At 48.6% G+C, this 137831-nt stretch overlaps 1 protein-coding gene, 1 long non-coding RNA gene and 1 pseudogene across 4 annotated transcripts; all 3 read left to right on the top strand.

The window, feature by feature from the left end:
• The first annotated feature begins 17405 nt into the window (after positions 1-17405).
• Positions 17406-18371, top strand: LOC144102602 (uncharacterized; annotated as a pseudogene).
• A 2251-nt stretch (positions 18372-20622) lies between these two features.
• On the top strand, positions 20623-104380 carry LOC144100528 (uncharacterized). Of its 3 annotated transcripts, XM_077633456.1 has the most exons (4): positions 20623-20730; positions 81670-81776; positions 101288-101342; positions 104153-104380. In XM_077633456.1, the coding sequence occupies exons 1-4, from the start codon at positions 20709-20711 to the stop codon at positions 104296-104298; spliced, it is 330 nt and encodes a 109-aa protein (XP_077489582.1). In that variant the 5' UTR covers positions 20623-20708; the 3' UTR covers positions 104299-104380. The 3 variants fall into 3 exon arrangements, 1 of the variants encoding a protein (XP_077489582.1); XR_013307707.1 differs by lacking the exon at positions 81670-81776; XR_013307706.1 differs by lacking the exons at positions 20623-20730; positions 81670-81776 and adding an exon at positions 100757-100884.
• Positions 41033-65452, top strand: LOC144100529 (uncharacterized). Its single transcript, XR_013307708.1, has 3 exons — positions 41033-41066; positions 61666-62070; positions 64697-65452. It is a non-coding gene; the product is annotated as an uncharacterized LOC144100529 (long non-coding RNA).
• Positions 104381-137831: the final 33451 nt, after the last annotated feature.

Genomic DNA, 137831 nt, shown 5'->3' on the forward strand with positions numbered 1-137831 from the left:
TCCCCTTGCCTTAAAAGAGATGCAGACACCAGCTACCGTGGCCAAGAGTGGGTCCCAGTCCCCGTCTTTTGTCGAAGTGGTGCGCCAATGCGTGCAGCAAAATAAGGAGCTCAAAAGCCGGAATCTCTCCGACCTTCTACGCGTTTTGTTTGATGTCCTGCGTTCATATAGCCAAGCGATGCAGCCTGGCACTTTGAAGAATTCTATACAGCTGGTGCTTTCCTTTGAGACCTTGATCACCGCCTTCGCAGAGAACTTCAACTCCTAGATGACTAGTTATCTTCAACCTGTTGCAAATAAAAACCCTAGAAAAGTGCCGTTTATCATGCAATGGAACTGCGCTGGGATTATAAGTCGATTAGCAGAACTAAAATTGTTCTTGAAAGTGACCTGTGTTCCAGTACTGGCCCTCTCGGAGGCTGGCTTGCCAAGCGGGAGGTCTTTGCCGGGATACGTCGCCCACAAGAATTGCAGCATCAAGTCTTTTCCCGCAGGAAGTGCCGCCCTTTACATACGAAGCGAGATTCCTCATGTGGCTTTGAACGTCACCGATCTTTGCACCGACAGTATTGAGGTAGTGGCTGTGAGGATTCGGCTCGCCTTCCGAACTCTGTCCATTGCATCAGTATACGTGTCCCCGCGGAAGAAGGTCGATATGGCTTTGTTACTTCAGCAACTTTGTGACCGCTGCCCAGCACCCAGAATCATCTGCGGTGACTTCAACGCCCACCACCCTGCCTGGGGTGACAGGAACACAGATCCTCGCGGACGCCAACTTGTAGAAGTCATCGACAGTTTGGACCTGTGCGTGGCCAATGACTTTCTTTCGGCCTCCAAACTCACCCACATCTATAGACCTAACCTTACATTCACCTGACGTCCGTGTGCAGTGGTCAACTAGAGCTGACCAAATGTGAAGTGATCACTACCCGATATTTGTGTTGACTGCCGACTTCCATCTGCGTGGTCCTAAAATTTGCCATGTTGTTAATTGGGACAAATACAGGGAGCACTTAGCCTGTGTTTCCGGTGATGTGACAGACAAAATGATTTATGCTAAGATGACTGCTACCACGGCGCTCAAGCTACCTGATCATTTTCCGACTCCAGATTTAAAACTCAGGAACATCTGCGCAGCGCGCAGAAGGGCGGAGCGACAACTGTTGCGGAAGAAGGACGACAGAGCCTTGAAGACAACTTTCAACAGGCTCAACTCTGCCATTAGACGTCATGCGAACAAGCTCTGTAGGTCCCAGTGGGCATTCTTTTGCGCTAGTTTGACTGTTTTCTCACCGATAACGAGAATTTGGTGTGTCGTTGGCAGTCTTGCTGGTGGCTCTCATCCGAGTAAACCTTTAGAGGCGCTTGCATTGCGCACGCAGAAACATCTCGTGTGCTTGGCAGAGGAATTTGCGGATGCATTTGTAAATTCCAGACCAGGCATTCATCCCTGCGCTCTGCCTGCTACGTCTCCGTCTGTTATGGACGCCCCGTTCACACTTCGAGAACTACAGACAGCGCTCCGCAGCCTGCGGCGTCGCTGTGCACCAGGTCCTGACGGCATTACCAATCAAATGTTACAGAACCTGCCTCTGGAACACCGGAAGATGCTCCTAACCTATCTCAACCGAGTGTGGGAGTCGGTGACGTTCCCCCTTCATGGAAGGTGGCTTGTGTAGTCCCACTGCTGAAGGCCAGCAAAGAGATGACAGACGCGGCCTCGTATCGTCCTGTATAGCTGACGTCGTGTGTGGCTAAGCTCATGGAGGAGATGGCAAGTAAGCGTTTGTCTTGGTGGCTTGAGGATAAAAGGGCACTACCAACATGCATGACTGGATTCCGCACAGGTTTAAGCGCGCAAGATAGCGTCCTGGACTTGATAAGCCACATTGAACATCAGAGTGCTTTTGGACTTTCAACACTAGCTATTTTCCTAGACGTATCAAAGGCTTATGATAGCGTCCTCCAGAGCTCAATACTGAATAGTCTGCAGGTCATAGGCGTACAGGGCTATCTTCTGCGATTCATTCACTCATTTCTCAGTGATCGTAAATTTCGAGTGCGGTTAGGCAGTACAATGAGCTCCGAAAGGGCGGTATCGCGAGGGGTACCTCAGGGTAGTGTCCTGTCCACAACGCTCTTTAATGTTGTCATGGCTGGTCGTCCCGCAAAAGTGCAAAAACTTTGTAGGCATGTCCATATGTCGATATATGCAGACGACATTTGTCTTTGGTTAACCGGATATCAACACAAACGCTTAGCTCTATTAGCGCGACAGGCCGTGCTTTCAGTTAAAAGTTACCTTCAAGTTGTTGAGTTGACTCTCTCGGTGGAAAAATCTGGCTTCGTCCTGTTTCCAGGTGGGGGACGACGGTATGCGCGGCTGAGCATAGACCTTGATCAGTCTTGCCTTCGTCAGGTTAACCACATACGTTTTTTGGGCGTCACTATTGACTCACGTCTACAGTGGCGACGAGCTGTGGACTCGATTGTGGCTTCACTATCTTCGCGTCTCAATGTGCTTCGTAGAGTTGCTAGTGAGCAATGGGGAAACCATCCTGCTTCAATGATCAGGCTTCACGATGCCCTGGTGACAAGTCGCATAATGTACCAGCTCCCTTTAATTTCCCCCTCGGTATCGCAGCTGGAACGCCTTGAGGTTTTGCACAGAATGGGACTAAGGAGGGCTCTCGGCGTTCCGCAGGCTGCTCCAAACAATGCAGTACTGTATGAGTCTCAATCGAAACCTCTTCGGCTAGCCGCTTCACAAAGACTTTTGCTGCAAATTGGCCGCCTCAGAGAGACTGTTGCCGGGAGAGCGCTTCTACAGCGCCTTCGAAAGAGATCTGAGTCTAGGGCGTACTTGGCTTTAAATACTCTTCGTTCTCTGAGTCTCGACCTTCGAGATCCACCTAAGACGTTGAAGCCACCTTGGTCCTTTCCGAGCCTCGATTGTTCCTTGACAATTACCCACGTTCGCCCTAAGCGGAATTCTCCTTTAGCGGCAATGCGTTCGCTCGTACTGGAACATCTTGAGACCGAATATGCCAGTCATCTTCAAATTTTTACAGATGGCTCTGTAGACAAGGTCAGAGGATCTAGTGCAGCTGCTTTTCACATTCCGTCTTTGAAGTATGATTGGTCTGTTCGTTTTACTAAAGTCGTGTCCTCCACAATGGCCGAAAGCGTTGCCATTGAGGCAGCTCTAAAGAAGCTACGGTGTTGTACGCCTCAACTTACTGTCATAATTACGGATTCAAAATCTGCCCTTCAAAGGTTAGAGTACGGGTTCCCCACTGATGCCTTGAGTCTTAGATCCCTACGTTTGGTGCAGAATCTACATAGCAAAGGCTTCTCTATGCGCTTTCAATGGGTGCCCTCGCACATAGGTGTCTTAGGCAACGAGATAGCAGACCACATCGCCCATACAGCTCTCTCCGGGATTCCAGTACATGGAGTCCCTCATGAAGTGAAGCAAATGTTCAGAGATGTGGTGTTGTGCCACATCAGTTCTTTGTGGAGCTCTCCTCATCAGACATGCGTGACCAAGGGTCTCAAAAGGTACCAAGCCACTTTGCTGCACCGCGTTCGCACAGATTCTGCTCGTACGCCGGCGTGAATGTATAAGACTGGCCTAGCGTTGTCACCATTGTGTTCAACGTGTGGTGTGTGTGGTGATATAGAACATTACCTCTCGTGCTGTACTTTGTACAACGCGAAACGGGCTGTGTTATTCGGATCCCTCAAGAAGGCAGGCGTTCCTCACAGTTCTCTTCAGGACATTGTTTTCCCGCGCGGGAGCCAGTCGAGTAGAAGGGATGCTTCTCGCCTTCTTCCACTTTACCTGCAGGACACGGATTTGGCCTCCACATGGTGACCTCAGGAGTGTCTATTTGGGTTTTTGCGGACAGTGTTTCTGTCATTCCTATTTAAGTGTCGCTACGGTGGAGCAATTGCCGGCAGCAACTGCAAGGCTAATCCCACCGGTAGTTTACAACCGCTCAACTCAACTCAAGCGTGGTTGATAACTGTTTTTTGAAGCGAAAGCTTTACTACCTCCTTCCGTAGCTCGTTCGGCATGTGATTCATATGGCCTTGAACCAAAAATGATCACGTGACCTCGCCGAGCCTCAGCTGTGCCGAAACCAAAAAGAGCGGTCTACTGGGGGATGCAGGCGAAACGCAAAAGCGCCCGTGTGCTGTGCGGCATCGGTGCACGTTAAAGACTGACTGACTGAAATTGCTTAGAGGAAAAAGGAAAAGGAATGTGCATGGGCCTGCCTACTGGTTCAAGCCGAGCCACGCTCGCTGCCGCGTGCTGAAAGTAGGAGGGGTAAAGGAGAGGAGAGCAAAGAGTGAAAGCGTTGATATGCCCCGGGCTGATCCAGGAGGCAGTGAAATACCGGGTCGACCTGTGCCAGAGCGCTTCAAGCCAAGCACTCCGCCATGTTCCAAAAATAAGTTTAAATCTTAGGTCCAAGGACCCGCTGCAGATATTAAATTAGGTATCAGGCATCCCAGTTGGTAGGAGTTGTTCCAGAGCCTTCAGCTATGAACCTCTTCCTTTCATTGTTCTTTCAATCCGTCCTTTATTCCTTTCCTTATGGCGTCGTTCAGGTGTCAGCCGAGATGTGAGACGTACCGCGACATTTTCTTTCTACAAAAACCAACTTTCATTTTTTCTACCGGGGTACCCGGGTTCGAAACCAACCGCGGCGGCCGCGTTTCGATGGACGCGAAACGCAAAAGGCGCCCGTGCGCTGTGCGATATCAGTGTACGTTAACGATCCCCAGGTGGTCAATATTATATCCTGAGACCTCCAAAATGGCGCCGCTTTCTTCTTTTCAGTCATTCCTTTATTCCTTCCCTTACGGAGCGGTTCGGGTGTCTACCAAATAAGTGAGACAGTTACTGCTTCATTCCTTTCCTCAGAACCAGTTCAGATTTTCAGCGGGAGTTTCGAAAAAAATTACGGCGTATAACGGTTCCCCTTGGACAGTCAACACCTCCGTCGCGCTTTAATTCACGTGGCGGTAGCGAGACAGGTGCGCGGGCTGCATGCCTTGGCAGTAAGAACTGTGTAGTTTGTAACTTTGAGAACTTTGCAAACGCGGTACTGAAGATTTAGGCTGACGGCGTTTACTGTGTTCATTAGCGTTGGCGTTGACAATCGAATTGGCTGTTGCAGAAAAGAAATAGCGCAGTATCTGTCTCACATATCGTCGACACCTGAATCGCGTCGTTAGGAAAGAGATAAAGGAGGGAGTGAGAGAAGAAAAGAAGAAAGAATTGCCGTAGTGGAGGTCTCCGGAAAATTTTCGACCATCCGGGAATGTTTAACGTGCACTGACATCGCACAGCACACGGGCGCCTTAGCGTTTCGCCTCCTTTAAAACGCGGCCGCTGCGGTCGGGTTCGAACCCGGGTAACAATTAGTTTTAAAGCGAAAGCTCTCTTTCAGGTTGAGCAGTTTCGCGTGATTCCTGGAGAGCCGTGCTGTGCATGCGCGAGAAGCAGTGAGGACAGACGGGGCATTTCTCCCTCTCGCTCCCTAGTCGCAACTGCACATGCGCCACTAGTAGCACCGAGCCACAGGTGTTCCGCCGCCCCTTCCCTCAGAATGCAACTTTCAATTTTCAATAGAAAACATTGGTTGCGCTTTCTAGACAATCACATGTAAGAAGACAGGACAGGCGCAAACTAACAACTGAGGTTTATTCCAGAAAAAAACACTTATATATCATACCATACCAGCGCAGGCGCATCAGGGTATCAGCAGCGTAACAAAAGAACAACCCAAAATCAGAAAAAAACCAAAAGCGTGGCTCACCTAAACATACTACCAAGAAAACGTGCCTCCTTCTTGAGTCATATTATATAAAAAAGAAGGGACAAGCATGCATCAGTGACACATCAGTCATACTTTACAATAGGGAGGCACGTTTTCTTGATAGTATATTTAGGTGAGCCACGCCTTTGGTTTTTTTCTGATTTTGGGTTGTTCTTTTGTTACGCTGCTGATACCCTGATGCGCCTGCGCTGGTATGGTATGATATATAAGCGTTTTTTCTGGAATAAACCTCAGTTGTTAGTTTGCGCCTGTCCTGTCTTCTTACATGTGATTGTCTAGAAAGCGCAACCAATGTTTCCTATTGCAATGAACCAACTTGCCCAACAACGCATCCTGCTAAATTTCAATTTTCAGTTTCCCGCCGCAAAGGCTCAGTGGTTACTGATCCGGAGTTCCCGGGTTCGATCCCAACCACGGCGGCTGCGTTTTTATGGAGGCAAAACGCTAAGGCACCCGTGTGCTGTGCGATATCAGTGCACGTTAAAGATCCCCAGGTTGTCGAAATTATTCCGGAGCCTTCCACTACGGCACCTCTTCCTTACTTTCTTCTTTCATTCCCTCCATTATCTCCTCCCTTACGGCGCGGTTCAGGTGTCCGCCGATATATGAGACTGATACTGCGCCATTTCTTTTCCCCCAAAACAAATTATTATTATTATCAATTGTCAGTTTTCTATTTCTTCTTTCCCGCCCTCCTTTATCCCTTGCTTTGCGGCGCGTTTCGGGTGTGCACCGATATATGTGAGACGGTTACTGTGTTTTGCGCGCTCACCGCGCCATTTGGCATCACGTCGCACCACGCGGCTCGCATTGCCGCCGTTTGATATGACGTCACACCGCGATCCTCGTCGTTGCGCTCGCCTCTGTTTGCTTCAGCAGCTGCGTCGCATGCGTGACAACATGTCAGGGGATTGAAAAGGAGAGCTTCCGTGCGCCGTAACCACAGTTGCGTCGTCTGTAATGCGACAACAACGTAGCTAGACAACCAGACTAACCTGGACCTGGAATCAAGATTAACCAAGGCTAAACATGCTATGCCTTAGCTTTCGCTACGTATATCCTGGCATAGCCGAGATGAGACGCAACCAATTTTTTCACCACCACCGCGGTGGCTTCCGAACGTGGCAGCTGCGTCCCGATGGAGGGTGTCCACCGGGAAATGGGGCAGCTATTTCGCCGTTCCATTTCCTCGAAAACCTCTAGCAGAAGCTCGGCTACTAGTAGCTGTGTATTAATAAACCAAAAATAGAAGCAAACGGTATTGCTAGCCGCGGCATCTCCCATATAAACATGAAGCACCTGTGCTGCGAGTAGCGGGAATAAACGGAGGGGGAGAGGGAAGGAAAAAGTGGGGAGAGCAGAAGAAGACTGTGACGATTCCCCAAGGCAGCAGACGCCAAAGACACCACAGGCGCCTTCTCAGCGGCTCCCATCTGCACGGCGAAACAGGGAGATGGAAAACATAATAAATGCTCCCCCGCTTTTCAAGGAGAGGGGCCAGTCGGACTCCCGCCAGCAACGTGTACTGTCGGTTTACGGGGCGCCCTTCCCGCGCCCTCCTTGGGCACGTCAGTGCCCCGTTTCGGCATTCGCTTCTATGCTCAGTCCCTTACAATACTATAACAGTTCTGGCGACGAGGTAAAAGATTTACGGCATCGCATCATCAGCAACCATGCCGACCTACGGAGCATTGGAAGCATTCCACGGGGACGAAGGAGCTTGGACGGAGTACTTGGAGCGAGTCAAGCTGTTCTTCGACGCCAACAGCGTTCCAGAAGAGAAGAAAAGGTCCGTGTTCCTGACATGCTGCGGGGCCAGTACCAACTCCTTACTACAGAGCCTGCTGACGCCTAAAACTGCAGATCAAGTCTCTATCGACGAGATATTATCCGTGCTCTCGGGCCACTACATTCCCAAGCCTTCCGTGGTGGTCTGCCGCTTCAGATTCAATAGTCGCTCTCGCGAACCGGAGGAGTCTGTCAGCGACAACACAGCATCACTGAAAAAGCTTTCAGCAAACTGTGAGTACGGCACCTTCCTTCCTGACATGCTGTGGGACAGACTCTTTTGCGGCATTAATGACGCGTCACTGCAACGACACCTGCTTGAAGAGCCAAACCTGACGGCTCGAGTCAGCAGTCAAGCTCCTAATTGCAGTGGAGACGTCTAATAGAGACTCAAGCATGTTGATGCAAGCTCAGGGCATGACCGAAGCGCAGACAATTCACAGTGCGATGAGCGAGCAAATGAAACAGACGATGCGTTGTTATCGCTGTGGAGAGCCGCACTACGCAACGGTATGCCAGCACGCCAATTCCCGGTGCAACGCATGCAGAAAGATCGGCATCTGGCCAGAGTATACCGCTCAAAGGCGACCGACACGAAGCAAAAGAACTTGTCAAGGAAGCACAATATGGACAGGCAACAAAAGCAGCCAGTTCACAGCCTTGCGGACATTGGAAATCTTCCTGAAATCTAGTCACAGGTCTACGAGACGTGTCAGATAAACAGCGAGAAAACAATTCCTCTGTTTGTAGCACTTTTGCAAGTCGCAGGCAGACCTCTTAGAATGGAGCTAGACACGGGGGCGAGTATTTCCGTAATAGGGGAGACCGCATTCCAACAGCGGTTTCCCGAGCGCTCATTAGACCCAACAGACGTAATTCTGAAGAGTTATTGCGGAAGACTGACACCCGTTAGGGGCAAGGTTACCGTTTCGGTCCAGTTCGGATGAAGAGAGGACACTGCCTTCTCCGGACCAGTGTCCAACCTTTCCCGGATGAAACTGGATCAGTGCTCTTCAGGTCGACCTAAATGACGTCAGACCCGTTGACTCGCTTGGGAGCGTTGACGAGCTGCTGACTTGCTACAAATAAGTATTTCCAGACGGACTAGGAACATTGAAAGTTGTGAAAGCCAAAATTCTTGTCAAGGAAGATTCACCTCCAAAATTCTTCAAACCAAGAGCTATTCCTTTTGCATTGCAAGACAAAGTTGCAGAAGAATTGCAAAGAATGCAACGAGAAGGGGTACTTACACCCATCAGAACGTCTGAGTGGGCAGCCCCAATTGTTCCTGTGCTCAAGCAAGACGGCCGCGTGCGCATATGCGGCGACTTCAAGATCACAATTAACGGTGCCACTGTGAAATATCCTGTGCCGCGAGTCTAGGACCTCTGGGCGAAACTTTCAGGTGGCAAAAAGTTTACGAGGCTGGACCTGAAAGACGCTTACCAGCAGGTAGAACTTGAGACGAGATCACAGAAGCTAGCGACCATCAATACGCCTCAGGGCCTCTTCCAGTACACCAGGCTACCTTCGAAGTAGCTTCAGCGCCGGCCATATTCCGGAGACAAATGAAAAATTTGCAACAAAACATGCGCCACGTCACTGAGTACTTTGATGATATCTTGGTAATGGGATTGGACGACGCAGATCACTTGAGTAACGTAGCCAGTGTACTACAGCGTCTGCAGGAAGCAGGACTCAAGCTCAAGCTAGAGAAGTGTTCATTTCTAGGGACAGAAGTTGAGTGCCTGGGCCATGTCATAAACGCAGACAGACTGAGGTCAACACCAAAGAAAATAGAACTTGTCGTGAATGCTCTATGTCCCAAGGACGTCAAGCAACTTCAAAGCTACCTTCGACTCATTAATTTCTACAGGAGTTTTCTGCCTAACCTTTCGACAGTTCTCCGGCCCTTGAATCTGCTACTTACAAAAGCAACTCCATGGAAGTGGACAAGCGTAGAGGAACAAGCTTTCAGAGAAAGTAAAGCTCTCCTGACTTCTGCGCCGGTACTGCATCATTTCGATTCTTCCAAGCAAATCGTTCTCAGCTGCGACGCTTCACCGTATGGAATCGGAGCTGTTCTCGCACACCGAGATGAAACAGGGGAATGTCTCATTGCCTTCGCATCGAGAAGCCTTCTTCCAGCAGAAAAGAATTTAAGTCAGCCGTAAAAAGAAGCTCTTGTCTTAATTTTCGGCGTATCGAAGATCCATAAGTACCTCTGGGGCCGAGATGTTGAAGTGGTGACTGATCACAAACCACTTCTGGGACTTCTCGGGCAGGACCAACTTATTCCCGACAGATCATCACCGAGAATGATACGCTGGGCAATTACCCTGTCTGCGTACAAGTATACGTTTGTGTACCGCCCTGTAACCAGCATCAGCAACGCCGACGCGCTGAGCCGACTACCGCTTCCTACAGAGCCAGGCACAGTACCCAAGCCTGCTGATATCTTCACGCCTGAAAGTACATATCCTTGACTTCTTTCACCATACGCAATCGCCAAAGCTACAGATCATGATCCTGTTATGTCACGCCTACGGCTGGCACTCCTTACTGCTGAAGAGCTGCCAAGATGGAGGGATTGGGCACTATTTCAGAAAAACCGGACAGAGTTTAGTGCTCATGAGAACTGCGTCCTGCGAGAAACACGAGTCGTCGTTCCTAAAGAACTACACGCAGAAGTTCTTGATCTGCTTCATGAAACTCACCCAGGTGTGGAAAAGATGAAAGCAGTCGCACGGCGCCAAATTTGGCGGGAAGAACTAGACAGCAGCATCGCACAGAAAGTGCAACTTTGCAAAATCTGCCAAGAACATCAGAGAATGTGACGAAAAGCACAGTCTAATCCGTGGCCGTTTCCGAAGAAACCATGGTCTAGACTGCATGTCGACTTTGGTGGTCCATTTCAAGGACACTACTTTTTCGTGCAAGTCGATGTCTACTCTAAATGGGTCGAGGTGGTTCCCGTTCATGCACTTTCAGCGGACGCCACAATTCGATGCCTCCGAACCCTATTTTCCACACATGGCATTCCAGACATCATTTTCTCCGACAACAGCACCGCATTCACCAGCGAGAAGTACGCTGATTTCTTGAGCAAGAACAGAATTCGGCGAATCTTGATCCCGCCATACCACCCAGCATTGAACGGAGGAGCGGAACGCGTCGTGCAAACAATTAAGGGGAAACTCAAGAAGGCGGCGACTGGAGATTTTCAAGCATCGACAGGATCCTGCTTTCTTACAGAACAACGCCGCACGCGTCTACTGGGTCCCCTCCCGCTGAGCTCCTCATGGGCAGGCAGCTGCAAACGCCCATTCAGCGAATGAACCCCGGCCTAAGGGCGCATGCGGAATTCAAGCAATTGAAGCAAAGGATGCGCTGCGACAGTAGCACATGCAAAAAGCTATTTGCCTTCGTCCGGCGAGCCCATCCTTAATAGAAACTTCCGACCAAGCCCAGCTTGGATTGCCGGAACGGTTCGCCATGCCAGAAGTTCTTCGTCGCTTCAAATACAAATCGAAGACGGAACGCTGTGGAACAGGCACGCGGACCACGTGCGACCGCGAAGGACACCCGGCCTTCTCTCAGACGACGAGGAGCCTGCACTAGCAGCGACCACGGACACGGAACAGCTGTCCCCACCTCGCTGCTTATTAAGCACCGAGATGTCTGCAACAGCCTCGGCGCGGCAACAGCAGTCAAATGCGGCCCCTGTGCACCCCCAGCTTCGTCGGTCTACCCGGGTCCGGAGGCCTGTTATCTACAACGGACTGTAGAGGTGTAAACAAGACACGGCACGTCCACAGTGCCGTGCAGCAGGCTTCATAACAAAGGGAGGGGTGTGACGATTCCCCAAGGCAGCAGACGCCAAGGACACCGCAGGCGCCTTCTCAGCGGCCCCTAGCTGCACGGAAAAAAGGGAAAAGGAAAATTTAATAAACGCTACTCCGCTTCTCAAGGAGAGAGGTCAGTCTTACTCCCGCCAGCAACGTGTACTGTCGGTTTACGGGGCGGTCTTCCCGCGCCCTCCTAAGGGCACGTCGGTGACCCGTTCCGGCATTCGCTTCTATGCTCACGTACCCCCTTACAATACTGTAAGAAAGACCATCAAAAAAGTAGGAAGAAGCCAGGGTGAGCTGGAATGAGCACATTTTCTCTACCTCTCCCACGGATCAAAAAAGCACGATCGCACAGACAACAGCGATAGGCAACAACGCTAATAGACAGTCTAACGAGGAAGTTAAAGAGCTAAGACAATTCAGACGCTCAGGGCAGAAAACACTGAGCTGAGATAGAAACTTCACAATCCCATAGAACTAAATGCCCAGAGAACAGGCCAGTACAACTCAAACTCGTAAATAGATGAAGCGCAGGCGGGAACTATAGGGCGGCAGGAATTTACAACTGCCATGGCGGCTGTGAACAATGTTTTGGCAAATATTACTAACATCCAAGACTAGACCCGCAAGGATAGAGAGCGTCTAGTATGCTTCACAGGCATGAAATTCACAGGACAATCATATAAGAGGCCATCTGAGTATGGCGAGCAAATGTAGACGCTCAGTCAAGTTGGAAACCCTCGAAATATGGCGGTGGAAGAGCCGTGGAATCCGCCGAAAGCAGTCTTCTTGAACATCACATCCCAAATCACGCCTCTCCGCCAGACATAAGCGCCCTAGAGAAATCCGGCTCAATCACTCTCGCCAGATACTTGATCAACGAAGGGCAGGCACAAAGCAAGGTCGCCACACTGGTTGCCAAAGCGGTCACCACAATCAGACACGACATCGACGTTACGGACGTTGACCATGTCCTTATTGAAATCATTACCCAAAACAGAAGCCAAGAAAGCATCTTCCTACTTAACGTGTGCAACCCGCAGAGCCAGGGGACAGCCAAATTCATCTACCTGCTAGGCAAGGCAGAAGCAGCAGTAGGCAAAAACGGCCTTGTCATTCGGGGTACTTTAATGCCTGGCATAAAAGCTCGGGCTACGTTCTGGAAACCAAGAAATGTTGGGATCTAGGCATAGAAGCTGAATTTATATGGCTCACCCTCATCACTGACCACACCCAACCCGTGCGAGTGGGGAACAGCATCAACCGAGATTCGTGCTCAGACAGCTTTCTTCAGAAGGAGTTTGAAGGCAAGATGGGAAAACGACGGGGAAGCTCTAAGCAGTGACCACTGCATTTTCCGCATCCTTATAGAAATCCTCCCGATTAGGAAAAAAACATGGCGAGGCTAGACTGACAATCTAGGAAGCCTACAGTAAATCCAGGGCACAGTCCGCAGACGCTGAGATCACAGACGTTGAAAATTGGGTCACAAGGATCAAGACAGGCTGGCAAAAACTATCCTGAGAGGGCGCCCTCACTGCCAAAACGCCAGAGGTGGGTAAACAACTCTTCTATCTTTGGGACGCCAGACAATCGAGGGCTCCTAAGAAAATGAGAAAGTATCGCGCACCAATTCCAAGGCACTGACCAGGAAATGCTAGAGAACATCAAGTAGCGCTATGTCGGTAATGCGACACATGCCGACAGCAGCTTGGCATACACGGGTGAAGCAAGTACCGCTCTATACACACCCCTTACCATAGATGAAATCAAACACGCTGTGAAGTCCTCCGCAAACAATACAACACCAGGGAAGAATGGCATCTCCAGCACCATGTTAAAGACCCTGGATGGCAATTCAATTAAAGATCCACAGAATTTGTCAACAAACACTGGAAATAGGGAACCATCCCGCAGGACTGGAGACATGCGGAAATAGTAATTATTCCGCAGTCCGCAAAGACTCCAAACTTTGAAAATCGGAGACCCATTTTGTTAACTTTATGCTTGGAAAATCTATATGAAAGTTGTGCATCAGAGGTGGAAGACCCACCTTCAAGACAGCGAACTCATGCCGCACACTATATTTGGATGACGAAAATACCTATCAGCTCAAGACTTTCACCTGCAGATCAAGGAGGTGGTGCTCAATACTGTTCCAAAATATGGAGAAAACATCTTGCTCGCTGTCGATCTTAAACCGGCCTTCGATCAATCTATTCTTTCCGTTTCATATAACGCTGTCAGAAATATGTTCTTACAAAACAATGAATCATATCCAACGGTAAAATAAACTAAGTATCCATGTGCTGTGATTAAACTATCATTTGCGTGTGTGTAACAGTACCGAGACTATTCTGGTGATCTGTTATGAAGATATTGTACATATTTGTTATTTCATGCATTCTCTTATTGTTTTACTGCTGCCTGTCATCGCCGTGTCAAGCCGCTACGGGAGATGGGAGCTTTGTCAAGCCGCGTGCGCGGCTTTTTTTCCTTTCTCCTCAGCCATTGTACATGACTGAAATAAATGCAAAATGAAATGAAAATGAAATGAAAACCCCAGTGACAGGGGTGTGCTGGAGCGGCTCAGCAACCTGGGTTGCGGGCCGAGAATATACATCTATGTAAAAGCCTTCCTCAGCAACTGAACCGCTACCATTGGAATAGGAGGCATCAGGACTGAAAGATTTCATCACCCCCAAAAAGAGGAACACCTCAAGGCTCTGTGATATCACCTGTGCTTTTTAACGTTGTTATGATTCGCTTTACAAGGAAGCTCGAAGAAACTAAAAGAATCAGACATGCCATCTACTGTGGGTTTAGACTTGGGGAGGTAAGTACGTTTTTCCCACTCAAACGCGGCTGACACGGTTCAAAGCCGCCCGGACCCCACCCCGTGATCGCGTACGCTACCGAGCGCTCGCCGACCACGGCTGGCCTTGCTCTGAGGGAACAAAGGAACGACACATTGGCTGCCACAAACAGGCATTTATTGCTACAGAAACAATAACGCCAGCTCGCAACAAGGTACGCTAATGAATCGAGGTCGTCCGACTCACCAGCAAGGTTCCGAGCGATTGTTCGCCCGCGCTAGGGCAAGGGATATATACTCCGCAGGCCGGACGGGACGAGTACGGGAGCCTGTCTCCCCGTCGCATCCTCGCCCCGCCAGCGAAGAGCGGAGCCGCGAGCGACACGTCCGCCCGCGCCGACGATCCCAGCCGAAGCCCCCATGCCCCCTCTCCCGCGCGCGGGCTTTGGCAGTCTCCCGCGCAGCGATGCTGGCGCCCTCTCTTGCCAGTTATTCTAACTGACAAAGGAATGCGCTCAGCCTCGAGGTGAGACTGCCGCTGCGCGGTACCTCGCGGAAAAGCAAACTCAGGGGGCTGCAGGGCAGGTCCCCACATCCCCTCAACCTTAAATAGTCCCACGCGACTGAAAGTACATGCTATGGAGGAGTCTCCTGGTCTTCATGTCCCTTAGGCACGTCTTGCAGCGGAGGTCACGCCGACAGCGTCCACGCAGACTTCCGCGGTATTCCGAAGGCGGCGTGAAGGTCTCCGCTGAGACGACTCGCATGGCCCGCGGACTACCGTGTCCGCAGGCCCACGAATCGAAGGCCGGTGGGAAAACTGCAGGCCAGGGTCCTGCAGTAGTCGCCGGGGCAGCAGCAGCCGGAGGTGACTGCTGACTGGTCTCGCCACAGCTGCCCCGGATGGATGTGGCAAACAGGATACAGGCCGCTCCGTCGCAGCAGGTGGCAGCGAGACGATGTGCACCGGACAGCAAGCCTGGGTGGCTCGACCGGATCTGCAAATGTGCCGAAACGCTCTCGGCGTGCCTTTAACGTAGGTCGCGGGAGGGTAAACGGCATCAGCAAGGGCCTCGTGGCACAATGCCTAACTCGCTAGCAAAACGTGTCGGCGGCTGTGCAAACGCAAATTTCGAGTGAACAAAGCCCTTTCTTCAGTTGAACGAGACTGCTCAATTCGTGCGAGGTTACAAAAAAAACGGGCGGGCAGCAAAGTGCGCCCCCTCTCAACGACATGGTCCGGCGGTCGTGTCTCTTCTAACGTGGTGCAGGCAGCTCCGTAAAGCCTCAGGCCTAACTACCACTCCGACAACGACCGTGACCACAACAAAGACCCGAAACGGGTTAAGTGCGCGCAGCCGCGCGGAGACATCAGCTTTGTGGGGTGGTCCTAAGCCGCTCACTGCACAAAGCAGCTTCTGAGCAGACGGCGCCCACCGTATCGGACGGTGTCGGAGCGCCCGGTGCCGAGCTGCAATACCAGCGAGCTCGTAGTGGCACCCGTGGCCCCAGGCCACCCGGCTACCGTAGCCGAGACTCCCACAGTCGAAAAAGAGACAGTAGAGAAAATATATACAGAAACTCGGACCACCCACGCGGCTTCCGTACTCACTCGCTTCGGGCTCGGCGACCCCGCGGGCGCTAGGCCTCGCGCTCCCTCGATGCGGACCAAGTGATTCTCGCGAAGAAACTCCAGGGAAAAATGTGCTGAGCATGTCGAAAAGTTCAAACATGCTGCAGCGCAATACACCTCGCACTCAAGAAAGCATGCCGCAGTCCTAGCGATCAAAATTCACTCTAGGCCTATCACTTGTCAAGTCCGAACAAGGAGCATTCCTCGAACCGAACCGACAGTCGTCCAATGTTCCAAGAGCAGGCCCCACGTTGAGCTGCCAGATGTGGGGTTTGAGTTGGAGAGATAAGTATGTTCTCCCCACTCAATCGCGGCTGACACGTATCAAAGCCGCCCGGACCCCACCCAGTGATCACGTACGCTACCGAGCGCTCGCCGACCACGGCGGGCCTTGCTCTGAGGGAACAAAGGAACGACACACTGGCTGACACAAACAGGCATTTATTGCTACAGAAACAATAACGCCAGCTAGCAACAAGGTACGCTAATGAATCGAGGTCGTCCGACTCACCAGCAAGGTTCCGAGCGAATGTTCACCCGCGCTAGGGCAAGGGATATATACTCCGCAGGCCGGACGGGACGAGTACGGGAGCCTGTCTCCCCGTCGCATCCTCGCCCCGCCGGCGAAGAGCGTAGCCGCGAGCGACACGTCCGCCGCGCCGACGATCCCAGCCGAAGCCCCCATGACCCTTCTCCCGCGCGCGGGTTTGGCTGTCTCCCACGCAGCGATGCTGGCGCCCTCTCTTGCCAGTTAATGCAACTGACAAGGGAATGCGCTCAGCCTCGAGGTGAGACTGCCGCTGCACGGTCCCTCGCGGGAAAGCAAACTCAGGGGGCTGGGCAGGTCCCCACACTACGCAGACGATTTTTCAATCTGGGTGACAAGGGGATCTTTAGGAGAAAAACAAGACCTTCTGCGAGCAGTAGACACGGTCAACGCACACGCCCAACACTGCGGACTTTCATCCTCCCCTGAAAAATCTGAAGTGCTCAGAATCTACAGATAATGGAAAGATCGCAAAAATCTATTGATATCTACATAGGAAATACGAAGTTTCAAGAAATATCTAAAGTAAAAATCCTTGGCATGAGGATACAGAGTAACCGTCGAATAGATCCCACAATCAGACTGCTAACAGACCATAGCACAGACCATAGCACGTATCAGACCATAGCACATATCATAAGAATGATTGCCGGAATTTCCAACAGCAGACGAGGTGTGAAGGAAAACGACACATCCAAGCTAGTACAAGCCCTCGTGATCAGTAGGACATTATACAGCATCCCCTACCAAACACAGCTAGAGCAAGAAAAGGAACAATTAGAAAATTCGTAGGGAAGCCTAAAAATGCGCCCTCGGACTGCCGGTCAACACTTCGGCGGAGAAATTTCTTAAACTGGGCATAAACAACACAGTGCAAGAAAATATCGAGGGCTATCTTCTCACGGAGAAAACCAGACTCATGCTGTACCGAACGAGCATAAACACGCTTTGTTTACGCGGCATAAGGGATGCTTTGAGACAAATCAACAACACAGCGAGCACACCGAATGAAGTCCAAGGGATCATTGAGGTCAGCCCTGGTCCGGGAAACAAGAATTCAGATATACACGAGGCAAGAAGAAAGGCAAGATCGGAAGCCTACGAAAGAAGCTTAGCCAGGAAAAAACGCATATAATACGTTCGCGCAACCACATACAAAAAACGATACTGCTCGGTAGCCAGCGTGGTGGATCACCAGCTCAGAGAAATCATCCGCGCTTCGATCAAAAGCAACAACACCCTTGAGGCTGAGGAAGGAGCCGTCACACTCGCCATCACCCAGGGTGGGAAGCCTCATGCATACATAATTACCGACTCGCAAGAGGCATTCAGAGGGTAAAGCAGTGGACGCATATCCACCGCGGCCATCCGCCTACTCAAGGCGAGAACAATCGCTTTTACGACATGCTTCATCACGTGGACACGAGGCCATGAGGCTGTCAAAGAAAACCAACGTGCGGACGGCAACGCCCGAGCATACGCCCACCGAGAGGCGCACACGGAAGGGAACTGGACGCAGTCACTAGACGGTATAGAGCCACCTTGGAACACCAAAGAGCCCTCACGAGGACCTACCTCCTCCCTACAAAAACCTTAGTAGTGTGAAGTCGATTGCCTGAAGACAACTGCAGACTAATACATACCCCGATCTCGGTTTACTAATAAAAATCTACCCTTCTATTTTTGACAGCAAATGCCCGCTCCGCGGGGAACATTCATTGTTTTATCACGTTACATGGGCCAGTAAGAAAACGCAGGTAGCACCAATAAACACACAACACACGAGCAGTGGAAGGCAGGGCCGTCCTGCTCGAAGCCTGAATAACAACACAAGCTGATCGACAAGCCTCGCAAGAATTCAAAGGCCACTGTGGCCCTGAGCTGAAAATAAAGTTTTTCAGTTTTTCATTCATTTATTCCCGGGTGCGAATCCGGCCGCGCAGGCCGCGTTTTGGTGAAGCCGAAAAGCAAAGGCGCCCGTGTGCTGTGCGATGTCAGTGCAGGTTAATGATCTCCAGGTGGTCGAATTTATTCAGGAGCTCTCCAGTACGGGCTTTCTTTACCTCTTTCTTCTTTGAATTCTACCTTCCTTCTTTCCCTTACGCCGTGGTTCGGGTGTCCCAATACTTTGGGACAATTATTGCACCATTTCTTTTTATTGAAAACCAATTTCTGATTTTCAAGTATATGGAATGTCACGAACCAATAAAAACATCAATACAAGTAAATTATAATTAACCTCAACAAGCGTTATCTAACCTAAACCGACCCGCCGTGGCAATTCAGTACTTAGCGCGCTCGGCTACTGAGCCGGAGCACCCGGTTTCGAAACGACAGTGGCGGCCACGATTCAATGAAGGCGTAACGCAAAGGCGCCCGTCTGCTGTGCGATGTCATTGGAAGTTAAAGATCCCCAGGTGGTCGCAAGTATTCCGGAGCCCTCCACTACGGCACCTCTTTCTTCCTTTCTTTTTTCAGTCCCTCCTTTATCGCTTCCCTTACAGCGCGGTTCAGGTTTCCGCCTAGATGTGAGACAGATTCTCCGCCATTTCCTTTTCCCAAAAAAACAATTTCCAATATAACCAGAGAGACAGGGGTAATTGGATGGATATGCAAGAGGCCTTTCTCCTGCAGTTGACAAAATTAGGCCGATGATCTTGACGATTCTGAACCTAAACCGAAAGCATTGCCAGCACCACGAACTCGAGCGGCCAGATAAATCGCGATTTGAGGTGCTTGACGGCTGTGTATACACCAGAGGCGTATACGTAACGCGTTACACGGCTGCCATTGCACCCCCTGAATGGCTCCTACTAAATGGCATGCACAAAGCTATTCCAGCTTTCGTTGTAGAAGAGTTTTACTGCTCTCCACACCAAGCGTTACGCGGGTTTTGCTGATGCGTTACACGGCTGCCGTTGTACACCGTAAATTGCGCTCAATTTGAACCAAGCTATTACAGCTTTCGCTATGCAAATTCACTGTACAGTTACTAGGCCCGAACGAGAATTTGCTAAGTAAGCGGGTGCGGAGTAAAAAGAAAATCCAAAAAGAGGCCTTAGTTTGAGGGAGAAAGGGGCAGTGGGAGTAAGTAGGGGAGATTTTGTTTCTGAGGTTTCGGAAGCATTTTGTGCACATTCAAGAAGCAGCTCTCCCCTGTCCTGGAGCACACTGAGTGAAACATTACTCTAAGCTGTTTACTACACTTTTTGCAACCTAGGCAGCCCACCAATCAACAGTGGCTCCCACCTATATACTACCTGTCTTCAGTGTCAAATTGCTCACTACAGCCCGCTGCCATCTGGCTGGTTTGACAAGTTCGGGGAGCCATTATTAGGAGGGCTGAATTTGGACGCGTACAGAAGACGGAGCGGGCTCTAGTCTGCGGCCTACTCGTCTGAGCATCCGCCACGCTTGCAGGAGGTGCGGGGTTTGATCCCCTGTGCCGCCGGGTACCCACCGGTAATACAAAGGGTACAAGCTTTCCCCTGGTCTGGTGCTCGACACAAGGTATTTTCGACTTGAGAAGTCGAAAATACCTCATAGATGTCCTTGCGCCAAAAAATCCATAACCACCACCATCGCATGTCTTTATGTCCAGATATTCACCACCAAACAAGCTTAAGTTATGTGACCGAATAACGGTGTACAAAATATAGACAAATAGCGCCAACGTTTTCACTACGCGAAGCAGTCCCTGTTGAAGCAGATTGGTATCGTAGCACTTCTTTGCTAAAACCTGCGTTGTTCTTGGCACCTTAAGGCTGTGTGACTTGTGTTTATTCTGCGCCTCACGCAAAAGTCTCGTTGTTGTTTTTTTTTGAGACCCTTCTCTGCGCAGCCACATTTTATCATAAACGCTAACTCTATCTTGCACTTTCACAGAATAAAGTTCATTATGAACCCTATGATGAATGTCAGAAACAATCGAAGATGTACGAGTCCTCGGAAACCACCGGGGGGTAAGTCTGCCTTCTCAATACTTGTTGGCACTTGACCGGCAAGGTGGCCTTTAAAGGTTACGTGCGACCGCGAGATCAGACCATGAAACTTACTTCCTTAGAAACGAAGTGCTTTTCGCTGCATATATAATGCACACAAGGGGCACAAAAATGTTTGTATTGTGCATATGCAAAGCAGAATTCTCTTCATCACCAGTCAGTACATGAGTTGAGCTTAACATAATTGCTTCGCCCGTATTTTCGTTCAAACTTTGAAAGACATGGCGCGGCTGCTTCTGCCAAGTAAGATTGGTTATTCTTTTATCGCCTGAGCGCTAAAACCGCGCATAGATTCCCTATCAATGCTCTCGCCGTATCACAATAAATATTTCTAAATGCTAAGCCAATGCCTTAAGCACAAGTTTCATCACCAAACACCACTTTCTGGCACCACGCTATGGACGCATTGACTGCAAAGTTTCAAAACCCCGTACACTAACGTAGACATATGTAATGTTGCAGACACAATGTAAAATGCGGCATACCTCTAACACAAACGTGGAAATTTTTTTATTAAGAAAGCTTGGCTGGAGACGTCTCTCCTCTTACTATAAGTTATCAAACCCAACCAGACAGGCAATTCTGCAAGAATGTTTAGTTTAGAAACAAAAAAGCAGCGCTAATATACAGAACCGAGTAGGATAGTGCATTGTTTGGGGCGGGTGTACTGTTTTTCTTGTACTCTTTTGTGTCAGGTATCTTTTTTATACAACATGCTCGTACCAGTTGCAGTGAAAGCGGTGGTTACGATGGCGCAACTATACCAGGTGTTTCATGAAAGCCGGCCACTATGGATAGGGTTTGAGAGGTCAAGTTACGTTTTTCCGCATAGTAATGCCAGTGTTCGTGAGCGTCAAACAAGAGGTAAATCAGGGTAGCTAGAAAATGATTACATAGTTTCTAATAGTTTACCTTTCAACGATTACCAATGGGCTCGTGACTGTAACTACAGATTTCTAGACAGCTGTTAGTAATAGTCATATCGGTTTTGATAATTACGAAAACACCATTTCCCTTCTTGCCGCTCACGCTCAACTAATGTGGACAATTTCTTGCGTGATTCGAAAACCGCGCGCTTTATGGAGGGCGCAAAGTGACGCATTCAAATCGGAACACCCGTGACGTATATACCGCGCGGAAATCTCGGTTCGCTTCACGCCACTTTTCTTCTCGAGCCTGGGCAATTGTCCGGCAAATTAAATTACAATTTATTTGCGCTTGCTTTTCTTGCGTATTCCTTGCTATTGGTCAGCCGTTGTCTATTTCATATGCGGTGTTTTTTTTTTAACCGCACCTTTTGGAAGTGTGTGCGGACTGGTCTGCATATTGGAAGTGCTAGTGTACCTAACTCATAAGTGGCAGCGTTGAAATTTATAAAACTCCTCTTCGTGGCTATAGTTGGAAGGTGGCACTGCAAACGACGCCGTGTAAAGCTGTGGGAATGCGCTTGCATGTCCGCCTATCAGTGGGTCAGGAACCGCTTGCGCTTAAACATGCTTGGTGTGCTTCGTGTGCGTAGTACAAGGAGGATGTGAAGGTCGGCAGCACATTTTCAGTGTCTTGAATATGATTTTCTTCCAAATGCAGAAGAATTTAAATATTTCATTATGCTAAGCACGGCATATTAGAATGGGCTATACGCTCACAAAAAACGTATACAATTTTAGCACGCTCCCGTCTCTTGATAACGGGTTGCCCGAGTCTTCAATAACATTTCTCATGGATAACGGTTACTTTGACTCCGCTGTTCAACTGATGGAGGCTTGAACCGAGTACTCTGACCCCTAGAAAGGTGTTTCTAATTGTATTCTATTTTAAAGCAATATATTTCCGTCTTTATGGTACAAGGGTGTCCAACCGGAAATTTCCTCGACTTCGATTCGAGTTCAGGTTCATGCCTTTCCAGTTCAGTTCCAGATTCGGCTCCGGAGCGACATTCCTCTCAGGGTGAGACCACTTTTTACTGAATCGAACGACTTTAAAAGGGTTCATGACTAAAAAAATCTCAACGTACGAGGTTTTTGTCCTCTTTTCTATTCTCTTTACTTTGGTCTGTGACATTAGTACAAAAAATGCAAAAAATGTATATTGTGAGCACTTTTCATTTTATCCACTTTCATTTACTGTGCGCGACAAAAAAAAACGATAGTAATTTACGACAAGAACAACAAAATAATATGAAGGATGTGTATACATTAGCAGCCCTTGGATAGGATAGGAAAGGATAGGATAGGATAAACTTTATTTGCTGTAATTACAAGGTCATTCAGTGGTCCGACAGAGTTCTTCCATCTTACTGATGGTGATATCTTCTGTCTGGCAGTGTTGGTGCCCCTATTCCAGGGCTCCACTGAGGGGGGAGGGGGGGTGCTCGTCGGGCATGCTGTATGAGCACCCGTTGTATAGAATGGTCGCCGCTGGAGAGCGGCCTCTCCCACTGTTCCGCACTCGGGTTTTCTACTTTATGGAATGCTTTGTTTTTGCTGCATTCCCATGTAATGTGATGAAGCGTGGGCTTTGCGCCACACCATGGGCATATGTCCCTATATTGCAAAGGGAACATTTTGCTTAGTATGTTTAAGTTTGGGAAAGCTCCAATTTGCAGTTTCTGCCAGTGTACTGCGTCATGTTGGTTTAGTAGGTTGTGGGGTGGGGAGTATCTTTTCCTTGTTCCTCTATGATAATTTAGTAGATGTGAATACGTCGAGGTAACTGTCATGAAGTCGTCGGGGTCTCCGTCCAAGCCAGCTCGGTTTGTATGCACTCGAGCGATCTTGTCGACCCTTTGGTTGCCTTCATTGTCGGTGTGTCCCGGTATCCAAAACAGGGTGTGTCTGACTCGATTTGTGTTCTGGCCAGCGTGGAGGAGGATCTGGAGCGCTTTGCGGCCAATTCTGTCATTTGTATATATTTACGGCATGCTTGCTTAGAATCTGTTAGTATTACAAGGAATATATTTGTACGGTAGCCCTCCGCGGCCGTTAGAGCAACAGCCATCTCTTCCCCCTCGTCTAGCTTACAATCCCGTGCCGACGCGCAAGTGATTTCCTTAAAATCCGAGCCTATCACTGTCGCTACGACCTTTTGCTTTATCGTTCCTCATTTCTAAGGATAAACTGCGGCGTCCATGTAGACCGTGTTCGCCTTGGTTGCTAAGTATTTCTCTACATATTTTTCCCGGGCGTTTCGCCTGGCCGTATGTAAATTTATGTGCATGTTTTTTGGTAGCGGTCCTACTTTGATAGAGCTGCGGCACTCATCCGGTAGGTTCGCCGTTCTTTGTTCCTCTCTGATTGATTCCTGATAGCCCAGTCTGGCCAGGAGCTTTCTGCCGGTGGCAGTCTGCTGGAGCCTGAGTGGATGTGATCCCAGTTGCGCCTCCTTCAACTCCTCGAACGTATTGTGTAACCCGAGGGCCAGCAGCTTCTCCGTTGAGGTATTGTTTGGGAGGTGTAGCGCCGTCTTGTAAGGTTTGCGTATGATGGCGTCGATCTGTTCTCTTTTGCCCTTGCTGTTGTTGTAGTAGGGGAGGGAATACGTGATTCGGCTGATTACGAGGCTTCTAGCCAGCCTGAGCGTATCTTCCTCCCTCATGCCACTTCGTTTCGGCGACACGCGGGTGATCATGCCAGCCACCTGCGTGGTCGCCTGCTTCAGAAGGTTGGTGGTGTGTGTGCATCGCTGGTTGCTTTGCACCCACATTTCCAAGATTCTGATGACTTTCTTCTCTGGTATCCGTTGACCCTCGACGGTAACGTTGAGGGCAACGCCTGCTGGACTGCGTTAAAGACCTCCGGCCTACTCCCCCACGTCCGTCCCGCCACCATACCATATTCGTACACCCCGACCTGGCCACTTCGACCAACGTTTTTGTGCGCCGCGACGCTGTCCGAGCTCCCCTCACACCGGCTTACGACGGACCTTTCCGCGTTCCCCGCCGCACCCCGAAAACCGCCACCATCCTCCAAAATGGCCGCGAAGAGACCGTAAGTCTAGACCGCCTTAAACCGGCGTACATGGAGGCCGCCCTGGAACGACTCCCAGCGTCGCCTGACCTCGTGCTCGAGTGACATCCCCGGCCCTCCATCCGTTTCGACTTCCAGTCTAGGCGGGGGGGCCTGTAGCACCCTCTCTTGGGCGGCGCTGACAACCCGGCTAGAGCGCGCCACCCTGCGAAGAGAATAAAGACGGCACCTGGTAGTGGCTCGTGCAGCCACGGCTGGCAGTTCTGTTCTGGTGTAGGCTCGTAGCAGTGGTCTCGTTTCCTTCGCTCCTGAGGCGTTAAGCCTACATTGGTGACCAAGGACAAGCAATGACCGATCCCGCAACATCCACGCAGCAGGATTCGCGTCTGCAGGACGTCTCGTCGTTGCAGGTTCGCCTTCCACCTTTCTGGCCCCAGAACCCGCAAGTTTGGTTCCACCAGGTTGAGGCGCAATTTTGCCTAGCCCGCATCACGTCGGAGACGACGCGCTACTACTATGTTGTCTCAAGCCTGCCTCCTCACGTTGCCGGTGAGCTCTCCAATCCAATAATTGCTATGTTAAATAGGATTGGTGAGATTATGGATCCCTGCAGGGTTCCTTTGTTGGGTGCGTCGAACTTTTCGGAGCGCAAGTCTCCTATATCCACCGTGGCTGTTCTGTTAGACCGGAACGCTTTTACGCAGCCGTGGATTCGCCGTCCGCAGTCCAGGTTATCTAGTGCCGTGAGGATGGCCGCATGGCTAACGTTGTCAAACGCTCCTTTTACATCCAAAGCCATTACTATATCTCCTTCATTGTATGGGATGTTGCTGAGTACTTCCTCTTTGATTTTTAGTAGGACGTCTTGGGTTGATAGTTTGTTGCAAAAGTCAAACATGCTGTGGGGGTACAGGTTCTCGTCTTCCATATATTTCTCTAGCCTCACTGTCACGACTCGCTCATATAACTTGCCCATGCACGAGTTGAGTGATATCGGTCGCAGGTTTTCAACTTGTAGCTTCTTTCCTGGCTTGGGAATCATGACTACTTCCGCGTGCTTTCACTCCTCCGGCACTGTGTCTGCTTCCCAGTGTTTATTGAGGAAGTCTGTCAGCTGCGTGACTGCCTCATCACTCAGGTTGCGGAGCAGTACGTTCTTGATTTTATCCGCGCCTGCCGCCGTGTTCCGGGTTGATGCCCCGATTGCTGAAAAAACCTCGTCCCTGGTGAGGGGTCTGGCCAGGTGTGGGCTTTCCTTGCCTCGGTATCTTCCCGTGTACGCCTCGGGTTGGTCCACCCGTACAACTTTATGCGGACTTTCTCTAATAGTTCCTCATCTGTTCTTTCCAATTGGTGTACCAGTTTTTGGACGCCTTTTTACTTTCTGATTTGGCCTTTCTTGGATCCATCAGGGCCTTCAGGATGCGCCAGGTTTTTGCAGTGCTGAGAGTCCCGTTTAGCGAGTCGCTAAATTGCTGCCAGCTATGCCTTGCTAGTTGGGTCGCGTACTCCTCTGCCTGCTTGGTTATCTCTGCTATCTTCTTCTTGAGTTTCGCGTTTAGCTTCTGCTTCTTCCACCTTTTAGTGAGGCCCGGTTTTGCCTCCCATAGCTTGAGGAGCCGTGAATCTACTTTCGGTGTGTGCTCTGTTCTTTCCACCTGTCGGATGTATTGCTGCTGAATGTCTTTGAGGTGATTTTTTCATTCTTCTATGGAGGTTATCCCCCTCCATTGGCGTGCATTCCTTCCGGAAGGCGTTCCAGTCGGTTATTCGGGCTACTCCTATCTTGCGTGTTATGTTTTCGGCTGATACTTGCGTTCTTATTATGTAGTGATCGCTACTCAGCTTCTCCAGCAGGTTCTCCCACGTGACTTGCCCCCCTCCTTTGACGCATATCAGGATTGGGCATGTATCGGGGCTAAAGCTATTTCCTAGGCGCGTCGGTTGGTTTTCGCCTGTCAGGAGCGTGCAGCCTGTGCTTTCTGCTGCATCGCGGACCAGCGTTTCCTTATTATTGTTTTTTTGTAATCCCAGCTCTGGCCGCGGGCATTGAAGTGGCCAAGGCCGTTGAAGCCAAATCCACCCTACGATTAGTAGGGTGGATTTTCCGCCTAAATAAACCTTCTAACTTCAGCAGTTTTTGAGACCTCGTTACGCGATTAATAAAATAGGTCACCTCTGAAGCTCGTGTGAGGCGGAAATTGCTCCCACGCCGAGTACTTACGCAGGGGCAGTCAGGACCAGCAAATACGTCTTCTAAGTTGTCTCACGCTATTCAGAAAGGAGCTGTTCTGTATCGGCAGCCATATACAGACACACCTTTCCGTACCTCCATAACCGACTCGCCAGCTGTCACCATATCGCGCACTTTTTCAAGCACTCCCAGACACCCTTAGATCGTGTGCGGGTAGCAGTCTTGGTCACAATGAAAGTGCCCTCGACTCAGCGGGGCATGCTCAGACGGAGACCAGCTACCAAGTTACAAGAGGGTTAGTCGTTTGCTGCCCAGCTTTCGCCGGTCGCAAGCGAGAGGATGGGTCGGAGCCACAGGTTCACAAAACAAAAACAGTTTATACAGCAAAGAGACGATACAGAGGATTTCGCAATCAATCGTACGAGCGCATACAACGTGATTTAGAAATACAATGCCACTCGTGCAAAGTAACACTTGAGAGAGATTACAATTCAACAGAATGTTTGCACCAAAAGTGCACTAATACAAAGAGACAAATAAACAAAGCACTATTTGTTCACCGGGCACTGCGACAGTCCGACAACCTGAGGAGCACGACGAGGCCGATCCGCAGACTTGCGCACGTTGCCTCGCTGGTCCTTGGCTGGGCGAGGGGTGTTCTCCCGGGAATCGAGCGGGCGCGCTTCTCGGAAGCTTGAACGGCGGCTCGGGCTCACAGACAGTGGTTGCAGCCCCTCATTTATAGGCGCAGACAGCATCTGTTTGTTCTTCGCGCCAAGGCGGCCGCGCACGTACACGCAGCATCAACTGCACAAACTCCTTCTCTCGCCGGGCGCGCGACCCCGTTGGTCGGACGCGGAAACCGTCTTCCTGAAATTTCTGGTTCTTTCTCGCATGCGAAGACGCCGGCGCAAGAGCGAAGGGGAGAGGGTATCACTTTAGCGCGGTCAAGGTCATGCCCTCCCGTCGACGATGAGTAGAAACCACTCAGACATCTAGAGAAATCGACGCCGCGCGCGGAGATGCGTCCCTCGGCGTCGCGCCGGCGAGCTGAGTGGCAGCAGTACGCGCAAAGCTACGCACCCTCCGGGGGTCCTTTCCCGCTGTTTTTTTTTTAATTTTGTAACACCAGCCTATAAGGGTCGATGAGTCAGCATATGCGCGTTGGACGGTGCGAGCATATAGAGCGCTCCGTCGCAGCCTAGGGCGGGTGGCTGGTAGCAGGTAAGCATATATACGTGGGCGCCCGACGGTCGAACGCCGGGAGCCGTTGGCAAGACAGGCGCCACCGTGTGGTCGTCCGTCAACGGGTCCTCAGAAGGCCAGGGCGTTTGTGCTTTCGTCAATGAAAACCTAAAAACTTCCCTCAACGCTACACCATCCCTTCTGGAAACAGCTGGCGGAAGCGGGAAGTAAAACAAGCCCCCCCCCCCCCCCGAGTGGTGTGATGGCGTGGTTATCTGCCTGACACTTTCGTACAGTTACTTTCAATTTGAATAACATGTTGATCTACCCAACCCCTACAGTCTACAAGGATAAATTTTTTCCCCGCTCTCCTAGTTAATGACGCTATCACTCCGAAGGTTAAACTCCTTGTAGATATCTGGATTATCAACTACGCGAAATATACCGATGATATCACCATGTTGTCCGCTACTGGAAGGTTGGAAAGAAGAAAGAGAGGAAAAAGTGCCACGGCTTGCCGAGGCTCTGCCGGAGCCATCCAATGCGGCACCTCTTTCTCTCTTCATACTTTCAACCGTCCTATACCCTTTTCCGCAAGGTGGTGGTGGTGGTGGTGAAAAGCCTTTATTGAATGAAAGAGGTGATGATCTTTAAAGAGCCCCGCAATAGGTGGAGTCCTCATTCCGGGACCCCATTGGTCGAAGCCGCCAGCTTAGCCCTCTTGACCAAAGCCTTTTGGGCCTGAAGGTCTGAACAACCAAGCAGGGCCGCCTCCCATTCCTCTTTATTAGGGTTGTGGTGGGGGAGAGAGCTGAGTTGCGCTGGCAAGCCCAAACCATGTGGTAGGTGTCAGCCACCTCCCCACAATGCTTGCACCTGCCAGTGAACGCGGGATCGAAGTGTTTTAGTACTGCCGGGCACTGCAATGTGTTCATGAATAATCGCAGTAAAACGCGTTCGTTTGCTTTCCCCAGTCCCTTCGCAGGGGCCGGGTAGAGGTGATGCCTATTCTTATAATAGAGTGTGATAGCTTTGAAGGAGCGTAAGCAGCTACCTTCAGGTTCCAGGTGCTCAGGAGCCAATGGGAACGCCCGGTGAATGAGTGCTCGGGCCGCCGCGTCTGCAGCTTCGTTTCCTTCTAGGCCATAGCCCGGAGTCCAAACCAGTCAGCGGGGAGTAGGTTCGGTATCCCGGCTGCAGTTCCTTAGTATTCGTTGAGCTAGTGGAGTTATCGAGCCAGCCTCATAATTGCGACATGCCGAACGCGAGTCTGTTATTATGTGTTTGGATTTTGAATCAGAAGCAGCTAGGGCGATGACAGCCTCTTCAGCTTGTGGTATGCCTGGGGCTGGAAAGGAAAGCCAATCCACCTGTATTTCTTGATGTATGACCGCGGCCGTGTACCACCCTACGTGGGTCGGCCCAGCTACATCTACGTAAAAGACACCATCTTTGTTGCCATAGTGGTGCGCCGAGGTTTCCACCCTATCCTGACGACGACCACTATGATCCTACTTGTCCATCTTAGTGGGGAGGGGTTGAACTCTGACGACGCGTCTCCAGAGATCGGGCACTCGGACCCGCTCCTGAATGTGAAAATCATGTTGGATGTGAAGGCGGGCTAGCAAGTGCCGACCCGACTTCGTTTGGGCTAGCCTCGTGTATTGATTTGTGAGATGGGCTTCCTTGAGTTCCTGAAAAGTGTTCACCACTCCCAATGCAAGAAGTCTCGCATTGGGGGTGGACGCAGGAAGGTCAAGTGCCCTCTTCATCATTTTGCGGAGTATTGCCTCAACTTTGTCTTCGTCGTGTTTCCGCAAGGGTAAATAAGGGACCGAATAGAGAATTCGGCTAATTACGAAAGCATGAGCCAGCCGCACTGCATCCCTGCTTCGCAAACCCCCTCCCAAGCAGCACGAGGAATTGGCCCAACATTGGTACTGTATTGGCAAAGCTGGCCTTACAAAGGACCAGGATGGGACCATTCTGTTGCAATATTGGACGGATGACCTGTGCTGCTTGGGCTCTCTTGTTGGAGACGCGATGGACCATACGGCCCACTTGGTCTCCAACTTTGCGGAGTTTGTGCAATGTTGTGTCTACTCTTTGGTTATGGATGAAGAGCCCGAGTATTCGAATCTCTTTGGCTGTGTATGGGGCCACTTGTTAAGGAGAAATGTGTTTGGGTAGTGTCCTTAGGGGATGCCCTAAGGTGCACAAATTCAGACTTGTTGGGTGCGTGTTGGAGACCACAGTGCCCTGCGTAGCGATCCATTACGTGAGCGGCTGTTTGCAGGCATTCCTCCATGCGCACTAAGTTTCCCTCTGTGGACCAAATCGTCATATCATCGGCATACAGCGCATGCCATATGCCTTCGATACCATTCAACTGGTCCGGGAGATGGAGCATCGCCAAATTAAAGAGTAGGGGGGATATCACCGTGCCTTGTGGTGTACCCCACGTACCCAGTTGATACGGACAAAATTCTGCCTCTTGGATTCTGATTAGTGCGGGTCGATCGGTCAGAAAGTCTTTGATATAGTTGAAAGTGTTGCGGCCACACTTTGTTTCATTGAGGCGTGTCAGTATGACGCTGTGTTTGATGTTGTCGAAGGCTCCTTTCAAGTCCAAAGCCAGGACGATCTTGTCATTAAGTGGGTGTTCGACTGGTTGCATTATGTCTCTGTTGAGTTGGTTGAGTACGTCCTGTGCCGACTTATATGGGCGAAAGCCGCACATAGTGTCTTGAAATGTGTTTCGTTGTTCCAAGTATTCGGAGAGCCTATCCCGCACCATGGTTTCCATCAGCTTGCCCACACACGAGGTGAGCGAGATAGGCCTCAAGTTGTCTGTGTTGATTTCATTTCCCGCCTTGGGGATGAAGGTTAGTAGGGCTGTTTTCCAATCAAGAAGGAACGGGTTCTGGCCCTTCCTTACAGTGCTGATATATTTCAGAAGGGCCTCATACGCCTGGTCAGGGAGATTGGCCAGCAGCTTTTCCGTCCAGGCGCAGTGCCTCTCCTCATTTTGGTCAGGGCTGCCTTGAGATCCAATAATTGGAACGGTTGGTCCAACTCAGAATTATATTTGCCTGCGTAAAGATACTCCTGACCGCGAGGGTCCTGTTTGCAGCAGCGATACTTGTCCCTGAGTGTCTTTGTGAGCTGTGTTGTGCTGCCATTGAAATTATGGAGTGCCCTTTGTAAGTGGCGCTATGGAGTGCTCTTTGTAAGTGGCGCTGTGTTTCGCCCCGGGTCTGCGCGGGGCCTATAAAGCTGCGGAAAAGCCTCCAAGTGTTCGTGCCGGACATCTGTCTGGCAGCCGTATTACAGCGATCTATCCAGTTGGCGTCAGCAAGCTGGAAGGCATACTGAGCTGCATTGTGAGTGAGATCTAGGATGCGCTTCTTGAGTATTTTGTTATGTTTCTGTCTTTTCCAAGGTTTTTGAGGCTGCGGCGGGCTTCCCAGATGTGTAGCAGATAACTGTCCACTGCGGCCAGCCTTCCGTGATCTGTATTTGTATTTCGTGTTGCTTGAGTGTAGTCTTAAGTGTCTGGGCCCATTGATCGTATCCATCTTTAATTAGGTTGGCTGAGGGCAGGGACTTTCTGAAAGCCTACCAGTCTGGGAGTCTAGCTTGTGTGAGCGGCCTTTTGAGGGACCGCGTGTGAATAAGTGTGTTAATGATGCAGTGGTCACTGCCTAGTGTCTCTTCCGTGTTGTTCCATTCCACGTGTTGGATGTGTTTGGAAAGTGTGAGATCAGGACACGTGTCCTGAGTCACAGAGTTTCCTATTCGTGTGGGATGCGCTGGGTCGGTCTGGAGGTTGATGCCTAGCGTATAGATAATTTCCGCTAGCTTTCTACCTGCGTCTCCTCCTTTTTGTAGCCCCATAATTGGCTGGGGGAATTGAAATCTGCCACAATCAAAAATGGGTCCCGACCCGCTATCTTCAGTGCCCGGCTGAAGATATCTGAGAACGTAATATGTTTGAACTTGGGCGGACAGTATATGTTAATATGTGTACAGGGGGTCAGAGCGTCGCAGAGGTACGTAACACAGTGACAAGAGTGTAGGAGTATGTTATCTCTATGTCGAGATCTACCTCCTGTACTGTGTACGATCTATGTGCAAGAATACAGGTGGATGGGTCTAGCTGAAAAGTGTTGTATCCAGAAATTTTGGCGATGCCCCAGGTTTTTCGACCGCGACAATGGCGGCATGAAAGTCCAATGTTTCAAGGTAAAGGCGTAGGTGTGCTCGTTTCGCGCGTCGCTAAAGCCTCTACAGCTTCATTATATTTTGCCCAAAGGTTCCTGTTTTATTTTACGAGGTGTCCGCTTACTGCCCTGAGCCATGATGAAGGCTAGAGGCTGGCTGGCTCACCCCACCCATTGCGCTGGTGCCCTGCATGGTAGCGAGGATGTTATCCTGATTTTCTTCCTTAAGAGTCTCGCGGCAAATTTTCGATGGGCGGCCTACTTCTCTTACGAGTCCTGCCCGCCTAAGCAATTTTGGGTTAGCCTGTATCCAGGCTAATCCAATAATGTTTTGGGTGACTTGCTGCGTAACGTACAGAGTCAGTTGCAGAGTAACGGTTGTTACCAGCTACTGAATTTGTATTTGGATGACTTCTGTAATAATCACTGGCCGTTGGGTCATGTGAACAGCCACATTTTGCTCAATATCCGTCATGTAGATTTGCAGATTTACAGTGAGCGGAGCACCTGACAACGGAGCGACGCTCGAGCACGAAGACGCCGATTCATTAGCTTCCTCCATTGTTTCCGAGAGAGGTGGCTCTGCCCTAGCGTTTTTTAGTGCGTTCAATTGTGATTCTAGCTTCGCGTTCAGGTTTTTTTGAAACGCTAGCTCTTTTCTCAGCTCAAGTTCGAGGGACGAAGGGGAGGGAGAGGAAATAGAGGTGATGCCCGCCCAGCTGCTTACCTTTGATGTTGAAGTTGGGCTGTTGCCAGGGGGGGGGGGTGGGGGGGGGGGGGGAATCGAATCCCCGGCTTGGAAAGCTGGCGGCTTGGCACCGGTCCCGGATTTCGCCTTTTTGGAAACGGGAGGTGGTTGTTTTCTGCTGCCTTGTTTCCCGGCAGCTTGGCAGGACTTGCCCGTCGTCTTGTTCTCAGGGGACTTTCTTATCTTGCTTGGTTGCTCCCCTTGGTGCTGCTGGGCTAGCGGTCTCGATCGTTGGAGACGCCGAAACTTGCCCTTGCAGTCAGCGGAGCCAGTCAGGTGGGCCTGCCCGCAGATCATGCAGCATGGGGTACAGTCATGTTCGTTTGGACCCTGCTCGAAGGCGCCTACATCTTTCCCGCAAAATCCACATCTTCCGATGTCCGGGTGTGGCAGTTGTGAACCAAGTGGCCGATGGTCCCGCAGCGGAAGCATGCAGGGATCGTCCGTTTGTATTCTCGCACAAAAGTGCATTCACAATTGTAGTGCACGTAGCGCCGCACCTGGCGGCCCACAAAGGTGAGCACGGCTAGATTTGGTTTTCCCAGTTTGCTCACAAAGGCTATTTCACCTTCGCGCCACTTCACCTTGTTCTTGAGGGTAGCCGTCGTCTCATCAGCCCGCACCCCGATCACACCTCGGCCCACCTCACCATTAAGCCTCGCGTGGCCCTGAAATGGATGGGAGTCCGCTCCGGCCTTGAAGTCAACGTCTTTAGTCAGCTTATTGGCTGCTTCGATGTGTTGGCTTCCACAAACGACGAGTCTCTGGGTCGAGACTGGCCATATGCTGAGCGCGGCGCCAGCGTCTCCTCCCACGTACCGGGCAATAGCCGCTCCCAACTCACCGTGCTGGAAAATTGCCTTGAGGTTCATGGTTTGCCTTGGCTTGAGAACCATGATTATATCTTCTGAGCTCATTTTCGGCCTCGCTGTCGGGCGCCATAAAGGAGCCTTGTTTATCCAGCGGAAGCGCAGCGCGATCGCTGCTGGAAAAGAGGCGGCCGGTGACCCCAACTGCCTGTGTTTGCTTGAGGACGCCATCGTGGTACCGTCCTTGGTTGTCTTGGAACGCTGGGTTCGCTTACGTATGTAAATCGGCGTAAAGAGTCCTTCATCTTCAATGGTTGGAGGCCTGTCTTCGGGTTGTTGAATGTCAATTTCAGCCCACGCCATTGCAGTGGGATCATAGCCGCGTTGAGTAGTGGCCGCCATAGCGTTCCATGACATCAATGGAGACCACATTCCTAAAACAATTCACCCTCACATCTTTAATTGCTCCCTGGACGCGGGCCTCCAGGAACGCAGATGTGGCTTGCCTATTGATGCGGTTGAGATTGTCGGTGGGAGTCTCTGGCACAAATAGGACGGTATGTGCCGATCATCCTCGCTCCGTAGTGATCGTGGAAGTGCTCGACGACGACGAGTCCTCACCTTTGCGCAGTCTCCGTTTGGCCTTCTTGCTTACGACTCTGATGAAGCCGTCGTCAGCTGAAGAGTCATGTCTGGTGGCCGAGTACACCACGGTGGCCTGCTTGCTTGAATCATTCGGGAGGCCAAGACATTTCCTCTGGGCGGCAGCGGCTGACCAACCGGACTGAAGTTCAATAGCGTCCACTTCCATCAACGTCACAAAAAAACAACAACAGTGGTTTCATTATAATGTCACAAATCAGGAAAAAACTCAAGAGGCGAAGGGACGACGTTCTGGTCTAGAGCCACTTCATCGTCTTCTTCCTCCTGCCTGTTTGATTTCACCTTTAATGGGAGGCGCGCCGCATGCACAGAATAGCGCGCGGCAGGTGCCCCATCTTCTACTTCAACGACGCCATAGCTGCGCGCTTGGCAGTCACTTCCGCCGCTGCGCTGGCTGGTACTCGGCCACTCCTCCTCGCCAGTTGTGGCAGGTGTGTGTCACGTGATTCGCTCTTGCCTTGGCAGCCACGTCCGCCGCTGCACCGAGGCTACGGTGCAAGCAGGATTCAGACTCGATCCATTTTGAACCCCCACAGGTTATAAATTATAACCAACGGGTTCCATAACTCCGCACGCCTAAATTGCCACGACGTAGCAGCCCAAGACGACATGTTTTTAAAGGAGGAGGAGGAGGAGGAGAGGCAGGGAGGAGTCCGCCATATTTTTAAAGCTTCATGGCTGATTCCGTCTGATGATATCAGCACTGCAACGTTCTTCGTTTATATGCTTTCGCAATGCCGTCCTTGTATGATCATTAAATTTATGAGCAGTTGGCAAAGATAACTTGAGAGAAAATGTGGTTGAACACTGAAAAGAAACGGCAAACATTTTTGAAACAAGTTTAAGCTACAACTTGCGCATTTAGAGGTTTCTAGAGGAAAGTCCCGAGGTTTTGAAAGCCCTGTGAAAGGCGCCTGAAATTGTGGTGTTTTCTTGCCAGGCGGCATAGTTCCATTAAAGCATTGGCTGGCGCGGTGACTCAGTGGTTAGGGCACCTGGATACTGAGCTGGAGTACCCGGGTTCGAACCTGACCACGGCGGCCTCCTACAGCGAGAAGATGATAGCCCGATGTATCATCTGACAGGACACCGTGATTTCAATAAGCTGAACTGCACACGTAGCACCGAGTATTAGAGTCATGGTAAACAACTTTCATGCGGGTTACACAACGCTACATGTTGCACTGCAACATTGCGTTAATGTAAAATGAAGAAATAGCATAGTATTTTACATCGTTAACATTAATTTAACGTTGTTAGTATACGATCTATTTGTGGTGTAGTCAAAGTTCTTATTTAGCCAAAACGAATATAACGTCAGATTCTGTGCTGCAAACATTAGTTAACTTTCAAACGAAACACTTGTAATGATGTTTTCCAAATGACAGTAATGTATAAACCATAACTATAAAACGCGACACAAATATAATTCAGGCGTCATGTTCAAGAACTTTTCGCGCTCTTCTTGCAGTAGTGATGTTTTTGAAGAAGCAATACATAGCAAATCAGGTCGCTTAGATTTTGGCTGCCATAGATTGCGCGCACAACCACATTATTTTGTTAGAAATGTTTTATTATTACCTATTAAGCTCCATCACTCATGGGACACCCTTCAATAATCGCTGTATAAGGTTCATGGTTCACTGGAGTTAAAACATTCCAAAGCGACTGGGGTATGAGGGACACCGCAGTGAAGAGATACAGAAATTTCGACCAGCTGGGGTTCTTTACTGCGCACTCACATCGCAAAGCACGCGTGCCTGTAGAATTTCGCCTCCATCGAAATTTGACCGCCGCGGCCGTGGTCAAACCCGCCTCCTTCGGTCAGCAGCCGAGCACCATAACCACTGAGCCACCACGGCGGATAAAGTTTGAGGCCATAGTGTATATTCGACGGCGAGCATATGAGTTGCATTTACTCATTGTGCTGTTGCGTAGAGCTCAAGTGTCTCCTCGTTGTCATAATAGTTGCATTGATCAAGTAGTGCACCTTCAGTACCGGCGGGCCTGCAAGCTTAGAGCAAGCCTGGGCTTCATTATGAGGCCCAAGCAAGTCCGAACCCTAAGGCTCAAAGCCTGAGTAAGGCCAAGGCTTGCGACTTCAAGGCGGGTGTGGCCAGGCACCAATAAATTATCACACATCAGAGCCCAGCCCAGCCAGCTATGCTTGGCGTGAGGCGCGCACTGTGCCCAGTCCATGTCCGTTCGGGCAGCTGCGCAAGAGTTTAATTGCTCTCTTTTGGCGAGCATACTTCTGAACCGCAAGTAAAGAATGGCTGTACAAAGGCGCTCAAATATCAATAGCGCTTGAAAAAAATTGGTTTGGTTAGACAAAAAGAAAAAACTATAGAAGTGGGGTTCGCAGGCTAGCTTTGCAAACACTTACCTCGACTGCGTGTAGCTTCGATGTTCCGGGATCGAAACGAAAAGGTTGCTTAGGAGAGTGACACAAGTTTGCTTTTCCTCTATATTTCTGAACAAAGTGATTTTCTGTGGCTCGGAATCCCGGACTTGCAGACCTTGCAGACGCTTCATTACGATTTCTTTTATTTATGAATTCACGAGCTTAATTCGTTGCCGCAGTGGCCGAGTTTCAATCGAAACAAAAAACAAAAAGCGAAAGTGCTTGTTTTCGTAATAAGTGCTGAGAGACCAGAAGTGGCCTTAACCAATATCACCACTAATATCGTCATCATGAGCCTGATTACGCCCACTCGAGCGCAAATGAATCTCCTATGTCCCACCAATTAACCCTATCCTTTGCCAGCTTCGGCCTTCGTTTTCCCGCAAACTTCTTAAAATCATACGCCCCCCCCCCCCCCCCAAATAAAAGCTTTCTGCTGCCCCTTCTGCGCTTGCCATCTCTTGGAAAACACTCCGTTACCCTTAAAGACCAGCTGTTGTCTTGCCTTCGCATTACATGCCCTGCCCAAGCCCATTTCTTCCTCTCAATTACGACTAGCTGTCATTAACCCGCGTTTGTTCTCTCACCCACTCTTGCCGCTTCTGGTCTGTTAACGTTACACCTATCATTTTCCTTTCCATAGCTCGTTTGTTCTTAACCTAAGTTCCAATGGTGTTTCAATGGTGGAGTTTAAATGGTTACTCGAAGTTCCTTCTTCCAAAGTTCCTATGACGCTCCGTATGTCCAGTCGCGAGCGGTAACACGAGACCTACCATTACGGTCGCCTTTTGGTAGGGCACCCGGCGTGCGCTGGCTGGTAGTGGAAACAGCAATATCTAGCGATTCTCAGACTTTTAGCGGCCACCATGCTCGAGGAAATAAGTCGTTTGACAGCCCATACAGCACTCCACTAAGAATGCCATATCAGTGCAACCCGCTGCTGTATTTCTTGAATTAGAATCTGCGAGAGTGGTCTTTCACCGCTCCGGAGGACCTTAGCTGGTCTTTAATGACTGAAAACTATCATTCAACTCCTCTTCTATCGTTCAACGCTGCCCGTCGTGCGCGTCCGAAGTTACTTGGTCATTGCAGTGAGAGTGAATCTGATTCAACTCAATCTACAAGTGAATGAGTTTAGCTTTCTCACAGTACGCATTATGAAAGAATTTTCTGGACAGATTTCACAGTCGGCATTCTTTCATATAAGGTACGTTTTGGGCAGCAGGCAGAAAGGAAACTTCATTGTTTTCAATTTTTCACGCTCTAGAAATTTTCAACCAGACAAGACACGAAAACAGTAGCCTTGAGTGACTTTTTTTCTATGGGTAGCCTGTTTTCTCAGCCCACACCTTGACCCTGCTTTGTATGTGTTTCTAATTGAACTGCCCATGTGTAGTTCATCCTACAATAATAAATCAACACCCAGACACTAGTCCTCTATGTACGGCTGCGAGTGCAACCTGCGCGCTACGAAGCAGCACACTTTCCGGGCTGGCCCAACACGTGGAGTGTTGGTGGTGATAAAAACGTTATTCAGTGAAGAGAGTTTGCAGGCCAAAGAAATGGCCCTTTACATAGATGGAGTCCAGGACCCCGCGGAACCAAGCCGCTACTCGCGCCCGTTAAACTAGAGCCCTTTTGATACTCCAGCCCCAAGCCATTGACAAGGGCTGCCTTCCATGCCTCTCAGGAAGGGGAAGGGCTTGAGGAAAGGGAAGAATTCTTTTGACAGGCCCAAACTATGTGGAAGTTTTCGGACACATCCCCACCGTGAGGACAAAACCCATCAATTTTGGGGTCAAAATATTTCGCTACTGCAGGACACAAGAAAATGTGGGCCGGTTTAGAGTTCGCTCATTAGTTTCACTCAGGCCCTTGGCAGGGACCGGGAAAAGGCGATACTGTTGGCGATTAATACCAGAATTTCTCTTAACCGCAGAAGTGGTTGCCGAATCCCTGAGAGGAAGAGACTGGATGAGGTTCTCGATGGGTATGCGCTCGGGTTACCGAGTCCCCTGCCTTCTTACCTCTAATGCCGCCCGGAGTCCAAACTATGCGTTTGGGTGAAGGGTCAGATCCGAATTTGAAGGTAGTTATCACAGATTCGCGTCGAGCCTGTAAACATTATCTGGCTGGCGAGGTTTCACCTTTCGGCTACCGTATTCTAATGCTGGCAGTAAGGGAGTCGGACACGTGCGGCGGGCTGCCCCCGCAATTTCGAGCTGATAGGTGCCAGCGCAGTACTGTATCCACGCTCTTTCAGTGTTACTTTCCAGGTTTAGAGAAGGTTTTCTTTATGTTTATTTCATTTTTAAGGTCCCAAAAAAGTTTTGAACATTTACAAGTAACCTTGTATGAATGCAGAAAATGACGACAATAAATTAGAGGCAAATGCTTTCGCATTGGCTAGAGTGCCTCTTATTTTGTTGGTGAGACGCAAAATTAACAGTTGCAATGTTCACTTTTTAGGGAAGTACCGCTGTTGTTATAAGCGTTTAAAAGCTCTACAGCCGACAACGCTTGAAGGTGGCCAGCACCCCGCAGTTAGTCAACTTACCGGACATGACGTCGGTATAGGTTACGGAGATCATTCCACAAGCAAAACTGATGTTGAATGAACGGACTAAGGAAGGCATTGATCTAAAGGCTGGTGGCTCAAATGCAACTTGGCAATACTCCTGTGGCACGTGCAAAAAAGTAGCCGGGGTTTAACTCCGCTTGAACCGATGTGTGATGTGCGAAATCGCAGTGACGTAAATGGTAAAGCTGCACCATAGCAACGAGATGTAGCAAGTCTCAAAGCTTTCAAAAACATTTTCGCGGGCGGCCCAGATCAATTTTGTGGTCGCCATCGTGTCGGGCACGCTCAAATATGGTTGGGCATGGATTTTGGTCCAAATATGCTAAGGTAAAATTTAGGGATCGGCCAGGCCAAAATAGTGCCGCGTGGCATCACGGCTTGCCATAAAATGGCGTTCTGGGTTGCCGTAAAATTCCCGTCCATAAGCCTCAATAAAATCAGTTGGTAGTAGGCCCGTGTCCCGGTCGTTTCGTGTCTTTCGTCCTGGTCTGCTTCGCGCTGTGAAGTCAACATGAATGATAAAGACGGTTTTCGCAAAAGATGTTCTAAGAGCACTATCTGTTCAGGATGAGAGGACAAAAGCAGGAGCACTAAATGAGAAAAGTTAGTCTCTGCTCAGGTGGATTTGCTCGGAGTGATGTGAATTTTTGCTAGAGGCGTTCACGTCGTCGCTAACAGTACAAGCCTGGAACGCATGCCCACTCGCTGTGGTTTCTACTGTACGCAGTGAGCTTCCGAAAATGCACAGTTATAGAGCCGAGCAGCACCTTCTTGGGTAGAGTGGTCAGTAATGGATAATAGCGGCGGCAGCATAAAAACTGCTTCGAGTCAGTGTATTTGTAACGTTAATATTCAGGGCCACTTAGATTTTTAGCTTCAACAGAGGTGACTTACTAGTTATCATGATTAGCGCGTACGACTGATATCGCACCTCACCTGGCAAAGGGAGAGGGCCATGTGCCAGTTATCTGCAAAAGCAAGTAAAATCTCGGTAATAGTTCATCGGAACTTAGTGCATTAAATACCCACTGTAGCGACAGAGCAGCGAGTAAAAAGGGGATGGCAGATGTTGAGGTGAATAGTTTAGGTCACAAAATATCTCAATAATGAATCTGCCATCTCCTGCGCAGGACCACAGTAAATTGATATCTTTTGGTACAGGCCTTATCGCGCAACGGATGTAAAATATCTGGTGCCGACAGAATTACCGATATGTTTTTTCGCCTTTAAGTGGAGATAGCAGTTCTTATCAGAGAGTTTTATGTTTACTTGTTATTTCTTGAAGGTATTTACCTCAGTAATGTGCTTTTGCATGTTCCTGAAACTCACTCTCTTTTACAGACGTAGAGCTGGCAGTTTTCATTGTCATGATCACCTTCACAGGTAACTGTTTGTTAACGCTATGCTTACTGTTGTACAAATTGCCCACTGAACACGTTCCGCGTATTTTCTTTTTTAAAGGCGAGACTTAGGCTCTCGAGCGTGTTTACAAAGAGCCTGAATCCACATATTTGGCTTTCAGGTTATCGATGCTAACGTTACATGCGTGTTCCACTGTGACATGCATGCGTATGTCAGTGGTAGAGAACGACTGGTCCTTACCAAGGCGAAATCAGTGCTTTTAGAGCCGAATTCCTAATAGAGCCTTACAATACTTTGTTTATTGTTGAGAAAATTGATGTTGCAGCTTTTAATGGAGGCTGTCATGAAGAATTTATTAATGTTAAACTGAAAATTTCAAGGAAATCGGGACACTGAAACAAATGTTTTATTACAGGAGTGAAGGGATCCTCAAAAACGCCGAGTGGTAAGGAATACCGAATTTTGGTATTTCTACTTTCCGAATAATATGACAAGAATGTGTTCAGGAGAAGCGCCCCATTAAAGCACCCCACTGCTTCCGCATAATCCTCAGCATAATTAAATCCAGTTACCAAACGAAAGGTGTTTACCTACGCAAACAAAAGAGCAAATTCCCGACCTCAGTTCCCCTGTGGAGTACAGAGAGTGCGCGTTGTGTTTTCTCTCAATGAAAATGGTAGGGTCTGTGCTGAAGATAATGCGACGATTCATTGCACTTTAGCCTCCGGTGGCTCAGTGGTAAAGGAGCTCGGCTGCAGATACGAAAGACGTGGGTTCAATCCTGGCCATTGCGATCGCATTACGATGGAGGCGAAGTGCTAGAGGTCCGTGTACTGTGAAAAATCAGTGCACGTTAAAGAACTCCAGAAGGTCGATATTACCGTAGCACTCCACTGCGGTGTCCCTCATAGCCTCAGTCGCTTTGGGACGTTAAGTCCCATGAACCAGAATTGACTCCTTGCACTTGAGACACATTTTTCTTTCATTAAGCGCTCTTGCTGCTTTTTAATAATTAACTAGGTGACGAGCCCAACTAGTAATTTTTCACAATACGAGGGCAAGTTTATGAGTGAGGTCATTTATGACAATGCAGAAGAAACCAAAATTTAGGAGGCAGTAAACGTCGCCTAAGAGGGCGCTACGTTGCAATCTTGGTATCAGAACTCCCGTCGATCAGTCACATTTCTAAAATGATGACAGTGGCAGAAATGAGATTTAGTGGAACCAACTGGTTCATTCTGCTGGTTCATCATTATAGTTTTCGACAAGCTGTGTAGTCCAGTCAGAAAAAAATTAGCTGCGGTTCAACCACTGCTGAAACTGGTTAGACAGCGAAATCTGTGGCTATCGGGTGGTAGATGCGCCTTGGCTTCTTACATTGAGAGGCCAAGGCGCGTTCCGCACTGTGGCTAGGCAACGTACACACCCTGCCAGGTGGCGGTAAAAATTAATGGTTGATCGCGAGAGGCTGGTCACCCAATGAACGCTGCGGCTTATTGCTGCAATGCTGCGTCTCTGCCACAATGTTGTTAGCGCGAATGCATGCAGCCCACACCTTTCTCACACCACCGCCACGTACCTCAAAGCGCGACAGAGGCGCCCATTTCCCCAGAGAGCCAATTATGCACCCTTCCTTTCGTCAATATCATTAGGGGGGGGGGGGGGGGAGAGATCTCAGCCAGCCGTCGGAGGGAGCGGACATGCCTTTCACAGGCTCCGCCAGTTTCGGTCATTTTCGGCGCTTCATCAAATTTGTGACCTTGATTTCTGTGTCGAATCGACGGATCTAATCGAGAGGACCACAGGGCTACCAGAGGTGGGATTCTTTTTTCCGATTTCTTTGGTCTCTTTGTGTTCGGCGGACGACGTGGCGAAGCTAGGCCTAATTTGGTCTAGCCGTCTGTGGCGCGCCTGGCTCGCGGCAACCCCATCGGGGGACCACACCCAGCCCCGTGAAGTCGACCAAAGCTCGAAATATGGAAGTGGTAGAGGGAACGCCGATCTGAACGGAGGAATTTGATGTGCCCGGCCAGGGATGCGCCAGCAAGAAAGGGAAATTTGTGCCGCTCGAGAACAGCGCGCAGCATATTGCGAAGGAACGCGCTGCTGAAAAGCCAGCGGGCAGAAAGATGTCGGCGAATTGCGTTGACCAACAGATAACGCGGATCCCGAATGGCGCCGAAAAGATCATTTTGCGGCTACGCAGCTGCTTTTTCCGCCTAGTCAAGTACGGCACCGCCTATTTGACGCAATCAAAACGCCGGCGGGGCCAACCCACGTGAGGAGAAGGATGGCGTGGTCTCCTAAAACATGAAGCAACACTCGATTCTCGTATCACTACGAACACGGAGAGAAAGCGGCGGTACGCGAGCCTTACGCGCATAATGTTCGACGGCGAGAATATAGCAACAACACTATACGTGGCGACGCCGAAAGACAGCGGTAAGGGCGTGATCCACGATGTGCCGCTAGAGTATTCCATCGATAAAATTATGTACAGACGGTACCGGCGCAACAACCCGAAGATTTTAGGCCTTTGCAGGCTCGGCAAAAAGTCGGGAACCGTGCTTATCCTCTTCGAAGAGAGTAACTTCCAAGATACATCGTTCTGCACGAGGTTTTCTTAAGGTGCCATCTGTACCGTAAAAAGTACGAGGTTTGCACCGCAGGCGGCAGGCTCGGCCACAGGCCACAGGGAAGACGTCTTCTCGGACCCTAGCGGCTACAAATGCAAAGGCTGCGGAATGGAGAAGCCAGCACGAGACCACGAATGCAAGGCGAAATGCCAGCTATATGGCAAAGGCCACATATTGGGTGACCGAAAATGTCTAGAGATGTGTAGGACTCCATACGAAGTGAAGAAGCGGCAATGGGAGCGAAAGACTGCGCAAAGAGGAGCCCCGCCTGCAAGCCACAGGGGGTGCCAGAGGAATAAACGAGAGGACTTCCGCGTTCGAGAGGACTCCTTCCCAAGCTGGAGTCCGGGTTCAGGTGTCCAACGATATACGAGACAGATACTGCGCCATTTCCTTTCCCCAAAAACCAATTAATATTATTATTATTAAGGGATAAGACTCCGCCGCCACTGAGGGAGCCCTCGGGTTCCTGCACCAAGGGGCGCTCAAGGAGGTGCTCGAAGTCGAGGCACCCGACCAACCCGTGGAAGAGGAACGCCAGCCAAGACCGCAAAGGGGCAAGCTTCAAGGGCGGGGTCTCCTAGGCTAAGAGAAACTATAATAAAAACTAGGAAATTGAGGATGTAAAGAAAACAGTAGAGAAGTTAACAGGAATTGTCAAATCACTAAGATCTGAGAAACAAAATTTGAAAAACTGAAGCAGTGAAAGCAGGTCCCTCTCCTCCGCAACAGCTGTCAATAATTACGCAAACCACCTCGCGGCCACATACGCCGCCACTGACGCAAGGGGAAGATAAAATCGTAACGGAGAGGCCGCCTCCCCTGAAACATCTGTCCGTAATTAGGCAACACCCCGCGCCCACAGACGATGCAAGGAGGAAAGATGGTAACGGAGGCGTCCTTCCCACCCCCGGCGAAACGCGAAATTAATAAAGCAGATCCAATTCAGGAATTGGAAATGAAAGTATAAAATCTGAAGAAATAGAATTTAAAAATGAATGAGTTCATGATTCATATGAAATACAAATCCAGGCGATCCTAGGTACTGTGCAAAGGCAAGGCGAAGAGTGGTAATCACTAAGGAACGAAATGGTAGCCCTCAACGCGTGGCAGCAAAATACTGAGCAGGCATTTTCGCAGCTTCAAAATGGTCAGGCGCACAAATGAGAACCAAATTTGGCAGGGGAACTGTCGCGGGATCTAGCGTAAAAGGACGCTCCTGGAGCAGTACCTCGCACCAATAGATGAGACACCCCTCGCGATTGCTCTCTAGAAAACTGGAAAATGAGAAAAATCAACCAGTTATCAGGCGTTCAATAGCGATAGAGGAGTAAAATCAACCCTAACCTTCTTAGTTAAACGCAACATACAGGCATATAGCACGACCTAAACTCGCTAGATATTGAAAATGTATTTCTAGAGGTAATGACATGCAAAATAAAGCACCCTAAATTATTTTTTACTGAGTTTGCACAGCTCGCCTAGGCAGCACAAAAATTAGATTAGGACGTTTGATACGCAAAGCCATCAAGGTAGCGGAGAATGGCCCCCTGATAACTGTAGGGAATTTTAACGCGTAACACCAGGAATTAGGTTACGGGAAAAAAAAACCCAAAACCCAAGGCTAGGGCTCACCCTTCATACGGATCCTGGACAGCCCACGATGGGTGAGGAATAGCGTCTGTGCAAAAATCTGCCCAGATCTGACATTCTCTAGGAACCTAAGAGTTCTAGAGTGGTACAAATTTTGGAGTGGAGAAAAATTTTGGAAGCGATCACTTCATTATGGTTTCGGTCCTCGAAGAAGGCGTCAAAATGCGCAGGGCACGACAACCGGCCGTGACGGAATGGGATTACTTAAGAGTGCTGAGAGGAGCCGCGGAATTGGGGTGAATTGAGAACCTAGGAGAATGCACGGAGGCCCTCAAGAGGCACGTTGGTGAGGCGACCAAGACGCTAGAATGGAATAAGGCCCCGGCTACAGCACACACTCGTTTGCTCCACATGTGAGAGGCCAAGCATAGCATGGAAAGGCGGCTAAAAAAGCGGAGGTGGAATCGCAACCTCAGAAGGAAGATCGCGAGACACAACAAAGAAATTGAAGGTTACGCATTTAAGTTATGTGAACAGAACTGGTACAACATATGCCATGAAATGTAAGGAGGCATGAATCTCTCCAAGACGTGGGCCTAGTTCCGGCGTCTGCTTGACCCGACGAGGTCAGCAACACAGTGAGGAAATAGATTAGCAAAAGTTACTTCCTTTCCCGTCTGTCCACATCACAGCACAAATTTAGAGCCCAATGCTTAACAAGCGACAGCCGCCAAGATTTTGCCTGCCATCACCTCTTGAGCTTTGCGCTCTAAATAAATGCGGGGAAAATCACCTCAGAATATTTAACGTGCACTCACACCGCACAGCACACGGACGCCTTTTGCGTTTCGCCTCCATCAAAACGCGGCCGCCGCGGTCGGGTTTGGTACTCGGGTACTCCGTCTCAGTGGTTAGGAAACTCGGCTACTGAGCTGTTATACCCGGGTTCGAATCGGACTGCGGTGGCAGCGTTATGATGGAGGCAAAACGCAAAAAAGGCGCTCATTTGATGCATGATGTCGGTGCACGTTAAAGATCCCCAGGTGGTCGAAATTATACCGGAGCCCTCCACTACGGTACCTCTATCTTCTTTTCCTTTTTCACTCCGTCTTTTATCCTCTCCTTCGGGCGCGATTCGGGTGTCCACCTAGATGCATGAGACCATTACTGAGCCATTTCCTTTCATACAAACCAATTTCAATTTCAAGGCGCGTGACGACACAGGAGGATAGGATAGGATAGGATACAATTTATTGCTCTAACAAGGTCTCTCGGTCAGACAGAGGTCTTCAGCTTCAAGCAGATGTCTCCCTCCGTCTTGCAGAGGTAGGCGCCCCTATTCCAGGGCACCGATGAGTTTGGCCGCTCGCTGGGCATGGATGACCAATTCACTTTGGGGGATTGAGTTCCCGCTGGAGAGCACACTCTCCCACTGCTCCGCACTCAGATTTTCTGAGCCATGGAATGCTATATTTCTGTCACATTCCCAAGTAATTTGGTATAGGGCGGGTGTTGCACCGCACCATGGTCAGAAGTATGTATTGGTTCGGGAACATTTTGCTAAGGATGTGTAAAATGGGTAAGGTTCTGGTTTGCAGCTTAAGCCCGTAAACTGCTTCTTTTTGATATAATTTGTTGTGGGGAGAAAGATGCTTTAGTCTCGTCCCTCTGTAATAATTTAGGATGTAGGAGTACGTCGGAATTACCCTCAAAAATTCCTCCGCGTCTTCGCTCAAGAGTGCTCGTTTAGTGCACTCGCGAGCGACTCTATTGATCCTTTGGTTGTCTTCTATCTCGATGTGACCCGGTATACAGAAAATGGTGTGTCTAATGTGGTCTTTGGGTAGGCGTGCGCGGAATAGAGTTTGGAGCGCTTTATGACCTGTTCTGCCGTTAATATAGTTACGGCAGAGGTGGCTGCGTTTTTATGGAGGAAAAACGCTAAGGCGCCCGTGTGCTGTGCGATGTCAGTGCACGTTAAAGATCCCCAGGTGGTCGAAATTATTCCGGAGCCCTCCACTACGGCACCTCTCTTTTCCTTTCTTCTTTCACTCCCTACTTTACCCTTCCCTTACGGCGCGGTCCAGGTGTCAAACGATATATGAGACAAATACTGCGCCATTTCATTTCCCCCCAAAACCAATTATTATTTTTATTATGCCTCTTTCGAATCTCTGAGAATTGTTAAGGACTTATTTCATTTCATTTATTGATTTATTTGTCCCTTAAAGGCGCGAAGGCATTACATAAGGGGGGGCGTACATACAGGTTGGAGGGTAGTAGCAGAGAACACAAAAGAAAGAAAGGGGGAAAAATACACGGGGTACCAAAAAAGTGTACAATAATATACAAACTAAAAGCAAGAAATAAACATACAAAAAGAAAACAAGGAACAGTTGGCACTTCGGTGTCGCAGTATGAATATGCTTATGAGAAGTGATTAGCCAGTTTCTCGCGGAAAAGGCGGCGATCGGAGCATGTTATTACGTTGTCGGGAAGGCCATTCCAGAGCACTATGGCGGCGGGAAAAAATGAACTGCTCATTGCGGAGGTGCGGGTTTTAATGCGTGCGATTGGGTTACTGTGGTTTAGGCGGGATGACGTACGTGGGGGTGGCTGCAGCAACAAATGTCTTGGTGAGCGATAAAAGAAAGAGTGAAAGAGGCATAGACGGGAAATAACACGGCGAGTTGCTAGTGTTTGAAGGCCGAGGGATCGTTTTAGTAATGTTACGCTGGTATTTCTTGAGTACTGCGATGTAATAAAACGGGCGGCGCGATTTTGAATGGCTTCAAGGTCTGAGATGAGATACGATTGTGATGGATGCCAGACAGATGACGCGTACTCCAATTTAAGACGTACGAATGTTATGTATGCCAACTTTTTTACTTCAGGTCATGCAGATTTTAGATTGCGCCTCAGAAAACCAAGTGTGCGTGATGCTTTGGAACAGATGGTCTGAATGTGTGTTGTCCTTGACAGCGATGATGTGATGTGTACTCCTAGGTATTTATAAGATGATGTTCTCGTGACGGCGACCGATTTTATGTTGTAAGTGCTATCAATAACTGTGTTTTTGCGAGAGAATGATATGGATTGGCATTTATTTAGATTAGGAGCCATGTGTCATTTGTCACACCACGCTGAGATAGTGGTTAGATCCTGTTGAAGAGCGGCAATGGCGCTAGCGCCGTGGATGGGGCTGTAAATTACGCAGTCATCTGCGAATAAACGTAGCGTTGATTTTATGTTGATCGGTAGGTCATTGATGTAGATGAGGAATAAAAGAGGTGATAAGCCTGCACCTTGAGGTACGCCGGATGTTACGTCGGAAAAAGCTGAGCGACAGTTATTAACACAGGTGAACTGCTTACGTCCTTTAAGGAACTGCTCTAGCCAGGAGAGCAAAGTTTGTGGAATGCCGAGCGATGACAACTTAAAAAGAAGAAGATTATGGGAAACACGATCAAGTGCTTTTGAAAAGTCGAGAAAGATAGCGTCGATCTGGACAAGGTTATCTAAGTATTGTAGAATGTCGTGGGTGAATTCGGCGAGCTTGGTCTCACATGACAGCTGCTTCCGGAAGCCGTGTTGATTCGGATAGAAAAAGTTCATTGATTCTAGGTGGGTCATAAGATTGGAAAAAATAATGTGCTCAAGCAGTTTAGGCGGTATACTAGTGAGGGAAATGGGACGATAGTTGTTAGGGCACGTGCGGTCATCCGCTTTAAATATGGGTGTAATTTGAGCTTTTTTCCAATCGTCAGGGACAACCCCGGTATCTAAGGATTGCGTAAAAATTAGATGCAGTACCTGGCTAGACAATGAAATGGTATTTTTGTAGCTTACTGTTAATTTGATCGCAGCCGGCAGATGTAGATATTTTCAGTGAGGCAATAAGCTGTGATACACCATCAGGGTTAATTTAGATTTTAGGCATTTCTGAGAGTGAGATTTCTGGAATGTGTTCATTAGCAGTAACGTTAGCAGCGGAAAAAACTGACGTAAAGTAATTGTTGAGCGCGGTCGCACAGTCATCGCTTTTGATTGGTTCTCCATCAGCATCTAGGAGTTGTACATGGCGATCTTGTGGTTTATTAGATAGCATGCGCCAGAATTTGTTGGGGTTAGAGTGAAGGATTGATAGTAAATCTTGAGAGTAAAACTTATCTTTAGCACTTGTCAGTTCTGTGGTATACTGTTGGGCGCACAAGCGATGTTTTTCCCATGCTAAGTGACTATTTTGAAGTTTTGCTGTTCGATACAGGCGCTTCTTTTTGCCAAGGAGAGACTTGAGGCGTTTGTTCAACCATTGATTCTTGGTATCTGATTTAATAAGTAGTGTTGGAACGTGCTTACTTTCCAAATGTAGTAGGGTGTCTTTGTACAAATTCCAGTTCGAGTTAGGTGTGCGATTTAGATAGGTGCAACGAAAGTTGTCGAAAAATTTTTCAAGATCATTGTTCATAGCATCAAAATCAGCCCTTTTGTAGTCTTTTATCAGTTTGCTGGTTGGTGATTTCTTCTTTAAAGGTAGCGTCATAGAGATGTGAACAAGGTTGTGGTCGCTTAATCCAGGAAGGACAGTAATAGATTTTACGTCGTCCGGGTGACTTGTGAGCAAAAGATCTAGGATGTTGTCTCCTCTCGTTGGACTTGTTATCACTTGCTGAAGGTTAAAGTCAAGGGTTAGTTCTAGAAAAAGCTTCTGTTCGTTTGCAGGTGTCGAACTTAGTGTCCAGAGCAATGACCAGTTAATTTGTGGGTAATTGAAATCACCAAACAGAAATATGGGTGCTTTGGGATACTCATTCCTCATAATCGTTAATTCATGGCGTAGGGAATCGGGGAATGATACGTGACTGTCTGGGGGTCTATAGCAGACACCGAACACTAGCTTTCCGGAGGCGTTGTGAAGGCATACCCAGATCATTTCTAGGATATTATCATGCCGGATAATCGAGGACTGCAGAGTGTTACGAACGGCTATTAGAACTCCTCCCCCTTTTCGGTTAGTGCGACCTTTGCGGTATGTGGTGAAATGGAAGCCTAAAGGGAACAATTCGTGGTCTTCTATCTCTGGGTGCAGCCAAGTTTCTGAGAGTATGACCATATCGGCGTCTGTGACTTCAATGAAACTGTGAACCTGATGGCGTTTAGGTAGAATACTCCGTATATTAGTAAAAGCGATGTTGATGAGTGCGGGTGAATGACGATTGCTTGGCGGAATCGGTTCATGCAGTTCAGTAAAGTGTCACTTGGCTTGCTCTGAGGCCTGCTGTGTATTGTCCTGTGTATTGTATTGTCACGATAGCCGTCAGCGGCTCCTATAGCCACAGCCATTTCCTCTCCCTCGGTTACCGTGCTGTCCCCTGCCAAGACGCATGTGATCTCCTTATAGTCTCAGCATATAACTGTCGCGACAATTTTTTCCTCCGTTGTTCGCCGTCTTCGGGGGCACATCGCGGCGTCCCTGTCGACCGTGTTCGCCTTGACTGCCAAGTACTTTCCTACATATTTCGCTCGGGCGTTTCGCCTAGCTGCGTGTAAATTTGGATCCATATTTTAGGCGAGCGAGCCTATTTTGATGGTGCTGAGGAAATTATCAGGCAGACTTGCTGTTCTCTGCGCCGCTCTCAGCGTTGCTTGATGCCCCAGTATCGAGGAGCGCTCTGCCAGTGATCGGCTGCTGGAGCCTGTCTTATGACTCTAATTACGCTTCTTTGAGTTCCTCGAACGAGTTGTGAAGTCCGAGGGCCAGCAGCTTCTCCGTTGATGTGGTGGCTGGTAAGTGGAGGGCTGTCTTCTAGGCTTTCCTCACGATGGCGTCGGCTTGGTCCCTTTCGCCCTTGTTGGTGTTGTAGTGAGGGAGGGAGTACGTGACTTGGCTGATCACGAGGTTTCTGACCAGCTTTATTGTGTCCTCCTCCCTCATATCGCTTCTTCTTTGCGATACTCGGGTTATCATTCGGGTAACTTGCGCTGTTGCTTGTTTGAGGAGGCCGATTGCGTGTGTGCATCGCTGGTTGCTTTGCACCCACATTCCCAACACCCTAATTAGTTCTTTCTTCGGTATTTCTAGCCCTTCGAGGATGACGTTGAGGTCTTCCTCCGACCGCTTTCGTTGCCTCACTTTCAGGAGCTCAGACTTTTCCGTTGAACCTGCGATGCCTCTGTTCTTGACGGATTCTTCTACGCACGTTGTTCTGCTTGTAGGCGTTCCTCTTTTTGGCTTAGCGAGCCTTGGTTGGTCTAGACCGTGATATCGCCACATATATGGTGTTTTGTATGCCTTCGATATTTTCTAGTTTACGGGCCAATCCTGTCATTGCGATGTTAAACAAAATCGGTAAAATGACGGATCCCTGCGGGTTTCCTTTGTTGGGGGTGTGTCACTTCGCAGGTCTCCTAATCCCACTGTTGCCGTGCGTTTTGAGTGGAATGCCTTCACATAACTGTGTAGTTTCTTGTCGCTGTTTAGACAGTCCAGCCTTTCCAGGATGGCTGCGTGGCTAACGTTGTCGAATGCGCCCTTGAAATCCAGGGCCATTAACACGTCCTCTCCGTTATATGGAATGTTGCTGATGACCCACGACCCACGCAGTGTCCATCTCTTTCTCTTCAGTGCACCGTTCGTAAAGGTGAGCGCTACCATCTCTTCAAATTTGGTGGCCGTCGGTCACCCCTAAGTGGGCCCACGGGCCGAACACCGCCCTTTGCCAATCAGCTGCCGCACTAGGCCTCGCGCCACTGCGCGCCAAGCCTAAGCTGCTTCGACCTCCCCTACATCGACAGTATGGAGGTCCACGTGATCGGAGAGACAGTCAATCCGAAGGACTACGATCCCAGGGACTGGAACCATATCCTGACTTTACCCGCTCGTCAGAAAGGAGCACTGAAAATCCAGGAGCAGGCGAACGCGACCACCGGCTCACGACCTGAAGATTCAGTACACAAAGCGTCCCAGCTGCGCGCAACACATCTCGCGGCGCAAAGGTCGCAACGTCAGCCGCGGTTGCCTAAGGATGCCTACAAAATCGTGTTTCGCTCCAACGGGGACTTAAACGACCTTCAACCGCGCCAGCTTCACCTGGCCCTGATAACTGCAGCTAAGGACCTCCAAGACCCGGACGCCACCAACTTGCGTATCCACCCCCCAAACAACACCTGCACGATCAGTACCCCACATCAAGCCGACGCGCTACGCCTGGTCGCCATCAAACAAATCTCAGTTCGAACCCAAGCGTACACCGTCACCGCCTACATCGCCCCCCCCCCCCCCGGATGGTTCAGTAATAGGGGTAATCACTAACGCCTACTGGGAAGAAACCCCAGCACAGATTCTTGAAGACCTCATCACGGGCAACCCTGGCATCCCCATCATTGATGCACGCCGCATGGGACAGACCCGTTCGATCCTTATCACTTTCCGGTCGGGTCCAGTGCCCCGAACCATCTCCTACGAAGGCGTACTCCACAACTGCACTTTATATAGAGGACACCTTGATGCTTGCACAAACTAGAAAACCAGGGCATCGCGCGGATGTGTGCACCCTTCAGCGTACACAAAACTGTCCAAGATGCGGTATCCCGCACCCCCGAGAGGACACCCAGACATGCACCCAAGCCTGCATACTCTGTGGAGGCGCCCACATGACGGGTACTAAAGGTTGCAAAGCGAGGGGACGGCGCTCACCGTCCGCTTCACCGCAATCGCACACCTCCCGCACACCGGAGCAAGACGCGGACCACGCCAGCATTCGTCACTCCAGCAAGTCTCGCTCATCGTCTCGTCGCCGCCAGGACCAACAACCTCCAAAACTTTCTTGGACAGAGTAGAAGGCAACAGGTTCAAAGCTACCAGCAAGCCCTCAACCCCCCCGTCCACACAGATGGACCCCCGTGACCGGCAGCTACAGGCCCTGCGAGAGGAGGTGAGTCGTCTTACCTCTCTCATCAAAGACCCCCTCGTCTACCCCTCTACCGCTTCCGCCAATAGTCCCTCCCACGCAACCCACGCTACTACCTCAAACACCCATTGAAAAGACGGAACAATTGGACTCCCAAGCCCCACCTCACCCCTACCCAAGAAAAAACACAACAGAGCAACCCCCCGTCGCCCAAACTGACCTTCAATTCCTACAGGCCTGCATGGACGCTAAGCCCGCCGAAATAAGCGCGCGTCTAGAGGCAAATTTTAATCACCTCGTCGACCACCTGTCCGAACGCTTCGAGCAACAAATTGAAGCGGCATTTACGCGCATGGTGCATACCCTTGAGATGAGCCTCGCCCGGTACGACACCCGCCTCCAAACAATAGAGCAGGTCCTTCCCTCACTGCACCTGCCCAATCCCCCTCTTCAATCCCGCCCACATACTCCACAGAACCCCCTACCCAACCCACCTGACTCACCCCACCCAAGCTACAGTATGGCGGGGCGACCACCTAATTCCTTATCAATTCTGCAATGGAACTGCCGTCGCTTCCGGGGCAAACGCGCACCCCTCCAACTCCTCCTCCCCACACTTCCCACGCCCCACATCCTCCTCCTTCAGGACACACATGTCCCTGCAACACTTCCCAGCTACATATCCGCTCACTCGGACGCAACGAATACACCCAGGGCTTCCACACTCATACATCGCTCCATTACACACCAAACGCATATCACCACCGAGACGCCCTGCGTGATCACAGAAATCATACCAGATTCACACTTCACACCATCTATGTTTATTGCAAATATATATCACACACCGTCTCATCCGATGGCTTCATTGGAAACGCTCCAGCGCGATCTCCATCGTATTGCAGGCAAGCACCCATTCATTATCGGAGGGGACTTCAACAGTCAGCATACTGACTGGGGCTACCGCACCACCACGGGACGAGGAAGGCGACTCTGGTCCTTGGTACAACAGCTCCACCTCACAATGCACAACAACTTTAACACTCCCACGAGAATTGGCAACAGTGTCAGCGCGCACACGAGCCCGGACTAGACACTGAGCCGCAACCTTTTGGGTATTACGTTGAACACAACTCATCACACATTAGGCAGCGATCATTACATCATCTCTGTTACAGTACTGTACAAAGAACGACCCTTCAGCTAACACACAAACTCGCCAACTTGGATGCGGTCAGCGCCACACGGGCGGCCCTTCCTGACGCCCCCATTAGAGTCATCGACCAGTGGGTGGCATCACTCATGAACGATGTCTCCGCGCACACTGGAACCCTTGACACCACACCAGATACGCCCACCCTCGACACTCGCCTGGCCCACCTATGGGAGTCCCACCATAGCATCCTCGAGCGCTGTAAAGGGCAAAAGCTCAATCGGACATTTAAAAAGCGGCTAGCCGCACTGCAAACACAAAATACTGAGCACTCTGAGCAGCTCTGTCGATCCAACTGGGGATAGATTTGCGACAGTATGGCAGATAATCTGTCCTCCAAACGCGGTTGGCAACTCCTCCGTCACTTAATTGACCCCACGCAATCGAAAACAGCCACACAAAACCACGTCACACGCCTTATACACAGGACCAACCTTTCTCCCGACACACTCATCGACATGCTTAGGAACACACATACGACTCCCGGTACCTCAATCCGCCTGCCGCTCTATGCCGGCACTCCGAATGCCGTCTCAACGCGGAGATTACGGAAACAGAAGTCAGAGCGGCACTCCTGACTCTCCGCTCTTACTCCACTCCAGGAGTTGACCGTATCTCATATAGCATGCTCCGCAATTTGGACGATAAGTCGTTGGCCCAGCTCACGGGGTACTTCAACACGTGCTGGCAGGAGGGCACCCCTCTGCAATCCTGGCATAACGCCAAAATCTTATTCATACCCAAGCCCCACAAACCCCTTACACCAGCAAATATTCGTCCCATCTCACTCACATCATGACTGGGCAAGCTTTTCGAGCATGTCGCACTCGCCCGACTCACCCAACACATGACGGAGCGAGACTTCTATTCGCACAGCATGGTGCGCTTCCGTCCCCACCTGTCGGCCCAGGACGCCATGCTCCAGCTTACACAGGATATTTTTGACCGCCTCATACCGAGCCACAAAAAAGCTCTCCTCGCCTTGGATCCCTCCAAAGCATTTGATCGCCTAGACCATAAAGGATCATGGCGGCGCTCTCCCCTTTGAACATAGGTGAATGTATGTACACCTATATTCAAGCATTCCTTACTAACCGCATGGCCGAAATTCACTTCGATCCCCACACATCCCATCCATACACCTTTAGTGGGGTTGGAACCTCCGAGGGATCTGTCCTCTCCCCTTTCCTCTTTAATGTCACACTCATCCCTCTTGCCCGCAAACTACAAACTATCCCCCACCTTCGGCATACACTCTATGCTGATATCACTCTATGGACCACCATGGCAGTGATGAAGACATAGAGAATACTCTGCAGTTGGCAGCTACCCTCAACCAAACACATGCGCGGAGTATCGGACACTCATGCTCTCAGGAGAAGTCGGAGCTCCTCATACTACGCCCCACAACCCGAAACTGCCCCACAGCCCCCATAACCGTCAAACTGGAAAACTGGTACATCTCGGAGCTACACACTCTCCGGGTACTGGGCCTCCACATCCAGAACAACGGAAAAACCCAAGCAGAACAACGGGAACTCAAGCAGACGGCGGTGTCAATATCCCACCTATTCCGCAGAGTTTCAGGACATCACCGGGGCTTGAAGGAGCATGACCTATGTCGTCTCCTTCGTGCCTTCGTCCTCAGCCGCTTTCTCTTCACGCTCCCCTACCTGAAACTCCAGGCCACAGAAATCTCCACACTGGATGCCATGATCCGAACAGCATTTAAGACAGCACTACACCTACCCCTAAATACCTCAACCGAAAAACTCCTCCAGCTAGGCCTACGCAACTCGATAAGTGAGCTTATCGAGGCCCACCGACAGACACAATACATACGTCTCGCAAGAACCACCACCGGAAGACACATCCTACACACCCTCGGCATCAGAATACCAGCCGCGGATCCCACACAGCTCCCGGTCCCCCACCACATTCACCGCGAACTACTTATTAAACCTCCCCCTAAAAATATACACCCCACCTACCACGAACCCCGCCGCAGAGCTCGCGCACGGGCACTCCACAAACACTATGGCATGGAACCGGATGCCGTTTGGATGGATGCCGCATGCACGGGCGAGAACGCGGTTGAAGCCATCACGAACCCCTTCCTACAACCGATTGCTACCTTTCACATATCACCCACTGCCACTTCGAAGAAGGCTGAAGAGGCCGCTATTGCCCTAGCCATCACGCGCAAGGAGGCCCAGTATATACTATCGGAATCTAAAACTGCCATACTAAATTTCGCCCGCGGCAAAGTTCACGTCCCTGCATTTCGCATATTGAACTCCCTCGCCGCACACCCGCCCCGCCACATGGAGCTCATATGGGTGCCTGCCCACTCCGGGAATCCCGGATACGAGGCTGCCAACGCTTTAGCCCAAAGTTCTCTCAACCCGGCACCGGCGGCCTCCGATCTGGAGTTCTCACGGGAGAGCATGCATTCCTTCAGTGAACTGACGCAGGCCTGCAAAGCCGAGCGTCGGCTGAACCCCCCACCCCATCCCTCCCACGACAATTATCATCAGAAACTTTGGAGGCGTCTCCAAACACGCACCTTACCCTCCCCTTATATACGCTCGCGCTATCACCAAGTCCACACAAACCCCTCCTGTACCTTCTGCCGCCACCCCAAAGTCACTCTCGATCATATCCTTTACCTCTGCCCGGCGGATCCTCCACCGCGGGGACTGGAGCACCTTACCACTTAGGCGGCTTGGGAGACCCTACTGCGCTCCGAGGACCCGACCAAGCAAGCCATCGCCACAGGCCGGGCTGCCAGCGTTATGAGCCTCCGGGACATGAACGTTTGAGTGCAGTGGGGTCGTGCGGGGGCCCAAGGACCTGCGCGTCCTAAACTCCCCTGTAGGTAATAAAGTTTCCACCACCACCACCTTGCTGAAGACTTCTTCCTTGATCTGTAGGCGGTCGTGTGGTGTAGATAATTTAGTGCGGAATCCGAACATGGTGCGGGGGTACAGATCTTCGCCTTCCATATGTTGCTGCAGTCTTCTTGTTACCACTCCTTCGAAAAGCTTGCCAAGGCATGACATAAGTGATATCGGTCGGAGATTTTCTACCTCTAGCTTATTCCCAGGCTTGGGTATCATTACTACTTCCGCATGTTTCCATTCTTTCGGCACTCTTCCTGCAGCCCAACGCTCATTGAGGAAATCTGTCAGCTGCGTGACTGCCTCATCACTCAGATTGCGGAGTAAAGCATTCCTAACCTTGTCTGCGCCCTTTGCTATGTTCCGGGTTGATGCCTTGATGGCCGCAAAGACCTCTTCTCTGGTAATCGGCCTGTCCAGGTTTGGCTTTTCCCGGCCGCAGTATTCACCCGTGTACATTTTGGGTATTTCTGCTTCGTATGACTTGACGCGGACTTTTTCCAAAAGCAATTCGTTTGTTCCTTCATGCTCATGGGCTACTGTTTGAATGGCTTTGTTGCTCTCCGAATTAGTTTTTGTAGGGTCCATTAAGATTTTGAGGATACGCCACATTTTTGCTATGCTTAAGGTGCCGTTTAGCGAGCTGCTAAACTGTTGGCAGATGTCTTGCAAGTTTCGCAGCGTACTCCTCTGCCTCTTTGGTGATTTCTGCAATCTTCTTCCTTAGCTTCCTGTTTAGTCTCTGCTTTTTTCACCTTCTGGTGAGTCCGCGTCTTGCCTCTCAAAGACTGAGGAGCCGTGAATCCACCTCCGGTGTTTGTTCCGTTCTGTCCAATCTTAAATGTATCTCTGCTCTATGTCTTTCAGATGCCTGCACCAGTCTTCTATGCAGGTTATCCCCCTTCCATTTTGCTTGCAGTCCTTTCGGAAGGTGTTCCTGTCTATTATTCGGGTTGTTCCAATCTTGCGCTTGACATTTTCTGCTGACACTTGCGTTCTTAATATATAATGGTCACTTCCCACGTGGCCTAACTTGCTCCTCTGCCGTACCTCAAATCAGGGCATGTGTCGGGCCTAACGCTGTTCCCCAGGCGTGTTGGATGATTTTCATCCATTAGGAGGGTGTAATTTGTGGTTTCCTCGCTGACCTGCGCCCCCTTTTTGTTGTCTCTTTGATATCTTCCGCTCTGTCCGCGGGCGTTTCAATCTTCCACTATCAGCAGAGTATTAGATTTTGCCAATTTGCTTTCCTCTGCAAACAGTTTCTGGAAGTCTCCGTCTCTCTGCCGCGGCTGACTACACAGATTTTTAACGAATGTGCTTTTCTCTTTCCTCTTTTTCTTGAGTATTACTTCCGTCACGGTATGTTCTATCCGCGTGTCCGGGACATCATCGTGTGCTATGTTGACTAACTTTTTGCTAACGAGTGTAGCCGTGCGACCCTTTCCTGGTGCGTGTGTCCCTTAAGCGTAGGCACGGTGTTCGTCTCCTGCAGTGCTATTATGTCGGCAGAATATTGTTGCGAATTTATGAATTGTTGCAGTAGGCCTTGTTTGTTGTGGCAGCCTCTGCAGTTCCAACGCCAGATCTCTAATGTGTCGTGTCCAGCTATTATGAATTATCATTGCTTTGTGTCGTGCTTTGATTTTCGGTACCGAATCTTCTCTCTTGATAAAGCCTGTCTCTGGCTTCGCTAGTAATTCTCTGCGTGTTTTGATTTTCCATCTAGTTTCGGAACCTTTGATCCTGCATCGCCATTTTCTGGTTTTGCAGCGTCATTTCCTGTTTCATTTGGTCCATCTGCTCTTGCATTTTCTGCATGAACACTTTCATCTGACTTTCGAAGCTGATTTCTGGATGCTGTGGCTGTTGCTCCATTACTGGTGGGGACTGCGACCGCAGTGGGCTACCTGTCCTCTGCGCCTACAGTTCCCTTATGAGATCGTCTACGCGTTCTTTGAGCTGCCTGTGTTCTTCTCGACGTAGTTCTAGCTAATTTTTCATGGTGTTCATGTCTTCCGTTTCGTTGTTATTATTATTGCTGTTATACTGATCTCAGTGCGGAAACAGCGATTTGGGAGGGCCCGCTTCTCTGTTCACCTTTACTCTGCCCTTCTGCTGCTGTGGCTGCTGCTGCTGCTTCTGGCCCTTGACGTTAGATGGTGCCCCCAGCGGTGGAAACGAGCTGTCCCTGGACTGGCTGCTGCCCTGGCCCTGGTTCCTTGCCTGGCTGCGGCCCCGGCTCTGTGCGCGGCTTCGTTCCCCTTCCCAGTTCAGCCACCTGGGACGTCGCCTGCGGCTCCGGCTCCGTCCTCGGTTTTACTGCTGCTGTTCTCTTTACCTTTGACAGCCCCATCCTTCCCAAATTGGTCGTCTACAGATCAGTGCAGTACAAAACCTACCCCTACAGACAAACCAGACAATTTTGCTACGTATGCGGAACGCAAGGACACCGCTCGGACATCTGCCTGACGCCAGAGGCGAAGACCTGCTGAGCATGCGGAGTGAAGAACCCAGTGGAGGGATGCCAATGCAGCACGCAATGTCTCCTATGCGGAGGCGACCACATGGTCGGCAGCAAGGATTGCCGCATGCGCCTCAAGGACATCGAAGAGCTGTGGGGGCACTCGGCCAGGAGGCAGCCGCAACACATGAGGAGTGCTGGGGCATTCTCTTTCTCGGAGGCACTGGAAAATTCAAAAGAAAGGGGTGGATTTGAGCACACGCCGCAAGCTCATGCGCCTCGTGTTATCTGCACACCAGGTACGAATGGCATCATATTGCGCAAGACAAGGGTACGCGAAAAAAGTTTAAGGCAGGGCCATTTCTGAAAACCACTATAAAGTAAAAATTAAAACTGGTAAAAAAAACTGCGGAAGTCAATCTTACCGCGGCGGCTGCGTTTTCATGTAGGCAAAGCGCTAAGGCGCCAGTGTGCTGTGCGATGTCAGTGCACGTTAAAGATCCCCAGGTGGTCGAAATTATACCGGAGTCCTCCACTATGGCACCTCTTTCTTCCTGTCTTCTTTCACTCCCTTCTTTATCTCTTCCCTTATGGCGCGGTTAAGGTATCCAATGATATATGAGACAGATACTGCGCCATTTTTTTTCCCGAAAAATAAATTTTCATTATTATCGCGCTAACACGCTGGAGGTAACACTGATTAAAAACCTGCGATAACGCTCATAGCAGAGGTATATAATACTGCATTCATTGTTTGCATTGTCCTGGGCATGCGCATTTATAGCATGAATGTACCTTGTCTCTAAATTGAACCAGTGTTGTCAGCACGTGTTTGTAGAGTCGTCTTCGCCTGTGTCCTGTTAACTTTCGCATAGGTTCCCAGCGAAAAAAATTACTGCATGCGTTTCGCCTACAGGATATTGTTCATTTTACCTGCCTTATAAACGGTGTATATGCAGAAAATTTTCCGCACAGGTGGTGGTTGCCAAAAACATTTATTTATTATTATTTACAAGGCGGAGTGGGAACTGGACTTAAGTGCCAGCCCTTTACCAATAAAAGGAGGTGTCCATAGTCCAGGACTCCGGTCGCTTCCACGGTCGCTCGGGCTCTCTAAAGTAGAGCAGCGGAGGAATATATCAGACTTCTTGAAATCGGGTATCAGTTCTTTGGGGTGGGTGAATAGAACACTTGCTATCCTCGGGGGACCTACTGCAGTTTCCAGGCATGTTGAATCGTCTGGGTAAAGAACTTTAATTATCCAAAAGTAGTATGTTCAGATTACAACGTACGACAGGCCGTAGGCATTAAAATTTTTAAACTACATTTCTGAAGCACTCAGTATACTTATTAACATGCCTAAGGCCACAGAATTTGTGAACGGCACTACTATTTTGTGTATCTGTTCGTGTCTGGACAACATGAATCCGGCAGGAAATCTTGATTGGGCGAGTAACACGACATGCAGGTTACAGCGTCCACCTGCCTTTTTAGGGCGATGCGAAATGAACACGCCAAAGAAAGAAAGAAAGAAAGCACGGCGATCACCATTTGACTGCCGGCTTCAAGCACGACAGTTATGCTCATCTCTATCAAGTCCTGCGAACATATGAAACAAGGAGCGATGAAAACAAATGGCCAACAGTGAAAAATCGTGTCGAGTTGACTATGACTTGGCAAGGCCGCTTGCCGTGCACAAAGGCGACTGCGTTCGGGACGCTTGAATTTCTTACCCGACGGCGATTTTAGAGCACAGCTATTTAGGACCTGCTTTATCGGTTATGTGGCGACCATTGTAGGACGTACGAGACAGATTGTGGTTTATGGGGTATAAAGTCCCAAAGCGACTCAGGCGATTTTTCAGGTGACGTAATGCAAGTGAGGGCATCGGGGGCTGATATGAGTAGTTTTCTGCTTTTGTCCTTTGAGCTTGGAGTCACTGGACAATGGCAATGTACTGCATCTGTCAACGAGCATATCCACACTCACCAGCGCTGGTCATTCCTAATACCCAGGATTGTAGTTTTCCCGACATTTTTATCCGGCAGTCTAATTAAGTTGCACTGCCTGAAACCGCCTCCTGTCTCAACGTAGTAATATGAGTTACTTTTATAGAAGCAATCAAATTTCTAATGCAACTGTATAATATATTCGTGGACAAAAATGCTAAAATATAACAGTGATACTGCCAGATACAAGTTGTAAGTTGAAGCAGCAAAAATGTAGCACTGTCATAACTTCCTCAGTAGTTCTAAATATCAGAGCAGTATCAAAGAAAAAGTGCTCTCAATTTCCAGCGCGGCATTGCTGTCGTTTTCATTTTTGCAGGTGTTCAGTACAGGGAATCTCTGATGCGCAAGATCTTAGGTGAACTTTTCCGGCGTGAGTCGTTTCCACCTCTGCCAGACGATTATTTCTCAATTCGAGACCCGTTCAACAAAACCGACCGTGCCACACAGTACAGATTCAACCTGACCGATGGGACGCTGGTTATGAAGGGTGCTCTCGCACACAGCTCCAACGTCCATATTTGCGACTTCCGGCGCAATGTGCGGGGGCACGTATTCTGCAGTCTGCCCATCGCTGGCTCGTTTGCAACTTACACAGGCAACCTTTCTTACGGCAGACCTGTTGTGGAAACATTTAACGTCACTGCACTAATGGAACCGTATGGCGAAGGGTGGACCAGTCCTGCCGATGTTTCAGCGAATTTCGACCTAATCACGAATTCAGGTGCGTTATTCTCTTGCTTAATTGGTAATTACAACTTGACGAAGCTTCATCAAATGCGTTTTCACACCCTAGCCAAGTAGGCAGCGCAAAGAAGAGACGAAGGAACGGAGCCGTGCAGTTACATTTCAAACATGAAAAATTCTTGGAAATTACGTCTGCAATAGGCAGTGAGACGTCTGATTGAAGTTTATCTAAATTGGCTATGCTGCCAGTGAGTCCACTTAAAATGAATGAGCGCGTCAAAAGGCACAGTTTACTTTGTAAACTGCGCAATTACATTGAAGTATCATGATAATGTGAAAATCCTGGTTGCGAAGAATAATCTTACAAGCAAGCCTCAAAACCGCATAATAAAAATGCTCATTTATAATGTATATTACTTCATCGCAAATTGTACATTCATAACATCCGTATCCCTTTTGAAATAATTAGGCATCACATAATCTAATGACCTAACAAAAAAACGCGTGTTGATACTTAGTATGATTGGCTAACAAAGCACTTTGATTCCTTGAATGCCATCTTTGATTCGCCCTATTTCGCGTGAAATTCTCGCCTACAAGCAATTCGTTCGATCTAAGCTATAATATGTTCCATAATGTTGAATCCGCGCCATGTCATCCACATTAAACGACCTTGAAGCAGTTCACCACCGGGCTCAAATACTCATCCATTCTTCTTGTTATTATTAGGTGAGTATTTATGAAGCTCTAAAAGCAAAATTTTTAATATGGCATCTTTCCGTTCGTCGCTGCGTAGCCACCCTACTACTGTAAAATAAGCCCTTTAATTCATGTAATAATTGTGCACATAACATTATTCTAGCATCGCACATAGCTCACAGCACGAGCCACTGGCGTCAAGTTTTCCATTCATTTTCCCGAACTGTTATTTTTTCAGCCATTATAGGGAAATAGAACAAACGAAATAAGTGATAAAACATAGTATACTGCAAAATAAGAAAGTTTTCCTGCCCCTCTAATCGCACCGCATTGGCTGCGCATCTTCCAAGAAGCTCATAACACGGCAGTTTTTTAACGAAGCATTTCTAGCTCTAAATTTTCCTGCTCTTCAGTCATTCCGGCCGGTTGCGACAGGTGAGTAGGACAAATATTTCATTATGTGGCATTTCGTGCTCCCATTATACGCGTCGAAACGAGCGGAAGCTTTCATATACCAAGCACTGGACAAAAAACGTTTTATGTCTGATCGGTTTTCTACGGCAGAGAGACCACGGCACCGTGCCTCTTAAAAGACAGGTTGGTAAAAAGGTAGTAACTGCAGAAGTTGCTAACTCTCAATACAGTTTACTACAGTTTTACTAAATCTTTACTGCCCTCTTTAAGGTAATTAGTAAGCATCAGCCCTTGCTGCCGTTATTAGTATCTGGTTTGTAACCGTTCGTTTAACCCTAAAACAAAGTCGTAGACGATAATTGACACAGGCTGCAGTGTGAATAAAATGATATTGTAGTTTAACACCTGTTGAGCGTCGTGTGGTTATGTAGACTAACTTGTTTTACAATCACGGCTTCCTAATTAAGGCTGGTTTCTTAACTCAACTGGCAAGAGCCACTAGCCCGTTACTGCGAGGCAGATTTACGGAGCATATAAGTGTCAGAAATATATAACCCTGCAAAACGCAGTACGCGTGTCCCGCTTGTGTTACTCTTTCTGATATGAGTTTTTCATGCACTATTAAACTTTGCGTGTGTCCGGTGGGCTTCTTCGATACAATTGCCTCGCATGATTTGCGCACTGCCCGGTATGTCTACGCAAACTGGCGTGATTTACGACCAGCATACCCTAGTAGTTCGATTTGGTGTCCGGCACTAGTCGCATTGAACATGCAGTTTTTTTATCTTAGTATCACTACTAGGCCTATATTTGATTTCGGGCGTATGTAGATAGGTCACTGAAGACTGCTTCGTGGCAGGCGGCCCACCTGTCCACAGGATCGTAGGCAACCTGCCAGTGTGTACATTTGACAGGCCTTCACCGGGGTAAAGGCCTTCCAGGCAAATACCTTCCGGGTAAAAGCCATCAGGGCAAAGACCTTTAGATCGGTGGCCTTTAAGGTAAAGAACTTTAGGTTAAATACCTTTAGCACGTGAGCACCTTGTTTCCTCACCTTAGCTAGTGCTACTGCGCTGCATTCCGCGTTTAGACATGCCAAACTGTCTACTAATTTATATTTCCAGTGTGTACACAAATTTCATAAGGCAATCGAACACATCGTTCTAAAATGTAGCAACACTGTGAAAACGGTTTCTACCCATTTTCTTAATAAATACTACTACGCTTTTCTTTCGTAACTCCAGTGCTTTTGACTAGCTCCTTAAGGTAGTAACTTTCATTAGTTCTAGGTTTTCTACCTCCAGTTATTAAAAAGGCAGTGGTCTGTGTGGCAAGTGTCTGGTTAGTAGTTGCTTAGTGGAGTCTGCGGCATATTTCTTTAGAATGTGCGAACTGGCTATGAAGTACAAGCAACGAGTTTTCGCAGACTGCCGATGTCAGTAACGAGAACACCGAAGGCGGAAATAGTGAACGCGCTTTAAACCTCCATATTTAACTCCGACAAACTGCTCTGTCGCATATTTTCTTTTAACATTGCTCTTTTGTTGCAGGGGAAACGCGCCTGGTGCTCAGCGACGTTTTTGTGACAGAATTTATCGTAAAGACGACATCGTCGCCGCCTTTCGAGAATTTCACAATTTTCAATCGGAACCAAACTCTGGTCGACTATGTCTGGCACAATTTTACAGATCACGTATTTCGAATATGCAAACAAGAAATGCGAAAGTTAATGAAGTCTGAATATACTGAAAGACTGAACGCAGCAGCGAAGGCTGTAGGACCAATTGATTATGCTTTACTGTGGAAGTGAAAAATAAAATTGATGCAGTATGATACCGTCAGACGTTTTCCGCAGGTTGATGAATTTTTCAGAGATGTAAGTGACTCCAAAGGCAAAGTGCGGAATACATAATTTTCTGCTCGATATTATTTGTCAGAAGGCTGGGCGCTCAGCCAAGATACGCATTGAACTCAACATCACCAGCTATTCCATATAAGCAGGCATATAGCGTACCACTAATCTGATTCCAAAAAATAATACAGCCACTTTAGCGAATGAGGAGTCATGACGTATAACGAGCGCATATGTGCATCGAGGGCTGACGCCCCGTGTAATTTTTTTTTGCGGCACTAACGCTTCCATCATCGTATTCCCGGAGAAGGCATGCGAAGCCGGAGGCCACAAGGTGCGCGAATTCTATCAAAAAGCAAAGATAAACACGCCAGGGAATTAATCGAAGCTTTTTACATTGCAAAGAAAGGAAGCATGTGCGTCAGCGACACGTTCATATTTTTGTATAAGGCTGAGAATAACTTTTTCACCCGTTCGCTGTCATATCAACTTTGAGGATGATAGTATTCCTTGCGTGTAAGATGGTATATATTTTTCTGTGTTGCCTTCAAATAAATCAGTTGTGAGTGAGAATACCTTTTTCACCCGTTCGCTGTCATATCAACTTTGAGGATGATAGTATTCCTTGCGTGTAAGATGGTATATAATTTTTTGTGTTGCCTTCAAATAAATAAGTTGTGAGTGGCGCTCCGTCCCGTCTTTCTGCCTTGTGTTGTGTCTGTTTTCGCGCCTGTAACCAAAGATGTAAGAACACAAAGTTTACGGGGTTAAGGTGGCAGTATTTGACGCAGAGCCAGGGGCTATTTCAGAGATTTAGGTGAGAGCTTTCTCCTGCACCAAACCCAGTTAGGCTTCTGCTGATAAATAAAGCTTTCTTGCTTTCCTCATTCTCAGCCCCACCATGGGCCAAAATCGTTTAAATAGGGCCTGACGAAGAAGCGCGAAGACCAAACCTACCGCACCTTTGGCACAATTGAAGTGCCGTTGGCAGCACGCACAAGTCCCTGTTGGATGTCGTACCCCGTGTGAAATACTTCGCGAATTTGCACTAGGCCCTACACTAGCCTATAGGACAACAAGGCTAACCGATTTGAATTCGGCTTCGTACTGTGCCTGTCCACCCAGCATCGACTTTTTCTTTTAGGAATCGTATTTTAAATGCAGCTCTTAGCCGAGATCCTGTGCTCGACGCAGTGTTGCAGCGCGCTATGCCGTTGAGACGAAGCCACCAGCACCGAAACAGCAGCGAAACACCGCTTATCGACAGGAAACGGAGCTTCTTTTTGGCCGCACAGTACGCGCCTCCTGGATGCGACCATGGTCCCTAGAACTGAGTTTCACAGTGCACCGAAGTGGCGATGGCTTTGCTCAACTGCTTGTTAAACCGCTAGTTATTCCACGAATAAAACTTATTTTAAACAAAACCATGTTGAATGCCTGGGTCTCTTAAAAAAATGAGGACCCTCCTCTTTGTGTTGTGATCCCAGCAAAACGCGAGACATCTTAACGCTATCGCGTTAAGGAGCTCGTGTCGCAGAAAAGCCGATGTCGTCGGTGTCGGCGTCTTTGGCCATGAGCGAAAAATGGCGCATCTCGGTGGACACCTGAACCGCGCCCTAAGGGAAGTGATTTTAACGCGATAGCGTTAAGAATTTATTGATTGATTGGTTGGTTGGCTGGTTGATCGATTTATTTATTTATTTATTTATTTATTTATTTATTGACTGATTGATTGATCGAATCAATTTTTCTTTCCCTTACGGCGCGATCCGGGTGTCCAGCGAGAAATGGGAGACAGGCATCATTTCCTTTCCTTAAAAGCAATTGTTCATTTCAATTTCCTTCTCTAATGGCCCGGTTCGGGTGTCCGCCGAGATATGCGAGACAGGTGTCCTTTCCTTAAATTGTCTAACGGGCCACGCGTCGCGCCGAACGGGCGATGGCGTTCCGTGTACTCCTCGGCAACGCTGCGACAGGCTGTAGCGTCTCACTCTTAAAGAAGAAGCTTAAGCGTCCTCCATTTTTGTTTGGCATGCTTTGACCGATGAGGTTTAAAGTCCGAAAGCGACTCAAACTATGAGGAACACCGCAATGTAGGGCTTCGGGTAATTTCGACCACCTGGCGTTCTTTAATGTGCACTGACATCGTACAAACACGGTCCTCAAGCATTTCATCTCCATCAAAATGACATAGCCGCGACCGGAATTGAACCCGCGTGTTTCGAGTCAGCAGCCGAGCTCTGCAACCACCGAGTCACCGCGATGGCCAATAATATAAAATGTAAAAATTAGCTGTGGTTTAACTACTGCTGAACCTGGCTAGAGAGCGAAAGCAGTGGTGTATCGGGCAACTATTAGCATCTATAACGTTGAATGCGTCCCGGCCAACTTCGCTATTCGCTTAATTGGAGCATCCATCTGTAATTGACAGACTCAAAATTAATTCATGAACGCCTCAGTACATAACTCAAAGATACGTTTCCAAGACACCTGCGAATTCATTAGATGCGTGCCATCTCCTGGACTATCGCCGTACATTGCGTGTTTGGGTCTCAATGGGTGCCGCATATGATGGCAGTACGACTGCATGCCATGCACGAAGGAAATTCATTGGAAACGTACTTCGCTACTCCCATAATTGGGATATCTGTAAAATGCATGCTGGTCGTTTATTCATTTATGCACGCCTCTGTACCTGTACGTGCGAAGATATGTTTCTTTGACATGGGTGCATTGACTAGACGGGTTTTCATTCACTTCCAAGAGTCGAACAGTCGTGGTGGAGTATTTCTTTCATGCGATGGTGTATGTACGTTAGCTATTTACAAACATTAAAAAAACGGTGGCAAATCAACACACATAAGGAACGAAGCACGAGCTCGAGTAAATTTGGAGCACTTAACTAATACATCATAACACGGCACATCTAAGCAGCAAAGAATTTGAAAAAAAAACAATAAAATAAGGCTGTCCATACTCTATTTGCGATTGCCTTAGCAAATACCATATAGAAAACGGACAGTAAGCTGACTGGTCTGCAATTTTGCTGGTCCTTGACGTCATCTTTCTTATTGATTAAGACGATGTTAGCGTTCTTCGAAGCTTCTCGTACGCTTGAGGCCATAAGGCATTGTGTATACAGGCCGGCTAGTTTTTCTAGCACAATCTCCCTTCTGTCCTTCAAGAGGCCTGCTCTTATCTGATCCTCAACAGCCGCTATCACTCTTTGCATTGTTTCGAAGGCTTTCATTATTTCCTGTTTTCTTCCTGGCGGGATATGTCATTGCTGTGGAATACTGCCTATATAATTCAGTTCCTGATTACATCGACTACAGCAAAGATTTGTGATTAACACTTCGGCTACTTTAACTATATTGGGCAAAATGCTAATAACATCGCCCTGTTTGTCTTTTAACACATACATAGGATGTTTGTCGCTGCCCAGTTTCCGCTTAACCGCTTATAGGCTATCTCCGTTCTTTTTTTGGAGTACTCTCGATTCTATCCGTTTAAAACTCCCTTAAGTCAGTTACCTTGCGTTTAAAGATTAACATTAATAGCTCTGCCAGTTCGATTCAGTGTGCGGGGTTTGATGCTTTCAAGCTTTGGCGATTTATAATGAGATCTTTCGTCTTCTTCGAAAGCTAGGCGTTATCCTATCAAAATACCCTACCGCCTACCTCGGCAGCTCACTCCCTAATTATTTCTGTGTAATTATCGTTCATAGCTCAAACATTAGGCTCGTCGTTCGTCCTCAGTTATAGCCAAATGTCTGTTCTAAAGCGATATCCTGAATTCCTGTATTTTGCCTCTTGCGCTATGAGGGAATGGTAAAGGAGGGAGTGAAAGAAGAAAGGTGCCGTAGTGGAGGGTTCCGGAATAATTTCGACCACCTGGGGATCTTTAACGTGCACTGACATCGCACAGCACACGGGCGCCTTAGCGTTTTCCCCCCATAAAAGTGCACGTTAAAGATCCCCAGGTGGTCGAAATTATTCCGGAGCCCTCCACTACGGCACCTCTCTTCCTTTCTTCTTTCACTCCCTCCTTTACCATTTCCTTATGGCGGGGTTCAGGTGTCCAACGATATATAAGACATATACTGCGCCAATTCCTTTCCCCAAAAAACCAATTATTATTATTAGTAGTATTATTATTGCAGCTAACTCGATAGTGAGCTTCCGTTTCATTGGTATCCTCCGTTCTTTCGGATTCCTCCGCCGGCTGTCGAGGTGGTCGGACGTGCGTCCGACGAGCTCCGACGACAACGGGGGCGACGCAGCACCCAGGACTCTGGATGCGTAGAAACTGTCTGCAATCACCGACCAAGGAAGCTCCATCATCGGACGCACCGATATTCACAAGGTGGTACCGAGTTATCTTGATTTTGGAGGTTTGCGGAACCCCACGTGTAGCAAGCGGGGTTAAGCCTAACGAGGCTTAGGTCGGCGAAGGAAAGAACCGAGGCCTAAGGGCCTCCAGCAGGCGACTCTAAGAGAAATGGAAGTCGTAAAAGGCACTGATATAGATCCGGAAGAGCTGATGGTACCGGGTCAATGGTTCAAAGCGAAGAAAAGCGGGAAAATAGCCCCGGCGGAGATAGAAGATAGCGGCCACGTGGCCGGGAACCGAGATGCACGAGAGCGTGCAGTGGAGCGACGCGAAGGAAGAAGAAATGCAGATAAGTCGGTGGAAAGGCAATATACGAGAATTCCGCCCGACTACGAGAAGATAATTATGAGTCCTCATGGGGGACTGGAAAAATTACTCAAATTCGGAGGAGCCTTCCAGGCTGACGCAATCAGCGCAGCGGCTGGGGCAAGCGACAAAGGCGTGAACGACCTCATCACGTTCAACACAAAGCAGCAATCGATCCTCACCGCTACGAAGGACAAAATAAAGAGGAATAAATACGCAGCGACCAGAGAGCTGACGATAGGCACGAAAAAGGTGAGCGTCAACGCATACGTGGCAGCGCCGGAGAACAGCGGAAAAGGCGTTATATACGACGCCCCTCTATTCTGGACTGAAGACGAAATCAAAGACAGACTGGAGTACTTCAGCGCGAAGAACCCCCCAATCCTAGGAGTGAAAAGACTGGGAAAGACGACGAAGGCCGTGCTTATCCTCTTCGAAGAGAGCACGGTTCCAAAGCAAGTGTACCTTTCACCCACGCCGACGAGCTGCGTCCTGTACAATAAAAAGTACGAGGTATGCTATGCGTGTGGCCGAATGGGGCACAGATCGGACGTGTGCCCGAACCCAGATAACAAAAAGTGGCCGAGGATGCGGAGAAGAAAACCCGCAGGAAGATCACCAATGCGAAGCCAAGTGCCAGGTCTGCGGAAAAGAGCACCCACTCGGCGACAAAAAGTGCAAAGAGCTATACCGAACACCGTACGAAATCAAGAAAAGAATCTGGGAGAGGAAAAAGGACAAACAAGAACAGCTGGCGACCCAGCAACAGAAACCCCCGGCGGACGGACACAAGAAACTCCGCAAGGAGGACTTCCCCAAGCTGGGAGGAAACAGCAAAAGAAACCCGCCGCCCCCCGGGATCCAGGAGACCAGTGTACGTAGGAGAACGAGATCAAGGGACCCAAAGGACCCCTGAGGCAAGAGAAGGAGCAGTAGCAGGGATCCAAGCAGAGAACCCAAACAAGTAAGCTTTGTAGAAAGGCCCTCCCAGGCTAAAGGTGATAAGGACAGAGAAATAGAACAGTTAAAGAAAAAAAGTAGATGAGCTTCAATGGTTCATAAATAACCTCATGAAAGCACAAAAAAAGAGAAAAGGCAACATCCCCTCCTCCCCGCACACAACCCGCACAACCCATACAGGTAGCCCAACAAACTACCCCACCCCCCTCAACACTCAAGTGACAGGAAATGGTAGGAGAGAAAATATAGGAGGCAGAAACAGTCAGAAGACCCCCACTTAAACGAAAAGGAGATAATGAAACAGACATATGGGTAGAACTAAAGAATGAATGTGAAGCAAATAGGAACGCGATAAAAGCGATGCAGACAGAACAAAGAGACTTCATGGCGCAGGTCATGGCTGCACTCAGCCAGATACAAGAGAATATAAATCAAAGATTTGAAAGCATAACCGCAGAACTGCAGGCGCAGAGAACCGAACTACAAACACAAGGAACCGAGCTGATTGCCCTTGGAGAGCGACAGAAAAACTTAGAGGACACTGTTACTCAAATTCAATATGGGCAGAAACGCACAAAATAAGTCTATCATTTGGCAGTGGAACTGCCGAGGATTCCAACGCAAGCGAGCGTTACTGCAAAACTACATAGACACATTAGTAGAGAAGCCGCTAGCAATAGCGCTGCAAGAGACCGGGAAATTAGCATCCCTCCCAGGATATCAGGCGTTTCGCAGTGATAAAGGGAAAAAATCGCGGGTAACCACCCTAGTGAAAAGAAACATAGCAACAATTGAACACGATATTCAATCCAGGGACATAAAAGAAGTCTTAGCGGAGATGCTTACGGGTAGGAAAGAGGAGCCCAGTCTCTTTCTACTAAACATCTACTCAAGCCCTAAACAGAAAAAGATAGAGTTCAGGGCCATCTTCCGAAAATCTCTAAAAGCAGCGGGAAAGAACCCTTTCTTCATCGTAGGAGACTTTAATGCGCTGCATGAGGAGTGGGGATAGAACAGGAAAGACGGCAAGGGAAGGCAGCTCTGGGAGGATACACAAGAACTGAACCTCTCACTACACACCGACCCAGGAAACCCAACTAGAAAAGGAAACAGTGTTACCGCGGACACCACACCCAATCTAACACTCTCCAAAAACATCAGAACAGTAACGTGGGAAAATACAGGACAAGACCTAGGCAGCGACCACAATAAAATTGCCACTACGCTAATGAACGGAGTCAAAGAAAAACGGTTAAAACAGCCAAAAGTCACAGAATGGGACAAATTTAGAAAGCGGAGAGAGGAATCCTGAGCCGCAACCATCACGGACATAGGAGAGTGGACAGACACACTCAAAAGAAAAGACATGCCGCCGAAGCAACGGTAACTCTAGAAGGCCAAGACGCCCCACTCATAGAAGACAACAAACTACTGCACATGTGGGAGGCAAAAGGTAGTCTAGAAAACCGGCTCAAACGACAGAAATGGAACCGGAATCTAAAAAGAAGAATAGCCAGATTAAATTGAGAAATCGAAAAATACGCACTACAACTATGCGAACAAAATTGGTGCAGCAAATGCGACGACATGGAAAAAGGCATGACTCTAGCAAAAACATGGAACATTCTAAGGCACTTACTAGACCCAACCCAACCCAGGTCGCAAACAAACATAAGACTAGCCAAGACGTCACATAAATACGACGGAACAGACGAGAGCTTCATGGAAGACATCAAGCAAACATAATTTGGAAACGTGACTCGCACCAGCCTACCAGAATATGGGGGACCCCCAAATGAGAAGCTACACGCACCCATAACGGAGGCTGAAGTGAGAGCGGAAATAATGAGGCTTAAAACGAAATCGGCCCCAGGACCAGGTGGAACAACAAACAAAATGTTGCGAAATCTAGACGATGAGTCGATCACAGCTATAACAAAATACGTACAGCAGGTATGGGAGAAGGGTGAACTTCCGAAACAATGGAAAGAAGCTAGCATCATACTAATCCCCAAACCGGGCAAGCCCCCTAAGCTTGAGAACCTCAGGCCGATTTCCCTCATATCGTGTGTAGGGAAACTAATGGAACATGTAATCCAAACGAGGCTAACCCAATTCATGGAAGATAATGAACTATGGCCGAATGAGATGGTCGGATTCCGGCCCGGCCTACACACCCAGGATGTGATGTTGAGACTCCAGCATGACATCATAGACTCGCGATCGAGAGATATAAAAGCAATCCTAGGTCTAGACCCCAAGAACGCTTTTGACAATGTCAAACACGAGGCAATCCTGACAGAACTTCAGAAAATAGGCGTAGGAAGCAGAACGTGCAAATATATAAAGAACTTCCTGACAGACAGGAAGGCAAAGATAAGATACCAAGATATGGAATCGGAAGAAATAGAGCTGGGAAACAGGGGTACCCCACAAGGATCGGTACTCTCCCCACTCCTCTTCAATCTGGCAATGAGGGGTCTCCCAGCTAAACTTGAGAGAATAAAAAACCTAAATTTCAGCATGTATGCTGACGACATAAACGCCTGGATAAACAAAGGTAGCGACGCAGAAATAGCGAACAAGCTGCAAACGGCTGCAGATACAGTGGTAGGGTGCGTAGCAGCTAGGGGCCTTGCCTGCTCACCAGAAAAATCAGAACTCTTAATGTACAACCCAAAATCATTAAGGCTGAAAAAAGACAGCGATCTCAAAATCATAGTTGGAAACACACCAGTACCCAAAATTGACAAAATAAGAATATTAGGTCTTTTCATTCAAAGTAACAGATACAACGACAAAACCGTAAAGAAATTGGAGGGCAACGCAGCACAGATGACTGGAATATTCAGAAGAATAGCCCTCAAGGGAAGAGGGCTAAAGGAAAGGAGCCTAGTTAAGCTGGTACAAGAGTAGGTCATCAGCCGACTCAGCTACGATACACCATATCAAAACATCCGGGCCTCAGAAATAGATAAATTGGACTCAATAATTAGGAGATGCCACAAACGAGCACTCGGAATACCCATAAGCACCTCAACCGAAAGACTCCTAGCAATGGGAATCCATAATACATGGAAAGAAACAGCCGAAGCAGTAAGGACCGCCCAGCAGGAAAGACTCAGCCAAACATACACAGGCAGGGCTATTCTAAGCATGGTGGGACTGCAGACGGACAGAGGCATGCAAAAGAAACAGGATATTCCAAGAAAAATCAGGGAACAGCGGAGGATTGACCCGCTTCCCAAGAACATGCATCCCACCTTCAATAAGGAAAGGAGGGAAAAAAGAGCTGAAGCACTAGTCGAACGCTTCAGCGAAGTAAACAGCGAGACAGTGGCACACACAGATGCGGCGAGCGGCAAACTGGGAGCAGCAGTAGCCTCGGTAGTAGATGGCCAAGGTAAAGCAATCTCGGCAGCAACAATACGCAGCCGCAATCCAGAGGTAGCGGAAGAAGTAGCAATAGCGCTTGCTTGCGTAGGCACCAAGGCAAGTTACATAATAAGCGACAGCAAAACAGCCATCTACAATCACGGAAGGGGCAGAGTAGCACCAGAAGCGGGGCGAATACTAGTTGGAAGGAAAATTGATAGGAAAAATTAGCCTCATATGGGCACCAGCTCACACGTCAGTTCCAGGAAACGAGGCGGCGCACCTCTTAGCCCGAGATCGCTACCTCCGGGCAAGAGCAGAGCCACCCGATTGCAAGGAGCTTGACGAGAGACTACAGACATACACGGAGATAATAGAAAACTACAGATTACAGCGAAGAGCTGTCCCTCCACCGGACAAAAAGCTCAGAAACAGAGAGGCAACAACTTGGCGCAGATTACAGGCAGGAAACTACATAAATCCGGTATGGGCATCACACGTCCTCAAAGACAAAGACATAGACGATAAGTGTAAGGAATGCCGTGAGAGGGGGACCCTCGACCACATAATCTGGCAATGCACACACTCCCCAGGGTTCAATTAAGGAATAAATAGTAGAGAAGCCTGGGAGACCCTTCTGCCAAGCGCGGACCCCGCCATGCAGAGGAAAGCCATCCATCTGGCGGTAGAGGCCGCGAAGAGCCAGCAACTCTTTGCCTGCATCTAGTCGCGGAGGCCCCGGCTCCTGCCCCTAGGCCTGAGCGCCAGGGGTAGGGAGTAGGAGGTCTCCATTTCTGATGGAAATAAAAGTTTCTGGAACGGAATAAAATGGAATCCTCCGTTCTTTCTTAAATTCAAGGCTGATTCGAGACTCCACCATCCTGTGGACGCCACAACGCACATTTTCGATTACCTCCATATCCTGCAGAATGCGAGCGTGAGCCCACAGTACGAAGTCTATTTCGTTTTCAGTCTCACCATTGTAGCCCTTCCACGTCCACTTCCTATCCTTTAGTTCGCGGACGAAGGTGGCCATGATCCGTAACTTATTTCTCTAAGCCATGCAACCTTACTCAGAAGTCTAAGCATACGATGACAAACCATATCGTGTCCCGTGGCCCACCACCAGCTGCTCGGCCACTCTGCCTGTTTAGGGCTCGTCATCACCATTATCAGCCTGACTACGCCCACTGTAGGGCAAAGGCCTCTCCCATCATCATCACCATCATCCGCCTGACTACACCCACTGCAGGGCAAAGGCCTCTCCCATGTCTCCCCAATTAACCTGGTCTTTTGCCAGCTGCGCCCACGCTATGCCTGCAAACTACCTAATCTCATACGCCCACGTAACCTTCTGCCGTCCCCTGCTACGCTGGCCTTCTCTTGGAATCCACGTCGCTTCCCTTAAGTACCAGCGGTTATCTTGCTGTCGCATTAGAAGCCCTGCCCAACCCATTTCTTCTTCTTTATTTAGACTAGGATATCAATAACCCGCGTTTGTTCTTTGCCTACTCTGCCCTCTTCACGTCTCTTAACGTTACATCTATCAATTTTTTCTTTCCATGGCTCACTGCGTTGTCCTCAATTCAAGCTGAATCCTTTTCGTTAGTTTTACTCGCTCAAGACACTACTGTGGCCGCAGGGCAGTGCGCGCACCCGTGAGCGAACAATGGTGAGCCTCTGTGCATTTCTCGAACAGACGGACTTGACGTCCCGTCTGTTCTGCGCCAAGTAGTGATGCGCTGTGACGGAACGCTTCCAGTGCACTACCTCGGACGCTTAACAGCTGGGCGCCACATCCCAGCTGTTGTGTGCAAAGTGTTGTGCGCGTGTTTTTTTTTTCTCTTTGACTGTACGCGCGCACGACCTGGACAACTTTATTTAGACTCTGTAAATAGTGTAAATATGACTACTCCCTATGCCATTTCTTGCTATCCCCTCACCTCTTTCGTTTCAATTCTTCATACTGCCTTCTATCCTTTATTTCGTATGCCCCAGCTCAGGTTCCGCCGATACAGTGATGGCAGATTCCGGGGTGAGCAAAAATCTTTTAACTTCCTTTTTATTACATTTTTTTGATTAAGCACTTACTACTACTACCTTTTCGTTAGCCTGCACGTTTGTTCCTTGTAAATCAGTACCGGCAAGACGGTAGGGGCCGTCGGGCCTTCTCAGAACGGTAGTTCAACAGCAGCTAGGCATTTACTCCCGTCGTCCAGGTTGTGATCTTCCCCGCTTCATCTAGTGCCTAAGCGGGATCCCGTTGAGTGGTGTCCATGCGGGAACAGTCGAGCGTTCAGAGCAAAGGCAGTCCACGACAGCTATCCTCTGCTTCACATCCAAATTTACATCGCGCTTAGACGGCTGCACCATATTTAGCGAAATGGACCTGGTTAAGGCGTACCGCCAGATACTCGTAGATTCAGCAGACATACGAGACTGACATCACGATGCCCTTTGGTTTGTTGGAGTACTTGCGAATGCTTTTGGGCTCCGCAACTTGTCTTAAACCTTCCAGCGCTTCATCCCTGAGGTTACGTGCGGCCACCCTACTGTGTTCACGTACATCGATGATGCCTTCACTGCCAGCCCTACACCTGAAGATTACAAGCGCCATCTAGTTGAAATCTTCCAATGCCTACATCAGTATGACCTAGACATTAACGCCACCAAATGTGTCTTAGGCGCATCGGAGCTAGAGGTTTTTTGCCATCACTTATCGTATGGTATCCGTCTTCTCCCGTCCCACGTCAAGACCATCCAGGCTTTCTACACTGGGCCAGTTACACCAATTCCGGGGGCTGGTGAATTCATCCCGGCTCTTTGTACCCCACTGCACACAGGTGCTCCGGCCGCTCACTGACTTCCTTAAGTCAATCGCTGGGGCGTCTTGTCCTATTTTCTGCTCATCAGAATCCGAGTCATCAGAAGCCGAGTCGTCTGAAGGCTGTTCTAATTAGTAACATCCCTGCTGAGACTTTCCCGTGCCTACATTTCTGCGTGGGTATCTCGCTTTGGTTATCCTGGAACAGTGAGAACAGATAGTGGGTGCCAATTTTAGTTCTTCCTGTTTTCTTACCTTGACCGCACTGTTGGCGCCATGCACAGCCGTACAACTGCGTACCACCCATGCGCCAACGGCATGGTGGAACGCCTTCACCACCACCTGAAGGCCGCCCTAGCTACCCGTCTCAATTGAGCCAAATGGGTTAACGCGCCTTGTCCTTTGTGCTCCTTGGCTTTAAGGTCAGTCCGAGCGCAGTGCACAGTGCAGGACACACAGTTCTCTGCAACAGAGCTGGTGTACGGTAGTTGCCTGCATCTACCCCGCGACTTCACATCAGCGCGGCTACTAGCCCAGCAGCAAGAGTACCTGCAGCGTATGTTAAAGACCTGCGGCCTCTTCCACCTCGCTCGCCCTTACCGCTGCAACGCCATCTTCGTTTACCCGTATCTCGTCATTCCGCAGATGTTTTCGTTTGCCGCGACGCTGTCCAAGGACCGATAACCCCGGCTTACGAAGAGCCATTAAGCGTCATTCACCGCACCGTAAAAACTTACACCCTCCTTCGACACTACTGTGAAGAGACAGTCAGTTTGAACCGCTTAGGCTGGCGTACCTTCAGACCACGACTGACTGCCTCGCAGTGTCGCCAGATATCGGCAGCCCCCTGTGCACTGTTTTGACTCTGATTCCCCTTTTCCACTCCGCGCCGCTAGCCGTCAGTTCGGTTTCGATTTCTAGCCGGTTGGCCTCAGTGCCCTCCTTTGGCTGCGCCTAGAGCATGGCCGTGGCGCGTCCCCACGCGGAAGAAAACAAAGACGGCGCCTGGCTGCGACACGTGAATTCACGGCTGGCGGTTGTGTTCTGTGCTGGATCCGAGCCAGCTTTCTCGTTCTTTCGCGCCTGAGGCATAAGCCTACAAGCCTACGCACACATCCAGTGAGGCGAATACTTTCTGTGTAATCAGGAACTAAGGGGCGCTAGTAGCCGTGAAACGCCCACCGCAGGTCTCGATTTCCCTGCCTAAAGAACAGGCGCGTGGTGCAGTATGCACCCCAGAATTGCCTACGAAGTCGATTTGCGTAGCAGGAAGATTCGAGAGGTCATCGGACCGACGAGAAGCATTTTGATCCACCTAGCGACGAAGGGAGCAGGGATTGAGGAGCTGTACGTCCAGGTTTGGCTCGTCCTAATTTGTGGCATGGGGAATTGTGTGAGTCGAGATAACCGCCGGGAGAACATACAGGGCGGAAAAGATGTTAAATGTAGTGAAGCGATTTGTGCGCTTACGGACTCCAGTGATGTTAGGCGCAAGCTGCGGCGTAGTTTCCGTGCACGCGATGTTTGAGAAAAATTAAAATATCGATTTCACCTCTCTTCGATACGTCAGATTTAGCAGTCCAGTGAGCATTCCCGGGACGTAACCACCAAATTAGATTAGCCCTGGAGGAATCCGACTGGTAATCCTACGCCATGTCTGTCCCCTTGAATGCAACTGGAATGCAACTAGCAATCAGATCGAAGATTCTGGAGCTGGTAGAGTTGAGTAAACGAACCCATTCAACGTCGGGAGATGTGCGGCCAGAAAGCCCATACAAAGAAAATAAACTACACCGGGCATGTCTGCAAGTTTAACGAGTACAGCAGCTACCTATTGTCGTCTGTAGCTCCATCTTTAAAAAATTAAGCATATAATGGGAGCAGAATTGTTAACATAAATCGCAGATTACCTGGGTGGAGGGTTAAAAAAGATAATTATGATTTTGTAGTAGGCAGCCCCGTGCACTGAGCTCGACGCAGCGAATGCGGATTTTAACTTCGGAAGCACTATTACTGGAACATGAGAAGTTCCTATGTATCACCATAAAGGATGAACTGTCTACAGCGAGGCCATCGGGCTTAACTAATGAGGGTGGCGGCCTTCTTCATGGCGGCAATATTTTTTTCACTGTCGGGACGATCACGGTTAACGGTAAGTCGCTACTAGAATGTGGCCAAATGAACACTGGCGGTAGTTTTCAGGAGAATAAGATGAGAGAATAGCACTAATTGGCATAAAGGACGGTATCGATTTCAAAAAAAGAAAAAGCTGTACACAGTTGTAATTTTTCTTTACATTAGAACGGCCTTTGATCAGAAAATCAAATCGCTGTCAGCTCTGTCATCTCAAACTGTCGTTCTAAATGGTGATTTCAACGAGTGAGGCGTTGTATGGCATGACCGATGTCCTGTGCATAGTATTAGGTCACTGCTTCTGGCCGCTTTTTACGAGGTGGTTATGACCAATGGGCTCACCCAGTTCATTTATTTTCCGAGCCGGTTTCTATGTTCGGTCATGCACTAATGTTTGCGGAATAAGGCTTCGTGAAAAAAAAATTGTTTCTCCGCGGTCGGGCAAAGCAGAACAATGAAAAGTACTGAACCAGAAGAGTACTTGTTTGCTCCATTCACAGAATCTCTTTCATCTCTTCTCTTTCTTAACTTCATTAATGATTTTCCTTACTGCATTAACATCAACACCTTGCTTTTTGCAGGGGACTGTGTAATTTATGCTAAAATAATGAATCATGAACACAGCCTTAGCTTACAACGTGAATTACTATAGCGTCCTTATTAACTGCTATGCGTAAGGTCATGCATTTATATAGGCGCTCCGACCTAGTCCCACGTCATGAAATAAAACGCGATCATTTTCATATTGTGGACCATTTATGTGGGATCATTTGGCTTATGTTTCCGGGCGGTTCAATCCAAATACATCAATTAACAGTCCGACAGCACCCGACTCACCCCCTGCCTAAAACCGAAGTCCTACCCCACCGCCCCTCTCACGTGCGTGCCCTTCGCTGTCACCGCGGTGCCTCTCCGCATCGCCATAAGTGGAAAAATCGACCCAGAGGACGATGGAAGTGACGTCGCTGGACGCCATTCACTGCTCCTAGATATCCCTCCTTCTGTTGTTATGCTCAAAAACAAGATTCATATGTTTGTATAAGGCGTTTCCACTATGGCGCTGGTGGACAGAGGTGCAATTATTTCTCTGATGAGTTTATCTTTTAAGAACATATTAAGGCCGCAAAGTGATCTTTATGTGGGACCGAAGCATGACTTTTTATGAAGTGAATGGCACCTTGTTGTGTCCTGTGGAATACGTAGTGCCAGAGTGTGTCTGGGTGGACCGGTGTTCTCGGCGAAATTTGCAGTGCTGCCTCACTCAACGCATGATGTCATTTATAGGCAGACTTTCTGCACATGTGTGGCGCCACTGTTGACTGCCGTAAAGGCGAGAAAAAAACATTCCTGGTCATTTAGCATGCACTCCTTCTGCATGCATATCAAGGACATTCACAATTTGGTGGCGCATTGTCGAAACTGCAGCAACAAAAAGAAAAAAAGGATTGGCCTTTGTTACTTTCGAGAAGGAGCGTTCTGTTCAGTGACCAGATAGTCTCACGCGGGAGATAGTGGAAGCGATTTTCAAATCAAAATACCGGACTTCGATTAGCCTCTCCGGAAGAGGGGTTTTTAGATACACGGATGAGGATTGCAAGCTAACACTTTTCCGCTAATAGGTTTGGACGCGAGTGCTTGGGTGGGTGGGGTGTGTGTACATGTTGAAGCTTCTTAATAGAACCTTTCAGGTGCGAATGAACGCTGTGAACCTCCTTTATGTCCGTGTTTGTAGCGCTTGTGTTACAGTAAAAAGGGGCTGTAAAACGCCTCCCCTCCCCCCTCACAAGAAGGGACACCTTCCGAAGCATCAGAAAAAGCAATGAAATTGGTGACTGCAAGGACACAAAAACAATGGTCTGCTGCGCTTGCGGAGGTGCGCAGCTGCAGACGTCCGCAGACTCTCGGAAGCCCCAGCCAGGTAAAGGTGAGGGTGGTCGTGGCGGTCGCCGCTATCGTTCCACTCCGAGCGTGTCGTCCGCCTGGTGAGGTACGTGCGTCCACATAGCTGGTGAACGACCATGGCACGCTCTAAAGTCGGCCACGTTGACCGGTCTGGTTTCTCGACCACCGTGCGCATTAATAAGTCGCACGAAAGCCGAGACACGTGCTTTGTTACAGCGCCTTCCTTGTATTGGTTCCAGTGTTCGATGCTGGCGAGGTCTAAGTTCTCTCTGACTTCCTTGAGGATTCCAGTCGGGCGACTATCAACATCCTGGATATACCTGGAATAATATTGAGCTGGTAATTCACAGCCATGGGAGAAAGTACGCTCGGTAGGAAAACCAGAGCTCCCGACTGAGAACGATAACTGCTGGAAAAAGCCAGGGGACTGGTTTACCGTCGTCCTTTTGGTGAAGGCCATTTCCTGAATCCACGAGTCCCAGTCCTTTTTGCGGTCCGTGAACGCCACCAGCGAAATAATTCCTGTTGACACACTCTGTGATGTTAACTTGAGGATTGTAGAGCGTCGTATTTCTCTGCTTGAAGCCTGAAGCCTCACAGGTGCTGACAAGTAACCTGTGTGTTAGATAAGTAGTCGGCGATGCTGTAAAAGCAAAGCAAATGAATATCTCTAAGAGTTTATCCAAGATTTTTTTCTAGTCGAGCTTGCGCAATGGGTACAAGTCCACCCATTTCGAGAAGGGGTCCATGAAGGCAGCGATTTTCTTTCACTGATCTAGGGTATGGGCCTATCACGTCGCACGCCGCAGTTTCGCATGGGTATCTGCTCCGCACGAGTTGCACGAGGCCCGGTGGCACCCCTCCTCTTGGCTTGGAGGTATGGCAGGTAAGGCAAGTTCGAACCTGCTTCAGGACATCCTTTCTCATATGTGGCTATGTCACGACGCGGCACGACGCAGAGTTTTCTTGCCGTCGCTATGGCCTGCGAGATGTGTCGTAAAAGTCATGTAAAAATTGCTTGCAGAGGCTCTTCGGTAGAGCAGCACGGAATGGGGACTCACCACTGTCCGTGTCGGCTGCGGGTATATACTGCAAAAGCAAGCCATCTTCCGTCTCCATGTATAAGTGAAATCGCGAGCAGGGGCTAAGCTGCCGCGAAAGTTGGCGCTGTCCAGTCATTTGCGTATCTGGGTGCACTGGTCGTCACTGAGCTGAGCGTCAAGCAGCTGATGACGAGAGACAAGTTCACATCATTTATATGCAGGTACTGCAGGAAAGCATCCGTAGCACAGTAACCATCTGGAATGTATTTACCGCGGAAGGAGTAGGAATGGTGTGGCGAGAACGGAGGTATGTAGCACGGCCCATTTGCGGCAGCTGCTGCCAAACGCGCTGTCCGAGAAGACGACCATCGTTGACGCTGCGCTTCTACAGCGGCGTACTGGATAGGAGACCTGCACGGAAAATGCCAATGTGTTGAAAACTACAAGTGGAAATACAAGCGTGAGGTCGCTCTAATTTTCTCTACCGCAACATACCGTAAAGTCCTAATACCTTAAGAGCTCTTGCAGAACCTCGCGTTCGCCAGTGGTAGCCGCCCTGTCAGTTTTTCTGCTCACATCGCAAAAGCTCATTCCGACAATCCACGCTGCACTCTAACGCTGCACAAGCATGCGTTCTCAGCTTCTAAGAGAATTATAATCCCGCTTCACTGAATTGACTCCACTAATTCAAATCTAAAAAGAATACATTAATAATTTATGTTTGCAAGTCCACTGTAATGGTGCTTTTTCCATCAAATCTGTTTTGGAAGGGCTGAAATCTGGACCAGTCGGTGTTGATACATAATATGAGAATTTGTCGCAGCGAGAATAAGACCGGGACAAAAAGAGTAAACTATCACGACGGGACGAGCGCTGCAATTCAAACTGATATTTTGTTGAAAAAATAGGCTTAAGTATAGTCCTGCAGGTCATCTTGTTGAAGTCAGTTAGTCTTTCAAAAATGGTATTTCATTATAATGCAGGACTAAAGATGGTGCGCTGATATAATGACTGCCTGCTAATCGGATATGATATGCCTCTACTATTTCTCTTTCGAGTTGGTTTTCCCACGCCCAAGAAATTCGCTTTTTCAAAATATGGGTTTGCATTTTTAGTCCCGACAATGCACTGCAGGATGCCCCCTCTTCCATTCTTTCATCAAATTGTAGTGCTCTCTAGCTCTTTCATCAAAACAACGTCCTTCTTGCCCGATGTATACTCTATTGACGATAAGGCGAATGCACACTAATTCTACACTGTGTGAAACAGAGTTGGTGCTTGATAGCGCGTACCAACTCCGTTTCCCGCAATATACAACTAATGTAGTTTATATGCGCACGCACGAAGACACGCACGAACACACATTTATTTTCAGCAGTCTTTCTATTTGGTTCATGTTTTCAAGGCGGAATTTCTTTTGCGCAACACACGGACTAGACAGGCGCTAACTCACAACTGTTTATTCAGAAGGAACGCGCGCACATATATACGCTCATGAAGTTAATCGCCATGTCAAATTCATCATAATCTTACACACGTGTCGCCAAGGGATATTTTCGTTTTAAGCAGACTGAAGTGTCACTAATGCACATATCAGTCTTTTTTTCCATAAAAAATGCATCCAGTAGCTCGCGTACCATAGTTTCACGACTTCTGCCAATAATCTTCATGTTGGTAAGCTTTGGATTGGATTTACAATTTTAGCAATGTTCTGGCATATGCAGGTTTGAATCGTTCAGCACTGACAGCCCGTGCTGTCGTGCTAACACATTTGCTCGTTTGTCCAATGTATACCTTGCCGCATGAAAGAGGCAGTTCATACACAACACCACTAGCACACTTAACATACGGGCTGGTCATTGCGCTTCCCGGTCCAACATTTTTCTGTTTTGCACCCATTCTGCGGGGGCGCAACTTTGCAAATTTCAGAGGGGGGGGGGGGGGGGGGGGGCTAAGAAAACAACGGTACTTCATGCTTGTTCGCCACTTTTTTTCAAATTATGGGACATTCGATCAACATAAGATATTACTGCCGGTGTCACTTCATTTTTCGTTTCTGGTGTTTTCTTCCTACCTTTCACTTTGTGCAGCAGTGTCTCAGCGAATGGCACAACATGTTGCGGATCGCCTGCATTTCCTAGCCTGTTAATCAGCTCGCAGAAACTGCGTTCAGTCATATGAATGCAGGAATTGTTTAGTACCGAATCAAGGCATATATTTGCTGTTGATCTATGTTTTCGGGTGAGCAGTAGTAAAATGTACTGTAGTAGTTCCTTTCTCTTGCCGTGGGTTATACATCTAGCAGGCATGTTTCTTTTCAGTTGTCAGCTTGACGTCTAAAACTGTAGACTGGTGTCGATAGGGATTGAGCTCATGGCGACAACTAGGCCTTTTCTGTGCTGTCTAAAGATGTTTAAAACAAGTTCCACATTGGTCATTTGCGAGGTAGCTCCTGTCTTGCCCCCATATGTGTTGCGCTAAAAAAATTTCCACCTTGAAGACATTTAATTTTTATCAATAAATTTGCCTTCCTGTGTAAGGAAATCTAACTTCGCCACAAAGCCGAATAACCGATTTCCAAAATGACGGACTTTCAGTTGTGATCACTCCAAGCTACCTGAAACCCACGCCGAAGACAAAAACTGCTCCAGTATAAGGACAGGGAGAAGCCAGTTGGTGTAGAAAATAAGCCGCGGCGGTTACTGATCGGTGAGCACAAGCACACACAGACATCCACCAGTGCAGTTACATCTAAACGAAAGTCGAGTAATTTTTTGCAATTACGGTTTTGCGCTTATTTATCTGGTCGGGCTTCTGCACTGAGTTAAAATCACACAGTGCGGTATTCTTATACTAGTTGCTGCGCACGGCATTATCCTCCAAAGCAAAAATTGAAGCCATCACAAGCTTCAGTAGCACCTCAAGGCTATGCCCCCCCCCCACCCCATTTCGATTAGTAGTTCGGTGATCCTTCGAGCGAAGGTGAAGATTTCTAATAAAGCTTGTTGGTATGTGTAAAGCGCTGGAAAAATATGTGCCTATCTATAGTAGAGGACGGTGCATAGTGAGAGATTATTTCAATAAATGGCGGGGGTGAATGTACCTTTGCGTAAAAGCAATCATTGTATGGAAAAAGCACGCTAACTGGTAACGTGCCAAAGAAATGAAATTTATAGGAAGCGAGGAGACCAAAAAGAGTGCGGCTGGGAAATAAGTGTGAATGTAAATACGAGTATGAATTGTCCTTATGACGACACGAACGTAGTTTTAGACCAGACATCAACAGTCATTTATTCAGTCTAAATAACAATGAATTTAAACGCGAGGGGCAAAGTTGTTGAGTTGCACACACACTAGTAATGATCCTAAAGCATGTAGATCTTTGCATTCAGCTTGTCCAGGAATGTGCATTGATGAACTATTGTATAAAGATACTTGAGCATACTGAGCTCGCATAAGCTCTGAGAGTCCCGTATATCTTACATGCTTTTTATACTTCTCATAGTAATGTCCTTTCCCCCTTAACGAGCTAAATATTTTTCTTCAAACAATATTGAATTGAACGTCGAGAGGCTCGCAGTATAATTTATCGTGATGTTCAATTCGCTCGATTCAGGAATATATTTTTCTGCGCATAAAGTTACATTAATATGATTGAAACCACCCCTGATTTCGTTCGCCCGTGCGTTTTGGACCATACATTATTTCTTATGCACGCTCTAATGCAGAGTTGCTAGCTTCAATATTAAGAATAAATACTATGAAAAAAGCCAGCAAACATTGATAGGCTATTTCGAAGTACTCAATCTCAATGACACAAAAGTACGACTCGTTTAATCAGCTAAACGTTTCACTGCAAACATATTTCTTATGTTTTAAAGGGACACTAAGAAAACATTTAGTGTGTTATGTATCTATAAACGATGACATTCAAACGATGAAGCTGCCACTATTACCAAAAGCGGAGCTTTTATAGCTGGAAAAGAGCAAGAGCAATATACGTGTTTCAACATAAATGGAAAATTTCCAAAGTACATTGCGGTCGTCGGCAGCAGATTGTCGGCACATATCCAAATGACTACTCTATTATGCCAGTCAGTTCAAAATAACGGCTTCCAGTGGTTCTTGGTGTAGACGTCAAGCCTGAATTCAACTGGGGAAAGTTTTCGAACTGAGTGTTCTCAAAAATAACTCGCTTTTTTTTTGTCCAACTATATGATAGCGCGCACAAAGGGACCGTGCGAATCCTGAGATGAAGTTTTTCTTAATGACTCTTTAGAAATAGCGCAACTTGTTTTGGAGAAAAATATGATAAAATGCTAGGCAATACTTCAGCTAACTGTGTGTAAATCGTTAAACTTAGTGGCAACTTGGCGCGAAGAGGGCAACGTACAGATTCTTGCCGTGTCTACGATACCTCACACCACTCCTTATATTCGGTCGTCACGTAACTACTGTGTCAAAACCTTACAGGTTGCTTCATGCAGCATACACTGGCCCCCGTACACGCCCCTATGAAAACTTGTCCACGGCTTCCATTTAATTCTATAATATTCATAAAACCCAGAGACTGATATGTGCACTCCCACGGGTGCACAATCTGTTCCACCATCTGTTTACACCATAGTCTCCTCAATTCAAGAGCGGCGCCAACCAAGCCCATTTCCTCACTCTCCAGTGCGCAGCTCCTCTTCACTATCTCGCCCTACTCTATCCGCCGCTAAATGTTCCCAATATCTCAATGGCACAAGCTGGAAGGCGTTCATAACAGCGTAACGTGTGCCACGCGAAACTGCTTCGCTGGACGCCTACCGTATAAAGGTTTTTGCGTCATTTTACCACGCGGTTTAGTTAAACATCAATACATTGCATAAAAGTTAAGTGGTATTCTCATAGAACGTACTCTCTTCGCACAAATATAACGCTACTCTTTCCGCCACACAGCAGACGGGCTTGTAGTCTGGTGTGTAGTGTGCCCTGTTGCTATACTGCAAAGGTCGTGAGTTCGAATCCAGGGTTCCATGTATTTCCTTCTTTCCTTGCCTTATGGTTGTTTGGTGTTTTTAATGAATACATAGCAAATAAATGTCTGCATCACTTGGCGTTTTCTTCCCACATATTCATAGCCTTGCCTCCTTATCGCCACTCGTGATCCCCGCCTTCAGATAAACACCGCCACTGTGCGCTGCACATTTTACAATATAATTTTTCAGAAACCTCGAGGCCCTCACCTCTGCCGGGACTATTGACAAAACCTCGTTACCATGAGTTCATATGTGGCTGCTTTTATAACCGTCGTCGGCGGCATCAGTTGTCCAAGTTTGTCCGCCTAATAAAAGTGCGCATGTCGGCATATTTACTTATCTAAACAAGCCGAAAACCAATAGCGGCTAGTAGATGGCCCTAGTTTTTATACTTCTAGAAGTTATTGGGACGTTGGAAGCAGTTTGCAGCCTGTCGAGAAGTGAAACAGTACTCTTTTGTGACAACATCATCATATTCTCTCGGCACAAGGGTCGTAGTGCGTGTGTCGTGAGCGTGTAGTAATTGAGTAGCTTTATCCATCTACGATATGATCCGGCCATCGTCCGTCCGTCAATAAGAATGTTCAAACACTCACACCGCACCTTGTTGTTTTTACTTTTACGACGCAACTGCAACAGCTTTGGTTTAGCCATATACCACTGCATTTTACTACTGAATCTTAAGGTGAATCTACAGGTCTTAATTACATAGTGAACTTAATTGTTTAACATTATTTATTGTCATCAAATTTTATAAACCAATGTATTTTCATTCAAACAAATTAAACTTATTTGCCACCTGCTAACCATGGCAGTTGACGGCCACGGTTTGCACGTAGTAAGAAGACCAGAGAGGGAAATCTCCTTTGTGTTAACGTACGAGGAGGTTGGAAGTGGGTGTCAGAATGAATAGAGAGTATGGGAGGCGACTTTTGGCCAGATCACATTTCGCTGATTCGCTTAAGCTCGGCTGAGCGTTCTCTTACGGCTGATGATGTAGATTCCACCGTCAAATGAAGGGCTAAATGGCCTGAACTAAAGCTACAAGAGCTGTTGCAGCATAATGCGTTAAGCCGTTTGTGAAGGTCTACAGATGTTTTTCTTACTGTTTCAAGCTTTTAATCTATGGAGGCTACTTTATAGTTTCGAATTTTTTCCCGACCTGGAAATTTTCTTCCCAGCACAGATCACATCCCACTACTAAACGCCACATTGGACCCCCCCCCCCTCTTCCAATCAAGTATAGCGCTGTGATTCTGCGTTCAGTGCACAGAGTTGTGCAGTTGAAACCCCACAGAGGCAGAGTTAAGCAACGAGTTAGAACTTAAAATGCCTGCCTCTTTGATTGTGGCCACTGTATTTTTTTGAAACCCCTTTTTTAGTCCTTTAGCGGGCTGTCAAGAATGCAGTAACTAGAAAAGTAGACAGAGACACTTACGAATACTTACGTATGAAAAGGCGCAAGCCCACCCGCTCACTTTGTGAACGCAGTCGCGGCACGCTGCGGCGTCATGTAACCCGATGCTATGCAGCTGACAATTCTACCTCTGCATGGCTCTACATAGCTGCCACCGCGCCGCCGCCGCACCTTTTCGGATCTGCGCGCTAGCTTGAAAAGGCAGTCGACGCCGTACCACGGCCCGCTCTTCGCCTTAAGGGTATGACGCGATAGCTAATGGGGTAATGCCCATATATGCAGATTTGGTATTTCTCTTCAACAGTCATAGATCCCTTCGCAGTCCTCAAACCATTCCTCGCACATTGGTTCAGGGATTAAGCTCTGCGGCACTGCACTGGTATAACAGGTGCTTCAATACGGCACATTCAAAAATTGTGAAGCGCGCCATCGCCTTTTTATGCATTGAGTTCTCGCTTTCAAAGTCCTGTCCGCACCAAATGCACGATAGCTTAAAAAATCAGATTGCCCGCCTTTTGGCTGCTGGCTTCCCCTCGGTGGTGTTGACTGCCGTCGCAGGAACCCTCCTCCAAAAAACAAAACGCTGCAGCAGTCCAAAGAATCCCGAAGAAAGGGGGCCTGCGGTAAAAGCTGAAGTAATGCTTTATGTGCACACAATGCCACACAATCTGAACACGGTGGCTAACAGACACAGGGTGCTGCTAGTTTTTTCAGCCGCAAATAAGCTGAACAATCTTATACCCCGGATTTGTGGCACTGAGCGCCCTGGGTGCAGTATAAAAAATCAGCGTAACTTCATCCGCTGTATGGAAGGAGTGGTGTATGAGGTTCCCCTGACCTTTGGAATTTCCTATATAGGGAAAACGGAGAAGTGCATCGACATACGCCTTGGGGAACATTGCAAAAAGGTAGAAAATATTAAAGGTAAATATGCCAATTTGGTCAGCCATGTTAACACGTGCAAGTGTGAACCACGACTGGAAAAGGCAAGGACCCCGGGTAGGAGCAAGAAACAGGCGAGGCTTTTATTGGAAGCTTTTCACATAAAGAAAAAGGTAGCTTTTGTGCCAGTGATACTTCTGTCAATATGTTTTCGGCGCAGTACGATTTTCTGTGGAAAACTGATAATGCGAGGTGATAAGCTACGGCTGTGATAAGACACGTGGAGTGAAAAAAGTGGGCGTATCCTGACGCTATAAATCTATGTGGTTTTGCTTCTGCAATAAACAGTTGGAAGTTGGCGCCTGTCTGTTGTCTCCTTGTCTCTTTTGTTTTGTCTGTGTGAATTTATTTGCGACAAGGTGGAGTTTTTTTTTCAAGCTTCAAAAAAAGGTGCTACCACTGTTGGGACTTTTGCGGTCCAGGTTGTCCCGGGAAACCTCGCGCAGCCAGTCATTAATTTAGCCACCACCTGCCAGTTTCAGCAGGTGCTGGCACCGCTAAGACATGTGCGATCAGGTTGCTCTCCTCAAGTGACCTGACCCGGAAAACCTAGCGCAGCCAGTGATTAATTTAGCCACCACTTGCCAGTCCCAGCAGGTGCTGGCACTGCTAGACTTAAGCGATCAGGCTGCTCTTACCACCTGCCAGTCCCAGCAGGTACTGGCACTGCTAGACATATGCGATCAGGCTGCTCTTCCCAAGCAACCTCGCGCGATAAATCATTAATTTAACTGCCTGTGCCCTGAGGTCGCTGGGGCTCCCACCGGTGGGAGTTTTGCGATCCAGGTAGTCGCGGAAAATCTCTCACGGCCAATAATTAATTTAGCCACCACCTGCCACTGCCAGCAGATGCTGCCATCGCTAAAGCATGTGCGATCAGGCTGTTCTTGCCAAGCAACCTCGAGCGACCAATCATTAATTTAACGGTCTGTGCCCTAACGTGGCTAGTGCAACCACCGGTGGGACTTTTGCGATCAACATGTAGTCGCGAAAAACCTCGCACGGTCAATCATTAATTTAGCCATCACCTGCCACTGCCTGCTGATGCTGCCATCGCTAAGACTTGTGCGATCAGGTGGCTCTTCCTAAGCAGTCTCGCGCGAATAATCATTAATATAACTGTCTGTTCCCTGAGGTGGCTGGTACTGCCAGCGGTGGGACATGTGCGATTCAAGCGGATAACACTCAATCATAACATCCAAGCGTATGCTAGGACTCATTTTCACACATCAGACGACCCGCCACCTTCCCCTCTTCCCCCAGATCAGTTCCTGCCCCATGTTTCCTAATTCCGAAGTTGTGCACCAGCGAGCACGGGCTGTAATTCCACCGTGCTCGCACCCTCTATCCAGTAGTCTTACTCGGCAGGACGTGATATCCGTGCGCCGGATTCGGGCAGGGGCGGCTCTGACATCATCTGTCCGTCACCGGTGGCGTGCAAAAGATCTGCCAGCAACTGACAGGTGCCCTTACTGTGGCGCTGCACCCGACATTTGTGATGTGCGGCACTTGTTGTGGACGTGCCCAGCGACGGCTGCTATTAGAAAACGGCTCCTCTGGGAGGTGGGCCTGCGGTGGAACCGCGAACGTGACTATGTGCAGTGGCCTATGAACAATCGTTTCATCAGCAACCTCTGCGACTACCTCAGCGCAACGGGTCTTGACTCCTTTTAACTTTCAATCTCCCGCATTCCTTCCTTTTTTTTCACCTTATGCCGCTGGCACACGTTTCGAAAAAAAAGACGAGCGATCCAGGCTGCTCTCCCCAAGCAACCTCGCGCGACCAATCATTAATTTAACAGCCACTTGCTGGTTTGCATGTGGACGCCATCTTTTATGGATACCATCGAGTATCAGCACACGCAGAGACGTGTCTTTACTCAAGAGGCAAGTAAGGCTCACGCCTTAAAACGCGCTGCATTTGGGTATACGTCGGAGTAGTTGGCTTAGGAACCGACATTATTGTTCACAGTAGTTGCATGAGGACTGTGCCTGCAGTAAAATTCTCCTATTTTGCATTGGGCGCCTTCGTATTACCTGTGTACATGCGCTTACTATTATCTCAGGGCAGTCTTGCCAGCCTTCGCGTGGCGAGATACGACAGGCTGTACCGTTCCGCAGTTGCTCTAACAACTACTGGTTTGTGCGTACAGGGGTTGTTGATGATTTGTTGCCATAATCCTGTTTGCTTGTTTTGCAAACCAACAACAGAATCTGTTCAATATAGCAATAAGATTAATCAATTTGGCTAACTTCAAGAAATAAACAATGCCGAAACAGTTCGAACTTTTTTTCCATAATGAAATCATTGTTTTCATGGCAATCCTACAAATTGACACCTCCTCTTCAGCGCCTCTTTTATCCGTAACACGTGGGGTGGCTTATAAGTTACAAAGGCAACTGAGAAGACAGGTCGCCGAGGGCGTTGTTCATTATCCCATTTGGCTGTCGCCGAAGTTAAAATGGCCATTGTTGTGAGCTGTACTGTGTTTTAAGACGACTCCGACCTCTCCTAGCAACAGCCACAAACAGTTAGTAACGCTCGCAAACAGCAGAAAATGTGGGGCTTAATCCCGATCAGTTGAGAATAATTAAACAATTGCAGGCGAGAAGGCCAAGCAAGAAAGTGCTCCGTTTGGAGAACACAGAATGCTAAGGCTGAGTTACTGCGCCGGTAAGCAGGGTTGCTTCTTAAAAAGTGAAGACAAACACGTACGATGCGCTTCATGAGTTGATCACTGCCACAGGCTACGCGTTATGTTTTTCCTAAAACTTTATTTAATCCGATTTCAAAAAAGAACAATTGCGTAGTCATTGCCAGCATCACTCACATTCGTACTGTAGATGATGTAAATAGAGGGCACTAAATTTGGTAGGAGCACATTTAATTTGCTATAACAGACTATCATTAAAAACCGAATGGCACAGAAATAAAGAAAGGACATCAGTGCAAACACAAAACTCAAACGAATGTGCGGTAAACTCAGTATTTGTTTAAAATGAGCTAAATGTGTATTTAAGACAAAGAGCGGAAATATACTAGCGGATAGCTTATTGTGGCTATGCTGCAGAAGCTACGGGCGGTAAATTTGCGGAGTGTTCGTTAAAAGCATCTGCAACTCAGCTCTCTCCCCCCCAACCCTACCAGAGAGGAATGGGAGGCGGCCCTGCTTGGCTGTTCGGACTTTCAGTCCCAAAAGGCTTTGGCCAAGAGGGCTAAGCTGGCGGCTTCGACCAATGGGGTCCCGGAATAAGGACTCCACCCATTGCGGGGCTCTTTAAAGAGCCTCACTTCTTTCATTAAATAAAGGCTTTTCACCACCACCACCACCAAGGGTGAAATGTAATAAAAACCCGTCGTTTACCATCAGCTATCCGACTGGGTAAAGAATAAGTGAACGGCCAAGAGCCTGATTGAGTTTTAGCCAAGTAGATAATGAATCTTGTTTGACTGTGCTGAAACAGTTTTTAAAATAGTAACTTCTGGCTTTCTTAATTGCCTTATGGAGACTACTTCTTTACTTTGTAATTCTTTCCATTTAGCCAAACCTTGGATCTGAGTGACCTTGCGGACAAGTCATTAACCCCAATTTTAGCCGCAAGGTAATCATTATCTAAGGTTTCCTGATTACCTTAGATGCGCTTGGTGTTTCGGAAAGGAAAACGGGGAAGTAGCCGCAGCGAGAGCTGCATGGCGAATCCGAGGTACCGGACCGATGAACACATCTTCATGAAGAAGCGCCCGCGCTACGCACACCAGTCACTTGACAACCCAGAGGTTAACACCGCTGTGGCTATGACTGAATGCAGGGACCACTACAAGCACTGACGATCACATCCACACGAGAAACCGCCGTCCGAACAGTCCGAGGAGCTGTTTGGGGGACTTCGGTAATCCTGAGAACGAATGGCCTGAGTTGCGCGTGCAGGACTTTGCAGGACCACCCAGCACGTCGGGACGAATGGTGCAGGTTGTAGCGTAACGCGCGCACAAGGGCGCGGGAAGGAAGCCTAGAACGAGCGCTTGTCGGGGCTTCCGCGTAGGTACGAAGCAGCACGGTGGCAGGAAGATAGGCCGCTGAAAGAGCCACAGCGAGAAGGGCCGCGTTGAGGTATGTCCAAGGTCAGTGGCTCGCGCAAAGTCTGAGCGTGCAGCCGTGGTGTGCGCCCCACAATGGTTCGAAAGAGGCTGTACCTTGCGGCACCACTCTTGCGGGCATGCTTCCGAACAGCGCATTACTTCGATGGAAATTACACACTGCTATCTCCTTTCAAGCCAACCGCGCTATGTCACATATATTAAGGAGCCTAAATTAAATTTTAAAGAAACGACTTGTGAAGAAGACGACGTGAATTAACCGAAGAATAAAGAAGAGGAAGAAGAAGCATTCGGTTAGGTGGAGAGAGATGATTGGTGGAGAACAGAAGAAGACGACGACAAGGCTTACGTAACCCAGAGGCTATAAAAGGGCGAGTGAGAGCAAGGCACGGGAGGAACAGCAGAGAAGCGGAGGCTCCGGCGGGTCACGGACACTGGCTGGAAGGGAGCGACGCCGGCTACTGCTCCGGTGAGCTTGCGCCCTACGGCAACGCATCGTGGACTACATTCTGTGCCTGAGCCCGTTCCGGGGAGTCGACGGAGGGCGCTACCACCTGCTACAGCCAGGGATATCTCCAGCGCTGTTGCCACCCATCCGGGTGGTGCTCCCAAAGCCAACAACACCGGCATCACCTCAACGGGTGCTTGGACCAGGAGCTTGTACGACACAGCCAGCGACGCCGCCAGCGACGCCAGCCCAAGCACGTCCAACGCCGCCAGCAACGCCAGCCCAAGCACGCCGAACGCGGCCTCGACGCCGGCTACGGGATCCATACAACGCCGCAGCCGCACCGAACCAACCGTGAGCACGAACGCCGACCGCTATTAGTAGAACGCTAGTAGTAGACGCTGGTAGCAGTGTGCCCGGGTCGTGTGTATTTATAGTCTGTGTTTTGTGTGAGTTTTGTTAGTTTTGTGGTCTAGTGTGTGTGCCACGTAGGGTGTATTAAATGTGCGTTTGTGTAGGTACACCCGTCGCCTAGTCCATTCTTTCGGTCCGAGTGTTCTCCGGGGAGATCCGTGACAAAGATAAGTGGTGAGCCTGTTCCAGGATTAATTTCCTTTTTCTTTTTGCATTGTCTCGGATCTTTCCTATCTCTCAACGGCAGAAAGTATGGATTTGATAAAAACGTTAGAACTGGCGCTCAAGCTGGGGTTAAGCAAAGAAGAGGCGATCCATCTCTATGACGAGGGGGCAGATAATCAGAGAGAGGAAAGGTCGCAAGCACGCGCAGACGCTCGCGAAGCAGAAGAGCGCGAGGCGAAAAGATCTCGCGAGGTAGAAGAGCGAGAAGAGAGAAAAGCTCGCCAGGCAGAAGAGCGAGAAGCTAGAACAGCCCACGAGGCAGAAGAACAGGAGAAAAGAAGGGTAGAACGGGAGAAGGAGTTTATTTTGTGGAAACAGGCGCATGTCGCGGGAGGATATGACGATATCACGGATAATGGTCAGCGTTCCTTAGCGGGTACAGAATCTCCTAGACCGGCTAGAGTTTGTCTAAGAAAGGTGATGGCTCCTTTTGATGACAAGAGAGATGATTTGGATGCATATCTGCAACGATTCGAGCGGATAGCTTTGGGGCAAGGCTGGGAGCGCAGTGAATGGGCCACGGCATTGAGCATGTGTTTAGTCGGAGAGGCGCTGAAAGTTTTGGGAAAGATGCCTGCTGCTGATTCCATGGACTACGAGAAAGTCAAAAAGGCACTCCTCCAAAGATTCAGGATTACAGCAGATTGCTTTCCCGAGAGATTTCGCACCGCGAAACCTGAGGATTCGGAAACCGCTAAGCAGTTTTCCTGCAGGCTATCCAACTATTTTGATAGGTGGCTTGATATGTCAAACACAGAAAAGAGTTTTAAAGGTGTGCGTGACAAGCTGGTCACAGAGAAATTTTTAGCGTGTTGCAGCTGAAAGCTGGCGCTATTCCTGAAAGAAAGAAAGTTGTGTTCGTTGGAAGGGTTCGCCGACACCGCAGACCAATTCCTCGAGGCTCAAGGGTTAAGAAATTTGAGTAAGGCAAAGGAGGAAACCCAAAAGACCTTAGAGACAGATGCGGCAAAACCAAGATCATATGGCGGTGCATCTAAGGCGCAAGTAAGGTGTTTTCTCTGCGGCAAGGTGGGACACCGTGCAGCTGACTGTAAGACTAGTAGTGCTGCCCAAAAAACACATTGTGTGTCAAGGTTGTAGGAGGAGGGGTCATACTCTGGATGATTGCCGATACAGAGCGCAGGACCGAGCTGCATGCGTTGTCTACTCTAAGGTAGAACTTGTCACGCCACCCGAAGTTCCGCAGCTGAAAGGAGAGCAAACGCCACTGGAAAGTGAGGCAGTGAGTGGAACACCCAAGTCGAAAGCAGCATTGCCAGTGGTGGTTGGGCAAATAGGGGACCGTCCTATATTGGTGCGCACAGACAGCGGAGCTAACACAGTCTTGGTTCGTAGAAGCTTGGTGAAGGACGAGGATCTTACAGGGAAAGCGTCGGCCGTCACTCTTGTAGATAGCACAGTAAGGTACCTTCCTGAAGCCAGGATTCTAGTGTCCACGCCATATTATACTGGGGAGGTAGTGGCAAAATGCGTAGACCAACCCATCTACGATCTCATCCTGGGAAACATTACGGGTGCAAGAAGTATCAAAGACCCCGATCCCCAGTGGAGGATGCTTGACGTTGAAGAACATCCAAAGGAGGAAAGGCCCGCGACAGCTCAGACGGGTGCAGTCAGTTTCTCGTCGGCAGTTGAGACAAGAGCTCAAGCGACAGCCCGAGCAACGCGGCGTCCACTCTCTGCTCCTGTTACGATGTGCCTGAGCGTAACACCGGGCGAAATTAGAATTAGGCAGAAAGAAGACCCGAGCTTGAAGACCTGCTTCGAAAGAGTAGGGGAAAAAGTGAAAAGAAAGAAGAGTCGCACGTCCTTCGAATATCAATTGGTAAATGGTCTCCTGCACAGGGAATGTATATTTAGTTCAGAAAGGCGGGTCCGACAGCTGGTGTTACCGAGGGATATGCGAGAGACCGTGCTACGCTTAGGACATGACGCCATTTTGGCCGGACACCAGAGTGTTCAAAAAACGGTGTCTAGGATCACCGAGGAGTTCTCTTGGCCGGGTGCTCAGAGTGACGTTAAGCGCTTTGTTCGCTCATGTGACGTGTGTCAGCGCACAGTTCCGAAGGGAAGAGTTGGCCCCGTACCTCTAGGGAACATACCAGCCATCGACCTACCGTTTCAGCGAGTGGCGATTGACATTGTGGGGCCAATATCTCCAGTATCCGCCAAAGGTAATAGATATGTGCTTACTCTTGTTGATGTGTCCACTCGTTATCCTGACGCTATTCCACTGAGAACTATTGACAGTATCCAAGTGGCGGAGGGTCTGGTAGAAATTTTTTCGCGTTACGGGTTCCCGAGAGAAATTTTGAGTGACCGGGGTTCGAACTTCACATGGGAACAAATGAAGGAGGTTAACCGCCTTTCTTCTGTAAGGCAGTTACTGACAACGCCTTACCATCCCATGTGTAATGGGCTTGTAGAGCGGTTCAACGGCACCCTCAAAATATGATCAAGAAAATGTGCCAGGAGAGACCTACTGATTGGGATAGATATCTCCCAGCTCTTTTGTTCGCTTACCGCGAAGCACCGCAAAACAAGTCTTGGTTTCTCGCCCTTCGAGATGTTGTATGGAAGAACCGTTAGAGGTCCACTTACAATACTCAAGGAGCTGTGGGCTAGTAAAGGGATTGCATCAGATCTCAAGACAACATACACATACGTTCTTGAGCTGAGGGACAGGTTGAAGGAAACATGCAGACTTGCACATCAAGGCGTTGGAAAGGCGCGTGAACGCCATAAGGGATATTATGACAAGAAAGACATTCACAGAAACCTGAATCCGGGCGACAGGGTTCTCATCCTGTTACCCACGGACCATAATAAATTACTTGTGACGCGGAAGAAAAAGGATATGGATTATGAATTATTGATTGATGACTCTATGGAGGTTTTCCATGTAAATATGTTGAAGAAGTACGAAGAAAGGGGTCTCGTACGGTACGCCCCCAGGGCAGCTTGTTTGGTAGTGGCTGAGGAAACAGGCGATGTTGCCGAGGTGCCCCCATGCAGCGGGAAGAAAAATGCAGGAGGGGATGAGGTACTATTGAAGTCCAATGTAAATAAAGACAGACGATCACAGCTCCACTCCAAATCAAGGAGGAGACGTTTTCGGATGGGCCAGGTAATACAGAGGTCATATGTTACAAATTAGACTTGTATACAGATAGAGCTAACTGAACAGCTCTAGGTATATCGGGGATGTATCTTGTTGTTGCTGTGTTAATGTATCTCTGGGATTTATCTTGTTGTTGTTGCTGTTGTTGGTGTTATGTGATCATACAAGCGAGTGTGTTGTAGACATGAACATGTTTATTAAGTACTCTGTGCTGACAGCGGCAGTCGTGTGTTAGTGTTCTGAAAACGCAATTTGGTATGCTGTGTTAGTGGTGTGCGTTTGGTGTGTGCTGGGTCCAGAATCATCACGGAAGATAGTCGGTTGGCTGGATGGCTTGAAGATGAGTATGACGTGAGCAGTTTTTCATGGAAAAACTCTTGAGAGAGGGGGCCCTTGTCACATATATTAAGGAGCCTAAATTAAGTTTTAAAGGAAAGAGTTGTGAGGAAGACAACGTGAATTAACCGAAGAATAAAGAAGAGGGAGAAGAAGCATTCGGTGTGGTGGAGGGAGATGATTGGTGGAGAAGCATTCGGTGAGGTGGAGAGAGATGTTTGGTGGAAAAGAGAAGACGACGACAAGGCTTACGTAGACTAACACCGAGGCTATAAAAGGGCGAGTGAGAGCGAGGCACGAGGGGAACAGCAGAGAAGCGGAGGCTCCGGCGGGTCAGGGACACTTTGGCTGTAAGAGAGCGATGCCAGCTACTGCTCCGGTGAGCTCGCGTTCTACGGCAACGCATCGTGGACCTCCTGCCGTGCCTGAGCCCGTTCCGGGGAGTCTACGGAGGGCGCTACCACCTGCTACGGCCAGGGGTATCTCCAGCGCTGTTGCCACCCATCCGAGTGGTGCCCCCAAAGCCAACAACATCGGCATCACCTCAACGGGCGCATGGACATGGAGCTTATGCGACGCCAGCTCAAGCGCGTCGAACGCCGCCCGCGATTCCAGCCCAAGCTCGTTGAACGCCGCCTCGACGCCGCCTACTGGATCCATGCAACGCCGCATCCACACCGAACCAACAGTGAGCACGAACGCCGACCGCTAATTGTAGAACACTAGTAGTAGACGCTGGTAGCAGTGTGCCCGGGTCGTGTGTATTTATAGTCTTTGTATTTTGTGTTAGTTTTGTTAGTTTTGTGTTCTGGTGTGTGTGCCACGCATGGTGTATTAAATGTCCGTTTGTGTGGGTACACCCGTCGCCTAATCCATTCTTTCGGTCCGAGTGTTCTCCGGGGAGATCCGTGATACGCTATTAATGCGTTCCGAGCAGCGCCATTGCCATCAGCTTCGCAAGCAATACCGGCAGAGTGTTTGCTATGAACCAATAGCAAAACTGGTCTTTTCAAGTCACACACTATGCTGCACACAAGTACATAACTCCATCAGTTTCATTATATCTGCACACTAAATAAACCACCTTTCCTATCACCTGCAGCCGAAAGCCCAGTCGGAAACTGCCGAACAAATCGTTGCTCCCGTCGACGAGAGGAACATTATTTGCCCTCGCTGGGCTGGCTGCGATGCATTGACTTTGGGTGATGCGGAGCAAGCCGCGGCTGCAGCGCTGAGCTACGTACTGCATGCCATTGAATGAAAGCATTAAATAAAATCTGCCGAACGAAAAGGGCTCAAACAAGGTTGAGTGGCAGTACTGAACTGCTGGGCTGAAACTTGATGGCCGAAGACAGTCTAAATTATGACTGCAGTGGGAACGGCCAGTGTCTGAGAGTAAAATAAAAGTGCAACATGAAGCGATATAGAAAATTAGAAGTACGGACTGAAAGGCAAACATGAACTGCTGGGCTGGATGAAATTAAGGTGATCAAATCTGCTTTGTATAGCAATTTTATGTACGAATCAAGTAACGGCGGCTGGTTTTTAATGGTGCCATATTATATAGCAGAAAAAAAGCCAAGGACAGGGCTGACCTAGCTTAAATAATAACGGATAATTGGAGTCGACCGCGGACTGGAGTCGACCGCGGTTCAGCAAGTATATATAATGAAAATCCCTCCAAGATTCTTCGTCCTCCTGCAGACGAAACTAGGCTTGGAATTACGAAGGAAGCGTACATAGGTTAACACATTAAATTAAATCATATTTCGCTGAAGATTTAGTACTTATTCTAGCTTACACGCATATTTTACTTTAACCTAAAGCAGTTGCGTCATACAAAGTGTAAAATGATGTTTTCACTCATCAGCCACCCAGCACAGCTATATGACTGCGAAGTCCGAGAAAGGTGATCAGAGTTTTTATTAATTGCAAGATTTTTCGATTCACGAAAATTTCGGAGCATTCAAGATGATTCACCCTCTATTGATATGTAATCGTATGTACCGTATCTTCTATACCGGGAAGGCGAAACAGCGGACACATGCAACGGGGCTTCTTGCGAACGGTACCGCAGCTTTCACTCCGAATGTCACGGGAATTTCATTCTGATGTGGGCGCGCTTGTGAACAGTTTACATTCGCCATAACACTATTTGTTTTCGTCTAACAGTTGAGTTACATATTCAGTAGTTTGTTATGCTCAGAAAGAATGACGTGTTTGAAGTGAGCGAAAGAAAGGCCGCCACCGCCTGGAAGACGTTGATGTAATAAGCGTTAGCTGTTTGGTTTACTAGACGAAGGAAGCGAAGAACGCGCCGCTGTTTGTGCTGTCTGAGTCAAAAACAGCACAAGCGTTTGTTTCCTTTCCTTTGTCCCGTCATAAGCGCTATCCATCTTCTTCAACACGAAATACCAAGCCACTGCAGCCATTTTCTAGATACCCGCGCGTTTCAGAAAGGCTATGCCAAAAAAAAGCGTCAAGATGTCAAATAATATGAGCATTTATAATTGAGCAAAAAACTGCTCACCATTTGATATATAGAGTCATGAAATCCAGTAATTTCTAGCATAAAATTTTAATTTATAGAATATTTTTTTCATGCAGCCGTCTAAGACAACTTAACAACCTGGTATTTCAGAGTTTCTTTTCCCTGTCTCCTTAAGCATAAATCATAGAATTTCAGCTGGCAGTTGAGTCCTCCTCTTACATAATGCAAAAAACGCTACTCTAGTACGAACAGAGCACCGGACAAGAAAACTCAGTCGGTACTGAGCCCCGCTTTTAGCGCAAAGCGTTCTTGCTGTTTCAAGCCGCTTCACATCCAGGCATCACATGAAAAGTGGACATGAATGCTGCACTTCTCTTCCTTCTTGCTGTGACGGTCTTCTTTGCCCTTTCTGAGTAAGGATATTCGTGTCTCATGTCACGCCGATATCTTCTGTTTAGCGGACAGCAATATCGTGCTGCCGTAATAAGCCTGCTGTATGAGCCTTCAGAGAAAAGATTTCACTTGTAAGAAAAGTGTTTTCTTGTAAAGAAGACTTTCACCGAAGTTATTTTATGCTTTTTAAGAAGGACAGAACAGATGATGCCTCTGAATTTATATTAGAAGCCGCTGGTCTTTATCATTAACTGCATCTACATAGGACTTCTTCGTGCATAAAGGTATAGCAACAATCTTCTGCAGCTGCCGAGATTTCGTTTAGTTTTATATTCTACATAAGTTCCAGCACGCCTAGAAGTAGCCAGTACGGACTGCCATGATACTTTTTTGGTGACGCAGTTTTTGTATTCCTTCTTTCAGGTGCGGCTTGCCACCAACAAACCCAGGACCATGGCCTCTTGCTTGTCCCGCTCATGTATATATATTATATGTGCTTGTCGTACAACATTCCGCTCACGCGCAAGCCAGGAAGCAGCCTTGCTTCACACTAGTTTGATGAGCGGTAATCGATATATGCGAGAACTGCCCAACGTAGTGCAAGGTGCGCAAATGTGCACAGAACTGCGCTTCAAGTATTTACGCAGACATCAGCTTCTTTTGTTCTATCTAAAACGATGATGAGGCATTTTTAAGCACTGTGAATGCCAACCACTGTATACTTCTGAGATCCTCTAATTATCTGAATTGTACTGAAGAAACGGAAAGCAGAGCTGTCGAGTCAAAAACACCTTATGCCCTGTCTGTCACTTTTGTTTGCACAGCCCGAGAAAAACCCTAGTACGCGATAACCTGGCTTTCTTGCCCTCTCATGCGGCGTTTATAATTTCAGTTTAAAACAAATATGTTTCTTGCCTGAATAGTATACGCAGGGCTAGAGAAAGCCGATTTGTTAGCTTTTTGAAGGCAAACACCACTGCTAATTTTTTCACATTCATAAAACACCGCAAGCAAATCAAGGACAAGGAATGTGTTGATAAGTTCAGGCCATGCTGGAGTTTACTGGTGACACAAAAGTCGCGGATGTAGCAATAGGCATTCATCCCAGTATCTGCCCTGTGTCTTGCGATGATCCGTATAAAGGACAAACAAGTTGCTAAAATAATATAAGGTTAAATGAACGCGAAAGCAGGCTTCATCGGAATCCGCTTCCTAAGCGGTAAGCCATGGATAAGTAAGAAAATTTGGGGGGCATACGACATACGCGGCAGCCAAGTTGCAATCATCCGCCAGCCTTCAAGGCCCTTCGCAAATAGTGAATTTGATTTTATAGCACCTGTCTCACGTTGTAAATGATAGATGTTTGGTTCAACCTTTTTTTTCAATGAGTGACGTGTTCCGTATTCTGAAGAACATTTGCCTTCGGTGGCTGTTTCCGAGTGCTGCTTGTTAATTTTCGCTAAGGGAATTAAAAAAATACGTTCAATACATACGGAAGAATATTTGCATTGTATTTTAATCATAACTATTCATTAATGTGCTGAAATATGCAGGAAATATGTTTCTGAAATTTCATCCTTGCTATTCGAAATATATTCTTAAAAATTTGACAAAAATTGTTCACCTAATGCATGTTTCGCGCAGGCTTCAAATACGAGAAGAAATATGTCCGCAGTATAATTCAATTCAATTGTACAGGCAGTCCATGCAAACTTATTTGCAGCATGCTTCTCACTTCCTTAGAATAATATATACACTGCCCGAGATCACATATTAGGGAATCGTATTTTCATGTTGGCAATGTATAAAAAGTACATCCGGTCGGCCGGCCCGCCGGCTAAAAGTGTACTTTCGCAAATACGAAATTAATTCGTCGAAACTACACTTCAATTGTAACAAATGGGCAGTCCTCCGAAACATATTTGCAGCACGCTTCTAACTGCCGAAATCACATTTCATGGAACCGCATTTGCATATTAGAAATATTTAAAAGTGTGCTTCCATATATATGAAATTAATTCTTACGAATTATACATCAGTTCTCTAAAATGAGCAGTCCTCTGAACTTACAGCACACTTCAGGCTGCTGGGGAACAATCTAGCGCTCAAAATAACGTTTCAGGGAACAGTGAAAACTCTCCCTTTCCTGTAGTCATTTCGTTTATAGTAATTTACAGAAGAAAGACAGTAACCACTTGATTACATTACGTGTGGAGACTGTGATAGCACTAAACCGTCTAGTGTGCCTTGGGCACCTCTGGTCCCAAACATGCCAGAGAGAAGAACCCCGACTGGCAAGGCCGACCGGCTCCCTTAGACGTCAATGTATTTGTTGGTTGACAGTTCGACTCCTGACCGATGCCTGACGCAAGTTACGACTAACAGTTCGGTTCGAAATCACGCCAAGATTCTAAAGCGAACAGTCCAGCACTTGTGGGACAATTTGGAGGCCCACGGTCTTTGCGCCAAAAACGTCTCACAGGACAAGGAAAATGTGTGCTCTCTCGGGGGGCGCATATAAGGCAAGCCAAGCATTATGTTTGTCAGAGCACTTTCAGTTATGCTGGCGTCACTTTCTGTCGGCATTTGCTGTGTGGCGATATCTTTCTCGTTCAAGTTATCTCGTGTGAGCTTGCAATGTCATCACCCTGTTGATTACTGACAACGCCGTGTTTTCTCAAGGATGGGATGTTTACGCTTACAGGCGGGTTAGTGATTAGTTCCCCTCTTGAAAACATTAGTCACTCTCGCTCGGTAAAGCCGACCACATTTTTAATGTAATGTATAATTTGTTTAATGCATATTTTCATCGCATTTTAGTGTAAAGTATTGCATCTCTATTCTTAGTATTTCTTAATGTCATGTATTTGATGTACATTTCTAATGAATAATAAACATACGAAGCAGGAAAAACTTCCATTTCTGACATATTTGTAAGACTGTTCAAAACATTGCTCTAAGCATACTTAGAAAGCATTCGTATTGGTATTAGGCATAGGAACAAAATGAATACAAAATTCATTAGAAATTATTACCAAATTCTCGAAATAATTTTTAGCATAGCCTTTTTTTTCGCAATGGGTTAACTCACTGTGCCGCTTCTAATTGTGTGCTATTAGCATTAAGCTGCAGTTTCGAAGTACTTCCTGAGCGTATGTTCCCGTTTTCTACGCGCTCAATTCAGCATTCATATTTTTATGGCCTCTTCAAGGCACAATTCAGGGAAGCGACTCCTCCTCGCGATGGGGTGCTGCAGTCAACAATTATAAATGTGTCTCTATTCTTCAGTGCCGTCGAAACCAATGGCCGGGAAGCCTTTGCGCTCCAGGTTGCCGGTGTCAGCACCTGCCAAGTACTACACGGCCGATAGGACGGATGCACTGTGTCAAGCACCGTTAACCACCGCTATCTCGAACTCAACACGGCGTGGCTGAGATTCCCGTCAATGCGAATAGGACACCTGAAATATTCCTAATAATTTCATGCAGATCTAATAAAGCTGTCTTGCCACATTAATATTTCCTTAAGTGACTTAACATTTACTTAAACGAGCAAATCTCTCACGCACAAGATACGTAGCCCAGGGAGAACATACACTACGCATAAGCTGCGTCCAGTATTTTTACAAAAGTTCAAAGCTGCAGCCTATATTCAGTGAACTGAAATTCCAAGTGTGTTCAGTTGTATAACTGACATATTCCTTAGCACTCAATGCTGCTTTTTGCAGTATATGCAATCGTCTACATATCATGTGTATTTAGGTTTTTAAGAGAAACAGGTTTCCGCAACAAACTATATTTTTACCGACTGATTCTCTTCATTTTTTGATGCACCTCAGCCACCTGCTCATTGCGGAGAAGAAGGCTGAGGTATTGTTATACTCGCTGTGACTCTCAAGATCCTTGCCCAGCCAAGGATGCCTGCTGAGAGCACCCGGCGTTCTTTAAAGTATTCAAAGTTACCATTTATAAAATCTATTTCCTCTTTCTTTTACGGTTAAGTAAAACAGGACAATATTTTACGCTCGCTACACCGCCGAAAATTAATATTTCGGAAAACTTCAGCAGAAAACAATTTTACCTTGAGTTTGGCGCATGATGCCCTGAGTTGCCTATGTGCCATAAAACCCAAATCAACACAAATTTCTGGTGTTCCTCAAGAGAAGCCAGCTTCAAGTACTTGAAATTTGTGGTTGCTTTTAGTGGACGGTATGTTTCTAATGTACACAATGGACTGGTATTTTGAATGTGATTGATGTTTCAGTTTTTTGTAAGATGTGAGATGCGTAACTATGAAATTTTCAGGGAACATACGCAAGAACCTGCCTGAAAGCATTTTGTGAAGCCAAATATTGCAGAATTCTTATCCCACCAACGAATAGCGTTGTCTTGTGCTGCGCACAGCAACCGACATCTGATTCGTTCCCCAGGTACACAAACAGCAAAATCCTGTGTAAAAACCGCGCCGGAATGCGGCGCTGAGTTTACCACTGCTGTATATGAAAAGGCGACTTTTCAACTCGGAAATTCACCACGATTCCTCTCTGTTTCGTGGCCTAAAACGTTGCTGTTCTCTGGTATGTAGTTATTAAAGATTAGTCATACATCGTTAATATGGGCACTTTGGTTCCCTAGAAAAACATTCCATAAGGTGAATCGGAGGTAATAATACCTAATTCCGAAGAAAAAAATTCTCGGGAAAAGAAAACGCGCTAAGATTAACATCTGCTTCCGTGGTGGTCAGTAAAGCTGAAAATAGACAGTTTTGGGAGCTGCAAGCATATTATGCTGGTCCCCGTTAGTCTCGAAATAATGTCCGGCTTCACGCGCTTAGTGTAATACGCTTGATGGTGTGTACATACATGGTTCCGATCAACGTCTTTTAACAAAAATGCATGGGCCCCAATGTGCTCTGTGTATTTTCCTCCTGTCCATTGTTCCGACAGAGAAATTACAAGTTGACAAGACAAATACATTAAAAAGTTTGGTCTCCAGAAAAATTGCCTATAATTCGAGTCATCCATATTAACGAAGGTCGTATCAACGAGGCACGATTCCATACATTAAGGAGCCTATGGCAGCCACCGCTGCTGTAATTTTTAACGCGAGAGCGTTAAGGGCCCCGTGTCGCAGAAAAGATGGATGGATGGATGGATGGATGGATGGATGGATGGATGGACGGACGGACGGACGGACGGACGGATGGATGGATGGAGGGTCGGACTGACGGATGGATGGATGGATGGATGGATGGATGGATGGATGGATGGATGGATGGATGGATGGATGGATGGATGGATTAATGGATGGATGGATGGATGGATGGATGGATGGATGGATGGATGGATGGATGGATGGATGGATGGATGGATGGATGGATGGATGGATGGATGGATGGATGGATGGATGGACGGACGGACGGACGGACGGACGGATGGATGGATGGATGGATGGATGGATGGATGGATGGATGGATGGATGGATGGATGGATGGATGGATGGATGGATGGATGGATGGATGGATGGATGGATGGATGGATGGATGGATGGATGGATGGATGGATGAATGGATGGATGGATGGATGGATGGATGGATGGATGGATGGATGGATGGATGGATGGATGGATGGATGGATGGATGGATGGATGGATGAATGAATGGATTGATGGATGGATGGATGGTTGGATGGATGCCCACCATGTCGCTTTACCGGAAAAGGTCGCCCAGCTGGCGTCGACGAGCGTGGATCAGGCGGCTGCCTCGATCAAGGAGTCACTGCGCAGCTTCCAAGGCATGCACGACTTCATGCGGCTCGCCAGCGTGGTCAGGGACAGGGTTAATTGTGCGCGAAGCGCGTCGGGAGGGGAGCGCGCAGTTGACCTCACTGACCACTGCTGGGGATGCGTAAGACGGTACCTCGAGTTGAAAGATGTCAGAATTCCCGACGCCTCGAAGTCCATTGCGTGAGTACGAAGAAAGCATACCAGCCTATTTACGAGAAAGGATTAATTTTAAGAAGAGCTGTTCTTGATTCACTCATTTCTGATTTTGTCCAGAAAATATTTCCGAATAAATTGCTTCAGTCCATTTTTTGTTATTTAACTTTTTTTCGCTTAAATGCAGCCGACACAAGGCATCTGACGTATAGTCTTCTAAGGGTATGGAAGGAACACTATTGCATTTCTCGAGCATACTTGCAGCACAAGCATGTCCTGTACTTAGTAAAATGCGAACTCTGTAAACAGTTTGGTGAAGGATAATCCTTAGCCATAGGGGATAGAGGACCAATTTAGACGAGAATATGGGAGCAACCATGCCACGCACAGGTTCCAATACCTGCCTAAATAACCCCACCGTATGAAGCTGCAAGAATGATTTTAGAATAACCGGGGACTGAATCACCGCGTAACCCCGCGGGAACACGCTATGACATGCGTGTTCTCGCGTTTTTAATCGTGTTATACAAACTAATATTGTAACCGAGAAACGGCTGACGTGAGCAGAACAGGTTTACCGAGATGTGCTGGGACGTCCAAGACAGCAGGGAGCGCGAGAGGAAGACGACAAACCTCTAGCCCCTAGTATGCTCAAGGCGTGCGAAATGCCGGGTAAAACAGTTCGGCCGCGGTACAGCGTCTCTGGAGGGATTCGTACTGAGGCATTACTCCCCCTTTCTGAAGGGCACCGACTCGATGCAGCAGCAACAGCAGGACGTGAAGGGACGTCGCATGCGTCTGGCGTCTGGTGTAGGCACGCCTGAAACGCTAACGGGCGTGGTATGGCTTCATCCGTGCGACGTGGACGACTTCGGAGGTCGGCCGTCTAGAAGAGCGAACTGTTCCTTGGGGGAGAACTTCCTAGTTCACCTCACTGACTTGGCGGAGTACCTCGTAGGGGACAAAATATCGGCGCAGGAGCTTTTCGGAGCGTCCTCGCATGCGGATTGGGCTCCAAACCTAGACATTGTCGCCGGGCTGGTAACTAACCGCTCGGTGGCGGAGGTTATAGCGGCGAGCGTCGTGCGCTTGCTAGTGCCGGATGCGCTGTCGAGCAAGTTGGTGGACGGCCTCGGCGTGACTAACGAATTGTGCAGCACCCATAACAGATAAGGTACTACTAGTCGGAAGCAACATGGCGTCCAGCATGGTTGTGGCGTCGCGACCCTGAACTAAATGAAATGGAGTCGTTTCTTGTATTGCACTATTATATGCAAATGTCACTCAAGAGACTATGGTGTCCCACTCCCGGTGGCCTGCATCGACATACATGGAAATCATGTCGGCGATTGTGTTTTTGAGCCGTTCGGTGTGATAAAGGCGGTCTTTTCCTGGTCGCGTTGGTCCACCTCAATTTGTCAATAGCCACTGCATAAATCTAGCAATGAGAAGTACGTGGCGTGGCGCAGCCGGACCAGGGAGTCAAAATTGCGCGGCAGAGGACAAACATCCTTTTTTGTGACTTTGTTTAAACGTCTTTCATCAACGCAGAACCGTAGGGTTCCATATTTCTTTGCTGCTAAACAGGCGACGCCCACAGGCTCGTCGACGGCTGTATCACTTTGTCCCGGAGCATTTCTTGAACTTGGCGACGAATGGAATCACGCTCCTTCGAAGAGATCCGATAAGGCGGCCTACATAACGGCCGCTGGTTGGCGTCAACTTTAATTCGGTGCTTTGTGAGCGGCGTATGCCTAACCTTGGAGGTCGAAGCAAAGCAGTCGCAGAAGGACTGGATAACGCTTTCCAGGCAGCGTTTCTGATTAGACGGGAGGTTCAGGTTCAGTCAGTTTTTATGGGAGTGGTTGGAGCCTCCACTGATATCGGGACTTCGGACAGAGCGTGCTGTCCCGCAAATTCGCTGAGTTCTATATACGCAATAGCTGTTCTGCCAGGCAAACACTGAGGTACACAGCCAAATTTGGTCACCAAGAGCTCGGTTCGACCATTGTTCAGTTCAACAATTCCGCGAGCAACACAGACTTGCCGAGCAAGGAGCAGCGACATGTTCGTTTCAGCGATGCCACGACTTCCGGTGCTGTTCTTGCAATCTACGGTAACAAATATGCTGGTTCTTGACGGGTTCATTATGTGGTCGTCCCAGTTGCATAACTTAGTCCTGCATGACTCGGTATCGTCTTCGACAGGGCATTAGGTGGAAAACGACACGAGTAGCTCCTGAAGGTGGATGACGGCACCGTACTCCCGAAGGAAATCCATACCGAGTATTAGGTCCCTCGAGCACTCAGGTAACACAGCAAATCAACCAGGGAACATAACACCGCTTATCTTAATTCCCGAAGTGCAGACGCCAATTGGCGTCACCACATGGCCACCGGCTGTTCAGATCTGCGGTCCAGACCTAGGGGTAAGAACATTTCTGAGGGCCGTGGCTAACCGACTGCTCATTAAAGAGAAATCGGCGCCGGTGTCCACAAGTGCGGTAACGGCGTGGTTGTCGGCGGCTAGAGGAATTTCGGCGGAAGCCAGCCAGTCGCAGCTCGTCGTTGAGGTTGTCGGGTCAGGTCATCGTCGGTCGGATCTTCGCGGCGAATCGTCCGGTGAAGGCTCTTGACTCGGTCCAGAAACGGCGGCCCTGCCCCAGGGAGACGCCGTCTTCAGTTTTCCCGATAAACTAACGTACCTCTGAACTGGCCTGAGGACGACGGGTGGCTGGGCGAAGAGAACCGCCTTTGTGATGGCGGTCGGGACTGGTGCTGCCGTTCACCGTAGCGCGGTCGAGGTGCGTCATGTGAAAACCTTTTTAAGCCCATTCTGCGGTATGGGCAGTGGCAGAGGCTGTGGACGGGCTCCCCGCAGTGATAGCAGAGCGGCCAGTAGTTTGGCGTACGCCAAACGCGCGCTTTGTTCATGATTTGCCTGGACTCTTGAGGCACGAAGGGTACAGCTGCGAATGGGTACCGCGAAGAAGGCACAGGAGCGACGGGTGAAAAGATTCGCATTGCTGTTCCAGGAATTCGTCGTGCGGCGCTTTAGGTCATCACGTAGGGCGCCGGCTGTGGAGCTGGTGGTGGCTGCACAACTCGCCAGATTCCATCGCGGACCACGTTCGTTACGGCACTGATGCTGGCCTGTGGAGCTTCGAAGCGAAGTTTCGCCAGTTCCTTACACGAGGCTCCTCACAAGATCGCGAAGCTCCTCGGCGGGCAGCGACGTAGGCGTGTTTATTGTTTATTGGATACCTGCATCGCCCATAGGACATTACAGCAGGAAGGCTAGAAACGTTAACTGTCACTTTACATATCATTTCAACGCATGGTAAAAAGCATTGTTCATCGGAATATACCCGTTTTTTGATGGCAATCTGTTCCATTCTCGCACAGCTCTAACACAAGACGTCACCTCTGCAAGAAAATTCCTTGACCTTCAAATAGTGGTCCGTTCGCTTCGATATATAATTTGGAGTGTGGATATACTTTTCGCGGTTGATGCCTGTTTTAGAGTAATAAATGTTATGAAAAAATTTTAATCTAGCATTTCTTCTACCATCCTTTAGCTCTTTATATTGAAGTTCATGTTTGCTTTCTGTCATGCTAATTTTCCAGCTGTTATTTCCAAGAACAAATACGACTGCCCTGTTCTGGATTTTTTTCTAATTTGTCTATAAGCTCAGCTGTGTGAGGATTCGAACAAACACACGTATACTCAAATATTAGTCGCACATGACTGAAGTAGAGCTCGGTTTTTAAGTTACTTGGAAGATTACCGAAATTCCTCCTCAAGATCCCAAAACTGATGCCGCCCTATTTCCAATATAGTTAAGGAGCCTGTTTAACCGTAAATCAGTTGTAAAAAAGACTCCCAGATATTTAAATTCCTTACTTGTGCCTAAGGTAATATCACCAATTCTATACCTGTACGAATGGCTAGCGCGCTTTCTTGCAAAGGTGACGTGAACAGTTTTGTTTATATTTAATGACATATCCCAACGCGAACACCAACCAGCTATGGTATCTAAATCATCTTGCAAGACTTGTGAATCATAATTTGAACCAATTACTCTTTAAACAACACAATCGTCGACGAACATTCTAAATGAAGCCCGTATGCCAACTGCAATATTGTTGCGTGGTCCAAGACGGGGACGACGCAAGAATGCCCCGAGCACCGCAGACAGGTCAAGAGTACACGGCCCGCACAGAGCACAGCCGAAAGCACCCAAGCCCGGAGCACGCGCACCTCCGAGACACTTCGTTCACCTCGTCTTCACAAAGAATATCCGTTGCACGGCCCCCGGACGCAAAAACACCGTCTTGGTGTAGATTAGTGCGTGGCAACGGATGGCACGTGAGGTGGTCTTCGGGAAGGCCTGGGTGATCTCGTAGGTGACAGCGGTGACCTGGCGGCGCACACGGTATGGGCCAACATACCAGGACAGAACTTTTTCGCAAAGCCCGACGCGGCATGATGGTGACCAAAGCAAGACGAGGGCTCCAGGGGAGAAAGTTGTCATGCGATGGCGGCGGTCGTAGTAGTCCTGCTGTGAGGCCTGCGATCTCTGTAGTCGGTATCTAGCCAGCTGGCGGGCGTGGTCGGCCCGGGCAATTGCGTAGTGTGCATATTCAGAAGGCGGCGAAGGAGATGTCGAAAGCAGTGTGTCTAGTGGTAATTGGCGCTAACGGCCGTGCAAAAGATAGAACGGTGAGTAACCGGCAGTGTCATGACGGACGGCGAGAATTGTAGGCGAAAGTCACGTATGGAAGGGCAATGTCCCAGGCCCGATGGTCCGGGGAAACGTACATTGCGAGCATATCCGTAAGAGTGCGGTTGAGGCGCTGTGTGAGGCCGTTAGTTTGGGGATGATAAGCGGCGGTCAGCTTATTTTTAGTCGAGCAGGAACAGAGGATGTCGTCGACAACTTAGAGAGAAAGCAACGGTCGCGGTCGTGAGAAGTTGGCGGCATGCACCATGAAGGAAGATGAGGTCGTACAGGAGAAAGTCGGCAACGTCAGTAGCAGTGCTGGCGAGGAGGACCCCCAAGATTGCGTAGCGAGTGGCATAACAAAGATTAAACAGATCTCATTCGGCGAGAGGAGCTACGAAGCAAATGCCTATCCAGCCATGCCTGGGGACCTGAAACGCGCGGTAATCCACGGAATACCGGCGAGGCTATCATCCGAAGAATTGGAATCCAGACTGAGACTACGCACCCAAGGAGTGGAGATCCTGGTGGCAAGGATGTTGGGCAAGTCAGAAACAGCTCTCATTACATTTGACGGCCCCATCCTTCCCAAATGGGTTGTCTACAAATCGGGGGAGTTCACAACCTACCCCTACAGACCAACCAGATAACTTTGCTACGTATACGGAACGCAAGGACACCGCTCGAACGTCTTCCCGACGCCAGAGGCGAAGACCTGCAGAGCATACGGAGTGAAGAACGTAGTGGAGGGACACCAATGCAGCACGCAATGTCTTGTATGCGGAGGCGACCACATGGTCGGCACCAAGGACTGCCGCATGCGCCTCAAGGACATCGAGGATCTGCGGGGGCACTGGGCCAGGAGGCAACCGCAACGACAGCAGCAGCAGCAAAACCGGGAATGGAGTCGGAGCCGCAGGCGACGCCCCAGGTGGCTGAGCTCGGAAGGGGAACGAAGCTGCTGACGGTGCCGGGGCCGCAGCCAGTCACGGAACCAGGGCCAGGACCGGAGCCAGTCCAGTGAACGCTCGTTTCCACCGCTGGGGGCACCATCTAACGTCAAGGGCCAGAAGCAGCAGCAGGAGCAGAAGAAGGGAGGAGTAAAGGTGAGCTGGGGAGCGGGCCCTCCCAAATCGCTGTTTCCGCACTCGGATCATAATAAGAGCAATAATAATTAGAACGAAACGGAAGACATGAAAACCCTGAAAAGCGAGTTAGAACTACATCGAGAAGAAAACAGACAGCTCAAAAAACGTATAGACGATCTCATAAGGGAACTGCAGGCGTAGAGGACAGGTAGCCCACCGCGGTCGAAGTTCCCACCAGTAATAGAGCAACAGCCACAGCAGCCAGATATGACCTTCGAAAATCATATGAAAATGTTCATGCAGAAAATGCAAGAGCAGATGAACCAAATGAAACAGGAAACGACATGGCAAAACCAGAAAATGGCGATGTAGGACCAAAATTTCCGAAACTACATAAAAAATCAGAACACGCAGAGAATAACTTGCGAAGCCAGAGACAATCTTTACCAAGAGAGAAGATTCGGGACCGAAAATGAAAGCACAACCCAAACAAATGCTAACATTCACAGCGCAAGACGAACACGGACACGAGGGGAGACACCACAAAGCGCCGACTTCAACAAAAGTTTATTGCTGTGCGAGCGACTATATATGGTGTACAGCGGACATGCGCAGCAACGAAAAGGTACAATCATTCATGAGCATCTGGTAGCGGCGCCACATCGCAAGCGAACACTTCATTTTCTGCACACGACAAAAAAAGGAAAAAAACAAAAAGCTAAAAACCTAAAAAGCAGTACGCGCACAAGAACGTCGAAGCCATAATACTCATTCCGAAATTCGCAAGATATGACGCTCCTATTCACTTAACAGCAATGATGGAGTGCTGACACAGTGATCCCTTTTTTTTGCAATCTCTGCAGCCTCAGCAATCTCCCTGGCTGTTTTGCTTATGTACTTGTGAAGGATGGTGGTTCCTCCCAAAGAAGGACCACGTTCCTTGCACTGTTGGCAATCACGGCAGTGTATGCCGAGATGACGAGATGCCCCGATGAAGCTGTTGTTATGTTCCATGAGCCTCTCGTTGAGGCACCTGCCTGTTTGGCCAATGTAGGCTCGTCCGCAGGGCAATGGAATCGAGTACACCACGTTTCTCGCGCACTTCACAAATGGCTGCCTGTGCCTAACAGCGCAGGAGTTGCTGACAGAGACGGCGGAATTCACCTTTTTGCATAGTTTAGAGAGTTTCTCAGGTGCGGAAAAGACCACATGAACTCCTGCTCTTTTTCCTATTTTTTTGAGCTGGTGGGCGATGGTGTGCATGTACGGCAATACCGTCATATTCTTTCTCCAATCTCTGTCAAACTTTTGTTGAAGTCGGCGCTTTGTGGTGTCTCCCCTCGTGTCCGTGTTCGTCTTGCGCTGTGAATGTTAGCATGAAGTACCAACTCGCCCAGCAACTGATTTTAATTAAACAAATGATAATTCGCCATGGCTAGACATGACACATTAGAGATCTGGCAGTGGAACTGCAGAGGCTACCGCAACAAACAAGGCCTACTGCAACAATTCATAAATTCGCAACAAAATTCTCCCGACATGATAGCACTGCAGGAGACGAACACCGTTCCTACGCTCAATGGACACAGGCGCCAGGAAAAGGGTCACGCGGCTACGCTCGTTAGCAAAAAGTCACCATAGGACACGATGAAGTCCCGGACACGCGGATAGAACATATAGTGAAGGAAGTAATACCCAAGAAAAAGAGTAAAGAGAAAAACACATTCGTTATAAATCTGTATAGTCCGCCGCGGCAGAGAGACGGAGACTTCCAGAAACTCTTTGCGGGGGCAAGCAAATTGGCAAAATCTAATACTGTGCTCATTGTGGGAGATTTCAATGTCCCGCGCACAGAGCTGGGCATATCAAAAAGGCAGCAAAAATTGCTGCAGGTCAGCGAGGCAGCTGAAACCACAAATTGCACCCTCGTAACGAACGAAAATCATCCAACGCGTCTAGGGAACAGCGTTAGCCCCGACACATGTCCAGATCTGACGTACGTCAGAGGAGCAAGGCAGGCCACATGGGAAAATCTGCTGGAGAACCTGGGAAGCGACCATTTTACAATAACAACGCAAGTGTCAGCAGAAAACGTCAAGCGCAAGATTGGAAGAACCCGAATAGACTCGAATGCCTTCCGAAAGGACTGCAAGCAAATGGAAGGGGGGATAACCTCCATAGAAGATTGGTGCAGGCAGCTGAAAGACATACAGCAGAGATACACTCAAGAAGTGGACAAAACGAAACAGACACCGGAGGTGGATTCTCGGCTCCTCAGGCTTTGGGAGCCAAGACGCGGACTCACCAGAAGGTGGAAAAAACAGAGACTAAACAGGAAGCTAAAGAAGAAGATTGCAGAAATCACCAGAAAGGCAGAGGAGTACGCAATGAAACTTGCAAGACAGAGCTGTCAACAGTGTAGCAGCTCGCTAAACGGCACCCTAAGCACAGCAAGAACTTGGCGTATCCTCAAAGCCTTAATGGACCCCACAAAAACCAAACCGGAGAGCAACAAAGCCAAAGACTAGTCCATCAATATGAAGGAACAAAGAAACTTTTGGAAAAAGTCCGCGTCAAGTGCTACGGAGTGGAGCGACCCGAAGCGTACACGGGTGAATACCGCGGCCGGGAGAACTCAAACCTGGACAGGCTCATTACCAGGGAAGAGGTCTTTGCGGCCATCAAGGCATCAACCCGGAACACAGCAGCGGGCGCAGACAAGATTAGGAACGCACTTATCCGCAATCTGAGCGAAGAGGCAGTCACGCAGCTGACGGATTTCCTCAATGCTCACTGGTTTGCGGGAACAGTGCCGGAAGAATGGAAACATGCGGAAGTAGTAATGATACCCAAGCCTGGGAAGAAGCTACAATTAGAAAATCTCCGACCGATATCACTTACGTCATGCCTTGGCAAGCTTCACGAGCGGGTGGTAACAAGAAGGCTGCAGCAACACATGGAAGGCGAAGATATGTACCCCACAGCATGTTCGAATTCCGCATCAAATTATCTACGCAAGACGTCTTCCTACAGGTCAAGAAAGAAGTCCTCAGCAAAATTCCATACAACGGAGAGAACGTGATAATGGCCCTGGATGTCAAGGGCGCATTCGAGAACGTTAGCCACGCAGCCATCCTGGAATGGCTGGACGGTCTAAACCGCAGCAAGAAAATACACAGTTATGTGAAGGCATTCCTCTCAAATCGCACGGCAACAGTGGGATTAGGAGACCTGTGAAGTGACAAGTTCCACACCTCCAACAAAGGAACCCCGCAGGGATCCGTCATTTCACCGATTTTGTTTAACATCGCAATGATAGAGCTGGCCCGTAAACTAAAAAACATCGAAGACATACAACACATGATGTATGCCGACCAACCAAGGCTCGCTCAGCCAAAGCGAAGAACGCCTAGAAGCAGCAGCAACGTGCGTAGAAGAATACGTCAAGAAAAGAGGCCTCGCCTATTCAACGGAGAAGTCTGAGCTTCTGAGAGTCAGGCGAGGAAGGCGTTCGGAGGAAGATCTCAACGTCATCCTCGAAGGGCAAAAATACCGGAGAAAGATCTAATTAGGGTGTTGGGAATGTGGGTGCAAAGCAACCATCGATGCACACACGCAATCGGCCTCCTCAAACAAGCAACAACGCAAGTCACCCGAATGATCACCCGAGTATCGCAAAGAAGAAGCGGTATGAAGGAGGGGGACATGATAAAGCTGGTCAGAAGCCTCGTGATCAGCCGAGTCACGTACTCCTTCCCGTTCTACAACACCAACAAGGGAAAAAGGGACCAAGCCGACGCCATCGTGAGGACAGCCTAAAAGACAGCCCTCCACCTACCAGCCACCACATCAACGGAGAAGCATCTGGCCCTCGGACGTCGCAACTCGTTCGAGGAACTCAAAGAAGCGCAACTAGAGTCACAACGAGACAGGCTCAAGCAGACGACCACTGGCAGAGCGCTCCTCATAAGACTGGGGTATCAAGCAACGCTAATATCAGAGCAGATAACAGCGAGCCTGCCCGATAATTTCCACAGCGTCATCGAAATAGGCTCGCTCACCAAAAATATACATCCATATCTACACGCATCTAGGCGAAACGCCCGAGCGAAATATGTAGAAAAATGCTTGGCAGTCAAGGCGAACACGGTCTACACGGACGCCGCGATGTACCCCCTGAGACGGGGAACAACGGAGCAAAAAGTAGTCGCGACTGTAATCGGCTCAGACTATAAGGAGATCACTTGCGCGTCGGCACGGGACTGCACGGTAACCGAGGGAGAGGAAATGGCTGTTGTTCTAGCGGCCGCGGAGGGTTATCACGAGAATAAGTCCCTAACAATCCTCACAGATTCGAAAGAGGCATGCCGTAACTACATTAGCGGCAGAATAGGTCATAAAGCGCTCCAAATCCTCCTCCGCGCAGGCCTACCCAAAGATCACATTAGACACACCATTTTCTGGATACCGGGACACACCGATATAGAAGGCAACCAAAGGGGGTCGACACAGTCGCTCGCGAGTACGCGAACCGAGCACTCTTGAACGAAGACCCGGAGGACTTCTTGACGGTAATCCCGACGTACTCCGAATTCTATATTACAGAGTGGCGAGACTAAAAAAGAAAAAAACTTTACACATCCTTAGCAAAATGTTCCCGAACCAGTGCATGAACACCTGCACATGGTGCGGTGCAACACCCACCGTATACCATATTACTTGGGAATGTGACAGAAGTAAAGCATTCCATAACTCAGAAAATCCGAGTGCGGAGCAGTGAGTGTGCTCTCCACCGGCAACCCAATCCTCATTGGTGATCAATGCCCAGCGAGCGGCCAAACTCAGCGGTGCCCTGGAATAGGGGCTCCTACCTCTGCAAGACGGAGGGAGACATCTGCTTGAAGATGAAGACCTCTTTCTCACCGAAGGACCTTGTTAGAGCAATAAAGTGTATCCTATCCTATCCTCACCCTCACGCCGTGGTCGGGGTAAGAGGGTTTGTGTCATTCCTTTTTTCATTACCAATCACTTGAAACGGCAACCCCTGCAGTACTGTCAATGACACTTGCTTGCCCTATTCCTCATTTCCTTGAATCCTGTGCTTGACTACGCGTCTAAACGATCATGAACGACGGCTTTTCTAAATTAGAACCAATTTATTTCCTGTCTACTTTATTTTGCTTTCTTTCAGTTTAGATAAATTCTTCCGAAGAGACATTAAATGCCTTGTGCTCTATTATCGAAATCACTCTGCGGGTTTAACGCCAAAGTCACGGGCATGGCATCAATATCTGCACGCCGAAGAGATGTGCAGTACATCACAATGTCCGTGTGGTAAGCATGGGCGTGGCATCAGCATATACACGCCAAAGACATGGGCGTGCCACCACCATTTCGCTGCCAAAGGCATGGGCGTGGCATCAACACATGCTCCAGAGACATTGGCGTGGCACCAACATAACTACGCCGAAGTCATGGGCATGACAACATCTCCTTGCTAATTTCGCCATCATGACATCAACACATCCTCGCGGTAGACATGGGCTGACATCAACATAACCACGCAGAAGGCATGGGCGTGGCACCAACAGCTCCTGTCGTTGGTGCACCATCTGCCAGACGCAAGTGGTCTTCGGGTGGTGCACGCACCAGCAGGCCCCAGCAGAAGCCTTCCGGAGGCGCCGCGCTGTCGGCTGGCCGGTCGTTTTCGGCGAGCTGTTGCAGATGCAACGGCAGTCGTCATGTCATACGCAGGTTGGACGCAAGCGTGGAAAATGTCAGAATCAGCACCTTCTCTGTGTCCGTCATTGAATTTTTCAGGGCACCCACTTGAACCTCCCGTCGCGAGGTGCCCTGTTTGGGTCTCCTGGTGGCAGGGCGCCCTTTTCGGTATGACAAGGAGATGGCGGTCATCGAGGCCACGCGTCACAACAAAAACTTCACCCGGAACAAGCGTCTCAATGGCAACCCTTTGCGAGCATACTGCGTGAGGTGGTTGAACAGCGAGCACCGATTCATTGGCGACCGCGCCGGCAGGTACTTCCCCTCCAACAGGAGATGATAGGCCGAATACCGGGACAGTGGTGCACCGACGATACTCAAGATCCCGGGCAAAAAGCAACTTCCTCAGTCGCCCGCGGTGAACGGTGTAGGGGCTAAACTTGTGATTGGTCGGTGTCGGTGACGTACGCGGTGCTCGGAGCGTAGTGTCACGGACACGCTCGCAGGTCTGCCGCCATCTGGTTCCGACCGAGTAGCTCTCAACAGCATGAAAATGGGATGTGGTACCGATCGCACTGAAGCAGCTCCCCGCCGCGACTTCGTCACTGGCAACGTGTCGAGCCGTCCTTTGACGGGCGCCGAAAGAGCGAGGCCTAGGCAGGTGCTGGTGCGCGTGAAGTACAGCGGCTTGCCGGGGCCCTGCTTCCCGTAGGAGCGTATTGACGAGGCCAGGCTCACCCTCATGCTAGCTGCTTTTTAGAACTTCGACGAGGAGGTCTTCCCTTGAAAGAGCATACGTGCAGCGAATGTTCGGTTGTGAAGTGGCTGCTCCTCTCGGTTCTGCTGAAAGCTTCAGCGTCTGTTCTACTGCACGTGGAATGACGTCACTATCGCGGCTGACTGTGCGCTTCGTTTGTTTCACCCCATCTTTTTGATGACATCTTCCTCTCTGCTGACTACTGACTGGTTGTTGGTGTCGCCGAGGTCTTTTTTGCGCGGACTTGTCCTACGATTATAAAACAGTAGGAACAATTAGGTATACCGTGCGAGGTTAGTCAAGGCACATAGCCTTCCTCCATCGTCCATAGTCAACATCGACCACTTGGCGAATGGTACAGCCTTTGTCAGAAATGTACAGACGAAGGTTTTGGTTTCTAAGCCATGTAACGGGGCTGTCTACTTGTGAGATTTCAGAACGAGATCCCCTCACTTCTCCGAGAGATTTCGGTCGCGAAAAATACAAATCGAACCACCCTGCAATGCGGCTAATTAAAACATTTGATCTGTATACTATTAAGGTTTTGTGTAAGAAAAACATGAAAAATTTGGTGTGGCTCACATAATGTAAGAAAGGCAGCTAATGATGCTTGTTGTGGAAGTTGAAACTGTCGTATAAAGTATTAAACAAATCTGGCCTGTACCAGTGGCTCAGCGACTTCATCTTCGACCTCTGAGCTAAAAGTCACGGGATCGAGTATCATAGGTAGCATGAGTAGCACGGGAGATCAGCGGAAATGTTGATTGTTATGTGATTTTTTAAAATATATGAAAAAATTGTGTTCATAAACTGTTTCTGTTGAAAAATGTTTTTGTACAAAATCGTGCAGCTCGCTTCATTGCTCGCAACTATTGCCGACATTCCAGCATAATTGACATTAAGGCGTTGTTGTCCCTTCCATCCTTAGAATCTCGCAGAACAATAGCACTTATCTTCTTCTTGCATAAAATTGTTTACAGCCATCATTCCTTCACCCTACCTCTTACACAACCAGCCCGATTGCATAATCCCCTCAGGTTTAAATGCATTTCAGGAAGGACCACCGCATTCAACTCAGCAGCCCAGCCTCGTGCAATCATTTATTGAATTAGTCTTCCTGACAACATTGTTCACATCTCAGTTCATGTTATTTTCAAAGAAAAAATAAGCAGCATTTTGTTCTGAAGTGCGTTTTTGCTTAAATGTGTTCTGAAGAGTTTCAATTTAGTTCTATTTTCTGGTTGGTTGTTAACTATTGTATAATTGTGTTAAAATAATCATCCTCTGTTTTCTTCTGTTTCGCACCCATGTTGTGTAACTCCCCTCACATAATACTCCAGCCCGAGCCCGTGAGGTATTTGAATAAATAAATGAGTGGGGGGGGGGGGGGGCGTTTTTTCATCTTGTATCTGGCGTAACGTTCCCGTCGTCATACAGACGACAACATGGTGGCGACGCTGCCGTCATGAAGATCATACTGGAAGAACCGAATTAAACTTGGGAGATGAAGAGCAAACTGGAAGAATAGGGTGAAACTGAAAGAATTAAACTCACCGCGAAAGTCGACAGAAGTATGCATCGAAGCCGATTAGGGTTCCTACTTCTTCCATTCAAGAATTTCGGCTAGAGGTAGAAAAAAAAAACGGCATAGTTCTTCCAAGTCGGCTTTTTGCGGGTCTCTCATTTTGCATTACGACCCTGGGATGAAAAGGCTTAATGAGGCCGCGTTCGATGGAGACGAAACTCAAAAGGCGCCCGTTCGCTGCACGTTAGCAGAGTGCCTTAGAAGTCCCCAGTGGGTCGAAATTAATCCGAAGACTGCTCCCCTCCCCCTCTGCGGCTCCTCTTTCTCTCTTCTTTCACTTCCACCTTTCTCCCTCCTTTACGGCGCGTTTGATGTGTCCACCAAGAAGTAAGACCTTTAGTGCGCCCATTCGTTTCCTACAAAAAAATAAATATTCATTCAAGGTCAACATAGGATGGCTGAACACTGCATTGAGCTTGTGTTGGAAGTAGAACACCAATTCGTGTATGATTCAAGTGGTCTGGAATCTGTGCACCTAGATGAGGGGAAACATCGTGAGTACCCGCCGCAGTGCCTCAGCGGTTAAGGCACTCGTCTACTGAGCCGGAGTACCCAGGTTCGAACCCTGGTGCGGCCGCGTTTCGATGCAGGCGAAACGCAAAAAGGCGCCAGTGTGCTGTGCAATATCAGTACACGCTAAAGATCCCCAGTCGGCCGAAATTAGTCCGGAGTTCTCCACTACAACACCTCTTTCTCTAGCTCTTCTCTTATTCAATTCAATTCATTTCGCATTCTTTACAAAAGTAGAAAAGGTACTGATTAGCAGCTTGACGAAGGTTGCTTCCCTTATATTTGACAGGTTGAAAGGCGCTAACATACAGCTTTTCATTAAACAATTATAGGTGTCTGGATTAAAAGCAGAGATAACTTATACATATGTTGTAGACATTCTCACTGGATACAATCAAGCTCACTTTTCATAGGCGTACATGGAGACATATAACAAGCAATAAGACAACAAATAACACCATTGGACATATATTGGTAGATATGTTACACACTGCAATGCTACTCAAGCACTTGGCATGTCATGTTACCGTAAAACACATAATAAAAACCGCATCTTGTTCATTTTGCTATAATCTCACAGCAGAAAAAAATAAACAAAATTACATAAGACTTGATACAATGAAATGTAAGGGAAACCATATAAAGCCACCACTAGACGAAGGACACAAAAATTATCGACACAATCGCAACAAATGGTCATTGAGGACAGGAAGTTAATTTTAATTACATTGCTAGGTTATGTTGCATGATCTGTTCTATAGAAATGAGATATTTTTTCCAGTCTTTTCGCCCCGCCGCGGTGGCTCAGTGGTTAGGGCGCTCGACTACTGATCCGGAGTTCCCGGGTTCGAACCCGACCGCGGCGGCTGCGTTTTTATGGAGGAAAAACGCTAAGGCGCCCGTGTGCTGTGCGATGTCAGTGCACGTTAAAGATCCCCAGGTTGTCGAAATTATTCCGGAGCCCTCCACTACGGACCTATTCGTTCCTATCTTCTTTCACTCCCTCCTTTATCCCTTCCCTTACGGCGCGGTTCAGGTGTCCAACGATATATGAGACAGATACTGCGCCATTTCCATTCCACCAAAAACCAATTATTATTAATTTCCAGTCTTTTCTTGAGATCTTCTTTATATCCAGATTTACATCCTCTAAATTATTTAAGAGTTTTGAAAGACGATTTGCTATCCTCTAGCACCCTTGGTTAGTTTTAGAAAATGGCAGCGCCCAACTCTTTCTGTGTCTGATGTCGTAGGAAAGTTGCGATGTTTTTGTCAGGTCACACAGTGTGAGAAAGTAGTTGACAGAATTTTTCAAGCTGTGTTTGTATTTTAGCAAAAGGTTGAATTCGTATATATGCTTGACAGGAAGAATATCAAGAAGTGGAAATAATTCGCTTGTGTGGGCGTCGTACGAAACGTATGCGATGTGACGGATAGCTCTTTTTTGCATAAGAAGTAGTTTGTGAAAGTTCTTTCGGGATGTTGTGCCCCGTACAAGGCTGCAATAATTTAGATGAGGAGAAAACAGGGCGTTATACAATAAAATATTAATCCTTGGAGGAATAGTGTAGCGAAGTCGAGATAGTATACCGCAAGTCTCCGCGAGGCTTGTACTTATCCGGTCTACATGAGCATTCCAGGTTAGGTGTTCAATAAAGATTATACTCCCAAGGTTTTATCTCCTTGACAAGGTCCAGCCTATCCATTTCCAAGGTATATGTTAATGTTAAAGTTTACAGGTTTTTGTGATGGCGCAAATAAAACGGGCTTTGTTTTTGATGCGTTTATCTTTAGCAAGTTAGTCGAACTCAAATCAGGCAACAAAGCGAGCGTATTATTGGCTTAACGCCCAAGTTGTACGACAGTATCTGAATGTAGAAATATACTTGTGTCATCTGCGTAAACTATGAGATGTGCGCTGTAACTGATGTTAATTATATCGTTTACATATAAGTTAAGCAATACCGGCCCTAAAATACTACCTTGCGGAACCCTCGCTGTTAAGCCTTGCAGAGATGAAAGCTTTTCACCAATGGCAACGCTCTGTTTCCAATGCTGTAAGTATGATTTTAAAAGTGTCAGAGGAACGCCGCGAAATCCATAGTGCTGCAATCTAGTGAACAATATGGAGTGGTCAATACTATCGAAAGCTTTCGAAAAGTCTACAAATAACCCTAGGGTTAATTTCTTCTCCTCCATTTAATATTAATTCCTTTTCAGTGAGCAGAGCCAACTCCGCTGACATTCCTTTACGGACTCCGAACTGCTGTGGTGTTATAATGGAATATTTTTCGCAGAACGCAGTGACACGTTTACAAATATTTTTTTTCTAGTCCTTTTGATATGATAGGCAGAATCGAGAGGGGGCGAGAGTTCGAGAGGTCATTTTTATTCCCTGATTTAAAAAAACTGTTATTTGGCGCACTGCATAGTTTCGGGAAATATTCCCGTAGAGAGGCAAACGTTAATAATATGCGTAAGTGCTGGGACCAAGAGATCTAGAACAAATTTTATCGGCCTAATCTAGAGGCCATCTATATCACGTGCCTTGCTATTCCTAAGCGACATGAAAACCGAATGAACCTCTTCTGGAGTTGCTGGGAGAAAAACAGCGCTATTCACATTCGGATCACCCAAATGTTGTGTTGAAGGATTAGAACAAACGCTCTAGGCTAGATGTTCAAAGTAGTGATTGAATATGTCTGCCAACTCCTTGCCATTAACTCGCTTGCTATTTACTATTATTTCTAACTCTTCCGTTTGGTGAATGCCACGGTTAAGAAGTTGGTTAAGTTTACGCCATAATACAACGCAGCGAGGTTTGTTTGGACACAATATATTCTTAAAATATTTATTTTTAACATTACGTAAAAATTTTGTTACTGAGTTACGGTATTTTTTGAAAGTAGAGAAATGTGCTGGAATTTCTCGTTCGCAAAAATTCTGAAAACAAGAAATTTTTCTTCTCGATCATTCCCAGGCACTCATTGGTTAGCCATGGCTTACGTATCTTACGATTCTTCGTAACCTTTCAGAACTTAAAACAGTTCTTGCAGATACTTATCAGCATTGCCATGAACATGTTATAAGTGCTACCAGGTTTGCTATTCAGAAAAATGTGGTTCCAGTCTTCGTTTTGAATTCGCTATCGAAAAGCATTTAGTGTTTTAAGGTTTATTTCTTGTGCAACGTAAGACTCACAGCGATTTGATGTTTTCAACATTTCAGTGTGCTTGCTAAACATATAAATTGGTAAGTGATCGCTGATATGTGTCTCAAAAACAACCGATCGCAAACAGTCATCCGTACTGTTTGTTATGAAAAGGTCAAGCAAACTTTCGGTCATAAGTTATTCGTGTGGGTTCTGTTATGACATTTTTGTACCCAAATGAATCAAGAAGAAGTTCTAATTGACGACCAATGGATGTATGGTGCAATAGGGTAATGTTAAAGTCACCCCTAGAGTGACACACAACTTATTAGTGCAAGTGAAATTTAGCAGTCTGTCTAAAAATACCAAAATCACCATCAGGCGGACGGTACAGAACAACAAACATGGATTTCTGGCACTGAACAGTCAAAACTTCATAATCTGTTGTGATTAGAAAAAAATCTTCTGCAATGCTGCATGAAAGGCGTTGTAATATAAGCTGCATAACACCACTGCCATGGCGACAAGATCTATTTAAGAAAAACGTTTGGTAACCAGCTAAGAAAAATACATAAGCAGATGTGTACCAAGTTTCAGTTATCATAATAACATGAAATGGATAACGGAATTCAAGAAGGGATGTCGTCAATTCGTCGTATTTGTTCCGGAGGGACTGTGCATTGAAGTGCAGAAAGGAAAGATAGTCATTTTTTGGTTTCTCGATAGCATTCGATGCAATCATTGCAACGAAAAAGGGAAAATTCAAGTTTCTGCTAAAATATCAGCTAGGCTAACTTTTCCAGATCTGCATCACAAGTGATATGCATTACGTTAGACGTTTCTGTTTGCCGTGCGAACAGCTTTCCACCACACGCCCATGCGAACCGCCAGCGCCTTTCGCCTTTCCTTTTTATGGTCATTCCGAGCAATTTCTTTAGCTGTGGGCACATGTGTTCATTCACGTATACTGGTGCTTCATCTTTAAATCCTAGCTTATCCGCCATGAAACGCTTTTCGCGTGCTTTTCGAGTACCGCATCACGCTTTGTTCGACTGTTGAACGCCACCACAATGTTCGGCTCGGTTGAAGCATTGCGTGTTGGAACACGGTGGCATATGTCGATATCCTCATCGGTGATCGGCTCTCCAATCACGTTGCCAACCTTGTCTAGAATACTGAAAAGGTTTTCTTCCTTTGAATGTGAAATTCATTTCAGGTCAATGTTCTTAATCCGGGAATACTGATCCTGAGCCACGATCGTTTGGGAATTTTCATGCACCGATTTCTTTACTCTTTCAAGTTCCCGGGTCAGTTTTTCTTGATTTGCCTTTAGTGCAACATTTTCCTTCTTAACCTCGACGCATTCATCCTTGAGGTCTTCGTATTGTTTGCTAAAAAATTCCAATGAGTTTTTCAACTTCCGAATTCCTTTGCGAAATTCGCGCTTTAGGTCAGCGATTTCGGATCCTTCCATTGCAAAGGTTTCGCCGCCGGCTCACACAAAACTTCAAAACCTCACGCAATACTTCAAGCGACAATTGGCAGCAGGGGCCCTAGAAACAAAAAAAAAGGAAAAGCTAAAATATTCGAACCTGTGAATGAATGCAGAAGTATGAGCTTCAGCTGTCCCGTTCGCTACCCCGGCTGCCCAGTGACCGCGAGAATGGTGGCTTCGTCCTTTTGAGCAAAGCCGATGGTTACGCTCAGTCGCGTGGTTACAGCGATGCAGGATGGTTGACTGCGCTGTCGCCAGTACAGCCGCACCATCGACGCTTCGTCAGAAGCCTGTCGATGAACCGTGTAGGCACCTGTGAATGAATGCAGAAGTATGAGCTTCCAGCTGTCCCGTTCGCTACCCCGGCTGCCCAGTGACCGCGAGAATGGTGGCTTCGTCCTTTTGAGCAAAGCCGATGGTGACGCTCAGTCGCGTGGTTACAGCGATGCAGGATGGTTGACTGCGCTGTCGCCAGTACAGCCGCACCATCGACGCTTCGTCAGAAGCCTGTCGATGAACCGTGTAGGCACCTGTGAATGAATGCTGAAGTATGAGCTTCCAGCTGTCCCGTTCGCTACCCCGGCTGCCCAGTGACCGCGAGAATGGTGGCTTCGTCCTTTTGAGCAAAGCCGATGGTGACGCTCAGTCGCGTGGTTACAGCGATGCAGGATGGTTGACTGCGCTGTCGCCAGTACAGCCGCACCATCGACGCTTCGTCAGAGGCCTGTCGATGAACCGTGTAGGCACCTGTGAATGAATGCAGAAGTATGAGCTTCCAGCTGTCCCGTTCGCTACCCCGGCTGCCCAGTGACCGCGAGAATGGTGGCTTCGTCCTTTTGAGCAAAGCCGATGGTGACGCTCAGTCGCGTGGTTACAGCGATGCAGGATGGTTGACTGCGCTGTCGCCAGTACAGCCGCACCATCGACGCTTCGTCAGAAGCCTGTCGATGAACCGTGTAGGCACCTGTGAATGAATGCAGAAGTATGAGCTTCCAGCTGTCCCGTTCGCTACCCCGGCTGCCCAGTGACCGCGAGAATGGTGGCTTCGTCCTTTTGAGCAAAACCGATGGTGACGCTCAGTCGCGTGGTTACAGCGATGCAGGATGGTTGACTGCGCTGTCGCCAGTACAGCCGCACCATCGACGCTTCGTCAGAAGCCTGTCGATGAACCGTGTAGGCACCTGTGAATAAATGCAGAAGTATGAGCTTCCAGCTGTCCCGTTCGCTACCCCGGCTGCCCAGTGACCGCGAGAATGGTGGCTTCGTCCTTTTGAGCAAAACCGATGGTGACGCTCAGTCGCGTGGTTACAGCGATGCAGGATGGTTGACTGCGCTGTCGCCAGTAAAGCCCCACCATCGACGCTTCGTCAGAAGCCTGCCGATGAACCGTGTAGGCACCTGTGAATGAATGCAGAAGTATGAGCTTCCAGCTGTCCCGTTCGCTGCCTCGGCCCCCAAGTCCTTCCTTCCTTTATCCCTTTCATTACGGTGTGATTGAGCTGTCTCCCGAGAATTGAGACAGCTACTGCACCATTTCCTTTCCTCAAAAGCCCCCAGACACGTTGCAACGGTGTCTGACTTAATCTGGTCAGCCAGTTTGACCTCGCTAATCTGATCAGGGCTGCAAACGCATTTCAAGTCAACTCTATCAGGAGCACTGGCTGAGGCTGACAAAACCTTATTGCGCATAAGCGTAGAGGATTAAGTAAGACAAGTTAGATAGCGTGTCGCAGTCCGTGGAGACCTGTGGCGACTCCGGCCCATTCGACAGCCTTGGACTGAATGTCGGGGTCATCGCTGGATATTAGCTTATTCCATGCATGCTTGTAAGGAGGGATCAGGAATGAGCTTTGGGGGAGGCATACGGACTAGGCACGCCCAGATCATATGGTCGAAGTTATCTTTCTCACCACAAAAGCGTCAGGAGGGATTGATATCGTTATTTATGAATTTAGATATATTTTTGGTTGGGGAGGGTTCCCGTCTGTTGTCATCTCCACATCACCTGTTGTTGTCCGTTCAATGTTTTGATAGGGTGGTGGAATTGTTCTTAATGCGTTGTAATCTGCAGTAACTTCGTGGTGTGATATGAGTGGCTCCCCGAAAGGTTCCGGTTCCTGACTTTGTGCCAGTGCTCGGTCGGCTAATTCTCGAGCGTGTTGATGGACAGCCTCATTTCCCGGATTCCCCGCGTGAGCTGGGACCCAAATGAGTTCAATATCTCTCAAGAGACGAAAGTCTCTTATTTCTGTGAGCATTTGCGCTGCGGGACCGCAGACCCTACCCCTAGCTAAGTTGCTGATCGCCAACTTCGAGTCGCTTACTATGGTCGTAGCGTCTGTAAAGGCGATGGCCGCGGCGAAGGCGGCCTCCTCCGCGACTAGCGGTCTAGACGTGGAAATCGCCTCCACCATAGCCAGTGCTGCTGGTTGATTGCCGGGGTGTGTTACTCCGGAGAACTGGAAAAGCGTAAGTAGGCACAATGACTAGCACTAATGTTTCGCCTTGAAGAACGCTCTGACTTCGCGTTATCTTCTTCCTATTGCAGGTGTTCTGTTTGTGCGGTAAATGAAGCAACAACCAGAGCAGCAGCAGGTTCTCTGTCTTCGTCGTTCGGGAATACTTTAGATTGCATCGCCATTCCCTACTCCGATGCAGCTAATTTTAACCGCTAAGACTGTCGAATACTTTGGTGTTCTGCCGACTTACTTTCCTTCGAACTGTCGACTTGTGTGCAGACGCCTGCATGCCTTTTTTCTCTCTCCCGCTTCGCCTTAAAAATGTGAAGTACAGTACAGAGCCAGTCCCTTCTAACTCTTCTTGCTGGTTTTTGTGAGTTTTTTTTCGTAGCACCGTAAGGGGGTTGTCCCACTAAGTTCTGCCGCCGCTGGTGGCTGTGGGGCGGGTCGTTTGTGATCGAATTTTTTGCGCTTCGAGGACTGATAAAAAAGAACGACAGAATTGTGACCAAAATACGACAAAGTGATTAGTGGTTATGTCGTAACGACAGGTTATTCTCTATATTATTGGAGTATTTTTACACACTAGTGCAGGTTTTTCTCTACAACAGACGGCAGAATACTACAGGAAATCCTGCCGTGGCGACCAAAATTCTTGCTGTTGCTACAAGAACATGACCAAAATAGTACAAGAAATCTGTTGTGACGACAGAAAACTTGTTTTCCAACTAGGATGCAAGAGGGCGGTCCCGCTATGTTCTGATGACATCGGTGGCTGTGAGGGTGGGTCGTTTGTGATCGAATTCTGTGTGCTCCAAGAGCTCATTAGTCAATTGTATAATTTGTTTTCCATGGCTTTGCGCACATAGGTCTCGCTGCACCACCCCCTCCCCCTCCCCCCCCCCCCAAAAAAAACAAAACAAACAATACAGCTGGGAATCCCTCTAGCAGCCCGAAGAGCACTGGCACACTACCACGCAGCAAGGCGAAGTTTCAGCATCGAGCAGAAGCTTCACACGAAGGGAAGTCGGCGCAGCGAAGTTTCGACGCGGAGCAGTCTCTGTGAAGTCTAAGCGCCATTAAGAAATCCTCTTGCTCGTTGACTGCTCCAACGATCTGTTCGTCATGGACGCCCTGTCTCCCGAATGTTACTGTCCGCTATGGGGCCCCATAATTATGGTGTTTTAGTCATCGCACTAATTTTTGCCGTCGCAGGCTTTATCATCTGATACATACATGTGGTTCACTTTGTTATCTTATCTTCACCTTGCTGAAGAAAAGCATTGAGGGTTGCATTTCCCGTTGTGACATCGAAGCTCGATGTCCACTCGCTTGATCTTGTCCCTGGTGAACACTAAGCTTTTTCACTCCCGGTTACTGTTGCGAGAGGCCAAAATATGACGCGCACATGTTGAAGGTAGAACTTGGTAGTCTCGTCGCTTCGTTTTCCGGCTTCCACTCTTGGCGAAACTCGTGGGCACGGTTTGTATACTGGAGGTCTTTGTACTTACCTGCAAGCCTTCATTCGATTCTTCGCTCACGGTCACCGACGCCACGCCGACGACGACGAAGCCTTTTCTGCCACATGAGCTGCGTAACGCTCTCTGGTTAAAATCGCACTAATAAATTTGCATTTATTTTCAAGTTAATGCACACTACTCAGCAGCCTGAGAACGCAAAGAGCGCCAACGTGCCTCCATTGACCTCATTTTCTCAAACGCATGCGCGGTACTCTTTCCTTTAGTCTTCCAAAGAAAAGAGAACAGAGTCAGTCTATGGACGCTGTTTTTTTTAATGCTATGCGTAGTTTTGTCAACGCTTTTACATTACTTGCATAATAAACATGAAGAAAAAGCTCCGAAAAAGGTCCTAAGTGAAAGGCACCCAAGTTAGCCGTGATGGCTGCGCGACGCGATTGCACAGTGTTCGTTTTTTGCCTTGTTTACCATCTCACTGAAACGTAAGAGACGGTGTGCTTCAAGCAATCCTATTGTGATGGTCTAGAGCGTAACGGCGCCTAATCGGTTAATTTCCTTCACATTACAAAAAGCTTCATTTAAACCATGCGAAAGCGCCAAATTAGATAAAGTATGCAAACAGGTAACACTTCCACGACTGCCATACGTCTGTATCTGTTTGAATGGCGCTGATGCGGCGAAGCTGCTGTGACGTCACATATGCCGCTCTCAGAGGCGGACGCCAGTTGTGGCGGAACGATATAGAATGGCTCAAAATGTATTTTGCGCCTTTTTTTCCCGCAAAACTCTTTCACATTTATCGGTTTTAGCAATTCAACTTCCTTTCCATAAAAATCTCAACTTCAAACGTTTTGCTTCCGGAACCCTTTCAACGAACGCGACCTAGCAAACACAAAGAAAAAGAACACTTAGGACAGGATATAATTTCCACGTTAGAGTGCGCAATTTTGTTAAATCCTTCCTGGAAGGCCGACACTTTGCCATACGCCTCGGTGGTGAAGCCGTCGGATCATTTGTGCCTCTTCGCGGCGTTCCCCAGGGATCGGTGTTAACGGCAACATTATTTAATATTGCTTTTATTCCCCTTGCTTGGCACTTACATGATGTCTCTGAGATTAAGTTCTTATTGTATGCTGATAATATAACGGTGGGGAGCACTCACAACGACCTGATGACTCAAGCAGCAGGCCTACAAAGAGTATGGTGGAGCTGCCATAAAAAAACGTAAACCAATAAGCTCCTGCTTGTACCAATAAAGTATCACAGGCTTAACCCAATCGTAATATAAATGAAAAGGCCCGAAGGCAATGTTGTGCTTTTGCCGCCCGCAGGTGGGAAAATAAAAAAATGGGGTAATGCTACTAAGCGACCCACAGCCGGGGGAGCGAGCCCGGGGAGACTCCCCTGATCTCCCCTGGGACGTAGCGGAGGGGGTGGGACATAGGTTGTGGGAATGGGACTGAGGGAAGGGTTATGGGTAATGTGATGGGAATGGGGACAGCGAGATATTGACCCTCATTTTATCATCGCTCGACTCCTGTCTGGCCAGGACAGGGAGGGCGTCGATGTTGTCCAATGGTGCGGCTCCACTCACGGGATGCCCGACCACCCAACGACGCAATAGCTCCGACTCGGAGACAGGGAATCCTAACCCGGGGCAGCTGCCTCGGGCTCCTCCACGACTTTCAGTGGTCTGGTTCGGACTTGCGTCCCGCTGCCCAGCTACTAACCGTCAAGTGTTTTTCGCGGCTTTTCAGACTCCGGAAGTATGTGTGGTGGATCCAGCCAATGGAATTAGACTCCCAGGGACCCACCTGTGCTTCCAACCAACCAACCTTGCACTTATTTCCTCCCCTGGCTTGCTCCACACCTACTGAGGAGGGAGTGTTCAGGGCCGGGCTGACCGGGCCACAAACCAAGAACCTGGCCGAGGGTGAGATAACCCGGGCCTACTCCACCGCTACTCCGCAACATCGACGGTTTTTGCATCGGTCCTACTAAGGTCCCCCTTACCTCGGCGTCCCGCGCTCTAGCCTCACGGCCCCGCGGTCAGCCATCCCTGGCTGCTTCCCCGAGGACATCGCTCCCAAGGAGCCCTTCTGCTGGAAACCCCCGCGCGGACCTGGCCTCTCCGTGGCCAGAAACCGACGCGCCAGCCGGTAGCCACGCACGCCCCCGCGTGCAGAGGCCTTTTGATTTTCGAGCACTTTTTGAGCCCAATTCCGTGAGTCCAACCTGATTATGAAACCATGCCTGCCTCCGCACAGGCATCGGACCTCACGTGCGCGACTGGCCCACTCAGTCGCTTGGGAGTCGCTGCCACTCCCATGGTGTTTTGCATCCCCAGGGGACGGGCCCCGGCCAGCCCATCCCCACCGCTGGCGTTGCACCGGAACAAAGCCTAGTAGCCGAAACTACACCGGCCCGTATCCGGTGGCAGGGGGGGCCACGGGCAGGCCGCACAGTCGGATTTTTCCCCCCGCAGCAGGCCTACAAAGAGTATGGTGGAGCTGCCATAAAAAAACGTAAACCAATGAGCTCCTGCCTGTACCACTAAAGTATCACAGGCTTAACCCAATCGTAATATAAATGAAAAGGCCCGAAGGCAATGTTGTGCTTTTGCCACCCGAAGGTGGGAAAATAAAAAAATAGGGTAATGCTACTAAGCGACCCACAGCCGGGGGAGCGGGCCCGGGGAGACTCCCCTGATCTCCCCTGGGACGTAGCGGAGGGGGTGGGACATAGGTTGTGGGAATGGGACTGAGGGAAGGGTTATGGGTAATGTGATGGGAATGGGGACAGCGAGATATTGACCCTCATTTTATCATCGCTCGACTCCTGTCTGGCCAGGACAGGGAGGGCGTCGATGTTCTCCAATGGTGCGGCTCCACTCACGGGATGCCCGACCACCCAACGACGCAAGCTCCGACTCGGAGACGGGGAATCCTAACCCGGGGCAGCTGCCTCGGGCTCCTCGACGACTTTCAGGGGTCCGGTTCGGACTTGCATTACGCTCCCAGCTACTAACCGTCGAGTGTTTTTCGCGGCTTTTCAGACTCCGGAAGTATGTGTGGTGGATCCCAGGGACCCACCTGTGCTTCCAACCAACCAACCATGCACTTATTTCCTCCCCTGGCTTGCTCCACACCTACTGAGGAGGGAGTGTTCAGGGCCGGGCTGACCGGGCCACAAACCAAGAACCTGGCCGAGGGTGAGATAACCCGGGCCTACTCCACCGCTACTCCGCAACATCGACGGTTTTTGCATCGGTCCTACTAAGGTCCCCCTTACCTCGGCGTCCCGCGCTCTAGCCTCACGGCCCCGCGGTCAGCCATCCCTGGCTGCTTCCCCGAGGACATCGCTCCCAAGGAGCCCTTCTGCTGGAAACCCCCGCGCGGACCTGGCCTCTCCGTGGCCAGAAACCGACGCGCCAGCCGGTAGCCACGCACGCCCCCGCGTGCAGAGGCTTTTTGATTTTCGAGCAGTTTTTGAGTCCAATTCCGTGAGTCCAACCTGATTATGAAACCAGGTCTGCCTCCGCACAGGCATCGGACCTCACGTGCGCGACTGGCCCACTCATTCGCTTGGGAGTCGCTGCCACTCCCATGGGGTTTTGCATCCCCAGAGGACGGGCCCCGGCCAGCCCATCCCCACCGCTGTGCGTTGCACCGGAACAAAGCCTAGTAGCCGAAACTACACCGGCCCGTATCCGGTGGCAGGGGGGGCCACGGGCAGGCCGCACAGTCGGATTCCCCCCCCCCCCCCCCCCCGCAGCAGGCCTACAATCAGCCATAGATATTACGTCGACTTTTGCTTCTTCAATTGGTCTGCAGCTTTCAGGGACCAAAACCACTTTCGTGTCAGTCGCCAACCGCTGGAGGCGCCGTAAACAGGCTGCAACACCAATTCGTCTCCATCTATCCGGAGCTCCAATTCAAGAAAGTTCGACCGTGAAAAACTTGGGCCTGGCAATACACGAGTCAGGAACAGGTACTGCTTGGCTTTCTCGGGCTAAAAAGCAAGCAATTCAGGCGTTGGGTCTGATTAGACGCATTGCTCCTAAAACAGGCGGAGCGCGCTCTCATTTTGCGCGACAGTTGGGGCCGGCGGTTGTGCAACCGCGCCTAGTTTACCAAGCCCAATTCCAGCATTTGACGAGGGCTCAATGGGATCGTCTAGGAGCTGTTAATCGAGAGGAAATGAGGGTCATCACTTGCCTTCCCCGCATTACCCCGATCGTGGCGCTCCAAGAACATGCGCAGCTGAATACACTAGATGAGCAGGTGCAGCAACGACGCGATGCTCGCCGCCTAAAGTCAAGCCTTACACACACAACGTGTGCACTCAGGGCATATGCTTCATCGCACTCCATTCTACAGCCGCCCCCGCCAGTTCTTCCTTCCTGGCGTTTTGTGCAGCTAAGCGCCAACAAGCCAACGGCCATCATCTACGTCGGTCATCATCTACCCGTGCGGCATCGTCGTTTCGCGACCGTATTACATAGAAAGACGCCAATCTGCCGCATTTCTCCATCGTTATGCACGTTGACGCAAGCATCCAGGCCTGCGAAACAACAACGGCAGTTTACTGTCCTTGCAAGCCTGCTCTGAACAAAACGTCAAGGTTTCGCCTCTCAGAACCTCTTTCCTCCTTCTGTGCGGAGATGCTTGAGGTTCAAGAGGCACTTTGCTCTGTGGCCGCCGTTCCCATTCTACCCACAGTCCGCATTGTCATTCGCACCGACGCCCTTCACGTCACACGTCTACTGCGACGAGTCATTCGCACCCCAGAAATCTGCCCCATCCATCGTCTAGCGGCTCTCATCCCGCAGCAAATCCGTAATGAGTAGGTCCCGCGTGACCTCCTGAGCGCACAAAGCCGCGCAGATTCTGCGACCCGCCTTTCGACCCCAACCTCGTCTTTGCCTCGAGTCCTCACTCTGGATGACACCACCTTCCTTTTAACAAGAAAGGAACACCTCCGGCGCCGCACACGTGCTCTAATCCCTCCGTGTGCGGTAACCCTCCCCCGTGGTCCTACCCGTGCAGAGGAAGTTGCGCTTCGGAGGATACGGGTCGGGGTTGTCCAAACTCCAGCTGTGACACGCAAGTGGCCGTATTTCAAAGATTCTTATCCTCGCCCTGGGTGTCCAGTCTGCAAGAACAGAGACTGAGGCGGATATCCGCCACCTGTTGTGGGACTGCCCGGCGCTGAAGCCGACGAAAATTCGGCACCTGGCGGCAGTGGGACTCTCACCGGACAATCCGGATTGTTATATTGCCTGGACGCAGGGACCATATCATCGTTCACTTCTTGATTTCACCAAATCAGTCCACCTTTGTTCATTTATTTAAGCATCTTACTCATCTCTAACTTCATAGTTTTTATGCCCTGAGGCAATGAACATCGCTTCAAAAAAAAAACTTAGGAGAGAACAACCCAAGTAGGACGGGGGGCAGCAGCAAGTACTGTAGGCGTTCGTCGAATATCAGGATGCCCATCGCTCTTGATCTCGCTCTGTTTAGAGACGGCAGTAAACTTTCCAGTTAAGGGGCTAAAAAATTGGCGGTGGTTTAGCTCTGGTTAAACCTGGAGTGACGCGATAGCTACAGCTGGTCGAGTGGAACTTGCTCAGTTGAATTGCAAAGTCAGTCTTTCGGCGCTCCGTTTCGATGGGCGTTCCTCCTTCATCTTCGTCCCACCAGACAAGGCGCATGCGCACAGCTGTTGCAGCTCGGTTTCGCCGGCGCGCCGCGCAGCCGGCAGCGCCAGCTGCTCCACACCACGTGACCAGTCACGGCGCCGCGCCGCCGGCAACTGCTCCGTACCACGTGACCAACCACGTGGCTCCGCCACGCTGAAGGCTCCAAATGCTACCGTGAAAAACAGAGAGCAATCTCGGACTCCATAGAAGCTGCCACGCGTCATTATATCATTCCTGAGCTCTCCCGTCTCGCGCATGTAAACAAAACGGTAAAGGTTCTCTAGCTGCGAGATGGTGACTGGCGCGAGAAACACACAAGGGACCGCGAAAAGGAGCTAACGGGGATAAGCACCAACAAATGTAGCGTTTGTCTTTAGAAATTTAAGCATTTATAAACAAAAAAAATACAAGCACCTCGCTACATTCAAATACGAGCGACCACAGTTCCAAAACGCGCAAAATTATCTGCAAAACGAACCACACGATGTGCCAATTTTAGGTTGTCGGTTCAGGTTATGAGCACTGAACAAGGCGTATTTTAAAAGCTATTCAATGGTTTTTGATTGTGCTGCTCTCTCAAACCAATAATACCAGGCAGAAAGCGCTGTTGTTCCTACTCTTGTTTACCTATCTGTGTCATTGGTCTTGCTACATTGCTCCTTTGTCCTCTCTCCGTTTTTTTTTTTCGTTTTATCTTATTTTACTGCTTAAATGATGCACACGCTTCCCTCCTATAATCCTTTGGCACTGCAGGGTGTTCTGAAAATAAATATTAAGGCTCTGTGCGACGGCGATAACAAATAAACAAGGAAAACGAAAACATGAAAGAACAACCAAAACATTTCGCGGTAGTATAGGTTAAGATTATGTTGCGTACAGCATACAGTATTTGCCAAAACTGCTTTTAAATATATTCAACTGTGACATGCCAATAAAATATTGTACTGCTGATTATCTGGTAAAACATTTAAAAGCAAAGCGATCGCATGAGAGTGCATGTAGCTATGTAAAAATCTCCACTGGATTATCGAGTAGCCTGTATGCGCGAAACGCAAAGGAACAGAAACTTTTTCCCAGATAAAGTGCGAAATTTCAGCAATGTACTGTGTTTGCTTACATTGGCATGACTGCAAAAACTTCAGTGGTGATTACATATTCGTTATAAGGATGATGATCAGCGTTAAGGGGTTTAGCGTAAACTGGTGAACGCTGGCATATTTCTCAAGCGGCTTCGGCTCGTCGTTGTTGTTGTTACCCTCACACAATGGAATATGTCCACATGGTGGGATTGGCATAAGAATTGGGGGGCACAGAGTTTTTCAGATAAATATTTCCTGGACGAAATTAAAATTAATGCTGAGGAAGAAAGAAGTAAACAAAAAGGAACGGCGAATTGAAACGGGGAATGCATAAAACACGCAGGAGATCGACACTGAGGTTTATAGCCGGGTGGTTAAATGATAATGATAATTGTAAGAATCAAAATATTATTGAAAAAAGTTACCAAGATTCTATTAAAAATTTTGGACGGCGGTAAACACAGACTTGTGGCTGTACGCAAGTATGGTGGCTCCAAACGACAAAGTGACTAGGCTGCTCACACAAAGGCCAAGCTGTTGTTGTGGCTGCTCTGAAAACCGTCTTCGCATCATAGTGTACCGGCAACAAAACAGCAAAAAATGGTGTATGGTGTCGTGCTCATCGCATAATACACAAACGGGGTTAAGCGCCAACCCAGACCTGCGCAAATAAAAATTTAAGGGTGGGATCCAGCGGCGGAGCCTTGATAGAGATACCTCAAGCTGCCGTGAATGGCATGCTTTCTGCTCCACGAATACCTCAGGTCCAGGTAATCATCAGATCGTAAACGATATCCGGTTGTCATGCTGTCTTCGAAACCTCGCTGCTGTGATGTACGCTGTAACCGGAACGATAGGTAGCACGGATCCATCGAGGGTCGCTTCTGCCAGGCAGTCCGCAGCCTCATTGGCTGTTACACCGCTATGTCCTGGCACCCATATCATGTGAACAAGGCTCAAATGCGGAGGGAGTAAGGAATGGAAGGTGTTTAGGATTGGCGAATCTACAGCCGAAGCAAGGGACTACGACAAAAAAAGAGAGTCTGTAATGACAGCCACTGAAGAGAAAGCTGGCTCTAGTTTGCGAAGAGCAAGCATCACCGCCAGTAACTCCGCTTGGAAAATTGGGGTGTAGTCGGGAAGCCGCACAGAAAAAGAACAATCTAGAAGAGGACAATATATTCCCGTCCCTGCCTTTTCATCACATTGGTAAACGTCAGTACCTATCTTTAAGCTAATAGGTAGGCTCTGTAAATGGTGTTCTAATAATCCCTTTAAAAT

Source organism: Amblyomma americanum, chromosome 8 (assembly GCF_052857255.1).
Source record: "Amblyomma americanum isolate KBUSLIRL-KWMA chromosome 8, ASM5285725v1, whole genome shotgun sequence".
NCBI lineage: Eukaryota > Metazoa > Arthropoda > Arachnida > Ixodida > Ixodidae > Amblyomma > Amblyomma americanum.

What these genes read in the sequence shown, in the direction of transcription:
- LOC144100528 (XM_077633456.1), top strand. Translation starts at nt 20,709, where the DNA reads ATGGCGCGGCTGCTTCTGCCAA. An exon ending in GGCGCGGCTGCTTCTGCCAA is followed by an intron (nt 20,731 to 81,669) that starts GTAAGATTGGTT and finishes TCACTGATCTAG; the next exon opens with GGTATGGGCCTATCACGTCG. An exon ending in TTGGCTTGGAGGTATGGCAG is followed by an intron (nt 81,777 to 101,287) that starts GTAAGGCAAGTT and finishes TCCTTCTTTCAG; the next exon opens with GTGCGGCTTGCCACCAACAA.